The sequence below is a fragment of the Panthera tigris genome, chromosome B4 (assembly GCF_018350195.1).
Source record: "Panthera tigris isolate Pti1 chromosome B4, P.tigris_Pti1_mat1.1, whole genome shotgun sequence".
NCBI classification, from domain to species: Eukaryota; Metazoa; Chordata; class Mammalia; order Carnivora; family Felidae; genus Panthera; species Panthera tigris.
Genome location: NC_056666.1, coordinates 78,512,210 through 78,634,105, shown reverse-complemented (window position 1 = coordinate 78,634,105; position 121,896 = coordinate 78,512,210). Strand labels below are relative to the sequence as shown.

The 121,896-nt window shown below is 48.9% G+C and overlaps 4 protein-coding genes across 10 annotated transcripts; 1 reads left to right on the top strand and 3 right to left on the bottom strand.

Moving 5' to 3' along the window:
* The first annotated feature begins 555 nt into the window (after positions 1-555).
* Positions 556-14,976, top strand: SPRYD3 (SPRY domain containing 3). Its single transcript, XM_042992370.1, has 11 exons — positions 556-645; positions 2,136-2,282; positions 3,272-3,347; positions 3,865-3,989; positions 4,309-4,444; positions 5,289-5,474; positions 11,583-11,732; positions 12,177-12,234; positions 12,917-13,036; positions 13,121-13,293; positions 13,630-14,976. The coding sequence occupies exons 1-11, from the start codon at positions 623-625 to the stop codon at positions 13,762-13,764; spliced, it is 1,329 nt and encodes a 442-aa protein (XP_042848304.1). The 5' UTR covers positions 556-622; the 3' UTR covers positions 13,765-14,976.
* A 209-nt stretch (positions 14,977-15,185) lies between these two features.
* Positions 15,186-31,225, bottom strand: TNS2 (tensin 2). Of its 4 annotated transcripts, none has more exons than XM_042992366.1 (29): positions 31,206-31,225; positions 26,720-26,828; positions 26,186-26,223; positions 25,263-25,301; positions 24,909-24,947; positions 24,711-24,760; positions 24,332-24,503; positions 23,998-24,048; positions 23,568-23,690; positions 23,416-23,480; positions 22,476-22,559; positions 21,893-22,005; positions 21,739-21,799; positions 21,395-21,470; positions 21,012-21,141; positions 20,866-20,931; positions 20,677-20,790; positions 19,279-20,490; positions 18,984-19,134; positions 18,278-18,867; positions 18,074-18,163; positions 17,604-17,729; positions 17,289-17,381; positions 17,108-17,185; positions 16,862-16,939; positions 16,291-16,459; positions 16,140-16,208; positions 15,963-15,992; positions 15,186-15,831 (listed from the first exon to the last, which is right to left on the bottom strand). In XM_042992366.1, exons 7-29 carry the CDS (start codon positions 24,479-24,481, stop codon positions 15,693-15,695), a joined length of 3,858 nt encoding a protein of 1,285 aa, XP_042848300.1. In that variant the 5' UTR covers positions 24,482-24,503; positions 24,711-24,760; positions 24,909-24,947; positions 25,263-25,301; positions 26,186-26,223; positions 26,720-26,828; positions 31,206-31,225; the 3' UTR covers positions 15,186-15,692. The 4 variants fall into 4 exon arrangements, with proteins under 4 accessions (XP_042848300.1, XP_042848301.1, XP_042848299.1 ...); XM_042992367.1 differs by lacking the exon at positions 31,206-31,225 and adding an exon at positions 29,466-29,497; XM_042992365.1 differs by lacking the exon at positions 31,206-31,225 and adding an exon at positions 28,432-28,653.
* A 6,249-nt stretch (positions 31,226-37,474) lies between these two features.
* On the bottom strand, positions 37,475-65,540 carry EIF4B (eukaryotic translation initiation factor 4B). 4 transcript variants are annotated; one of them, XM_007081362.3, is made up of 15 exons: positions 65,431-65,540; positions 56,823-56,960; positions 55,564-55,772; positions 52,441-52,557; positions 50,257-50,311; positions 49,446-49,580; positions 46,121-46,258; positions 45,846-46,019; positions 42,612-42,840; positions 41,185-41,297; positions 39,757-39,970; positions 39,076-39,131; positions 38,405-38,510; positions 38,048-38,120; positions 37,475-37,653 (listed from the first exon to the last, which is right to left on the bottom strand). In XM_007081362.3, the coding sequence occupies exons 1-15, from the start codon at positions 65,441-65,443 to the stop codon at positions 37,573-37,575; spliced, it is 1,851 nt and encodes a 616-aa protein (XP_007081424.1). In that variant the 5' UTR covers positions 65,444-65,540; the 3' UTR covers positions 37,475-37,572. The 4 variants fall into 4 exon arrangements, with proteins under 4 accessions (XP_007081424.1, XP_007081425.1, XP_042848297.1 ...); XM_007081363.3 differs by having other exon boundaries at positions 41,200-41,297; positions 65,431-65,536; XM_042992363.1 differs by lacking the exon at positions 65,431-65,540 and adding an exon at positions 64,768-64,855.
* Positions 65,541-107,083: 41,543 nt separating this feature from the next.
* Positions 107,084-111,012, bottom strand: KRT18 (keratin 18). The gene is made up of 7 exons (XM_007081546.3): positions 110,526-111,012; positions 109,666-109,748; positions 109,153-109,309; positions 108,435-108,599; positions 108,203-108,328; positions 107,658-107,881; positions 107,084-107,264 (listed from the first exon to the last, which is right to left on the bottom strand). The coding sequence occupies exons 1-7, from the start codon at positions 110,940-110,942 to the stop codon at positions 107,144-107,146; spliced, it is 1,293 nt and encodes a 430-aa protein (XP_007081608.2). The 5' UTR covers positions 110,943-111,012; the 3' UTR covers positions 107,084-107,143.
* Positions 111,013-121,896: the final 10,884 nt, after the last annotated feature.

Genomic DNA, 121,896 nt, shown 5'->3' with positions numbered 1-121,896 from the left:
GGGGGGGAATAAAGAGCACATGGTAATAGCATAGCTCTGGAGAATAAATATAAAGCACATGGTAACAGGCGCACGAGCTATGGAGGCCAGCCTCAAGATCTGCATCTGCAAAAAGGAGATAATGATAAGATTCATTTCATAAGGTCATTTCATAAGGCTGCTGGGTGGCTTAAGAGGACATTCCTATGAAGCTTGCTTTCAGCGTCGTCTGTGCCACAGAACGAGCGCGCAGGCAAGACTGGCAGCAGCTGTAGGTGCGCAGGGACCCTCCCCGCTCGCCCCGCCCGGCGCGGGAGCCGCCCCTTGACCGCCCAGTCCGCGCCCACGGCGGCCGGCACGGCGCCCGGCGCGGCGTCCGCGCCGCCACGTCGCTGCCTCCACCCTCCCACCCTCGGGTTTACCAGCCCCTACCCTGCGCTAGGTAGCCAGTTCACCGGGCCGCGCCCGAGCCTGCCTGAGTCCTCCCATTGGTTCTTGCAGATGCCTGTCGTCCTGGGCCGCTGCAGATTGGCCGGGGAGGGTGGGGATGGGCGGGCCTCGGAGAGCGTAGGAAGGGCGGGGACCCGGATGTGTGTGGTGGCGGCGGCCGAAGAGCTAGTGTGAGGAGCTGAGAGGCCTATGGATGAGGAGAACGCGGCGGCCCCGGTAGGCGGGGATCGGGGGGGGCGGGGTCCCGGAGGCTTCGGGTCCCCCCCCCCCCTCGGAGCCTGAGGCGGGAGGCGGGGGTCCTGGGCGGAGGCTTCGGGGTCAGAGGCGGGGCCTGCGCCCCGGTGCCTGGGCTTCCTGCCTCGGGACCCTCCTCGGCCCCGTGCCGGGCCTGGGGAGACTGGGTGTAGTCGCGCTGACGAGCCCGGCCCTCCTGCCCCAGGGTCTCGTCTGAGGGCCAGGCGGTGTCCGGGCTGGAGGCGGGACCCGGTGCGGCCACCGCTCGCGGGTGCCAAGGCTGTGCTGTTCTGGGCGAGCGGACGTCCTTAGGTCTGGGGGCCACTATCTATCTGGGGTGGAGCCCAGGCGGCGAGTGAGGAGAGCAGCCCCGCCGGTGCCAACCCTTCTGGGCCACGTGGTGCCTGTGGCTACCGCAGAAGGGTGTAACAAGCGCATTGGGGTCGAATTCAGCCCAGCTAAGGCTCATTTAAGCACCTACTGTATGCAGGGTACTGTCAGGCCTTGATGGAACCTCTGTCCCAATGTTTGGGCGATGGGAAGAGAAAAGTACCTCCCATTTTCGTCACTTTTGGCTTCCAGGAAAAATTCATTCGTTCATTCATTCATTCATTCATTCATATATTAGCACCGTTGGTGATTTAAATATCCAGGTCATCCTAGTCCTCTCCATCTTCACTGCTACCCTCCTAGTGGATGCCATCTCTCATTGGAGCTGCTCCAACAGCCTCTTACTTGTTCGCCCCTTCTGCTCTCACATATCTGTGATCAGTTCTCCAGCCAACAGCCTGAATGATCTTTAACATCTGATAAACCTTAAAAATCCCGTCATTTCCTTGCTTAAAACCCTCCAGAGGTTTCCTGTCCCGCTTGGGATAAAATCCAGACTCCTTAACCTGTGGTCTGCTCTGGCTCCTGGCTTCTTCCCATCTTCTTCTTGAACACTCTCCCACAAACATTCCCTACGCACCAGCCACCCTGGCCTTTGTATCCCTCTACCGTGCCTGCCTTCCACCCCACGACCTGTGTCCTGGCTGGCCCCTCTGCCTGAAATACTCTTTCTTGAGCTTGTCCCACGCCTGGCTTCTTCTTAACTCAAGTGTCACCTTAGAGAGACTTCCTCTGTCCGCTGTATCCAAAGTAGTCTTTAGACTTTACGCCTTTATTCTGCGTCACCCCATTCTACTTTTTTCCTCTACTGTCCGACGTCGTCAGGTCCGTGTCTTCCCTGTCACGCCTCCCGCACTGGAACGGAAGTGCTGTGAGAACAGGAATCCCACCCATCTTGTTCACAGCTGTACTCCTAACACCAAGAACAGTGCACATAGTAGGAGCTCAGGAAATGCTGGATGTAGGGACGAGGTTGGGGATTGTTGACTGACTTTGAGTCCAGTGCCCTCTCCACGTTCTGGTGTGCTCTGGGCCCTGCCTCCTTCTCAGTCTCCTTCTCAGTCTCCTTCTCCCCATGGCAGGTTTGTTCTCATGAACAAGATGGATGACCTCAACCTGCACTACCGGTTTCTGAATTGGCGCCGGAGGATCCGGGAAATTCGGGAGGTCCGGGCTTTCCGATACCAGGAGAGGTTCAAGCACATTCTTGTAGACGGAGACACTTTGAGGTGAGTTTAGGGGGAGTGCTTCCACATTTTCCTTCCTCTGCCAGGTCTTAGAGATGAAAAGGGGTCTTTTCAGAGGCAGACGACTGTTGGCACCTGCCCTGCTAGGGCCTTTGACCCTGGAGGCCTTTCTGAGTGGAGCGGTGTGGAGCTGTGTCTCTGGGTCACTCTGTCCTGGTCCACATTAGAAGCAGTCATGTAAGAGAGAGGAAGCTGCTGGTGTGTCGAGTCGCCCAAGTGCCTCGTTGAGGGGACTCCAGTGGGTGTGTGGCTTGTCTGGGTCTCCTTCTGCCTGCATCTCAGGGGGTGGGGTTTGGTGGAGAGTAGCCGTTTCAGAGGCAGTGGATTTCCTGTTTTGGGAGGACAGTCCCACAGTGCGTCCTGCCCACCAGTTTCCAGCCCTTTGGCTTGTGTGTTTGTGTTTGTTTTCTCTCTCTTCTGGCTTGAACCCCTTCCCTGACTCCTTCTGAGCCTAATTCTGTCACAAAGTTGTCCCTGAAGTGGGGGGGGAAGGAAGTAGTGCTGTTTAGCCTGAAGGCAAAAAAGTTGAGGAGTGGGGACTGAATAACCGTCTTCCAGTCTACGAAGGGCTTTGGTGCAGAGGATAGAGACCAGCTGTGCTTCAGCTCCACTGAAGACAGAGCCAGAGAAAAAGGCCAAAGCTGCAGCATGAGGGATTGAGGTTAGACAGGGTTGTGAGACCCCGGCTAGGCAATTAAGGGAGGTTCCGCATTCTTTTCCTCCTAGAAATGAAGGAGCCACACTCATGTTGGTCTGATGTGGGTTGGACCCTGGCTGGAGGCAGCAGGAGGGGTGGGTGACCTCAAGTATCTTGTTACGGTGTCTGTGCAGATGTCCCGAAGTGTGGCCTGATAGATTCTCCTCTGTGTTGGCCCTTACCGGGGGATGGGGCAGCGGTGAGGATGCTGAGGCCCTACCCCCACTCCTGGGCTAGGCTGCTAATGAACTCCCCCCCCCCATTCTTCTGTTAGTTACCATGGAAACTCCGGTGAAGTTGGCTGCTACGTGGCTTCTCGACCCCTGACCAAGGACAGCAATTATTTTGAGGTGATCAAGGCAGTGGGGGGGGAGGGGGGGGAGAGCAGGGGGTGAGATTGTTAAGCTCCAAGGAGATTCTTGCTCTCTTCCTTTTAATTTGCCATCAGGGCTGTCTTCTTGGCTGAGAAAAGGGCACAGAATACCATGGTGCCTCAGCTGAGAGATAGATGCCCCAGTGCTGTCACCCTGTCTCTTCTGTTCTCCTGCCCCTCAGCTAGGGGAGGAGTTATGACCCACACCCCAGACTCGGACCCATGTCCTTTCCCACTTCCTAACCCGAGCCCAGCATCTGCTCATTTTCCTATCATTTTCCATAGCTTGCAAATGATTTTCTGAGTAATCATGACAAAGTAGGCCCCTGGTCTCCCCAGTTCTCCCCTCAGTGTCCTTTCTTTTTCTTTGATTACCATGTTTTCTGTCTCTTTGAGGCTCTTTGAGCCTTTGATGTCTGACTCCCCTTCCCCACCCTGGCAGAAATTCATCTCGATGCCTGCTAACTTCCTTCCCCCTGCGCTCTTCCTTGTAGGTGTCAATTGTGGACAGCGGGGTGCGGGGCACCATTGCTGTGGGGCTGGTCCCTCAGTACTACAGCTTGGATCACCAGCCTGGCTGGTTGCCTGACTCTGTAGCCTACCACGCTGATGATGGCAAGTGAGTTGCCTCCTGTGGAACCTTGTCCCTTTCCTGTGGATTCGGGAACCTTAGATATAAAGGACTACCTGGACGTGGTTTTTGCCATTCCTTCACCTGTCTTGGGGTATTTTCATAGACTTTTCTGATCAGGATGGGAAGGTGGCCTGATAGCTACCCTGGGAGGTTTGCAGACTTGGAGGGGAGGGTGGAGCTCATGCATGGACACAGATGCCATCGCAGGGTGACTGGGAGCAGCAAGGTAGGCCCCAGGGGTCAGTGCCGTGGAGAAGTTGGGAGGCCAGGCTCAGGTCCTGTGTCTGTGCTGCTCTGTTTGCAGGCTGTACAATGGCCGAGCCAAGGGCCGCCAGTTTGGGTCAAAGTGCAACTCCGGGGACCGGATTGGCTGCGGCATTGAGCCCGTGTCCTTTGATGTACAGACTGCCCAGATCTTCTTCACCAAAAATGGGAAGCGGGTGAGTGGGAAATCCCAGGTGGGAGGGATTTAAGCGTGTTGAAGCCATCCGAGGATCTGTGGGAGTGGAAATCATCTCCTGGCTGGGCTTGCTCAGGGACCCATAGGCTTTAGTTCCACCTCCTTTCAGGCCAGCCTCAGGTTCTCCTGAAGTCTGTGTATGGGACAAGACACTTTCCCTGCCCAGGGGAAGCCAGGACATTGGCTAGATGATATGTGCACAGGGGTGGGTTAGTGCAGTGGAGGATGGGCAGAGATTGTAGGGGACCGAATTGGGTTATTTGGGGGAAAGTTTTGAGCAGAAAAGGAGAGGAAGAGGTTATAGCCTGGCTGCATAAGCTGGAGGTCCTCTTCGGAGATTTGACTTGAATGCTTTTGAGGGATATGTCCGTTCTGTGTTTATTTTTCTTGTTTCGCTTCTCCTTTCCTTCCCTCTTTGGAGACAGGCTAGTAGCGGTGAAGAGATGGGTAAGAGCGATGGAAGAGAGACCCTCAGCTGTCTTTCGTCTCCTTTCCTGCTCCATCTCCCACCCTGGGAAGATTGCTCTCTCAGGCCTTGGTGGGGGGCGGGGGGCCCTCCTTAGCTTCTGTGCCTCTAGAACACACACGTGCCGAAAGCATTTGACAGCAAGTCAAGAGATTTATGTCTGCCCTCTAGCTTTGTGGATACCTTGCTTGGCCAGGCGTGCTTAGCAACTTTTTAAACTTTTCCGTACCTCTGTTTTGCCGTCAGCGTGTGTGGTAGTTATTTGTTGCATCATCTCAAAAGTACCCTTGTGAGAATTAGGTGAGCTGTGGAAAAGTGAGCCAGGTGGCAGCTCCCTTCCTCCCTCCCTCTGCTGCAGGTGGGCTCCACCATCATGCCCATGTCCCCAGATGGACTGTTCCCAGCAGTGGGCATGCACTCTCTGGGTGAAGAGGTGAGGCTGCACCTCAACGCTGAGCTGGGCCGCGAGGACGACAGCGTCATGATGGTGGACAGTTACGAGGACGAGTGGGGTCGGCTGCATGATGTCCGAGTGTGCGGAACTGTAAGTGGAGGAGAGGGTGGAGTGGTGGGGGTTGGACCGGGAGGCCTGGGCTGAACTCTGTGGGCCACATATGCATGTCTGAATTGCTTAGAATGGGGAGTGAGGACAGTGTCTTTTATAGGGTTTTGGGAAACGGGAACTTGGGGCCTTGACGCAACTTCTTGAATCCAGATCTGTGTTCTCCTTAGTGCTGATTGGCTGTCTTCCTTTTGTGTCACTGAGAGCTCAGGTTAGTTGCTTTACTCTGAGAACAGCAGTAGTTCTCCTTTGCCTTCTTTGGTTCTTTTTGCATCTGGTGGCTTCCGCTGCCCTGCACATCCGGGCTCATTTGGAGGCGGGATGCCTGGATCCTCCTTTCAAAAGCCCAGTCTTAGCTCAGCTGGCCCAAGCTCTCCACTCACTGTGCTGCAGGTTATGTGTGGTCACAAGCCCTGCTCCTGTGGGGGAAGGTTCTGAGATCTGTCTTGAGTAAGTATCAATGTCAATGTCTTCTGTCTTCCCCCTACATTTTGATAGAGGAATGCGAATGAAGGCAAATGAAGGTTCATTGACAATCCTTGACCCTCCAGAGTCTGCTTTTTTAATACACCGTTTCCTCATACCTGCTTTGGTCTCTCCCTGGATTTGAAACTTTCTTGGGGAGTGTATGGACCTTAGGAGAGGGAAATTCTTCACATCTACCCTCGATGCCTCATGCTGGGCTGGGAGTGAATGGATGCTGAGTCAGGGGTCTGGCCCTGGCCTCCAGTGGGCTGCTCCGGCCTCCCACTTCGAATTGTCCCTCTGCCGCCCTCTTGCTCCCGGCTCAACCTTTTTCTCCACCCTCTGGCCTTCTCACCCCAACCCAGGCTGTTTTCAGCTTAGCCTTTGATAGCAAAACAGAAGCAGTGGGGGGTGGGAGTGGGTTATGAGCAAGGCTCCCCCCATTTCTGGAGTTCAAGGTGAGTCAGACTCAAGGAAAATGGCAGAACGTGTGCCCTCCTGCTGCTCCTGACACTCTGCACCCCCTCTGGCAGTGGGGTCTGAGGACCGCAATGGCGGCAAGCCGGGAGGCTTCAGATGCCCACTCTTTGATCCTCATCTCTTTCTTTCCCCCTTCCGCCATCATTTTGACAACATCTACAGAGTTGAACTTGGGACTGAGCCAGGGCGATGTTCCAGCTCTCATCCCTGACCTCTCCTGAAGACTGTTTTCCTGGCATCTTTTCCCTGCCTGGACCTGTCCCCACTCTGGCCCCAGCTCCTCCCAGGCAATCTTTTTTAATTGATGTAGAATCCTGTAGACATTTATAAATAGCCTTCCTTCCTCTCCGCCCTCCCCCAATGCCCTCAGGTCACACATTTGAGAATTTTTTCTTTCTTAGACATAAGCTGTTTGGCTCTTCTCTCAGACCCTCACCCCAGCTGGGGACAGCTGGCAGGGTGGGCACACTGTTCCCTGAGCACCTGCTCCTCTGGGGTAGACTGGAGCATGAGCCTCTTGAGAGATACATGCCTTTCTTCTTCTCTTGCCAGCGACTCCATCTTTCAAATGAGGGTGACATACCCGGTTTCTTCCTTCCATCCCCTCGGACCCTATCCCTGCTTGTCTCTTGCCCTGCTCCTTCTTGTCCCTTCTGACCATCCATTGTGTTTGTGATCTGGGGATCGGAGTTGTATCTCCTGGAGGAGCCTGGGAGAGGTCATTTGGGCTATTGGAGGCCTGTGCCTCCCACTTCTAAAGATGTATAGCTCAGCTGTTTCTCCATTTTGCCCTTCCTGTTTTCCTGTCCCCTCTGTGGGGAGCCTTTCCCTGGAGCCTCAAGACCTCCGCTGTTGGATGGGCCCTGTTTCTCCCGCCTTGGGTGACATTCCCGGTAGAGCGCCTTTTAGAACCATAAAGGTCTGGGGGAGGCTCTGATGCCATCCAGTCCAGGGCTTCCCAGTGTGGAGCCGAAGACCATTCACCTTGACATGCAGGACGTTTAGCATCCTTGGCACCCAGACCCAGGGTGCTGGGAGCTCCCTCCCCTAGTCTTTGTGACAGCCCTCATGCTCCCAGATCTCTTGTGCGATTGATGAAAAAACAGCACCAGACAGAAGTGAAGAGACTTGTTCAAATGTCAAACAGTGAATTAGTAGTGAAACTAAGTCCAGATATTTATTCTTTGATCCCTTGCCACCACTCTGTCCACTGCCAGACACATGCTGTGCCCTTCTCCCCAACTCCTCTTCTGTAGCCCGTCATCTCTCCTCCTGGCCCTTCTTGTAAGGTGAATCGGGGTTCCTGGGCTTTAAGTCCCCAGCTCCCCTGTCAGTCTCCTGACTAGCTCTCTTAGCCCACGGCCCTTTTGGGTGAGCTTACCTTGCTGCCTGGGACCCTTTGCCTCCTGGGCCTTTCTCTCAGTTTGGAGTCTCTGTTATCTTCTCTCTTCCCTTCTCACTGGTTCTTCCTACAGAGAAGAATGAATTCCTGACCCTCTTTTTTCCCTCCAACATTAAATTATGAACAATTTCAAACATATGGAAAAGTTGAAAAAATGGTTCAGTGTGCACCCATTTACCTGCTACCTAGCTTCAACAGTTGATATTTAGTTGTGTCTGTTTGATCTGAGCACCTGTATATAGACAGACCTGGCTCTTTCTTGAGTGGAATCCTTCCCCCTGCATCCTGTGGCCTCAGTTTCCCCTCCTGAAGAGTCCCTCCTTTGCAGAGCTCTGAGGGTGTTGAGGAACCGCTGCTGTGTTTGCTCAGGGATGGGGGTGTTACCCCTCACCTCATCCCTGCCCCCAGGCTTTGCAAAGTGAGGTAATGTGTGGAGGGTGGGGGGCAGTAGGTAAAGCTGGGGGATTAGACTGATTCTGTCTTTGTTTCCTGCTCATAGCTCCTCTGACAACTCCTTAGTGATGGAGCAACGGCTTTGGTACACAGAGAGGGGTGAATAAGGCCTCACCCTCCAGGGGTCCTCCCGGACCCAACCCAACCCAGGAGGAGACCATGTTGAGGCCTGAGCTGGCCGGTGGGGAGTGTGGAGCACGTTCTTGGTGCCTGTTTCAGCTGCTTCTAGGCCCTCAGGGCACTGAGCCCTCCCTTGCTCCTGTCAAGAGGGATTAGGGTCTCTGCTGGCAAGAGGAGGAGGGCGGATACCAGCCAGAGAGAAGTGGCTGAGGAGGCGCTACTGGGAGGTGGGGGGTTGGAGTGCAGGAGGCTCTCTGCACTCTGGCCCGCAGCTTCCATTCTGTGGCTTCGAGTCCACCTGTTTGGCCTCTCAGGGCTTTGGTGCTATGGGGAGGGAGGCTCAGGAGTCGGGGGGCTTGAAAGCACTGAGGAAAGGATGCCCTTACCCCACCAAAGATGTGGGGGAATATTCCTGCTGCTTGGGCATTATTTGAGAAGTACTAAGAGGAGGGCAGCTGGTCAATGGGGACAGAGTAATCTGGGGCGTGCTCATCTGTCCTAGGGGAACGGTGACCAGTTCTGGGGCCTTTGGGGCTGCTGGAGTTGGAGGTAAGGGCTGAGATGAAGGGTCATTTCTGTCTGTGATGCGAAGTTACAGTCTGTTGTAGCTTTGGGTGACGGTTCATGTTCACGGAGCATTGATACGTGGGTATGTTCTGGTACACCCCCCGTTTCCTGATTTAGGGAAAGGCGGAACATGTGTTGATCACCTGGGGGCAGGCTCCATGCTGAGCACTTGACACACTTCATTTAGTCTTCTCTCGCCCATTTTAGGAAAATTCCTTTTACTGAGGAAGAAACTGTGGCTTAAAGGAGCAAAAGTCGCTTTCTCGAAGTTAGCTTCTAGTGACTAAGAGGAGTTAGGATTTGAACCCAGGTCTGTGTGATTCTCTTTCCAAACTGAAAGGCATTTGAGGCACAGATGAGGGACCAGCATTGAGATTCTAGCAACTCAGACCCTAGGGGCTAAACCTCCCATCTCCACTAGGTTGCTAAAGCCCTAGTCTCAGGAGGGGAGGAGTGAACTCAAGCTAGGATCTGTCAGGGAGGCCACACTCCCCACCTGCCCCTGTAAATGCTGAGAGAGGATCAGATGAATTGGGGCAGTTTACACCGTAAGGGGAGGGTGGTTCTTCTCTTGCAGAGGGCGGCATTTGCTGGGACCTAGTCTTCCAGCTGTCGGCAGTCTGTCTGAAATGCTGTGCCAGGTGGGGAGTGGGTTTCAGAGTCCCACATTAGTGGGTTTCGTCCTCCTGACCTTTTAGCTGGAGGAAGCGTCCCCACCCTGTCCACAGACAAGACTGCAGTGGCCACAGTCCTCAGGGCTGAGGCAGAGGGAATGGTTGGGCGGGTTTTTCCCAAGGATCAGGATCTGGAGCCGCTGCCTCTTGGCTCTGGAAGTGGAGAACACTGTGTTTCCTACGCCGAGGCCAGTTGGATGGAGTGGGTCGAGGGCAGCTGTGGGATCCCCCACCCAGTTCTGCAATGCTGGCCGGAGAGGGTGGGCTGGGGGGCTCCTCGCACTGGGTGGAGCGTTAAGCCAGTTAATGCACACCAGGCTCTACCCCTCCCGGCTTGTGGGGAGATGCCGAGGAGGAACCCAGGCCCAGCAGAGGATACAGGACCTTGAGGGGAAGTCCAGCAGTGTGGGCCTTTAATTAGTACCCGGTAAATCAGAACATGGCCTGTGGGGGAACCCCCTTGTGGTGAAAGAAAGCAGTGTGAGCTAACCGAGAAGACCTGGGCTAGGGGTGTAAATAAAATAGGGTCAGCATAACCTGAAACACAGAAGGTCATGGCTGGAGAAATTTGAAAAAAAGCCTGGGTGTGGATGTAGGAGGCTTCCCATGCAGTTCTGGCTTTTCCTCTGGTTGCCTCTCCCCACCTCAGTTCTCTTTTGGAGAGGAGGGGAGGACGGACTTGAGGTGGCAGGGCTTTGGGGATCGAGGGCTGAGAAGGGGACCCCGTCCCTCAAGTGTTCTGTCTGAAGGGGTGGTGAGGGTGCAGGCCCTGCCTCTGCCACAGACACCTAGGCTTTTGCACTGGTGCAGGCCAGCATAATTCCTTTCCTGTTCAGGCAGGAGTTCTTTGGGGGTGAGAGGCCAGCATCCCAAGGCTTGCCAGGGATGAGTGGAGGAGGTCCCCAGGCAGTGTTTTCTTCTGGGCTGGAGGGGTGGGAGGGTAGACTAAAGTCTTGAGGGGCAGTTTGGCTAATTAAAAAGGGATTAAGGACTCCCAGGTGATGCTGACGGTGAGGAAAGAGGGGATGGGGTTGAGTCATAACCCCACCATTACCATGACAACTGATAAATAAATCCTCCCAGCTTGGGGGTGGCCGCCCCATCATGCCCAGGCAGGACCATTGTGGAATTGAAGAGCCCCAAGAGTCCCGTCAGTCGCCTCCCCTCTCCCTCCACCTCCACACCCCTGCTCTGAAAGGGCCGAGAGGGGCTGTGAACAGGAAAGCCTGCCTTTATGTCTCCGGCCTGCCTGCTCCCCTCCTTCACATTAAGTAAAGAGTGGAGCTGGTCATTCTGGGTTCCCTGATTCCCTGCGGCCTCCCTGACCCAGCTCTGTCCACAGCCAAGTCAAACAGCCCTTGAGAAATCACGTCCGTCCCATCCTAGGCAGAAGTGGTTTCTGAGCTGTCTCCCCTCCCTCAGACATCTGGAGTTGGCACCTAACCTCTGCATCCTCCCTGTCCCCATTAGGCCCCCTCATGTCTCCTCTCAGCGCAGGCTTCACGTCCTCACATCTCTTTTTCTCCTGTCCAGGGCCCCTGGGTAGACCTCTTCTAGCAGGGTCGTTCAGGGCAGGGAGGTGACAGCCTGGAGACCCCTAGTGTGGTCCTGGGTGCTCAGCCAGCTGGGGTGCTGTGCTGCTGCCCGCCTCTCCCCCAAAGCAAGGAGAGGGGCTTTGGCTCAGTAGGTAGATGGGTGCGGGGCTCAGCCCTCGTGCCTGTGCTGCCTCCTTTGCTTCCCCCCCTCCGCCCCATTCTCCCATGCCTGCCCAGAACGCTGGGGCCCAGTTTCTTCTAGGATCTTTTCCCTTCCAGCCAAGGGTTTGTCACGCTCAGGAAACTGGTCCTGAGTGCCTCTGGACCAGGTTTCTAAGGGCAGGTGTCAGTCTACCCTCTGCACCACCTGCTGCCCCTGGCTCTTCCCCCACAGCTGCTGGAGTACTTGGGCAAGGGCAAGAGTATCGTTGACGTGGGGCTGGCCCAGGCCCGGCACCCGCTGAGCACCCGGAGCCACTACTTTGAGGTGGAGATCGTGGACCCTGGAGAGAAATGCTACATCGCCTTGGGGCTGGCCCGGAAGGTGGGGACTCGTGCCCTGGAGAGCTGCTCAGCTCTGGGGCTGTTGGAATGGGGCCCAGAAGCTCTTGGGGAAATCGGGGAGCAGGGGGGCAGGCTGTGGAGGGAGAAGGGTCTTTACCCGAGCATGGTTGTGTGTGTTCGCTGTGGGAGGGTACGCACCCCCCATGACCCACAACCAGATAGAGGGTCCTGACTGCAGCACTCAAATGGGCCTGCAGGTGGGGTGGGGGCAGCCTGCAGCCCTGGCTGCGAAAGCCAAACACCTTTGTCACCTTCCCTGCGTCCCCTGCAACCTCAAGTGCCTGAAGGAGGTGGGAGGCTGCAGGGGAGTGAGCAGCCCTCTGGGGTTGTAGCCTGTTTCAGAAGGTTGAACGTGCAGATGCCCTCTCTCCTGTTCTCTTTCTGTGCATGGGACCATAGGTTTTCTCTTTCCTTCTTGGTGCAGGATTATCCCAAGAACAGGCACCCTGGCTGGAGCAGAGGCTCTGTGGCTTACCATGCAGGTGGGTAGGGGCTGCCCCGGGGCAGCTCAGGCCGTGGGGGCTGTAGAGGCACAGGGACATCCATTTTCCTGACCCCCAGCGAAAGGCCTCCCCTCCAGCGTCTGGCTGGTGAGACTTTCCCCTGCTGCTGTCTCATCTCCCCTTCCCAAGCTGCTAGTGCTTTCTCTTCGTCTGTGTTTTTCCTCCCGGCCTGAAAAGCGAGGGGAGCCGAAACAGGGGCGGGAGATCTGGGCCCAAACTGGACATTCCAGGCCTCTGAGTTGGCTCCCTCTGCGCCCTTCTTGCAGATTCTGCAGTTTCTTTTTTTGGTCTGCTTCATTTCCTTTAAGGCTTTCTTTAGAAAGGAGTTGCCATGAGCTCCCAGTGCCATCCCCATCCCCTCCTCAGCCCCTGTCCCCTCTCCCTTCTCCTGCCAGCATCTGAGGGAGTCTGCTGCCCCTTAGCATCTTGAGCGAATATTGTGTCTCTCTTTTTTAATATGGTGCCCTCTTTCTACTCCTGTCTTTCCATCTTTGTTTCACCTTGACCCCTTCCCTTCCTCAGTGCCAGAGAGGGAGAGGAGCAAGCATTCAACTTCAAGCAGGGACCTTTCTCTCGCCCGGTGGAGGGTAGAGGATCAGCCCTTCCTTCAAGTGTGTGTCTTCTCCCTCCCCTCCTCCCCCTCTCCCCCCCCCCCCCATAGATGATGGGAAGATCTTCCACGGCAGTGGTGTGGGGGACCCCTTCGGGCCACGCTGTTACAAAGGGGACATTATGGGCTGTGGAATCATGTTCCCCCGGGACTACATTCTGGACAGTGAGGGTGAGTAGGTGGGGGTGGCTGACCAGGCTGGTCAGGCAGATGGTGGGGGCAGTACCACGGGAGCTCAGTTTCCTGGCCTTCTAGGTGACAGTGATGACAGTTGTGACACAGTGATCCTGTCCCCAACTGCCCGAGGCGTCCGGAATGTCCGGAATGTCATGTACCTGCACCAGGAGGGAGAAGAGGAAGAAGAGGAAGAGGAAGAAGAAGAAGATGGGGAAGAGATTGAGCAGGAGCATGAGGGCAAGAAGGTGGTGGTGAGTGGGGACAGGGTGGCGTTGGACTAGGGTTCTTGGGCCTGGGCAGGGGCTGGCATCATTGGGGAATAGGACCCCCAGCCAACGCAGGGAAGAGGGGAAGGCCTGGCCCTGGGCGTGTTCTGTTCTGAGGTGCTGGACGTTGCCCAGACTCTGGTGGGGAGCTGGTTTCCAGACGCCCCCTTGTGGTCACTTCCCACATCACCCTAAGTCTCTCCCCGCGAGGGCTTCTGAGAGTTGGCAGTGCTTGGGGTTCAGGCCTGTGTGGCTCTAGTAGCATCATCAGAAGAGGCTAGAGCCCACCTGCTCCACTCCTCTACATGCCTCCACCCCCAGGTTTTCTTCACTCGGAACGGCAAGATCATCGGGAAGAAGGATGCTGTTGTACCTTCTGGTGGCTTCTTCCCCACCATTGGAATGCTGAGCTGTGGGGAGAAAGTCAAAGTGGATCTGCATCCCTTGAGTGGCTAGGGGCTTCTTCCCTAGACCTGCCCCATCTCCTTTTCCTCGCCCTTTGCAGAACCGGGTGCCCAGTTCCTGCCTTCCCCAAGAATTTGCTTACCCAGCAGGCCCCCAGGGAGTTCATAGTCCCTCCGGTTCCCCCCAGATCAGGCCCCTGCCGAGCTCCTGTGTGCCCATGTTTCTGACCTGGTGCTACCTCGATCATCAGTCAGTCCTGGGCCCGAGTCCCTGGTTGGACAGAAACAGGCCCTAAGAATGGAATTGGTATATTGGTGGGTCCCGCTTGCTTTGGCTGGTGGACTCCCGCACCTTTTCTTTCCCCACCGGCCATAGGAGTGGAGAGGAGTGAGCACCCTGTCTCAGCTGCTATTTGGGCATGAGGCTTTGCAGGGGGTGGAGTAGAGACATCCCCCTCCTCTATTTATCACAGTATTTCCCGTTGCATCTCCCTTTTTTGCTCCCTGTCCTCATTGTGAACCAGTTGCTGCTGTTATCCCCCTGGCTGGGCTCAGGGGGCTCTGTTGGGCCTCTCTCTCCTTCCACTGACTGCTGTCCCAGGAAGACTACTCTAGGGTCTCTGTTCTTTCCCTTGAGAGCCCGCTTTCTCCTTCATTGCCTGCTTAGGCACCGTAGTCCCGCAGAGAATCTGAGTCTCTGGCTCCCCGCAACTGTACACACAGTCGGGTGCCTGTTAACGTGTTGAATGGAGTGAGAGAGGGGCTGCCAAGTGAGGGGGCCTGGGGCCTCTGCTCCCATCCCCTCCTTGCCATCCTTGGGACACCTGTGGTACCCTTGTCCCTAGTTCCCTGGGATGCACGGTGAAGGCAAGACCCGGAGCCGTGGTCGCAGGCGCAGAAGGCGGCTCGGCCCCTCACTCCCCTTCCCTGCTGCACCCGTGTCCCAGCTTGCTGCCCGTGCCAGTTGCCTGTTTTGCTTCAGTGTTTGATTCTAGCACTTACATACGTCCTCCCCTACCAAGCCCTCCTGTCTCCTGCCGCCACGACCCCTGACCCCCTTCCCATACAGTGACTTCTCCTGGGAGGAAGAGGGAGCGGGAGCTGTTAGCCTTGGTTTGCACAGAGTGGGTGGGCCTTGGGGAAAGGGGGTGAGCTGCTGTGTTGCTGGTGTCCCCCCTTTGGCCCTCCACTACGATGTATGAAATGTATGTACAGCCCAGAGATGTTTATACGGCCAATAAAGATGGAGTTTCTGTATTTATCAGGATGGCCTGGACAAGGGAATCCTTTCCAGTCCGTAGGGCCGGGGCCAGGGCTAGAGTTGGGGACTGCTGAGGGGGACTTGGACCCATGTGAGGCCAAGGGTGGGGATTGTGTACATTTCGTGGACCTGGGATGCCCCCAAGAAGCCCCCAAGTGCCCCGAGGAGATGCTTTGACCTTCCCATGAACAAGGTACAACTCCAATTCTGAGTAAATGTTATAGAATTTCTTTATTAGACAAAAATAGACTCTTTCCCCCCCCCTTTTCATGTGATCCCACTCTGATCTCTCTGCTCAGAGGGGGAGGCGGAGGAGGGCGTGCCTTGCTCCCCACACCTCTTCCCCCTCTCCCTGCCAGGCTGGGACCTGCAGCTGGGTGGAGCTGGCAGGCCCGCTTTCCCCTCTGGGCTGATGTTCTCTTCTCGTGCAGGTGGGGCTGTCCAGATCCCCTCCAGGGCTCAACCGCTCATGCCTCCTCACCCTTCACACACCCATCTCTGCCATCTGCTCACGTGCAAGGTCATCTCACAGGCCCATCCACTTGGCTTAGCAGGCTGGGGGCAGGGAAGGAGAGCAGTGTCCCAGGCTGATGCCCACTCCCCATTCCTAAGGGAGGGGCTGGCTCCTGGGTCTCCCCGGCCCAGGCCAGGGGAAGTGAGGACTGTGGGGTGCTGAGAGGTGCGCGTGTTGAAGTGGGCTCTGAGCTTGTGGCCTTCCTTCACTTTCTCTGACCCAGTAGGACTTTGGTGATGAAGGTGACAATGGCGCCAGCAGGCTGATCTGGGTCAAGCTCTGCAAAGAGGTGACACACGTTCTCCCAGGGACTTCCCGGCTTCTTGGCCACGAAACCAAAGATCCTAGGGGCACAGAGGCAGTGTGGGGAGGGGGCTCAGCATGCCTTCCACAAAGGACTGCAAAGCCAGGGGTGGGGAGGAAGGCAGCGCCTCTGTCCCAGGGAGGGAAGAGATGCACCCGTGGGGAGGCTTACTTGGAGGTGGTCCCGTCGGGGTTGGTCCATCTGCAGAAAAAGAAGAACCGTGACGGAATGCACCCAGGGTCTGGCTACCGGAGGAGGAGGGCTGGGGCAGGGGACTTTCTGGTCTGGGGGAACCTGACGGGAGCATGGAGTTATGGGAGCAAAGAAAGGGTCGAGAGGGAGGCTCACCTCCGGTCCTGAGGATCAGTGCTGCAGAAGGTGATGCTGTTCACTGGATAATGGCGGCGAAAGAAGAGCCTGCAAGGAGGATCGTGGGGAAAGTCACAACCGGAACCGGGGGTCCCTAGGGGTCCCCCAGGGGCTGGGCGCACACACTCACTTCCTTTGGTTGTCCGTCAGCGTAATGCCCTGGGCTGAGACCTTGAAGTGCACGATGGCTGGGGTTGGCCGGGGGCTGCAGCTCAGAGCTGCAGAGCTGGCCCGGGCCACCGCTTGGGGGCCCGTCAGTGACTCTGTCTCCACTGAGGTCAGGTAGAGCACGCTGCAGGCTATGAGGGCAAGAGAGGGCTGGAGGGGAGCGCCGGCTCTGCCAGCACCCAGGTCTGTCTTCCCCTATCGCCCCACACCGCCAGCTCTTTCTTGCGCCTTCCCCAGCTAGTGCTGCTCAAAATTCGTTAGAATCCAGGTCACTTGTTAAAAAGGCAGATTCTGCGACTCTGCCAGATCTACAGTCGGAAATGCTCGAAAGAGGCCTGACAATCTGCATTCTAACAAGCCTCCCTCCAAAGATTTTCATGTTCATGAATTTGAGGTCCTAGACTGAGGCCCCCCTTTCCCACCCCCACTGCAAATATAGGGGCCCACCCACCTCAGGGCCTTTCAGTGCCCCGTGCCTGCACACGTAGGACCCCACTTTGCACCCAGGGAGAGAAGGGAGGGAGAGGTCCTACCGGCACCCTGACGTAGGAGGTCGGCTGCCGTGCTCATGTTGGCCGGCACTGGGGTCTCTGGAGTCTCCTCTAGAGGATCTGGGGGCAATGAGGGCCAACAGGGAAGGTCAGCAGGGAGTCACGTTCCCTAGGAGCTGGAGAACTCTGTTGTCCCAAGGGAAGGCAGGCTGGGAGCCAGGACCTGGGGACGCTGCCTTGGGCTGCAGCGGGTGAGGAGAGGCGGGAGGGCAGATCACAAGCACCCACCTTTGCTGGGGATGCGCAGGCAGCAGGGCAGGGACAGCGGGGAGATGGAGTGCTGGGACACCAGGGCCGACAGGCTGCCTGCAGGGGGAGGTGACAGAAGCCCTGAGGTGCCCACAGGTATCCCCCCCCTCCCCAGCTCTCCCTCCACCCTCCTGAGACCCCCTTGGCCCCTGTGCCTCACCAAAGTAGGGCTCACTGGGACAGCCTTTGATCTTCACCCCTTTGGGCCCAGTCTCAATGAGAAAATGACGGACCAGCTGTTCCAAGGGGTCCCCTGAGGGGAGGGGAGGAGGCCGGGTGGAGAGGAGAGAAGAAATAGACTTTATCAGATTCCAGATTCCGGTTTTCTCCTGTGCTGGGATTCTTTCCAGCGCCGGAGAGGTCACTTCCTGCCTCTCCCCACCAAGAAGTGGCATGGCCTACCCTGCCTTGTCTTGTCTCTGGTGCCTCCCCCCCACTCCACTCCCCTTCTCCCCCAGGTGTGGGCATTCTTTACCTTTCCAGGGTTGGGCGCTGGGTGGAGGTGTGGCCACTTTGAGGGCCAGCCCGTAGGCTCCTTGGAATGAATGACTGTCCCTGATCAGGAAGGCCCCAGGGTCCTTGTCCTTCAGCAGAGCAATGGCTGGGGGGAGGTGGGAGAAGTTTTCACAGTGGTGGATTGAGCCCCAAGTAGCCCCTCTCTACCTCTGCTACCCAAGCTCCCTAGGCCTTTCAACCTAACAGCCGTGGTGTTTTGGGGCACCTGGGGATGGAACTTCAGAGTTAAAAGGGTATTGACAGTGTTGAGTTGAAACCTCCGTGGGCCCAGAGCCCAGAACCACCTGCTAGTGAGAGACTGCCTGGGGTAAACCTGCTGAGACAGGGAGGAGGCACCAAGGGTGTTAACTGGAAGGATGGGTTCTTAAGCCAAGACAGAGCCCCAGAGGGGCTATAAAACGGGAGGGGTGGGGCAGGCTGCCTTCTCACCTTGGTCACGGGACAGGTGTGGTTTGTACCAGAACTTGGATGTATCCTGGACGAACTTGACATTGCTCTGGCTCTCTTGCATAGGGGGCTCTAGGACAGGGAGGGACCGAGCTTGGCCCAGTGCTTCCCAGTGCCCGTGCCATGCCCCTCCTTGGCAGACAGGGTTCTCCCAAGGGGGCCCCACCCTCCCCAAGGCCTTTATACCTGGGGGTTGGGGGACATTATCCGGGAGCAGAGGTGCAAAGGTGACATGGTGACTGGTGCCTCTGGCTGGTGGTGATGCCTGCTCTGGGCCCCAGGGTCCTGGCTGTTGCCCAGGTCCCAGCAAATGGCGTTTCTCGGGAAGTGGGGGCTGGGTGGGGCCGTTGACGTCATAGGATGCAGCCAGGGGGAAGGCAGGCGTGGGTGAGCTCTGAGGCGGCTCTGGGCTGGCCACAAGCCAGGGCATCTGGGTAGGCACAGGGGTGAGGGGGGACCCATCCGGGCTATCTGGAGGGTCTCGAAGTCCCTGCCAGGGGGCATGGCGGAGGCCAGGCAGTGTGGTGGGCACAGGGCCCCTCGGACTGGCGCTGTCTGAGCGGCTCCCCGGGCTCTTCTCCTGAGGCCAGTCCTTGGGTGAGCTGGGCGGGGAGGTGGGGGAGAAGGGGCCAGGGGCTGGAAGCTCAAGCCCGCTTCTCGCTGGCAGCTCGGGAGCCTTTTCAGCGCTTCCCTGGGGAACGGACGGCAAAGCCTCGCCAGGACTTAGTCTCTGAGTGGGCACCAAGGTGGGGGACGTGGTGTCCTGCCGTCGGGTGCTGCAGTTTGGGAGGGCGGGCAGGTGGTCAGTACATTGGTAGGGCTGCGGAGCCCCCGTGTGAGCTGCCCCCACCCCCAGCTTCAGTGCCTGAACAGCCCCGGCCCCTCTGTATACCTTTCCTTGCCCTGGACTGGGCTGCTGGTGTGCAGGGGCGTGGAGGGACCAGACAGCTCAGAAGAGGGACTGCACTGAGCATCACAGGGAGACCGAGGCAGGGTGCTGTGCCCGCTGGGGCCCTCCCTCCAGGATGCTGGCTCAGGTGATTCTGTAGGGAAGGTGGGAGAAGGGGCCGTGAGCTGGCAAAGTCCCTTTTGTCTGGCTTAGCTCTTTCTCATTCTGCACCTTCCCCCACCTTCCATCTTCCAGAACCCTCCTCTTCCCCGGGCACTCCCCACCCCAATGCCCTCACCTGCAGATGCCAAGGCTCCTGCGGGGGCCAGGTGCCCAGGCATGGGGTACCTGTCCCCTCCCTCCTCTGCAGGGATCTCGTAGCTCAGCTTCCTGGATTGTGGGTAGGGCGGGCTGCCCGGGGAAATGGAGCCAGCCCGTGGGGAGTGGGCACCGGAACTGGAATACCCTCTGCCCTCACCTGAAGAGCCACAGCTATGAGGCACCCGGCCATATGCTGGGCAGTAACTGGGAACGGCTCCTCCATAGCCATATGTCACCAGGGCAGGATACCCTGGATGCCCATACCTGCCTTCAGGGCACAGGGCGTAGGAGCAGCCCTCATGCCCTTCCTCGCCTGCCTTGGGTGGCTTCAGGCAGCTGTAGTCGGGCATCGGGGTGTGGTGATGCCCGCAGGCAGGCACCAGCAGGGGCAGTGGGTGCCCGGACCGCACCGGGTGCAGGAGAGCCTTGCCAGCCTCGCCCGCCCACCCCTCTCCAGCCTCCCTCTCCAGCCTCAGCCCATATAGGGCTGCAGTGGGCAGCGCCAGCTTCTCCTCACAGGCGGGGCAGGAGCACAGGGCAGGCATCCCAGGGTCCTCCACGATCACCACCTCCCGGTAGCCTGGGGAACGGTAGCCGAAGTCCCCGTTGGCTGGTTTCCCCAGCTCAGGGGGGTAGGGATACGGCCCCTCAGACAGGGATCGGCAGAGGCGCCTCTTCTCCACAGAGGCCTCGGCGTAGCCCTGGGGGTGCCCCTCGTAGCCCCCATAGGCCAGCCGCCGCCTGTCCAGGGTTCCCTCTGGCCGGTAGTAGCCCCCATTGGGGACCCCGCAGGGCTCCCGGTAGCCCTGGCGGCAGGAGCAGTGGCGGCTGAGGCTGGGTCTGTGGCCTGAATACACTCCGAGGTGGGGGCCTCCGCCCACGGGCGGCTGCTCTTCGTCATCCAGGATGGCCGTCTCGCGCCCGGCTCCCCGGCCCCCACCGGCCACTCCACAGCCTCCCAGGAGGCGGTCTAGCTCCTGTCGTTCCGCAGCCGTTGGGGGTGGCCGGCCAGGGGACTCGGCAGCCGGCTCCGTGGTCAGTGTGGACGAATGGCCGGAGTCGCTGCTGACAGAGAGCATGGGGGGTGGAGGTGGCTCTGGAGAGGGCGCCGGTGGGCTCTGGCGGGGGGCCCGCTGCACCTGGGCGTAAGGACTGCCATCCAGGGGTCCCCGGGTGTGTGTCGGGGAGCCTGAGTGGGGACAGGACCAGGGAGGGAGGGCAAGCAGGAAGAAAGGAGAGAGAGGGAGTCAAAGAGAGGGAACAGTGCAGGGGACTCCACTTCAGGGGTGTCCCTCGGGAGGGGGATCTGCCTGGGAGGAAGGAGTGTGCCCCTCAAACCTCCACCTCCCACCGCCCCTGGGCCTGCCCCACACACCGTCCACGCTGTCCTCGTGGTGCTGATTGAAGTTCTCGTAGGAGTCCCAGCGCACGGCAGGCTCTGCCGTGTTGTAGTCAACAGAGACCGAGGGGTCGTTCCGTGGGGTGTTGCCTGTGGAACGGGCCGCCCAGGTGTTGAGAAAACGGACAGACAGCCTTTAGCCCTGACCCAAGGCTTGGCTCTTACCTTTGATCTTTTCAGGGCTGGAGGAGAAGACGAACTCCACCGAGGCTTGGAAGGGGAACCTCTCATCTGCGGGGAGTGGCCGTGAGGAGCCGGGCCCCTGCCCACCCTCACCTGGGCTCCAGCCCCCACATCCGTCTCCAACTCACCAGCCCAGGCCTCGTCCAGCTGGTCCTTGGGGAAGGTGAGCCGTGGTCCGTGGATGGTGCATGTGTGGAACTGGACTCGGAACACGAGGGTCCGGTCTGTCCCCCGGCCACCCTTGTGATAGCAGGTCACCTGGATGAGGGAAGGGAGACTAGGGGTCAGGCCCTCCTGTCCACTTGCGTCTCCTCTGTGCTTCCACCCTGGGGACTGTCTGGCCGCAGCTCTGCCTGGGGCCTCAACCTCAAGGTGGCCCCTCCCCCATCTAGGGGACTAGCTTTCCACCCTCCAATCTGCCTTGAATTGATGAGTCCCCAGAGACTGTGCAGCAGGCAGGATACACCACCACCCCTTGCACCCCTGCCCCTTCCCAGGATGGTCCCCTCACCATGACATCGCCTTTGAGAAGGAGGGCTGGCTCCAGGCTGATGCAGAGCTGTTGCGGCCCAGGGCCTGCAATGTGACTGAGGAAGGAAGGAAGAGGCACAGGCTGAGTCAGAGGCACTCGGGCTGGGGTGGGGAGCTATGAAGAGTCAGGAGGGACTTGGGAGATTGGAGTCCGAGCCCTGAGCCAGAGACCTTTAGCCTGAACATCAGCCTCTCCATCTGTAAAATGGATTCCATGATGGCCAACGTTTTTAGGTGCAGTGGCAGGAACCGGAGGACCCTGTGTCTGGGGAGGCTGGAGGAACAGGAATGCGGGGAGCAGGGGCCTGGGAAGAGAGCACTCACTAGATTCCAGATGTGTAGACAAGCTGCATGGACTGGTAGATCTTGAGGAAGGGCTGGAAGCCTGGAGGGACAGGAAGGAGAAGGCATGTGGGGCTTGCTGAATGGAGGGGGTGGGGACGGCCCTCCTTGTGGAGCACACCCCAGGCAGACTCACCTGTGCCAGGTTCAAAGGCTGGCAGCACGGGCACAAGCACATAGTGCAGGAAGAGAGGGCTGCTGTTCATTCTGATGGAGCCGGACAGGAGGCCGCTGAAGTAGCTGATATATCTGGCAGGGGGTGTGTCAGAACATAAGCCCCTTCCTCTGGAGGCCCCTTTGTATCATTTCAGCTATGCTCACCACCACCCGCCTCCCCCCCCACCACCACTTGGAAAGCCTGCCCTTCTTAGCACTTCCCTCACATCTTCCAGCTCACGAGAAAGTTCTTCCTTGCATCTAACCTCAATCCTTCTTGCTGTCCCAAAGGTTTGTACTTGCTGGCCCCTCTGGCTAGAATGCTCTTCCCCCAGATCTCTGCTTCCCGTCACAGAGATGGGTTCTGACTGTCCCGCAAGTCTCTCTTTACCACAAGCTCCATGAGAGCAAGGACCGTGTTTGTTCTGAATTCTCAGCACCTGACAGTGCCTGGTACACAGAAGGCGCTCCATTAAGGTATGCTGTATGAGCGAGAGAATCTCGGCCTTGGCAGCCATGGAGGGAGCCTGCTCCTCCAACCCATCCCTACCCAGGCTGCTCACCGGCGCTGGGAGGGCTGCAGCTCCGCGGCCACCTTGTCCTCACAGAACTTCCTCATGGTAAGCGTAGCCAATGCCTGGTCCGCCCTGGGGACAGCAGGACCAGCGTGGGGGATTAGGGGCTGGTATCCAAGCTGGCCTCTCAACCCTAAGCCCCAGGATAGGGAGGAGACGTGTGATCCCCCCCAAGGCTAGAGGAAGCCCAGAGTGGTGGTGAAGAGGACTAGAAACCCCACAGACAGTCACTTTACTAGTTGTTGGGCCTCAGGCAAGTGCTCCCTGAGTTTTAGTTTCCTCCTCTGTAAAATGGGGAAATAAGACCATGCTATAGGTTGGGTTTTTGGCTCCCCAAAAGATATGTACCTCTGAATGTGATCTTATTTGGAAATAGGGTCGCTGCAGATGGAATTAGTTAAGATGTTATACTGGAGGAGGAATGAGCCCTTAATCCAATATGATTGGTGTCCTTAGAAGGAGAGAAGAGACAGACAGACAGACACACACACAGGAAGAAAGCCATGTGACGACCAAGGCAGAGAGTGGAGTGACGCAGCTGCAGGCTAAGGAACACCAGGGACTGCTGGTCACCACCAGAAGCTAGAAAGAGGCAAGGCAGGGCTCTACCCAGAGTCTCCAGGGGAGTGCAGAGCTGCTGACACTTCGATTTTAGACTCCCAGCCTCCAGAGGGGAGACAACACATTTATGTTGTCTCTAGCCACTTAGTTTGTGATACTTTGTTACAGCAGCCCTAGGAAACTGACAAAAATCCTCTGCTGGGAATGGTGGAGGAGGTACAAGCCAGAAAAAGGAGGTGGAAAGGCCAAGTTTATGGTAAATGGCTCTCCCAACACAGAGGCGGGCTCCAGGGAGAAGGGATCATCTCGGCCAACTGGGGGAGGCAGGTCACTGGGGAGGGGCCAGTCAGGGGTCAGGGAGTCTCACCCTGCAGAGATCTTGCTGTAGTGCATGTAGGCAGAGACGATGACCCCGAGCTTGCCCTTGCTCCCCTGAGGGTAGAAAGATAGGGATGCAGGGCCTGCTGAGGCCTCAAGCTGAGGTCACCCCGGCCCTGTGAACCCCAGGTCCCAGCTCACCTTGCAGTACAGTACAACCACGTGCTGTGGGTCAGCACTGAGCCACGTCTCCATGGCTTTGCAGATGGAACACAGCTTGTCCAGGGGGGGCGCATGCAGCTCAGGCCAACCGAAGTCCTGGACCTGGGGGGGGGGCGCAGGGGTACAACTGAGGGTGGGGGCCACAAGCAAAGAGACATGGGTGGGGATGGAAAAGGGACCAGGTGTAGGGGTTGGTGGGGGCCAACCAAAGTCAAGAGACTGTTGGTTGTCCACGACAGGCTCAACACTTTCCTCATGGGTACAATGGGGTTGATACCCGCTGCACCATGCTTTGGAGTGTCTCAAGTAAGAAGTCACCTGGGAAGGTGCCAACTGCTACTATTAATAAGGAGGAGCTGGGGGCTTGTTGGGGTGGGAGTTGAGTTTAATGGCTTTAATCCCCTCCTACCTTAGGGTTTAGGCGGGTCAGGTCATGTCTTTTCTCTGAAAGGTTGAAGAGCTGCAAGTAAAGAGGGCACTTTTGACGGAAGTGACCTTGGGCAGCGGGTGGCGAGGCGCAGTCCCCTGCTGCGACCCTAAGCAGTCTTTCTCCCAAACGAGGACGGCGCTAAGGCCCGGCCTAGCTACGACCGCCCAGCGGGGGCGTTCCCTATCGGCTCCGGCGGCCCCGAGGCCCCGCCCCCTAGGCCCGCGCCTCCGTGAGTTTGCCGTCAGGCAGCAGCTCCGCCCATCTGGGCCTCCCAGTCCTCTCATTGGCTGACTGCGGAAGGCCCCGCCCTCACCAGGTACTTGTCGCGGTGCTTGGATTGCAGCACGTGAGCCAGCTCGCGCAGGTGTCCCCGGTGTCGCTGCTCGTCGGGCCGCGCGGGGAAGGCGGCAGCCAGGATCCGCTCCGTCACGTAAGTGAGGTCCAAGTCCCAGCGGCGCTCCATAAGCGGGTCCAGGCTGAAGCTCCTGGGGAGGGGGCAAAGCCTGCGTCAGGCACGAGGGCGAGGCTCCGGGGGCAGATGGGAGGGGAGGGCGAGGCCTCGGGGTCCCGAGGGTAGGTGGGGCCGCTCGGGGGCGGGGTGGGGGGTGCTGCCTAGGAGAGCTTTGCCGGGGGGAGGGGGTGCGGCGCTGCGCCGGGCTGAGGTATGGGACCACCCCGGCGCCCTCACTTACCTGGGCAGAGTGTTGCGCTGCTTTGAGTGGTTTAGAGACTTGGTGGATCCCTGGTGGATGAGATGAGACGGTGCACATCTCTTTGGGTGCCCCCCCACTCTAGGCTCCCCGCTCCAGAGTCCCGTGAACTTTCGTAAGATACCTGGGTCCGTACTCCCAGAGCTGCCTGCTTCCGCCCCCTCCGCCAGCATCACTTACCAGGTGCTCTATGCGCCTCACGGGGGCCGTGTTTCTCCGCTAGAGGGAGACGGAGGAGGAAAAGGGGGCGGTTAGGGCGGGGGTAGGGACCAGTCTGCGCCTGGGGATGGTGGAGAGGGCACGCCGGGCTTCCTGTGGGGGCTGCACCGGGCCAAGGGAGAGGAGTCCTAACCCCCAGCAGGCCCAAGGGCAAGAAGATCAGAGGGCTCATTTTTTTCCTGTCCCTCAGGATGACCGGCACCCACAGCAGTCCATTCAAGCTAACCTCCTGGGGGCCCTCTCTGTGGCCACCAGACCTTTGGACACCTCAGCCAGGTTCCTTGCCACTCCCACCCCATCTCAGAGCACACTCACCAGCTCCGCCGGAGGCAAAGCCTGACAGGACGAAGTCACCTGGAAGGAGACCCGAGTGAGGGGCTGAGCTCCTGCTGAAGTGGGGTCTCCTGGGCTTGACGATGGGGCTACCCCTCAGCTTCAGCAAGAAGGTGGAGGGGCTGTCAGCAGATGGGCACACACTCCAGCTGAGGTTCCTCTATTTAAGGGAGCCTCCCCTCTGGCCTCTCTGGTCCCCCACCCCTAGGCCCCCCACTTGTTGCTCTTGGCTCCCAGCCCCCTGCCCACACAGACCCCCATTCATCCAGCTGCGGGGCAGGAGTTATATATAGAGCCATGTAGGCAGGCCATGGCCAGGGACGGACACTGGCCTCTTTCACCGGGAGACCCCGCCCCTGGGCACACAGCTCCCCCAGGCCAACTCCAAGGCCCTGGGACCCCCCGCACTGCAGGAGGAGGACGAGGGAACCTCCTCAGAGATGGGGCTGCCTCAGGTCCCCAGTGGACAGTGGTGCTATCTACAGCTTGTACCTTCCGCCCGGCCTTTCCAGGGCCCAGGACGAGACCCACCCAGGCATCCTGAGGACCCTTCCCCAGAGGGAAGGCACAGCCCATCCGGCTACCCAGTCTTTGAAATCCTGCTCCCCCACCCACCCACCCCACCCTTCCTCGTCCTCATTCTCCTCCTCTTCCCCACCCCCATCCTCTCGCCAGCTGCAGCCTGGGCACAGCACCAAGACAAACCCTGTCTCCTGTCCACCCGCCTGGGCCAGCCCTCCAGGGGGTGGAGTAGGGTGGTTCTTAAAGGGCCCAGTACAGCACCCTCTCCCACTCCGGCAGGGGTTCCCCCATGATGAGAGGGGCTGCGGTTGATGCCGATGTGGCTGGAGAAGCCTGTTTCAGAGGAAGAGACTCTAGTCCTCCTCCCCCAGTCAAGTACCCACCTTTGCTTCACATTTTCTGTGTGTTGCCACCTTGCAAACTAGAGAGGGATGGTGGGGAGAAGAGAGGGGTTAGCAGGCACATACTGGGGTAGCCCTCCCCCATCTCCCCAGGCCCTGGAACCAGATCCTGGGATTTCCAAGACTGTTGAGATGGAATGGGGGAGCAGGGCAGAGTTCAAGGGAAGTGTCAGGCAGCGGGGTAGTACGCTCAGGCCAGGGAGGGAGGGGGCAAGGGCTAATGTTCCAGGGTGACTGGGGGTGAGGGGGGAGGGAGGGAAGTCCCCATCACAGGTCCACTGGGGAGGCAATGGAGAGGACTGGGTCTCCTGGGTTGGGGCGGGAGTGTCCGTCATGGGGACAAGGGCTGTTTGGAGGGGAGGCAGCTCCCCGTGACGGACACCCTCTTGGTTCCCATGCTGTCCAGGGGGCAGCATGCACATTACGGTTTGAACTCTTTGTGAGTCTACCCGCTGGAGTTGTGCACACAATGGTGCTGGGTTAGAGGCTCTCAGGGTCACAGGACAGGCACCTCACCTCTGCATGAGACGCCAGTTCCATCGATGGTCACCTTACACACTGCACAGACTGGTGGTTTCTTCCGGAAGACCTTCTCCCGGAAGCTGTGTGGCTCGGCTTTCCTAGGCTAGGGACGGAAGGACACACAGGCAGAGGTGTCAGTTCTCAGTGGACCCATCTCTAGCTGGGACTAGCTGGGGTCTTAGCACTACCCTGGTTTCTTTCTCCTCCATCCTGATAAAGCCCCTAAACTCCTAAGACACACTTGGTCACAGCTGTTTCTTGGCTTTTATGGGGCCTGTCCTTGATGGCGTGTGGAATCTGCCCCCTTGCATCACCCCAGACGGGTCACCTCCTCTCTGCGGGTCACTCGGGACCCTCGTATGGTGTGTGAAACCCTCGCGGTCACTGCCACACCAGGTGCTAGAGCTTTCCTCCTGATCTGGGAGGTGGGGGGGTGCTCTCTGACTTTCTTCTATGAGGGTTCTCCATTTCTCCTCCCATTTTGCCTTCCCCAGATGGAGGTCCCTGTGGAGAGTGAGCAGGAGGGGGTCCAGAAATGAACGTAGAATGTCAGTCACGCAGCACCCAGACTGACCTGGCGGGGAGTGGCCTGAGCCAGTCCTACTCCCCTGGCTCCTGCTGTCCCCGTGCTCCAGACAGCTGACATGCCCTCCTCCCCCTACTGTCAGAACAACATGTTTACTCATTGTGCATTGAGGCGGCAGGCAGCAATTGTGTAAGGAGGGGGTGGTAATGCTGGAGAGACTGGCAGACAGAGGCACGACATTGGGGGAAATGTTCAGCTGCCTTGCTACTTCTGGATGTAGTGAGCACCCTGTCACTTGAGGTTCAAGTGGGATTCCAGCATGGAATGGGGGAAGGGGTGGGCTAGATGCCCTCTTGGGCCTCTCCCCACCCAGAGTGGGATGCCCCGTTATGGCCCTCATCCCCCTCCCTCCACTGTGGGTTCACTCCACTCATCTTCTGTCCATATGCCTCCTCTCCCTTCTACCCATTTTTCTCTTCCCTCAAGTGTTCAAGCTCCCCCCCCCCCCATAATATTATCTCATGTTGCCCTGAGCTGCTTCTTTTGGGGTATGGCTGATAAAATATGGGGAAATGGAGTCATAGGCATCCAGGGCCCCCATCCTGGGGACCCAGGCAGCACTTTTGGTCTCTTGGCTGTCCCCCAAGAACCTGGATTAAACCCAACCTGAACTCTTATAGGCCAGCCTTGCTGGACCCGTTAGGAAACTCGGGTGCATTCTGACATTAATGGCATGCACTGATGATGTCAGGGGAAAGTCCCAGTGTCTAAAGCACTTCTGAGACCTGGCCACCCCTCTCCCTTCGCCACCTCCACCCCATTTCTCCCAAACTTCTGAGCTCAGGGAAGGGGCCTGATCTCGGCCCTGCCCCGGGGCTCCCCGGTAGTACCTGGAAAAGTCCTACAATGAAGTATACCTGAATGCAGGTTTAGGGGGCCAGGATCCCCAGGGTTGGCCTGAATTAGAGCAGGGAAGTTGGAGGAGGGAAAGTGAACACCAGGTTCTGCTTTAATCCAAACTTCTGCTGCTCACACCACAGCTCTGGCTATTCCAAAGGGGCATAGTAGTGAGGGGATTCGGGGCAAGGGGAAAAGGTTCTGGCCTGAGTCCTGGTCCCCTCCCCCACTGCCCACCCCTCCACCCCTGCCCCTCCTCTGCCCAGCCAGCGGGCACTCCTACCCTGCTGGTGGCCCGGCTGCTGTCCCTCCTCCCCAGGGCTCTGAGCAGCCTCTCCACGGGGCCGCTGGACTTCATGATGTCCGGGCGGCTGGCTGGGGTGCCGACTGCGGGCCTGAACAATGCTGGGGCCCGGCCCGGGGCTTCCTGGAAGCGGCCTGGCGGAGGCAGCCGCTTCCCCTGGGTGGAGGGTAGGCTGTCTGGCTGGTGTGAGGAGAAGCCCGGCCCTGGAAGTGGAGGGGAGTGCAGGCGGGAAAGGGGCAGGTCGCTGCTCCAGGAAGTGGGGGGGGGGGGGAGGGAGGATGTGGGGGAGGCCAGGAGATCAGATTCCCAGGATCTACCCTGCTGGGAGTGTCAGCCCAGGATCTTTTGCCCCCCAGCCCCTTGCTGTGGAGCTGCCCCTTGCCCAGGGGATCCACCCTATCCAGGGATGAGCAAGGATCCTGAGATCCAGCCCCCAGTGGAGTAGGGTGGGGGCAGGGTGGGAATTTAGGTCTCCTGCAGGGCTCAAGGGCTAGTGGGGAACACTGTGTCCCAGGCCTGGCCAGGCCAGTCTCCCAGCCTGAACTCTCAGGTTCTCAGGGGACTTCTGGTGGGGAGGAAGGGGGAGCTGGGAATCACTACCTCAGCCAGCTCAGAATCGGGGTGCATCCTGAGGGGCCGGGGAAAGTAGGACTGAGAGCCAGCTTCCTGCCTCAGTTTCACTGGTTGTGAAGTATAGGAAAAGGAAAGCATTCACTGCTTCTCTCCTGCCGCCCCCATACGCACTGGAAGGCCTGCTTCCAGCCACAAGATTGTTCTGCCCACAGGAGTGAGCCATTCTCCTGCTCCAGCCCAAGGCATTTGAGGCTCTTCTCCTGAGAGCACCCCACCCGCTCTGCTCCTGACAGTCATCCCCTCTGTTCCCCCATTCCATGGCTTGTTCGTGCTAGATCTCCCAGTCCCTAGCCCCTCTTTCCAGCCCTGCTGTGTAGGCCCTTCACCCAGACCCTAGGGCTGGGCCCTATGCCCCCTGCCCCCCAAAGCCCGAGTACTACCTTCATGGCTCTCCTAGCTCTGCTCTCCTTCCTCAGCAGCTGTCCCAGGTCCTAAGGACTGGACAGGGCCCCCCCCCCCCCCACCTCCCAACACATACTCCACCCCCCTCTGTGGGCCTCCTACCTCCCTCCTGGGAACATGGCCAACTTCCTGTCCCAAGAGTCAAGGGAAGGAGGTGGACTGGAGCCTTGGAAGTGGGGGGTGTGGGGGGGCAGTAATCTTCCAAAAATAAATGGGGTTAAGGGCCAGGGGTCCTCAGCCCCAAGCCTTGGACAGCAGCCCTTTGACCGGCTGGAGCTGTCACTTGAAAGAACGCGCAAATATGCCTCCCCTCATTTGCATGGTATTTACTGAATGTACCGGTGCTCAGCCTTCTCCCACTTGGTCCTTAGACCTCCCTCTCCCTCCTTCAGGCCCAAGGGACTGGTCTAATCCTGCCTTCTCTGGGATGAGCCCCCTTAGGAGAGCCCACTCAGGACACTTCTTTGGACTTGCCTGGCATGGGCCTGGCCTGAGGCTTTGCCCTTGAAGATTTAATTCTCCTTCCAAGTCAGGAAGTCTGTCCCCGGGGTACCTTGGCCAGAGGGAGGTATCTCCGTGGCCAGGCTTGGGCCCCTAGCGTGTAACTGGAGAGGGGGCACTGGCTCTGCAACCCACTCCTATCCCACCAACCCTGGCTGGGTCCCAGGACATTCCAGGCCCCTGGCCAGTGTGGGCAACTGGGCCTGGCCTGGTCCAGTTCAGAGCCTTGCTGTAGGAGAAGCACTATGGTGGGTGTGTGGGTTGGGGTGCCTTTTCTCTGCCTCTTCATGCCCCTTCAGCATGCTTCTTTCTACACCTGCTGCCTCCACAGGGGCTGAAAAGTCCCCTCACCTGGTAGTTCCTTCGTGGGGGACTCATTAACCCGTGTTGGGTGGCCAGGGAAGAATGCCTTTGAGTCTCTCCCCACTCTGTGGGGGGCACCTCTGTAGTGAGATGGAGAGGGGGGAAACAGGGTTGAGAGGAAGAGGCACTCACCAGGGCAGGGCTGGGAAGGCATGGCCAGACCCCGGTAGGACCCTCACCCTACTCCTGCCTGGAACATTCCAGAGCCTGTCAGTCTCTCCCCCAGCCTGGCCCCCTCTCACTCCGAAGCCTTGGGTTTGTTTGGAGAAACCCCTCCACCCACACTCCCCCTTCCTGGAAAATAGCTGTGGTTGGATGAGAGGCTGGGAGCCCAGCCGCGGAGGAGGGGTGAGGCCCGGAGAAGGAGAGAGGGAGAGGCGGGATATATGAGTGTGCCCTGAGGGATCTAGAGAATTGAGGGGAGAAGCAGAAGGGGGGCGGACGAGTGGGGCTGGAAAATTGAAATGGGCCTCAGTGTCCCAGAAGTGAAGTAGAAAAAGAAAACCCTCGCGACGCACGCTCCCGGGGCCGGGCCGGCAGTTCCCACCCGGGTCCGGGGCCCCGCGTGTGGGGGCAACGTGCGCCCCGTGGCGGCGAGTGCGCCGGAGACGCGCGAGGGCGGGACGGCCGTGTGACCGCGGGCCCCGCCCCGCCCCCTGCTCCCTTTCCCGGCTTCCCGCGGCCCCCGGCCCCGGCCCCAGCCCCAGTCCCCCACCGCCCCCCACCCCGGCGGCCGCCCCGCGCCCCAGAGCCTCTGGGCGGCCCCGCGCCCCCTGGCGACCGGCCCCGGCCCCGCCCGGCCGCCGTGACGCACAGGCCGCCGCCCTCCCGCCCCGCGCCGCGCGGCCACTCACCTGCGGGGGGCGCCCGGCGGGGCGGGGGCGCGCCGGGGCGGGGCAGCAGCAGGGGGAGCCCCCGGACCGGCCCATCCTGCCGGGCCCGCGCCGAGCGGCCGCGGAGGAGGCGGAGGAGGCGGGAGCGGGCGCCGCGCTCGCCCGGGCTCCCTCCTGCGCCCGCCGCGCCCCGCGCCCGCCCTCGCTCCCTCCCGCGCTGCTCTCCTCCCTCCTTCCCGGCTCCAATCCCCACGTTCCCCCGCTCCCCGCCCCTCGGCCTCCTCCTTCTCCCTCTCGTCGTCCCCACCTTCTCCTGCGGGCCCACGCTCCCCGGGGCGAGGAGGGACGCGGAGACTGGCGGAGGGGCGCTCGGGGACAGGAAGAGACCGGGATGGGGAGAGTGTGAGGAGGCGGACGCGCAGGACGCAGAGCCGAGAAACTCTCCGAGCCCCGGGGAGACTAGCCGGCAGGACACAGCAAGAAGCAAAACAAAACACAGGAACCAGACAGACGTAGAAGAAAAGCGGCCGTGGGTCCAGAAGGCGTTAGAAACAGCCTCTCATCCGCCCCCTCCGCGGGGAGTATTTGGGATTGAGCCTGACCCCAAAGTCAGGACCCACCTACTCAAGGGGCGCCAGATTCAGACAAAGATACCTGCTGCCCCCTGTCCCCAGTCGCTGGACACCCTTCCCTAGTCCTCTGCCACAGGGGAGACGTCTAGGCCACCTATTGTCTCCAAAGGACTCGAAGCTGAGGACCTCCACATCAAGTGCAAGCTCCCACCCCCTAAGCAGCTCCAGTCAGCCCATCATCCATCGCTCTGCTTTGGAACTGGACCTGGACGGTCATTCCCACTCCCTGACTCTGCTTATAAAGAAAGTCCTCCCTCCTCCTATATAACTCAAGTCACAGGTTTCCCAGTGGAGATGGAAGTTCATTCAGTCTGTGGTCTAATCTCATTCCCTTCTTTTCCAGGGTCAGGATCTGATACTGGTTAAAAACTAATGGGCCCTGGGGGTGATTTGAGTTGGGTCACCCTGGAGGGGAAGATAGAGGGAAGGGATGTCTTTTCAGAAACTGAATCTACTCCCATTCTCAGATTCACCAGTGTTCTCTAGTATTGAGTACTTCCTGGAACTCCCTCCTGCCCTCCCTCACCCTCCCCACTGAATTTTCCATGATGAAAACTGGTGTGTGTTGGGGGTGTGGATTCTGAGAAGCCAGTGCCCAGGGCTCAATGTCCAGTGCCTGCTCAAGGCAGCCAGTACCACCAGCTGCAAAGCCCTCTGTCCCTCCCTGTCTCAGCTCCCAACTGGGTCGTCTCTGCTCATCTTGCCTTTGGCAAAGGCTGGGAAGTCTGGTTCTGATTCCAATCTGGCAGCTGGGGGGAGAGGCACGGTGACAATGCGATCCCTCAGAGACTGGCATTTGGAAGGGGTGGGTGTGGCTGGGACTGGGGAGCCTAGAGCTTACTGCTCTTGGCTGAGTTGGTGTCCAGTAGGTCGTCTCAATCTCAGAGGTTAGAGCAGTGGGAACTGCTGGGAGCTGGAGGGAGGGCTGGGGGGTTGGAATGGGGTGCAGGAGGGAAGAGGTGGGGAGGCACTGGGAGGAGGGGAGAGGCAGGAGTTTTGGGTAAGCCCCAAGGAGAGTGACCGGGATCAGAGGCTAGCGGGAAGGGGGCAGGGTTGAAGGTCATTGTGTGTATTTTGGTAAGATTTGATTATGTAACCGAGACACATGAGGCATGAAAATTTGCTCGTTTCTTCGGAGTCTTAGCTAGTTTTTTAAAAATCGTGTCCTTTCCAGAGTTCATTAGGGTCTTTGGCTGGGTGCCTGGGATGCCTGCCGAAGGGGGTTAGTAGGTTCTATTTTTTTTTTTTTTTAAGTAATCTCTACACCCCGTGTAGGGCTCGAACTCACTACCTTGAGATCAAGAGTTGCATGCTGTTCCTACTGAGCTAGCCAGATACCCCAAGTTCTAATGTTTAAAGGTACCAAGGAGAGACTGGTGCTCAGAGAAGAGGCACCTGATTGGATCCCAGAGAGGTAGGCAGGGCTTCAGCCTCACACTCATGCTGGTGTGGTTGTCCCTACGGAACTTTTGAGGTTTCAAGGAATTGGGAGAGTCATAAGATGGGCAGCTGAACTTTCAGCTCAGACTTGATTCCTGCTGTCAACCTGGGGACCAGGGGGCTGAGGGGGCTGGAGGAGGGAAGCTGATGAGGAAGGTTGAGAGTGAAAAATTATCCACAGGAGGTGGCTTGCTGGGAGTGCTGTGAACACGGGTGGCATATGGAGCCAGCCAGACATCCTGACTACCAGTTCAGAGCAACAGAAGCTTCAGAAGGGAGGGGAAAGGGAGAAGGAAGACAGGATGATGTTAGCAAAGGTGAAACAGCATTTCAGGAACAGTATCATGACCCCTTCTGACCCCTCCCTCCATGCAGGTTTTCTTACCTTGACTATGCAGAGGGCAGCCCATCTTGGGACCGAAGGCTGGACCCCCTCTTCCAAGGTCTGGGGCGATCCCATGCCTGCGACTGAGTGTGCTCAGATCCTTGGGGTGGGAGGGCTTTGAGGGGCATGGGCTATCCTGGCGGGGAGAGCACTGGGTCAGGAGGATTTGAGTGGAGGGTTTGGGCCCTGGGAACCAGGAAGAGCGGGGGAAGGGGCAGAGCTCACTCCAGAGGCGGATCTGTTGGCCAGGACAGAGGACAGAGGGTGTATTGTCCAACCGGGAGGTTGCTGCAGCTGGGTGTGGAGCAGCACAGCTCGCCTCTTCCAAACTCCTTTCTGGGGAGGCGGGAGGGTGAGGGAAGTCGAGTCCCCCCTTCACTTGTGGCCCTGGGGGCTATGACGGTTGCCAGGAGACAAGGTTTTATTTGAGAAATAATGCTTCCCAGGAGCAGATGTGTAGCTCTCCCACTTCCTGAGAAACCAGATGCTGTGAGCTTGCTTAGCACTTTAGGGGACGCCTTTGGCACTAACTGGGACCCTCATTGCCTTGGGATCCAGAGCCTGGTGCTTGATTCTGTTTAGGAGAAGCTAAGCTACGTGGACTTAACTCAGGATCCGAGCAGCCTAGAAGTGACCCTTGTAAAGTCGGATGCTATACCTGTACCCTTCTGATTTACGGCAGGTTGACAGGGCGCACCGGTCCTGGGATCTACTTCTGAAGATGGGGGTTGTACCAGCGCCTACCTTTCCCTTGGATTTCGTGTACCCTCTTGGGACACAGTACAGGGAGCTCCTTCTTTACCCTTCCTGTGCCCAACCAACATGAATCTCTCTGAAGTTAGCCTTTCCCACTCGTATTCTTTTATTTTTTGAGGTGGGGAGAGGAGGGAGAGAGCGTGCCAGCTGGGGAGGGGCAGAGAGAGGAGAGAATCCCAAGCAGGCTCTGTGCTCCACCCCACAAACCATGAGATCATGACCTGAGCCGAAAGCCGGACTGGGCCACCCAGGCGCCCCTAGTCTCCTTTCCATCGTCATTTACCCAGCCTCTGGCGAGTGGCTGGAAATGAGGGCTTGGAGAAAGTGGCAGACCGATGCGGGCAGTGGAGGTGGGTTCCACAGGCAGCCTGGGCAGCGGCCTGTTTCCTTCCCACCTAAAAGCTTCCTTTCCCACACGGAAAGCTGAGTCAGCACAGCATGCTGAGCCTCTTACCCCTCCACATCTGAAGAGATCAGTGCACCGGCAAGAACCACAACTGCAGTTGCTGCGATGGGCCTAGGAAAGCCACTTGTGTAGCTGGACTCCCGTGCCGGCAACCCCCCCCCCCCCGCCCAATCTTCCCCCAAATTGTTGACTGAGCTTTCCTGGGCTTTCTCTGCTTCACCCCATCGTGACCTTAAGGATTCTCTGCCACGGTCCTAACCTCTTTCCTGCCTTGCAACACGGAACAGCCCATCTCTAGCCATTTGGAAATTTCCCACTGCATCTGGGGCCTCCGTTGTAACCCAGACCAGCTCATCAAGAACCCAGCCTGCCTGTGCCATGTAGCACGGAATGTGGAGGCAGTGCCTCTGCAGACTGCTGAGTGGAGGGTGGAGGCACGGCCTCCAGGCCATGAAGTAGGAAATGGACTGCAGGTACTTTCAAATATTAGTTACCACCAGGCAAAAATGCTGGAGGGGAGTGGATGCTAATTCCCAGTTCTTGGGCCTCAGTAAAGATTCCCCTGGTAACCCCACCCCTAGCCCAGGACAGTATCTAATGCCCAGAGGACTTCGGAGACAGGGGTGGGGAGCCTGTAAAGGCACAGGAGTGGAGTATATGGTCAAGAGAATTTCAGCATTGAAGTGAACTTTAAAGATCAGATTTATTTGGAGAAAACCAACAACAACAACAAAAAAAAACCCCACAACCCAAAGGATGGGATTTTACATCTCAAGACATCTTCCAGGTATTAAGTCTACAGATTACAAATCATTTTCATAGAAGATATTTTGTACAAATTTTACACGTATTAAGGAGCGGGACATAACCCGTTTCTGTTATAACGGGGGCAGGAGAGGGGAATGGGGGGAAAAAAAAAAAAAACAAAAACAGCTTTTTTGGAGACAACTATTTGGAAGTAGACCTGTAGAGGGCAAACCCTACCTTTTCATCTACAGCAAACGGTTTGTTTTTTTCAACCAAAAAAACCCCAACCAAACAAACCCCAAAAACAAACCCCTTTCAGCCTTGGGTATCTCTAAAAGCCACTTCCTGGCTACTGGCCAATCCAAGCCAATTATTTAGTTACTTCACTAGGTAAGCCTCTTTATGTCCACTGGCTAAACGATTCATTCGTTATGCCCACTGCTGCAGCACTCCTAAACCAACAGGTCTGCGTGGCCAGACAGGGTCTAATCTAGGACCGATGGGTGAAGGGCTTGTGAACGAGAGACTGAGATCACCCTGAAGGATGCCGTCTACCGGGCTGACGGTACAAAGGTGCACATAAAAGCAGGCAAGGTAAGCTATTGTGTTGCAAGAGAAACCAGGACCTTGTCACACAGTTCTCTCCATTATCATTTATTCTCTCAAGGGAAGCTAAAAAAAAACAAAACAACAAAGAAACACAAACCCACCAAAAAACCACACATTGGTTGAGGCCACATCATCAATCCAAACATTGGTGTGGGATTTCAATGGAGAGAAGGAAACTTGTAAAAACAAAAAAAAAGCCCCAATCAAGGTCATAAGAACGGCTCACAATTTGACCCTACTTATCCACCCTCACTCACCACCTAAGACCATTAAATCTATAATCTTCTGAGGTGTAAAAGGAGTCAAAAGAAGTAGGAGCAGGAATGGAGGGAAGGAGTGAGAGTCAAAAGACATGAAGGAGCCAAGATTTGCTTGAGAAAAGCAGTGATTCCTCATTAGCTTCTGCTCCCTGGGGCAGGTCTAGAATGCCTAGATCAGGTATGTGATTTAAATAGAAGTTGCTTTCTGGGAGGTGACAGCAAAAAGTAGCATTAAGATCAGAAGCCCAGGACAAGAGTCTACATTTTTAAAGCTTCAAGATTTCAGCAGAATGTAGATGGATGTGAACTTTCAGGAAGGATGGCGTTTAAGGAAGGGCAAAACCAGGACATACAAGACTTGGGAATTCCCATGACCCGTAAGTGCTTCCTGCTCCAGGAAGTAACCACTTGGTGTTTACTGGAGGTCATACCATTTCCCCTTATTACTGGTGCAAAATAATCCATCACCTCCCCACAGCTTCTTTTCAAACCACAACTTTTCCCACTTATTTTGGTCACCGAGCAGTCCCTACTCTTTTGTGGCCTATAGACTCACTCTCCACTACCCCCCTGGGGGGTAAAAATGAAGGAATTCCCCTAGGCTGGCCCCAGTAACTCAGAATTAAGAGGGGCTGGCAGCCTCCTGGAGACTAAAAAACAACTTGAGAGACTAAGCCTACCTTTCCGAGGATGGAAAATTTATTCAGGTAATGTTTGAGAATTCATATGTGCCACAATAGGATATTAAGAATGAAAAGGTAGAACTCTCACTCTTCCTTAAACCTGTCCTACTGCCCAACCAGATCCAGACACTGCATCACTGTCACTGCCGTTTTGCTAAATGGAGGCCCCCAGGCACTAATCACGCAGGCAACTGCATGTGTCGTAAAAATGCACAACTTTTCCATTAAAAGCTGTACGTCTCTTTCTCTCTGGCTACATTGGCGATTCTCCAGTTAGTTCAATACTTTAAAGGCTGCAGCAGCATGCAAAAGGATTTCATTTCATTTTGTTTTTTTGTTTTTTGTTTTTTTAAAAAAAAGTTAAGAAAGGTCTCCAGGAGATGGTGAGTTTTATTGTCTGGATAGAGGTTTGATTTGCTCTCGAATGTTCCAGGGTGGAGAGACTAGGAGAAAGCACAGGATGCAGAGGTCTATTCGGTGTAATCTTCTCCCTCGTTCTCATCTTCGCCATCAACGGAGAGAGCAGCATACTTGCTTGCAGAACTGAACTTCTGGAATAGACGAGTGAGAAAATCACCAAAGCCTTGAACTCGCACAACAAAACCCAAGAAACAGGACAATGATACTTGGGCAAAAGGGAGGGGCCAGGTCAGGCCCACCTCCTTGTTCATTAGCATTTTACGCTGGCCAGGAGTAGCTAGGGAGGCTAGGCCAGAGGCCCAGGTGTTCTTACAGGAGACCTCCACCTCCTTTTATCTTGGAGAGGGAGTAAGAGTAGTGACACTGCAAGGCAGAAAACTGGAAAAAACTAAGTTTCTTTTACAATTTCAAACAAGCAACGATGCCTGATTGACAATTTCCAACCACTCGGATTCCAGCCCCAAGCATAAAGGAGTTCAATGGCAAACGTGAGCTGAGGGAAATCTATTAGCATCTAACACTTACAGAAGCTGGATTTTCTTCAGGTTTCTTTGGCTCAGGTGCAGATCGGGAGTCTTGATCCTTTTTGCCATCTTTCCTGCAGAGATGTAAGTGTAAAACCATGTCTTTAGGAGAGGACTCTCACAACACCCACAAGCAGGTGGGAGGCACTGAACAGGCCCCTCCAGCCAACAGTGCTTGCTATCTGGACATTTTGCTTCCAGATTCTTGGAACTGTTAACTGTCCACACTGGTTGACTTTCCTTTGTTTACCATAGGAGATATGGCAACACTTGGAGAACCAAGAACTTCTTAACTACAGGGACACATGTATCCAGCATCAGATGAAAGATTACAAATGACAAGAGAGAACACCCATACCTATCTGACTCCTTCCAGTGGTCTTTGTTCCCTCCGTCTCCTGGACCACGGCTGGAGTTCCCACTTTGGCCTTTTGGGACACTCACCCCATCTACTTTGCTTTCATCTGTTTGTGTGAAGATGCAAAAATAAATTGAAGGCAAGTAAAATATTAAGTACTGTCCCTCTCCTAAGTATCCCTTCAGCTGCAGAAAAGTGTGCCCATGTGCACTGAGGGAAACTCAACCTCACCCCAACCCAGATTTCTCTCCTAAACCCTTCTTTCCACATTCCTTTCGCCCCCAAATAAGACCCACTAAAAAATTCCACTTCAGGGTTATGCCATCACGAAGAGCAAACTGGAAATAAGGACTATGACGCTGTTGTAGTGACCTTGGCCTTGCAGATGGTGACATTTCTAATCTGGACTGAGCATGTTAATTTCCTTCCGATTCTTTTTTTCCCCTTTCAAAGAAATGTTCTACCAGGAAAGGGCAGGACTCCATGCTTTTTCCAAAGAGACCACTTTTGCCCTCTACTGGCAAGAAAAGGCAGATAATCTAAGAACCTTTAATACAAAAACAGGTGCAAAATTACACTTAAGTTCAATTATTTAGGGACTCCTTTATCTTTATAGGCTTTTTATTTAGGCCTCTTATCTATGTGAAAAACCAACTTCCTTTTGGTCTTACCTTTCCTTGCTGGTCCTTCCTCAGATGGTTGAGCCGGAACTACTTTCCCCCCACCACTAGAAGGAAAACATGTAATCAAGTTTATCAGTCTTAGGGAAAGAACCGGTAAGAAACTTATAAAGTAGTAAGCTTTACAGAGAACCAAAAATACAGACTTAACATTGTGGAACATTAAAGTATAGAAAAGACAACAATGAAAGCAATTATATGAACCCTCACTAAGTACCATGTCCTGTAGAATCATCACGATCACACAAGGTGAATACAATTCTCTATTTTACACATGAGGATCCTAAGACTTAGGGAAGTGAATCGACCCCCCAAAGTCACGCTGCCAAATGTGGTTGCAGCAGGTTCTGATGACCAGGTTGCAGGTTTCAAGCAGCCAAAGTGATGCCAACCAGTTATCAAAACTCTAGAAAGCTGAACAATTAGCTTTAATGAGCCAGCTCCAGCACACCACTGAATTTGAATTGAGAGCAAAGAGCGTAACTTAAAAGCTGCTATGTAAGGCACTTTCTTTTTCTTTATAATTTTTTAGAATCCCTGAAATGAATCCAAATGTCAGTGGCTCAACTGACTGGGCTGCCCAGATACCCCATCCAGGGCACTTTCTACCATGGTATCACAATGTTTAAGATTCTACAGCTAAGCAGCTGCTATGCTTCTAAGCGGACTCACCTTGTAGGGGACTGCTGCTCTGTGTCTGAGCTCTGAGATCGAGCAGGAGGGTTAGAACTTCGCTTCACCCAAGCATTCTCCTTTGGTGGAGGGGCTGGCATTACCTTTAGAGGTTGTTCAGGTTTGGGAGGCTTAGAAGTTGGAGAGTGACAGTCTTCCTCCTTATTGAGTGTTTCATTTTCTAGAGACTTCTCACTCTCTCTCCTTCGTGCATCTGTTAAGTCAGAGTAGGAAGGTTAAATTATCGAGAGAAATTATTATACAACCATCTATTACAATCAGACAGAATAGAAAATGGTCCACACCCAAGTTTACCGCTTTTCATCATTATTCTTAAATATAGACCCCATCTGACTCCCAACAGATAAGTTATCCCCAAACTAGTGGTTACCACATGTTACTCTGAGAAAATGTTTTAAGGATGCAAGAAAAATAGGAAATACAAGAGCTTTCCAAGGACAGCCACCTCCTTTCCTAGGAACTAGTACTCTTTACTTCGGGATTATAGCCTTGCTACATTTTGTGTTAAAATGTTTGTACTTGGAGAAGGATACACATACATGTGTGAAGAGGACCCTGATGCAGCCTCAAATCCACATACATAGAACAAAATGGGATATACATTTATGAAAAACAAAACCTACATTATGTTTTTTTTTTCTTAAAGGCACTAAATATCTCCTCAAAACTGAAAGTTTATTTTGTTAGATTCTTCCTACATTAAGTGCAATCTCCTCAGGAGGTATATAATCAACCCAACCATCATACTCCCACCTCGCTACAAAGAGAGGCATTATTGTCCTGTCACTAAAAGGCTACTCCAGTATGAATGTTTGACAGAAAACTTCTGCAACACTTGGCTGAGGTGATTTGGAAATTCATCCTTGAGCCATACTTTGAAGTGCTCAAGCACAAATCAGTTTGGAGGCGAGAAGAGAAAACAAAAAAACACTGGCTCACAATAATAAGGTAAGGGAGGTGTTATAATTGAACTGCTGTTTCCAAAACACTAAACATATGTGTGACGAATCAATGAATTCAAGGCAGGAAGGAAGGATGGATGAAGAGCAGAAGATCATTGCTTGAGACACTGCTCCGGTCGCACAGGACATCCAAAAAGGCTGGCCCTGGGAGCAGCTCAGAGAGAGCTGTAGGACTGTGACTGCTCTATGTAAAGGAAAACTCTGGAATGTCCGTAAAAGGAAGAGAAAATCCAGCAGTCAAGTATACTCTTTAGTGGAAGCTTATTAAACAGGTCACCTACATCACTTCTGGTACCTATTTCTCAGATTTTTCAAACCATGAGATGTGACACTCCAATCTATGCTAACCCAAATAAAATGTCCATGACTGAATTTAACACCCCAAAGGCTCTGCATAGTTTGGTTATGGCTACTTTATGGAAAAGGGCGATAACATGATACCCACCCTGGTCTGACTTACTTCTGCCAGATGTGGCTGAGGTCCCAGTCTGTGATGACTCACTTCCTGTCCTGGACCGTTCCCGTTCCTGAGTTTCTTCACTTCGCCAGCTTGGGTGTCTGTATAAAGAGATTAAAAAAACAAAACAAAACATATGTCCAGCTAAATGAAGGCCACTATGGACCCATGCTGCCCCTTCAAGAACCATCACTTATTGATATTTTATCATGCTTGCTTTACTTGTGGGTGTGTGTGTGCATCTTGTCTCTCAAACCATCTGAAAGCTGCAGACATGAAGATACTCTGGCTCTAAATACTTCAGCAAGCACCAACTAGGGTTAAGAACATTCTCCTACATAATCTCCAGCCCTCCTCCCTTACTGGTAACACAATTCAACAAGTCATTCAAAACTAGGCCATTTTTCAGAACGTTTCTACCCTATTAGATCCAGTGCCACCTTTCAATAATAAACATTTTAAGCAACGACTCCTTTATGATCCTGAAATACCCTTGGATAAAGTAAGTAACACACACACAAGTAAAAATAAATGGAAAATAACTTACAACTTACATCTAATATAGGCAAAAACATTTTCTCTCTACTTTATCCCCAGTAACTTGGAAAGAGGTTCAATCACTTGCCTCACCAAGGTGGGGCTTTACTTCATATACTAAAGCAAGGTTTGGCAATTTTCTTTACTGGGTCAAATAAACTTTATTTTTATTTATTTATTTTTAAATGTTTATTTTGGGGGAGGGAGGGGGAGGGAGGGAAGGAGGGAGAGGGAGAGGGGGAGGGGGAGGGGGGAGAGGGGGAGGGGGAGGGAGAGGGGGAGGGGGAGGGGGAGGGGGAGGGGGAGGGGGAGGGGGAGGGGGAGGGGGAGGGGGAGGGGGAGAGGGAGAGGGAGAGGGAGAGGGAGGGAGAGGGAGAGGGAGAGGGAGAGGGAGAGGGAGAGGGAGAGGGAGAGAATCCCAAGCAGGTTCTGGGCTGTCAGCACAGAGGCCCGACATGGGGGCCCAAACTCATGAACTGTGAGATCATGACCTGATCTGAAACAGAGAGTCAGATGCTTAACCGACTGAGCCACCAGGGCGCCCCTGATCAATTTTATTTATAAAAAAAGGAACAGGCCATAATTTGACAATTCCTATATTAAATTAGCACCAATTACCACCAATTTATATTTGTTACAGTTTAAGCCCGGTTAAGCCCTTTTACAAATTGTGAGCAACAGGCAACTCTTCACTGGATGAAAAGTGTCCCATACGCTCCAGCATGCCTAGCGGTCCCAGCCCACGTCCACTAAATGCCAGTGACAACCAACAAGGTCTCCATGAATTTCCCAAGTGTGCCCTAGGGATGCACGCCCCCCCCCCCCCCAGGAGCCACTAGACTTGTGGACAGGAAGCCCACAGTCGAGGGGAAGCTCACCGCTCCCGAGGCCGTCGCTCTAGCTTGGGCTCATCCAGCTGGCGCTGCAGTTTCTCCTGCTCCTTCTGTAGCCGCTCCTCTACTTCTCGCTCTCTAGCAGCTGTGTCAACGGGCTTCGCCCCTCCAAAGATAGAGGCTGCTCGACTGGACTGGGAGGTGCTAGCAGAGGAATCATCTTCCTTAGGAGTACTCCGAGGCTTTAGATTCAGTTTGGGTCTTTGGGGGGGACCTAAGTTAAATAAAACTCTAAGTAATAGTTCTTCAAAATCACCAGAAGCTGATGGCTGAAAGCCAGATTCCCAGATGCAGCTCTTCTAAAACCCTCTATGGGATTCAGAGTAGTGGCCTAACCAATCCAGCAGGGAAGGGAGATCATTAGAAAATGTGTGGCTTAAATAACCAAGTCCAATCAATCTTTCCACTACCATGCCGATGATGCAGTGCCAGACTGAGGGAAAGACTAAAAAAGGGTAAAAATTTAAATGGTAAGTCATCACGATTACTGATTACCTGGGAAGAACGGTCTATGATAAACTATTGGATGGAAGAGTATCTTGGTCAAAAATGTGGTCTGGACGATAGATTACTTCATTAAGTAAGAGCTTGTAACAGTAAGACTCTACTGCCTATACTCTTGTCTCTCTGTGTAGTATAAACTTAGAGCGATTCACAGAGTACAGTATAGAACACTGAATAGCTGATTACAAAGTCTAAAGGAATTTGATTTCGTTTTGGATCCAAGTTGTCAGAAAGTTTCAAGGAAATCCTATTTCTCAAAATTAGTATTTATCTTAAGTATTTCCGACATACCAAAGATAAAGAAAGTATAAGGCCTATGTGTCAGCCACCTGGCTTCAGTAATAAAACACTATAATACCCACTGAAGGTTCCTGAGTAGCATTCCTCTGATGACACGCCTAACTGTGTTTGGTCTTCTCACAACCATTACACTGAATTCGGGTTTTATCATCCCCATGCAGGTCTTTATACTCTCACTACAGAACATATGTATGTATCTACAAAAAAAGGGTATCATTTGGCAATGTTATTTTTTTTTTTCCTTTTAAGCAGGCTTCATGCTCAGAGCAGAGCCCAATGTAGGGCTTGAACTCATGGCCCTGAGACCAAGAGTCAGAGGCTTACCTGAGTCACCCACGCACCCCGAGATTTAAATTTTCTAGACGGGTTTTTAACTGCCAATTTATATAAACTTCCAAGATACGGTTTTTCAAAAAGATCTGATCTTTAAGTAATCTCTGTACCCAACATGGGGCCTGAACTCATGACCCCAAGGTCCAGTCATACCCTCTGACTAAGCCAGCCAGGTACCTCTAACTGATACAGTTTTAATACGTATAACTTTGTGAAGGGCTCATTAACTTCCCTTTTATAGGGTAATACTGGGGGTCAGAAACAGTTAACTCATTTAAGCCCTACAGTTAGTACTTTGTGGATCAAAGGATGAAATCAAAGCAACTTTATGCTCCTTTCACTATAGTACACAATAACATCCTTTTCTTCTCCGTCTGCTAATTTCCATTTATTTTACCAACTCAACATATAATCTGAGCACCTATATTTTAGATATCATTCTAAGGCCACGAATATGACAGTTGGGGGTAGTATTTAGTTCCTGCCTGCAAGGGGCGCAATTCAGCAGAGAATCATAATAAAGAAGAATACAGTATGCTAAACTGGACAAAACAGATTTATCCATATGGAAGTTCTTAGACTGGGGCTATGTTTGGGGAAACCTGTGAAGGCTTCCAAGTGGTGACTCCTGAAAGTCTAGAAAACTGAGCGAGCAGCTTAATGGTAGATGTCCAAGGGATGGGAGACAGCACTAAAAATGAAGATCCTTGTGTCAGAGGAACAGAAGAAAGGCTATCTTTCAGGCCATGGAGAGACTAGGAAGGCTTTTAAAAGAATCTAATGGGGGGGCCTGAGTGGCTCAGTTAGTTAAGCATCTGATTTTGGCTCAGGTCATGAGCTCGCAGTTTCTGAGTTCGAGCCCCGCATTGGGCTCCCTGCCATTGCTGCAGAGCCCACCTCAGATCCTCTGTCCCAGTCACTCTTCTGCCCCTCCCCAACTTGTGCTATAAAAATTAAAAAAAAAAAAAAAAAAAAAGCCATGAAAGAATAATCTAATTAGCTCTTGTTCCAGAAAGACAATTTGGGCCAGTGTAAAGAATGGAACGAGGCAGGGAAATTTGTTAGTAATGTGAGCACAGCAATGAAGTATGAACAAAGCCAGTGGCAGCTACTCTGGAGATAAGGGGGCAGATCTTAGAGGGAGCTGTAGACAAGATCACCAGAAAAAAAGATCAGGTGTGCAGTTACTGAGGGAGGCAACAATGGCATGAGAGGAAAAAGGTCAGGAGTTGAGATTCAAAGCGCATATCAAGCCTCCACTTTTCTCACTAGTGAAGTGGAGATGATAATTGTACCTATACTAGATAGAATCCTTAAGATCATATACTACCTGTAAGTGTACTCCACTCACCGTTGGTGCAGAGTAAATGCTCAATAAATGTTAGTTGTTATTTCTAGGTTTCATGCATGGAAATAGAGGAAATGGTTAATAGCAATGTTTTTAAAAACGCACAATGTTTTAAAAAAAGCACTTGGCACAAAGTCAGGGCTAACACGGGGATGTTAAAAAGAGTAGTAGACAAGCTGTCTAAAAATAATTGGAGAGAAATTCTAGACCAGTTTTTTTTTTTTGATATCAATGAAGTCAGAACACAGATGCTGGCCATTTATTAATACATTGTGAGAGGTCAGATTTGTAACACAGTATGTTTTTACTTAAGTGTTATTAACATTAGGGGCATAATTTTAGAATAGGTGCACTTACATCTTACCATTAATTGAGTGTCAATTACTGTGGCACAATGGCACTGAAATCACCAACACTTGGTTTTTAACCCACAGTGCCAATCACTGGCTAGGAGACTGCGTGGCAAATGTTTCCCTTTTCTCCTTTGTATATTCAGTAAGTTTTAACTGAAAAATCTATATGCTAAGGCAACTAAAAAGAATTAGCCTTTGCTTTATCTCCATTCTGTCATCCTCGTCCAATGCTCTTTCTACTAGGCTCTGCTTTATCTCTTACAATGTGTAAGTTCTATCCTGTTTCAAAACCCACTTCAGGGGTCTGAGACATAACTGATAATTTTTCAATCAGTTTCTCCAGTGGTCTGCCCTATTAAGTAAATAAAAGAAAACGATTACCTCTATCATCACGCCTATAATCATCCCGAGAGTAATCATCTCTGGAACTCCATGACCGATCATCTCGTCTGTCGTATCTGTCTTCATAGCGGTCCCCGCCTCCTCTGTAGTCATCATCCCTACGGTACCCGCTACCAAATGCTCTTCTGCCACTGCCTATCCTGGAATCGTAACCTGTAAATATATCCCAAATTATGATCATCACACCAGAGGAAATAAAGGCAAGCAAGACGTTCTTGAAAGAAAGAAATTTAACGCAGCTGTTTTTTAATGACCTCTATCATAGTCTCTGCTGCCTCGGTCATCATAGCGATCCCGGCCCCCGTATCGATCCATATCTCGGCGTGGGCCATCCCGATATCCATCCCGATACCCATCACGGTATCGGTCTGAATCATAACGATCTCGATACTCTAGAAAGAAAACAGACAAAGCAATGTCATTCCCTTTTCTTTGACACCATTAATAGGAAGAAGCATGAAAGACCACGAGGTCAACTTGGTTTCATGAGTTCACAGTCACTGCTAGGTCTGTTTTTATAAAAACAAATCACTTTAAATGCAAAGTGGAAACGTGTACTGAAATAACTTTTATTGGTTATTTGATTTAAACATTTTTGATTCAATAAATGCTAAGTCAACAATTTATGAGGGAGTTAAGGAAGAGTAAAATCTCTATACAGCCCATAATGAATTTTCAGCATTAAAGACAAATATAGTAGGAAATATAATTGAAATCTATAGTTTTGATTGGTTCCAAAGAACCAATCAAAGACCACTTAAAAACTTTCGCATGGGAAAATACACAAGCCCTAAGTCTGGGAAGGCAAACAAAAAGAGAAAAATATATGTGACATAGGACAGTGATTGGCTATTAAATAACAGAAACTAAAATTAACAGAACATTTTCTACCACCAAAATGGTGAAGATGTAAGTAAGAGCTACCTCTGGTGTTGGCCAAGTTTGGGGGAGTAAGTGAATTCCCACACTGCTGAGGAGTCTAAAACAGCACAACCACTCTGAAACTGGATTCAGAACTATGCATTAAAAACTTTAAAATCACTTGCACCCTCTGGGGCAACAGTTCAACTTCTAGGAATTTATCCTGAGAAAATAACAGGACATTTAATAAAGACATGTACAAGGAGATTCACAGGAATGTTGTGTATAATATTAAAAAATTGTCGAGTGCACAAGCTATGGGTTAAGTCAGGGGGCATCTATAAAAAGCAACCACTAAAAACGGAGTTAAGAGATGTATTTACTATGACACTTGAAAACTGTATTTTACACACATGCATGAATATCAGTATCAGAGGTGCCTAAATTCCAGAAATTTGTATCTAAGAATGTTGCAGAGCTCAGGCGGCAAGCTACAATGGTGTGAGGCATTTATAAAAGGAGGTAGCAGCTATTTAGCTTTGGCTAACTTGCTAGATCTTCCAATTTTCTAAGAAACCCGGGAGCCCCAACGTTTATATGAAAACTTCATTTTCCAGAGATGAACGCAACAATTACAACAAACAAACTTAAAAACATTTTGAATTTAATAATTCATGCACACAGGTCAAACAAGGATTTTATTTTTATGACTTCTTCCTTTTAAACCATGATTTAATTTTGGAAACAACATCATTTTGTCCACATTCCCTGGTAGTTTAAATTGGTAAGTTAAAGGACATGCTAATGTTGGTAAAACAATTACACACGGGAGAGAATCTGAAAAATTCAAAACACAAAAAATCAGCCACGTGTTTATTCTGAAATATGTATTTGATTTCTAGAGAGACATATGAACTGTATACTTAATTTTATTTAGGTAATATTAAAATGATAATAAGCTTGTACTCACTAAAACAGCTGGCCGAGAAATATACAAATGTTTGCTAAGATTTTACAATAATATTTAGTACAACTATACCTTTCCCCGTGTCTTTTATGGGCCCAAAGCTTGGAATAGGAATCTCTAACAACTTGGCAGCTTTGGATAACAACAGCACATTCATTCTTGTTATCCATCCTGCTTGTTCCAAACTCAAGGTTTCAAGGGAGGAAATAGTCATGTCCCTGGATTCAAAACAGGACCCTTGGTCTGACTGCTTTTTCTTTCAAGAGCCATTTCTTTCTGTTAACAACAGAACCTCTTGCATAAATGTTGACGTGCAATACCTCAGGTAGTTCTCCCCAAGGCTTTGTCTGGTCACAAAGACTTGATAGAAAAGTCAGATATAAACTAGATTCAAAGTAGTATGTCACAAATATAGCTGAAGGATTCCTTCTACCTTCACCCAGTCACGAAGGTAGTTATGTTACCCTGCACACATTTTTATGATTTATGCATGAACACTACTATATGATAGTGTTGTTCAAATGTTTATACCCCCCACTCAACATTATAGGTTTTAAACTTCATCTCTATCATTACACATATATTTTATTATATGGACAAACCGCTATCTCGTCATTTCTTCATTGACTTAGTATTATTTCCTCACATATTTCAATAAAGTTGCCTCACTTTCTCCATAAAGGTTTGCATATTTTTTGTTAGATTTAGGTACTTTGTGTAAACGTTGTAATTCACCCCAACTCTTACCCCATGACATTCTCTATTTCCTTTCTTTGAATTATTTGCACACAGTTTCTCTCCCCTAGTATAAGCAATGTCCAATGAGGATAGAATTTTAAGTCTATGTATTTATTTTGAAAAAGAGAGCACAAACAGGTGAGGGGCAGAGAGAAGGAGAGACAGAATCCAAAGCAGTCTCTTTGCCATCTGTGCAGAGCCTGATGTGGGGCTCAAACTCATGAACCGTGAGATCATGACTATAGCTAAGATTAAGAGCTGGATGCTTAACAGACTGAGCCACCCACAGGCACCCCTCGTCTGTTTTGTTCACTGCTATATCCTGAGCTTTGAACACTATCAGGTACAGGGTAAACATTTAGTATCTTTGAAGAGAACGAATTTTCTGTTATTTTGAAAGGTGTCTTAAAAAACACCATTTTGACTGCTGGCTGCTAGTAATGCAGCCAATTTTTGTGTAATGTTCTTACCCCAGCAATCTTGCCGAACTTTTTTATAGTTCCTTACTTTGTAAGATCTGTTGGGTTTCTTTATAAACAACTATTTCCTAAAGAGAGCGAAATCTCCCGCCTAATCTTTGGCAAGGTTTAAAAAAAATTTTTTTTAATGTTAGTATATTTTTGAGGGAGACGGAGTGTGAGTGGGGGAAGGTCAGTGTGTGTGTGTGTGTCTCACACACACAGGGAATCTGAAGCAGGCTCCAGGCTCCAAGCTGTCAGCACAGAGCCTGACATGGGGCTCAAACTCATGAACTGTGAGATCATGAGCTGAGCCGAAGTCAGACGCTCAACCCACTGAGTCACCCAGGCACCCCAAAATTTTGTGTTTTTTCTTAATTATAAATTTATCAAATTCTTTTTCTGCATCTATCAATTCTTTTGAAGATCATAAAAATTTTTTCTGTATCTCCTACTCCCTTTCTGCTAATGTGATCATTTACATTGACATATCTGTCCTATTACAAAACAGTTCTCAGAACACAGAAGAAACTCACTCGATAAAAATGAACTTACTGTCTCCAAAGCTATCATCGCCTCTCCTAGGCGGGTAGTCATCGAAGCTGTCTGTGGCAGGACGTGCCCTCCAGTCTGTATCTGTTTTGTCAGAATCCCGATTTCTATCTCGGCCAAAAGAACGATCATCCCGGTCTATAGAGATAAAATAAAAACAAGTTAGCCCACAAAAACTTTTGCCTGATTATTTGTCACATGCACAGAGCCTTCCCCCAACATACTGTATTTCTTCCTCATATCATCACAAAGTTGTCCCAACTTTGATGCCCCATTATCGTAAAGCGCACTCTTCAACTTAACTGAGTGATTCACTTCCTCATGGTAAGTATTAAACCTCATGGTTTATTTAATTAACCATGAAGTTTAATGCCTATAGGTCTCATTCTGTGTACAGGCCAGGAACCTCTGAAATACATATGAATGAGGCCCCTCTTGTGCTGCTAGGTACACCTAATCTATTTATTACATATTTAATGTTCCTCTAGATCAATCAGGGTCTTTCCATCATTTTGGGGTGGGTAATTCTTTGCTGTGTCTTATGCGGCAATCCCTGGATTCTACCCGTTAGGATCAATCCCTGGATTCTACCCGTTAGGAGTCAGTAGCACTTCCCAGTTCTGACAACTCTAGAGGTCTTCACACATTGACAAATGTCCCCTTGAGCAAAATCATCCTTAACTGGCAACTAGTGCTCCAGATTCAGGCAGGCCTACTGCTCTGCATCTCTATTAAAATTTTCTGGGAACAGGCACCTCTGCTTTGTCATCCTAGGACCAAAACAAAACAGGAAGATTTCTATCAGATTTCTTACCTTTATCTTGTGCTTGATCAGCAACGTCCACTCGAATTCTCCTGTTACCTAGAGACTGAGAGGATAGGACCACATTAACCAACCTTTTGCCCCATTATGCACAAATCCCATGAGTGACCTTGAACGTCTGGGCATAGCAGAAGCACTGGGGGAAGGAAGATAAAGGAAAAACACTGTAATCTAGCCAACATTCCAATTTGTTGGCTAAAGAATCCTTTACAAAGACTTGAAAACTGAAATAATCCCTTAGAATTAATAGATTTAAGTTGGGCTTGTATCAATGCCACATCAATTAGCCATTTTTATAAAGATATATATACTTTATAAAATGAGCCTTTTAACTATCAAAGGTAATTTATCAAGAAATAATTCCCAGGCAACTAGCTAAATAAAAGGCATATTTGGGTCCAGAGCAATTATTCACTCAGACATTTATAGAGCCCCTAATATGCACCAGCAACAGTACATAAAGCATTGTCTCTATTATCTCAAGTTCTTTCACTCAATATTACCTTTGGATAAATCAGTTCCTCCAGGATACCCTCTGACTTCCCTTTCCCACATCATTATTTATTTATACACTTTGAACCCAATAAATTCTACTGCTGATTTTTCCTCATTTCCCAGTAGAATCTACAGTTGAAGAAGGATAACAGTGAATTTTAGTTACAAACACCCAGAATTATATTAAACACTACTATGACGAAATCTCTAGAAACAAAGAAACCCCTAAGTCTGGACCATGACAGCATTTTACATAATAGATAATTCAACAAACTTCAGATAACTGTATGGTATTCTTTCCCTTATCCAGATAGAACAGTTAAAAAGGAGTAATGTTAATAAAACCTAAAAATGATCTGAAAAGAAAAACTTTGGAACTAAGCTTTATATATATTTAACTTATATACCTAGATTATTATTCCTATTTGACATTTACTTCAGATTTTCATGGCTGTAACTCAATTATGACACAGGTAAAATATTTTGAGAGGTGTTGATTTCAACTGTGTCAAGTGGCAGGTTTGGACCATAGAATTATGGCACAAATGGCCCAAATCTGCACTTTGACAAACTACCTTCTCAAGAAGTGAGGGGTTTCTGGCATTAAAATGGAAAAAAGAGCCCCTTTCCTTCCCAGATATAATTTGATTTCTAGTCACTAGAAGTAAAAAAGAGGAGGAAAAAAAAAAAAAAAAAAGCAGGTCCTAGACTAGAAACTTCTGTTACTAACAGGTAACCGAATGCTTTAATATCCTGCTTGTGCTAGCTTAAGAATCACTACATGGCACCAATCACTCAAATGACTGTAATTATAATTAGATTTAATCCCCATACCCCCCTCATGTATTAACAGCTAAATCTCCTCTACTACACTGCTGGCATATCTGGATAGAAAAACATCTAAGGGCAATGTTAAAAAGCAGAACTGAGTGTTCACTGTCATTTTCCTTTAAGAGACTCCTAGGAACATGTATTACAAACGACATTCCACTGAGAAATGTTTCCAAACTCTTTACAACCATAAAAAAAACATTAACTTCCCTGAAAACCAGATAATGCCTTTTAACACTAAACTTATATACATGATTTTTTTCTATCTGCCTTGATCTGGTCAGATTATATTGAAAAAGCAAAGCCATGAGAGCGGAGACAAAGCTCTGAATCAACAAATGAGAGCTTCTATTAGACCTGGTGTGGTGGAGATGCCTGGGTGGCTCAGCTGGTTGAGTGTCTGACTTTCCCTCAGGTCATGCATGATCTCACTGCTCTTTAGTTCCACCCCTGCATGGAGTCCGGCTCTGTGCTGACAGCTCGGAGCCTGGAGCCTGCTTTGGATTCTGTGTCTCCCTCTCTCTCTGCCCCTCCCCTGCTGGTGCTTTGTCTCTCTCTCAAAAAATAAACAAACATTAAAACAACAATAACAACAACAACAAAAGAGTTGGTGTGGTGGGTTTCTTCTGTAATTTTCCACCTAAGTACCTCCCTGAATGATTGGGGCCTACGGAGTTTGCTCAAGTGAAGTACGACTTGCTAGATGTTGAATGTTAAGTGTCACACGGTGCTTTTCTTTGTAGATACTATGACAATCTTTGAAACAGCCAGTGACCCGACCAAAAATATATTGATAAGTGTAAGACTGGTTAGCTCCCACCCTCAAACTCCCCACCTTATTTATTTTACCTCTTCGTTGAGGCTCAGGGCACTGAGCAAAGAATCCAGGTCCTCAAACTCAGCGTAACCAAAACCTTTCAACCTCTCTGGATTGCTGGGTTCACGTGGTAAACGCACTGCACTGATCTGAAGGAGTAAAGAAACAGATTTCCCAATTAAGTGTTCTCGTTCATTTGTTCCCCCCACCCTCCCAATCACTGCATATGCAATGAATTTCTCTGAAGAATTCACAAAGAAGAACCTGGTGGTTTCCAGGAGGAAAACTGGTGCAAAGGGATAGGAGAGAGACTTCACTATATGCCATCAGACCTTTTCAATTAGAACAGTACTAAATTAACCCTTAAAAAAAAAAAAAAAATTAACACGAATTCAGAGTAGTCCCTGTATCCCTGACTTCTGTCTCATTCTACAGGTCTAATTTTTAGTTGTTTTCTAGGTGGTCTATTTTTTAAAGACTTAATTATCTGAGAAATGTTACTGTCTTCGTATACTAACCATCCTTGGCTGAATCAAACATTGGATTATAAACTCCCACCAGCCTTACTCCCTCTATTGAATTCTGAGATGGCAAACTACTGAATTTTTACTCTTGAAATACAAGAAGAATTTACAGTGACCTGGTTTTATTTTGAGGTTACCTTGTGTTTTCTAATTGTAGGTTTGCAGAATTCCTCGTTTTAAAGTTTCATAAAACTTTACCTGGCACAAAATTTTTTATTATTTACAACAGGGTACGTACTCTTCATTTCCAATTTTAGAACCATTTTGAAACACCTCTATCTTCTGACCATCTTTTTGATGGCTTCCACATATTTTCTCACCCTTTAACTTTTTTCTTTAGTATTTTGCATGTATTCAAGTTATTCTTCTGCATCACTGATCTGATACTTTACTCTGGCTCCTGAGATACACATTTTGTTATAGTCTCTTTAAATTCTAGTTTAACTCAACTCCTGAATACAGCAGAACAAAATATGAAAGGGAGAAGTAACTCCAGGCCAGTTCTAAAGCATTCAGTGAAAAGCTTGAATGGGTCAGAGGTTATTATTCAGCATTCTACAGAAGAGGCCAAGAAAGTAAAATCAAAAACAGGTCAGCCTTCTAGCTGTACTACGTATTTGTACAGAGAAGATGATCTGTAGGTGGCAATAAAAAAATAATCACATTGTGGGGTGCCTGGATGGTTCAATTCGTAGAGTGTACAACTCTTGATCTCAGGGTTGTGAGTTCAAGCCCCACACTGGATGTAGAGATTACTTAAAAATAAACTCTTAAAAAAAAAAAAAAAATCACATCAGAAAAAGTACCCATTGAAGTTGGTGGCCCACTGCAGAGAAGAGGATCTAGGAAGGGAGTCAAAAAACAAAGTAAGAAGAGAATAGATCTTTTTTTTTTTTTTAAAGTTTATTTATTTTGAGAGAAAGAGCAAGCAAGTGAGCTTGTACAAGCAGGGGAGGGGCAGAGAGAGAGAGGCAGAGACAGAATCCCAAGCAGGCTTCACGCTCCCAGCACAGAGCCCAATGTGGGGCCTGAACCCACAAACTATGAGATCATGACCTGAGCCAAAATCAAGAATTGGATGCTTAACAGACTGAGCCACACAGATGCCCCATGCAGAGAGTAGATCTTTAAAGGAAATGCACCTTAAAACAAACAAACAAACAAACAAACAAACAAACAAACAAACAAAGGTAAAACCTACCCTCCACGTGGGGTGTCAAACTCACAATCCTGAGATCAAGAGTCGCATGCTCTGACTGAGCCAGCTAAGTACCCCAAGTCCTAAGTATTTTATTTTTTTAAAGTTTACTTTGAGAGCGAGCGAGTGGGGGAGGTGCAGAGAGAGACAGAGGGAGAGAATCACAAGCAGGCTGTGCACTGTTAGCATGGAGCCTGATGTGGGGCTGGAACTCATGAACTGCGAGACCATGACCTGAGCCAAAATCCAAGTTGGACACTTAACTGACTAAGCCATCCAGATGCCCCAGTCTTAAGTATTTTTAAATCCAAGTTTGGAAAAAGGACTTCTCCTGAGCACCTCTATACTCACTTTTCCATCTTTTTGAAATCTAGATCAGCATTCCAAACATCCTCTCTTAAGCTTTTTAAGATGGCCTATAATCACCGTGAATTCCACTATATGTGTCACCAAGCTCACAGAACCCTTAATAATTTTAGCACACTATCATTAATATAAATTACACATCTCCAACTTCGGCTCAGGTCATGATCTCGTGGTTTGTGGGTTCGAGCCCCACATCAGGCTCTGTGCTGACAGCACAGAGTCTGGAGCCTGCTTAGGACTGGGTCTTCCTCTCTCTCTGCCCCTTCCCCGCTCATGCTGTCTCTGTCTCTCTCAAAAATAGTTAAAAAAAACGTTAAAAAACACTAAAAATTAAAAAAATAAAAATTACACACCTTCTCAGCTGCAAGTATTCATATCAAACATTGAAAAGTGATTTTGAGGGGTACCTGGCTAGCTCAGTCAGTAAAGCATGTGACTCTTGATCCTGGGGTTGTGAGTTTGAACCCCATGTTGGGTGGAAAAATTACTTAAAAATAAAATCTTAAAAAAAGGATTTTGATAGAAGCCTGAAGAATGACTGAGTTCAGAGGAGCTTTCCACCTTTCAAAACAACTGAGTATATCATTTTTTAAAAAAGTAATGTATGTGCCCAATGTGGAGCTTGAACTCACGACCTGAAGATGAAGAGTCCCATGCTCCTAAGCCAGCCAGGTGCCTCTGGGTATATCACTTTTAAGATTTTTTTCCCCCCCAATATATGAAGTTTATTGCCAAATTGGTTTCCATACAACACCCAGTGCTCATCCCAAAAGGTGCCCTCCTCAATACCCACCCCCCCATCACTTTTAAGATTCTTAATGAGAAGAGGTATAGGTTCCTGAGAGATTCTTTCTGTATCAATAAGGTATAAGACTGAGATTATGATTGGTGTGGGATGAGAATATTTTCAGCCAAAGGGTCTAAACACCACTTAGTCAATTATATACCTATTTCTTCCAAGTCTAGACACAACCTCAGAATCTTTCTCAGCTTAGAAATTCAGACTTGGTCACTGCCAATTTGCTACTCTCCATATTGAGTTAATTGCTGTAAACCTTTACACTTACATTTAATCCTCTAAAGAATTCCTTAATGGAATCTTCTGTCACATCATAGGGCAGGTTCCCTAGAAAAGCAGTATAGGGTGGCGATTTTGGAAGACGGCTCCGGTCGATATTGGGTTCCCGAGCAGCCCGTGGAGCAGTGGGCAGGATGGAACGGTCAATTGGAGGTGCCCTATACACGTCATCATCATTACTGTGCCAAGTGGTTGAAACTAGGATAGAAAAGTGGATGTTTAAGAAATCAGAGCAAACTCCCCTCACTGTTGCTGGAGAATAAAAAGATCCATGCTAAGTACCCAGTATTAAATAAGCCACACCAGGAAAAAAACAGATAAAAAGGCACTTAAATAAATGCATTTTACACAGAGAAAATGCTTCTGAAATGTCAGTATCAGATTAGCAATGCAAAAAACTCAGTATTCACGGTCTCTTGGTTTCTAGAGACCTTTAAAGACCCAGGCTTTTTATGAACAGAATCATAGTAACTCTTATTCCTTATACAGCAAAGAAAAGTATCAACTATTTATGGAATGTTACTGTGTGCAGGTATTTTATATTCATTATATCCCATCTTATCTTTATAACAACCCTGTGAGGTTGTTCCCATTCTACAGAAAAGGAAACTCAGATTTCAGATTTAGTAACGTGCCCAAGATTACAAAAATGGCATAGTAGATGGTAATCCTAGTATAGGCAGGACTCAAACCAAGGTCCCTCTCATTCCAAATGTATTTAAACATTATTGACAACTCTCATATTCCTAACTTTTTGGGTGGACAAAGTGTTTTCCTTATGGTTGATCCCCCTCTTTACAAAAAACAACTCAATTCCATCCTATTCCTCAGACCATTTTTGTTTACCCATGCCTTCATAAAAATAGTTCCTAGAGCAAATTATTCCTTAACTCTGGGTATAAACAGCTTATAGATTATGCTGTAATAACAGGATATCATAGAATTTTAGTAATCTAGTCCTTAACTTTTCCAATGAAAATGAGGATTAAAAGCCTTGAGAAAAGTATGTTAACAAGAGGGAGAACTAGTACTAAGTTCTCCTGAATCACAATTTCAGTCCCTCATCATGAACTCTTATCGCCTAAACCTAAAATTCTATGAAATACACAAACTTAGACCTAAGGTTTTACAAAACGATTAAATTCCTTTCAGATTACATGTGTGAACCATTATTATGGAATGAGTTTTGTCTCAGAAGAGAATGAAGAGAATGCAAATTTCAAGCATGATGGAAACTAAAAAAATTACCATCTCCTTCCAGGTCGTCTGTTTCATCAGCCCAGCTGACTGGTTTGGGGACATAAGTACTTCCTCCCCCAGTCCCTCCATCCTCAGCCAGAAAGTCTGTTAGGGAGATAGTTTTCCCCTTCTTATTCTTCTTTTTTGCTGTTTTAAAAAAGCAAAAGATTATTTACCATTACTTGGGTATTTAAAAGAGTTGTACAATGCGCTGTGAAAAGAAAGCAACATAGGGGCGCCTTGGGTGGCTCAGTCGGTTAGACATCGTACTTTGGTTCAGGTCATGATCTTGCAGTTCGTGAGTTCGAGCCCTACATAGAGCTCTGTGTTGACAGCTCAGAGCCTGGAGCCTGCTTTGGGTTCTGGGTCTTCCTCTCTCTCTCTGCCCCTCCCCTGCTTGCACTGTCTCTCTCAAAAATAAAACAACAACAACAAAAGATTTTCAACATTAAGACTGGGATGGGGGCAACCTTTTATTTTCTACTATATTCACTCGTGTATCATTTGAAAATTTTAGTTTAGTAACTACTTGGGTTTAAGACAGGTGAATACATTTGTAGCTTCTGGTATACAAAGAACTAAAACAAAACTCCTACCCCTAATAACATATTCTGAATGGTATTTATGAGGATTGTTTGATACTTGTAAAATAACCACACAAAGTAGGAATCATTGCTATCAATTTACAAAAAAGAAAACTAAGTCTCAGAGAGGTTACATGACTATCCTACAGTTACAGAGATATTAGATAGCAGAGCTAGAATTAAACCCAGGGTTTTGGATACCAAATCTAGGGCTCTTCCCACAGGAGCCCCAGCCTCTAAGAAGCCTGTTAGTAGTTCTATTGTGTGTGCGTGTGTGTAATGGGGGGGGGGGTATGATTAAGACTATACAAAACTGGATCTCCCTGCCCTCTAGGAAAAAAAATTCTCTCCTTCTTTACCCTAACACCACATATGAAGATGAGATAGGGCACTAAAGGTAAAAAATAAGAAGCCCCTAAGACCCAACACATTTGAATGTTCTGTGTTTATGAAATCTTTAGGAATTTCCAAATGGTTCTATTTAGTGGACTAACCTTGGCTCTCTATCTAGTTCTCAAAACCTCTTCTGAGATGGCATCTATCAACAGCTAATGCAGAAGAGCCAAAAGGACTAAATAAAGTTCTAAGACTGGCTCCTGAGAGTAGCCCCTACATACGAAAAAAGCACGCAGCTTTTGTTGTAACAAAGATCAGTTTCATGGTTTTTATAATCATGAGCTCCTCCTCCATGTTGCAATTCTCATCTAATTTTCAGTCCAAGAAGACTAAAAATTTGTAACATGATGCAACCATTTGTTTAACTGAAGGTTGCTCTCACCCAGCACCTTTCTTTAAAATCCAGCTTTAAGGAAATAAAGATGACCTGTTTGCTATGTTACGAACAGCCTCTGGACGCACTAAGAAGGGTCCTATAGCATTGATATTGCCCCTAGCTTTATGCAAAAGGCCTAGGAAAAATTTTAACAAGCAAATTTGGACAAGACATAAAGCATACCTCTGAGGTGGAATGCTTATTTTTGTCTTTTCCATACCCTGTAATTCAAAACAGTGTTGGGGACTAATATAATGCTAGCTAGAGATCCTTGTTACCCTCATGGGGTTTAACCTAGTATCATCAGCTAGTACCAAATTATTAATCTGACTGGTCACTGGGGAAATAAAAATAGAACTGATGGTCATCAGTCCATACAATGAAGTAAAGTTCAACATAAAGATAATTTGGTTAAAGCATCTCTGTCCCCTTTGTTCTGTATGTATATCTAATACCAAAAACAGCAGAAATCTGGAATTAGCCTGTTCTTTGGTCTGATTTTGGCTTATACCAACTTTCTAGATCGTAGTTTCTCAACTTTACCCCTTGACTTTTTTTTTTTTTTTTTTTAAACCCGTGACTCTTGACCAACACATCTCATACTCTGCTTTAATGTTACTGGAAATTTCAAAATAAACATCACAACTAAAAATAATTAAAACACTGTTTATTTCAGAATGTCTTTTTTATCGCTTCTCGGCCTTTTGGCTAAGATCAAGTGCAGAATGTCTTTTTAAATCACATATCTCTCTTTCCCTTGGGTTCTTTTGCTGTCCCCTCCAAAAAATTCCGGTTGAGAAATCACCAGATTATGGATGGTCTTCATTTAAAGACAGGCTGAAATTCTTTCACAAGATCTGTAACTCATCTTTCTTTAAATCTAGTAGCAGCACTGACTTAGTCAAAATATAAACAGATTTAAAGGAATTAACTGGCCCTTAAGAAGTAAAATCAGTCAACTAAAGTGGGTGCCAATGTTTGTTCCACTATTTTACTCCAATAACTGAGAAACGAGGTTATCTAAATCCTCCATGCCCTTTGCTCATCCAATACCTGGGCCCATGACATGTTTAGGATTTCAACAGCATTCTCTGTGTAAGTAAAGCATTGTTTAATGTTCCAGGTTTATCAATCCCTTGCCACATGATTGAAGTGGTCCAACTCTTAATTTCCTTTAAATCTGATGTGAATTGGGTTAAAAAGTTAAACCAACCACCTCAAGTAATAGACAATTAAGTGTCCCAATTATTTAAGGCCAAACTACATGGATTAAGGGAGAAAAACACACATCTCAAAAATGTTATTAAATCCTCTGCCTGCTGACTTAATTACTACTACAATTTACCGAACAAGCACTAGGTACTTTATATACTCATATAGATTAAATAAAAGAGCTTAGAAGAAAGCATTTTCAAAAACATTTAAGTCTACAAGTCCTTAAACAAGAAATCAAACATTTGTTTCCTTGATAAACAGGGTTTCTTATAATAAATGAATACAACTAGGGATGCCTGGGTGCCTTAGTCGGTCAAGCATCCAACTTCTGATTTTGGATCAGGTCTTGATCTCAGTCAGGGTTGTGAGTTCAAGCACCGCACTAGATGGGGAGCCTGCTTAATAAAAAAAGTAATACAACTGATCAACTTAACTCTTAGAGTTTCTCAAGTTCTACACCATTGACATTCTAGGCTAGGTGATTCTTTGGGGTGGGGCTGTTCTGTGTACTATAGGATGTTTAACAGCATCTCCAGCCTCTACTCATCAGATGCCAGCACCAAAACCCCCACCCTGCTGTGACAACCAAAAACGCCTACAGACACTATCAAATTACCCCTGCGTGGGTGAGACAAAATTATCTCCTGATTGAGAACCACTGGTTTAAGTGGGTTGTACATCAATAAATAAAAGGACAAACAAAAGGGAATGTTAGCCCCATATAAAAAACAGGATCCCTTGGGGCGCCTGGGTGGCTCAGTCAGTTGGGCGTCTGACTTCGGCTCAGGTCATGATCTCATGATCCTTGAGTTCGAGTCCTGCGTCACGCTCTGTACTGACAGCTCAGAGCCTGGAGTCTGCTTCGGATTCTGTGTCTCCCTCTCTCTCTGCTCCTCCCCTGCTCATGCTGTCTCTGTCTCAAAAATAAATAAAAACATTAAAAAAACCCCAAACAAACAGGATTCCTTTAGTTTTCTCAGAATGTCTTCCTGCTATCACTCCATTCTTTTACTAAAAATACCAACTCACAGATACTGAAGTGACAAAATTACTAACTAGCTGCTACATCTTTATTTCAAAAGAGGACACCTTAAAGCACTATAAGCAATAAAGCTTATTTGTTACACAATGCAGTCCTACTTCTGCATCTTTAACTCTTATTTCTTATTTAGGAAGGAGAATTCAGAAAGCTCTTAATGTTCAGATAAGGCTCTGTCAAACCTTAAGTTTCTTAATTTTAGATCTTGCCAGACTAAGTCCCACTTATTTTATAGGGTTATCAATTCTGAATGTTAGTAGCTACAGACTAAGAAATCAGAAAGTGTCATAAAAACCTGTACAAGATCACAGCAGCATTATTCATAATAGGCAAAACCTGTAAATAACCCAAACTCGTATCAAACAATGAATGCATAAATAAAATGTAGATGTCCATACAATAGATTTTGCAATAGAAAGGAATGAGTACCCATACATCCACCAATATGGATGGATGCTGGAAATATGCTAAATGAAAGAAGTTAGTAACAAAAGTCCCTGTATTATATGACTTAATTTATATGAAATGTTCAGAATAGTTGTAAATACCAAGAAACAGATGGTGGGAGAAATGACTTCTAATAGGCAAGGCATTTCTTTCTGGGTAGTGAGTCTTGCCAAACCCACCAAAATTAAAAATGAATTGGTGACTAACAAATGTTTCCTTAAAGAAACAATACTGTACAAATGCAATCAGAACACCTATACCAGAGTGCCTAGAACTAGACTAATTCCACTGCTGTTTAGAGCCCACCCATGACAAGAGGTTTCATACAATGCAATATCATGATGTTAAGCAGCCTCACCTTTACTGCACTATAGCTGAGCATAGTAGAGAATAAAAACCAAGTCAGAACTCATAAGCTTCACCACCTCAACCACCAGTTGTTACATGACTCAACTTGCTTCACACGGACACAATCTTAGCAAAATGCCCTATCATCTTCCCCTTACTTTTCCACACTCAATTTGGTCATTTACATAAAATAAAGCAAGCACCCAATACGCATCATGCTAACCACTACACAAAGAACTTAGAACCTTTCTGTAAGTGAAGAGCTATAAAAATTCAAATTGACTTTGGTGTGTGCACTTTTAAGTGTACTTACACATAATTAGAAATATGCACTTGTTTTTTAAAAATAATACTCATCAATTCTTTCTCCATCATGAAAAGTGAATGCATTCTAGGATGTTCTGAGACTAATACAAAGTGGCAGAATATTCTATCAAGCCACACATATGGTATGTGAATTATACCTTAAAGCTGTTTCAAGCTTTATATATGTATATATATGTATACATATATATACATGTATTTATATGTATATATATATTTTTTAAAAATGACATTAGTTAGAAAGAAACACTATGTATTACTTTGACACTACTTCCTGTTTTTGTCCTTGAATTTTTATGAGTTTTAATCTTGGCCTTCTGAATCTGGGTATCCTACTCCCAGAATAACAAATATATGGTAGAGGATGGGATCTGAAGATAGGTAATACAGGTAGCCCTCACTTTTCAAAAGTTTGCATTATGTCACTTTGCCTTTATGATTTAGACTGTTACCTGTTTTCCCTAACCAAAAGAAATCCAAAAAGGGTTTTTGCTCTTACAAAAACAAAACAAACAAACCCAAAAAGCAAAGGGGCACCTGGGTGGCTCAGTTGGTTGAGTGCTCGGGATATGATCTCACGTTTTGTGAGTTTGAGCCAAACGTGCATTGGGCTTGCATTGGGCTCTGTGCTGACAACTCAGAGCCTGGAACCTGCTTTAGATTCTGTGGCCCCGCCCTCTCTGCCCCTCCCCCTCTTGTGCATGCACACTCTCTCAACATTAAAAAAAAACAAACAAAAAAAAAACCTTAAAAAACAAAAACCTAAACCTGTTTACAAAAAAAAAAAAAAAAAAAAAAAGCGAAAATAGCTTTCAGGATTTGTTTTCCAGTGAGCCATTACAGAGGCAGAGCACACTTCCAACTGAGAGTGGCACATCCAAGCTTTTTCCCTCAGAACTATACTCAGCATCAAGCCACCATAGCTTTGAACTGTGTCTGTGATCATCTGTGCTTTATTTTGTTAGCAAGACATGTCCTAAGGTATCAGTAAACCTTGAGATTATTTTTTGGGTTCGGGAATGCTAAAAAAAAAAAAAAAAAAAAATCATTAAAAACTAATGGTAATTGCTTCTTTGCTTTATTTTACTTCAGCTTACAAAATTCTCTACTTTTGGGGTATCTGGCTCTTGATTTCAGCTCAGGTCAAGATCCCAGAGTCATAGGATCGAGCCCCGTGTTGGGCTCTGCACTGAGCATAGAGTCTCCTTGGGATTCTCTTCCCTCTGCCCCTTTCCCTCCCAACCCTCTCTCAAATAAAACTAAAACTAAAACAAAACACAAAATGCTCTACTTTACTTTTGGGTAGCAAGGGAAACCTGTATGTGAACAGCATATAATGAAACTATTTTGAACTATAAGGACCAGCACTGTATGAAAAAAACTATTGGGACACCATCCTCTCCCCGTGAAAATAAACAAGATGACACACATGGAATTTTTAAGTTAGGTAAATTAAAGGTGTTCTGTGCATACAAGCACAATTTCCAATTTGAAAGCATTTGTCTCAAAAAATGTTAACCTATATCAAACACATTTGATTCCCTGTCAGTAAAGACAGCATTTCAGTAACCTGCTCCTGGGCACTTTCAGTTCTTGAAAATCAATAATGGTTCAAGTGGACACTGGTATTGCTGTGAAGAATTTTTCCGTCTCATTTACAAAAGGACTGTGAACTTTTATTTACTTTTGAGAGAGAGACAAAGCGTGAGCTGGGGAAGGGCAGAAAGAGAGGGAGACACAGAACCTAAAGCAGGCTCTAGGCTCTGAGCTGTCGGCAGAGCCCGATGTGGGGCTGGAACCCAGGAGCTGTGAGATCATGACCTAAAGCGAAGTTGGATGCTTCAACCAAATGAGACACCCAGGTGCCCCAAGAATAGTCTCATTAACACGGCCATATCTGGGAACATTGGCCACTCAACAAAATCAATGACAGGGAAAGTTTCAAAGTTGGAAAAGAAATTTGACAAATCCCAAATTCCTCAAGGGCAGACTGTCAGATGTAACCTTGTTCTCTCAGATACTAGTATAGTGTCCCTTTACGCATACTACAAAGCTAAAAAGATTTACGGAACCAAATTAAAGACAGGAGATAAGGGCTTCAAAGGGGGTAGAGTAAATGTGGAAGAACAGGAGAAGGGGACATCACTAAGCAAATTCCTTTAACCAGTCCAGATTTCACTCAGTTCTGTAAAATGAAGGGCACAGATTGCTAATATGTCTTCCAACTCTAAAAGCGCTACAAGTTATGGTGAAAGGGAATACAAGCTTTTCACCAAATTATGACAGCTGCCAAGATGGCAAATTCAGGCCAAGTAAGTACTCTAATTTAGATGAAGTTTTTGGGTAGATCCCCAAAATGTGACGACATAGAAGCCAACCTTGTTACTTCCAAGTTGACAGCAGATAAGAGTCAGGAGCCTCAAAGATTTCAACCTTGCTCTGCTACCTGCAGCCATGTGACCTTGAACAAATAATTTCATTTTTCTCAGCTGGGAGACACCACCATCTGCCTACATTATCTCAGAGGATCAAATGAGACAACACAACACAAAAATGCCTGGCCAACTGTCAAGTGCTACATCAATAAAAGGCATTATGTTCAAATGCACTTCAATTCCCTCAACATATTCCAAAAACACACATAATTCTTAGCCTAGGTTAATAGAGAAGAAATTCTTGGTGAGAAAGGAGTGTCCAGAGATAGCAGGGATTCGAGCAATGTTTCATACAATATATGATCATGCGGGGGAAAGAAACCATATTATCCCCCAAACTAAAATGAATGCTGAAAATGCTCCACACCCCCCACTGCCAATGAGAAAAGCAAGCGGACTTGAAGGACACTGGTATTCCTTACTCCAAACTCGTCCAAAAAGGAAACTTACTCTATCCACTAGTTATTATTTTAAAACTACTCCCCAGGAGTTGTGCAGTTATCTTTAAAACAAATAAATAAAGCTGAACTCTACCGTCGGAGCTACCCAAATAAACCAAAATGGAAGCTGTCAAAGGATCTAACCTTGTTCACCATTTTATCCATCCCCAAGCTAGAACTATGCCTAGCTTATAGTTTGCGGTCAGTAAATACGTACTAAGAAAAAAACCCTAGAGGAAATATAGGTCTCCATCCTTGCTTTTTCTCCTCCAACACGTGGGCGCGCCACACTGGGTTCCCCACCCCCACCTAACTCCAGCGGCTTCAACCTCCAAGCCTTACAGATTTACCCTTAGAAGAATGCATAGGCCGGGCCACACTCTAAAAAGGGAACAGCAGAGAGTGGAAGGACATAAGGGAAGGCAACACATGCACGTAAAACCTTCCCATCTGGACTCTCGCGCGTGCTTTTAAGGCGCGCCGGTCGCCGCTACCCTCCTCTCTCTCTCACCGCGCACGCGCGTCGTCGCCTTCCCCCGCCCCTCCACCGACTCGCGCTCGTGTTCTAACTGCCCCCCCTCTTTATTCCCCTGCCCCCACTCCCGTCCGCAACGGCCTCGCGCCTCGGAGACGTAGTCTAGTGTGCACCCGTCCGCGCGCCAACCGCCTCCTTCCTTCCTCCACGCGGACACAGTGCTTCACGTCTATGAGAAGGCCTCACGGCTCCCACAGATCTTTCTGCGCCTCATCACTCCAACTCAAGCCATTACTCCTCGCTCCAACCTCGCGCTGACGGGGTGAAAAGAGTGTGAGGGGGGAGGGGAAGGACACGTTCCCCTCCCCCCAAACATCCCGAGGCGATAACCTAACATGGCCAAGCCGCCAGCCTGCCGCAGCCCCAGAGTCCGAAGGAAAGCGGTGCCGCCCGCTCCCCGACTCCAGGGAATCAGTGGATCAGGCTCAGAGAGTAGCTAATGAGCCTGGTCCTTGGCCGCGCTCGGCCGCTCACTCACCTGAGGCCGCCATGTTGGGAGAGGGAGAGAGAACGCAAAGGACCCGGATGAGGCAATCACGTGATTATAGCGGGAGCGTCGGGCTGGGAGACGCGAAACTGGGAGGGGGCGGGGAAGTGAGGAGGGAGACAGGAGGCGGGGCGGTGCTGCTCTAGGTTCGTAAAGCAGCGCGAGGAGGTGGTGCGACGTCCGACGGGAAGACCTTCGCGACATGTGGCCAAAGCGGGGGGGGGGGGGGGGGGGGGGGGGGGAGCCTGGGCTGTCGCGAAACCCCTCTCGCTTTACGTAGGACTGCGCGCGGACGAAGGGGCGGGTTTCCCTATCTGCCGACTTCCGGCCAGGCGGGTAAGCGGAAGGGGCGGGGCCCCCGGGCCCCAGTTGTCTGGGACCGAATGGAGGCGGGCTGGAACCTGGAATGGGAGTGCCACAATTGACTTTATGAAAGGGAAGATTCTAAGTTTGTTTTCTTTTTATTTTCCACGTGTGAAGACATATGTGGTTAATTTACTGAGCTTTAAAAAAAGTAACTTTCTGGTAAAGCAAAACAAGTCCAATATCTTGCATAAGGATGGTTTTAATTGGGCATGTTTAGAAGAAATAAGAATAACAAATATCGAACATTTAATTACCACGAACTTTTACCTCATTTAGTCTTTCATTTTATGGGCTAGGTTTAGTCAAATCCAGGCGCTATGATTTCACAGCCAAGTGCTATCCGTGCTTTCTCTAGTTAATGCTACGTTTTATTACATATTATTTATATGCTGTATTAGTATTTTATTCAACGGGAATTATCATTGAGCGACTACCTTCTGTCAGGCACTGTTTATTGGCATTTTTTGATACAACAGAAAGCACAGCTCCAAAGGATGTAATAATGAATGGTCCACTGAGGGAAAGACAGACAATAAGCAGTGAATAAATATTATAAATTATAAGCACCCTGCAGATAATTAAGGTGATTTTATTAAAAGATGATTGGGTGCAACTGAATTTTTAAAATTTTATTGTTATTTTTTAATGTTTATTTTTGATAGAGCATGAGCACGAGAGGAGCAGAGAGGCGGACAGAGGATCTGAAGCAGGCTCTGTGCCGACAGCAATGAGCCCAATGTGGGGCTTGAACTCGACCTGTGAGATCATGACCTGAGTGGGAGTCAGATGCTCAACCAACTGAGCCGTTCAGGCACTCCTGGGTACACCTTTATATTGCCTGGTCAGGAAAGGCCTCTGGGGAATTGACATTTAAACATCTGGATTACAAATAGCCAGCCCTGTGAATGTCTTTAGGAAGAGCTTTAGGAGAAGGTAGAGGATGCACAGCTAGGTCATAAGCTCCAGGGCAGGACCATCTTGGCAAGCTGAGGAATTTAAAGGCTGGGGTATGAGAGGGGCAGGAGAAGAGTGGTACAAGGTGAAGGTTGAGACAGTGTTAGGGGTTGAATCATGTGAGCCTTTGTAAACGAGGTTTAGGAGTTTGGATGTTATTCCAGGTGGGTTGGGAAAGCATGGAAAGACTGTATGCAAAGGAATGTCATGACTTGAAATTTTGAAAAGGATTACTTAGTGTCTTGCTGTAGGTGGTAGTTACATGAGTGTATATGTAAGAACTTATCAGAATTATTGATAAAATTACATTTTATGACTGTTGGGGTAATGACCAGTATACTAATATTATACGTTGAAACATTTTTTGAGCTAAACATTTATTTTTTATTATAATTTTACAATAAAATGTGTTTGAGGGCCCCTAAAAGTACAGTAGAGCCCAGGCACTGTGCTTGCTGTACCTACTGGATAAGTTGACCTGGTTGCTGTAATCCTAGTGACAGAAGTTGGTGCCTTAGATGTGAGTGTGGGGATGGAAAGAGACAGATGCAGATATATTTTGGAATTAGATTTGAGGATTGATTAGATGTGAAGAGCACAGGAGAAGGAACTATCAAATCTGACTTCATGTTTTTGGCATGAACACCCGGATGATACCATTTACTTAGGTGGCAAAGCCTGTGGTGGAGCAGGTTTGGAGAGGTGCGTGGGCTCTGTTTTGCCCATATTAAGTTTGAGATATGTACTAGTCCAGTACTTCTCATGTTTTGATGAATTTACACATATCATCTGGGGAATTTGTTAAAAGTCGGATTCCAGTTCAGTAGGACTGGGGTAAGCCTGAGATTTTGTATTTCTTCTGGTTCGGATCACTAAAAGGGAATGATATTCAGGAATCATGGAAAAATTCTTTGGCTATTGGGGATTGTAGATTTCGGAAAGTTCACAGAAAAGCTAGATGAGGTTGGGACATGGGGGGTAGGGAGAGACTTTTTGTTACCAAGCACCTAATATATCCTAGGGTTATATCAAGCACTTAACAGGCTAGCTTATTTAGTCCTCACGGTGGCCCTTTAAGGTAAATATTAACCCTGTTTTAATTTTTTTAAGTTTACTTATTTATTTTGGCTGGGGAAGGAGCAGAGAGAATCCCAAGCAGGCTCCACACCATCAGCACAGAGCCCGACATGGGGCTCGAACCCACGAACGGGAGATCATGACCTGAGCCGAAACCAAGAGTCAGATACTTAACTGATTGAGCCACCCGGGTGCCCCTTAATCCTGTTTTTAGATAATGACTCTGAAGCTCAGAAACAATGTGTACCTAACCCAAGTACACACAGCCAACAAGTGGCAGAGCTGCAAACCCAGAGCTGTCTCTCAGGTCCACGTTCTTTCCAGTTTCCCAAGGACTTCTTAAAAAATAAAACTGTTAAAAAAAATAAGTGTATGGCAACCACTTGGTATCATTTGTTCTGAAGAAATCCAGAAGGAATAAACTGTTAATTATCCATTGCTCTATAATGAATTACTCTGAAACTTACTGGCATAAAATGATAAACATTTATTGTCTCAGTTTCTGTGGGTCAGAAATTCGTTACCAAAAATCACTTTTTTTTGATATAAAAAATGCCAAGTCCTGACATTTGCAGCATCTCATGTGCATATCCTCTTTTCCACATTCCTGTTGTTTCCCTTGTCATTTCTCACCCTGACCACTACATTAGTTCTTAATGAGTCTTCTTGACTATAGACATTCCTGCCTCAGTCCATGTGATAAGTAGCTACCAGATTTATTTTCCTAAAGCATTGGTCTGAAAACATTCCCCTGCTGACTACCTTCCATGACTCTATAGCCGAGGCAGACATGCAAGGTTGTGTATACTCCAGTCACAAATTCCTGGTTCATACTTCCTATTATCCTTCTTTGTCTAAGGTCATGTTCCAGTCGTGGATACCCAGTGCTTTCCTAATGTTGAGTCTTTTTGCTCTTCTCTCTGCCTGGAATACTCTTCCCTCTTTCACTACCAAATGGGTCACCAATAAAATCTATCCTTTAAGGGCTCTTCAAATGTCACCTTTTCTAGGAAGCCTTTCCTGAGCCTTTCTCAGAACGCCACCAGGACTGTCTGCACCTTCCTTTTGACACTTGTCACCTTCCTTCTTGAACTGCCTTCTCTCCTGGTCTATCAACTCCTCCAGGTTGCATCCATTTTGATTATCTTTGTGATTTTCATGCATTAGCATCTGGAACACTTTTTTTTTTTTTAAACACACCTTAACAATTTTATTTTTTTTAATTAAAAAAAAATTTTTTTTTAACATTTATTTTTGAGACAGAGACAGAGCATGAACGGGGGAGGGTCAGAGAGAGAGGGAGACACAGAATCTGAAACAGGCTCCAGGCTCTGAGCTGTCAGCACAGAGCCTGACGCAGGGCTCGAACTCACAGACAGATCATGACCTGAGTTGAAATCAGACGCTTAACCGACTGAGCCACCCAGGCGCCCCTCTGGAACACTCTTGGTGCTCACTGTGTATTTGCTGGTGCTAAAGTCAGATTTTCAAGAAATTTACATTCATTCAGGAGATTTCAAGAAGTTCTCATAATGCATATTATGCACTTATATGCCTGGATATATTTATTGTTCATTGAACTGGAAAACCTAGCCCTTAAAAGCAGTGGCTTCTTCCACAGGAAAAAAGCAAAAAAGATTTTTCCCTTTAGACTGACTAGTCAAAACTGAAAAATGTTTGGAAACTAAGTTAAAAGTAAAACAAGCAAATGCATGTAAGTTTATATTTGTTTTCTGGAGTCTGAATTCACTAAACTAATTGGCTTAATTTAGTATTTGAGGTTCTTACGATTGTCCTTACAATTGTCATTGAAATTGTCTACATTTTTTTTTTGAAAACTACCCTTTTTCTAATATATATATTTATAAATAATTATATATAGAAGCTTGACCTTTTTAAAATCTCAATTACACTAATAAGCTTTAGTTAAAGCATTCCCTTTGTCTTCTCCAAACTTTAGTTTTTTAATCTGTAAAACAAAGGCATTAAATTAGATGGTTTCAAAGATTTCTTTTTTTAATTTTGTCATTTTATGAATCTGTGATGCTGATTGTGGATATTATGATCTTCCTCCTAGGGAAGCTGGCAAAAACATTCCTCAGATAACCAGGACTAAGCCAATCCATTAATAATGGAATATGGTTCATATACCAGTTACTTCTGTTTTGTTAAGCTTGGGTAGCTGAAATAATCAAATTATCGTTGTTTGCTGCTTTATGTCCTCACAATCTAAGCAAAATATATCAGTGCTTTAAAGATACGTATTTCTCCAAAATAAAAGTTTTTATCACTGAGTGTTGACTGTGTCAGGTTCGCTTTAAGTTATTTTTTAAGTCTTTATTTATTTTTGAGAGAGAGAGAGACAGAGTGTGAGCAGGGGAGGAACAGAGAGAGAAGGAGACACAGAATCCGAAGCAGGCTCCAGGCTGTCAGCACAGAGCCTGATGCGGGGCTCAAACCCACGAACTGCGAGATCACGACCTGAGCCGAAGTCGGATGCTTAACCGACTGAGCCACCCAGGCGCCCCAGGTTAGCTTTAAATATATATCAACGTTATACAGGGGTTCTGTTTCTGGCATGGTAAATGGCAGAGGATCAACTCTCTCATAGATAAAAGTAAATTCTGGACAAAAATTTAGAAAACCCACAACTATCTGAAAGCTGTGGAATAAAGGCAAACATTTTGGAGGAGAGCTGAAACTTGGAAAAAGGTACCAACATGGGATATTACAGCCTGGTGTGGACCAGGGTACTGAAGAAACCTGCCACATTTCTGCCATGAGGAAGGCATTGCCCAGGACAGTCTTTGCTGTCACAAAGTGAGGAGGAATCTTATAAAGAAGAGAGCAGAGTTCTGGTGTTGATTCTGTCCAAGTCTCTGGCTGGTCCTTGTACCATGAATACATAAAGCAGGCTGTAAACAGTTCAGCTGAGGAAAGGAAAAAAAAGAGAACTGAACTAAGATCTAAGCTGCTTATCTATGTCAAGTGAGAGAGAGTTTGCAGTTTGGGTCTAACCAATTTCATTGCTTGCTTAAATAAAACATTAACATCTTTGGAAGATACATCTGTTTCTTGTTCCTGCTCTAAGAAATTACCGCTAACTTAGTGGCTTCAGACAACACGGATTTATTCTGTTGTGGCTCTGGGTCAGAAGTCTGAAATGGGCTTCATTGGGCTAAAATCACACTGTTGGCAGGACTGCCTTCCTTCTGGAAGCTCTCCAGGAGAATCTGTATAATGCCTTGACTCCTGGTCCCCTTCTTCCATTTTCAAAGCCAGAAACACCAGGTTGAATCCTTCTTCTATTGATCACTCTATTATGACTTACCTTATGCCTCCCTCTTTCACTTTTTAAAAAAGAGTAATTCTCTATACCCAACGTGGAGCTTGCACTCACAACCCCAAGATCAAGAGTTGCATGCTTTACCAACTGAGCCAGCCAGGCACTGCCTCCTTCTTTCCGTTTTAAGGACCCCTGTGATACATTGGGTCCGCTTGGATAATCCACTATAATCCTCCTATTTTAAGGTCATCCAATTAGCAACCTTAATTTCATCTGCAGGTTTACTTCTCCTTTGCCACGTGACAGCACATTCACAGGTTCTGGGGTTCAGATGTGGATGTCTTTGAGGGGCCGTTATTCTGCCTACCACAGAGAGGTAAAACAGAATCTAGAGTCCTATAACATGTCATTTACAATGTACAGGATCAAAATTATTCAGCACATAAAGGACATGGAAAGTGTGACCCATTCCCAAGGGGTAAGATTACAAGGGCCAATCTGAAAATGACCCAGATGTTGAAATGATCAGAGGGGGACTTTAATGCAGCTGTTATAACCGTGCTCATTGAGATAAAATAAGATATGCTTGTAATGAATGAAAAGGTAGGAAATTTCAGCAGAGAAATATAAAATATAAAAAGAATCAAATGGAGGGGCACCTGGGTGACTCAGTTGGTTAAGCATCTGGCTCTTGATTTTGACCTCAGGTCATGATCTCACAGTTTGTGGGATCAAGCCCCGTGTTGGGCTCCGTGCTGAGGGTGCAGAGCCTGCTTGTAAATAAATAAATAAACATTTAAAAAAATAACCAAATGGAAATGTTAGAATTGAAAAATACAGTATCTGAAATAAATTTCATGAGAAGGGATTAAGAGCAGAATACAGATAATAGGAAAGAGTCTCTATACTTGAAGGTAGATCAATAGAAATGATTACATCTGTGAAGGGAAAAAAGATGGGGAAAGGGAAGGGAAGGAAAGGGAAAGGAAAAAAGATGGGGAAAAAAGTGAACGGATCCTCAGGGAACCTGCAGACAATATAAAAAGATATACTACTGAAATCTCAACAGAAGAGGAGAGAAAGATGGGGCAGAGGAATACTTGAAGAAACTTTCCACATTTCGTTAAGATTCAAGAAGCTCGGCAAACCCTGAACAGCATAAATACGAAGAAAACTGCATTGGCTTATTACATAGTTGAAATGATGAAAGCCAATGATAACAAGAAAGTCTTGAAAACATTCAGAATAAAGTAACCCATCATATACAGGGGAACAATTGAAAAAAAATTTTTTTTAATGTTTTATTTATCCTTGAGAGAGAGTGAGCGAGTGAGAGAGGGGTAGAGTGAGGGAGGGATGCAGAATCCAAAGCAGGCACCAAGCTCTGAGCTGTCAGCACAGAGACTGACGCGGGGCTCAAACTCACAAGCCATGAGATCATGACCCGAGCCGAACGCTCAACCGACTGAGCCACCCAGGCGCCCCTACAGGAGAACAATTTGAATGGGCATGGGCTCCTTATAAACGATGGAGGCCAGAAGATAAAGAAACAAGATTTTTAAAGTGCCAAATGAAGAAAATGGGTCACTCTCAAATTCTGTATCCAGAGAAAATATCATCTGACCCTAAAAAAGACTGTGCTGATACACGCTACCCAACACGGATGAAGCATTATTCTAAGTGAAAGAAGCCAGTCACAAAACACAACATATTGCGTGCTTTCCTTTCTGTGCAGCGATCAGAGTAGGTAAATCTACACGGACAGAAAGTGGTTGGTTAGTGGGGGCGGGGCAGGGTGGGGAATGAGAGGGATGGGAGGACGCCTGCTGAAAGGTATGGCGTTTCTCTGGGCGGGACAGAAATGTTCTAAAAGTGATTGTATGATGCTTGGTCCACTATGAACTTTAAACTCCACTGCGTTTCCTGAATTGAATTCTTCAAATGGGTGAATTGTTCGGTATGTAATGTCTCAAAGCTGTTTAAAAAACGAAGGCCAGAGGTGCCTGGGTGGCTTAGTGGGTTGAGCATCTGACTCATGATTCCAGGGTCATGAGATTGAGCCCCACGTTGGGCTCCATACTGAGCATGGAGCCTGCTTGGGTTTCTTTCTCTCTCTCTCTCTCTCTGCTCCTTTCACCTGCTTGTGCACTCTTTCTCTCTAAAATTAAAAAAAAAATTAAAAAATGAAGGCCAAATGCATACATTTTCAGATGTGAGAAAACTAAGAGTTCATTGTGGGTAGACCTACATTACAATGAAAGCCAAGGGAAGTTCTTCAAGCTGAGGGGAAATGATACCAGAGGGAAATTCACATCTTCAGGAAAGAATAGAGGGTATCAAAAATAGGAACTTGCTGTGTGACTGCAAAAGGCTGTTTTCCCCTCTTAATTTCTTTACAATACTTTTGACCATTGAAAGCAAATATTAGAACCTTGTGGGATTTATGTCTTTAGATGTAATGTGTGTATTACAACTATAGCATAAAAGATGATGGTTCTTCCAACTGGGGAGATAACAATATTAACTCTAAGTAGGCTATGAAAGGTTAAGGGTATATATTCTAAGCCTTAGAGCAAGAATTAAAAATAATGCGAAGAAGTATAGCTAAAAATACAATAAATGAGTCAATGTGAAATTCTAAAAAAATATTTAATCCAAAAGAAGGCAGAAAAGGAGGAACAGATGATGGTAATAATTTTGAAAACCACAGGGGAAAAATAAGATGTATAAAACAAGCACTTTCAAGGGACAACACATAAACTGAGTCTTCCTGAAAAACATTTTGCACTGGGATTGGTACTGTCCGGAGCATAGTAAGGCAGATTCTCATTGCAGCTCTGTTCCTCGTCAGCTCTGCAGAACAAGGGTAGATAGAAGAAACACAATGCGGGGAGAAGTGGACCGAATATAGAAGAGTCTTCTCCACCATGAGGAATCTGATGTCTGCAAAAGGTTGTAGCACAAGAACATTTAGAATCTTCACCTTTGGGGAAGAAGCAGGCAATCCCAGAGTGGTGTGCCCAGGAGAGTGGGGAAAATATGGCCGGGTCACTCTCCAGTTTCTGTCTATAGCAGCTACCTTGGGGAGGAGAGGAAAGGCAGGAAGACACCTGCCAATGTCAGGTTTTGTGGGAAGCTACTCCCTCATTGCATTCCACAAGGTTCTCTCCCAAGCCCTCCTCTCTTTTTTGCAGCAAAAGCTACAAATGCAAATGCCTCCAGGAATCAGGAAGATGAAGTGAATGATTTAAGGCAGCCTGCCTTAAATAATAAAGAAATAAAGAAAAAAATAAAGAAAAGGCACTACGTTTGCATGTAGGCATTACATGCAAAGCACATGATCCCTGTGGCAGAGACATTTACTGCTTACCCAATACCCGTGAGCTCCCCATTTCTCAGCCCCCTGCCGGGGTGCATGTGACTAGATCAGGCAGATGGACTGTCAGTGGAAGTAATATATGTCACATCAGGTGGGAAGCACATAAAAGCTACTGAGTAGCCTGATCTCAACAGCTCTTGTTCCCTGCTGATCGTGAAGAATGCAAGGTAAAATAGAGCCATCAGGTGTCCGCAGCCTGGACCCTGAGTCATTGCTAGGAGGAAAGCCGCCTTGGAGAGTTGCCCAATTCACCCTGGACTTTGCTTGAACAAGAAACAAATCTTCATTCTGTTGAGGCCCTTCTATTTTGGTACTGTAGCCTAGGCTACCCTACATACTGCCTTTATAGGCAGCAATCACACTTCAGCTCAGGCATCTACTAACAAGTGAAATGGGGGCCTGACGTCAGCTAGATCTTCCAGTTTTTTGTTTAAAAAAAATTTTTTTTTAACGTTTATTCATTATTGAGAGATAGAGAGAAACTGAGCATGAGCAGGGGAGGGGCAGAGAGAGGGGGAGACACAGAATCCGAAGCAGGCTCCAGGCTCTGAGTCGTCGGCACAGAGCCCGACGTGGGGCCCGAACTCACAAACCGTGAGATCCTGACCTGAGCCGAAGTCGGACGTCCAACCGACTGAGCCACCCAGGCACCCCTAGATCTTGCAGTTTTTACGAGATATACCAGAAGTAAGGATTTTTGGGTGAAAATTCCAACGTTTAAATGAGCACTGGGCGTTGTATGTAAGCCAATTTGACAATAAATTATATTAAAAAGAAATTTCAACATTTAAAAGTGGGCTTAATTTGGAAAATTAAAACCCTGTGAAGCCCACATAAAACCCATCTGGGGGCCAATGTAGTCCCCAGGGCACGTTGCAACTTGTGCTGTATGTTTTCTTTCTAGTGACTCACCAGTTCCCAAAGCTTCTGTTGTCACTCCTGTTCAGATGGGGCAAAGTCCATATCTTTGTATCACAGTTCCCAATGGGCTCAATAGATGCCTCCAATTTTGGGTTTCTCACCTTGGCCTAAATTCTGGAAGGCAGCTCCTATGTGTACTTTAAATGATCTGTCCCATCTGGCCCTCTATAGCCAGCACCCCCCAAATGCAGCCTTGTAAAAAGGCCTAATGGTTCTTTCTCGTGGTCTTGACCCCATCTCCTTTTTCTGACATATTTCATATTCGACCTAATCGTTTATTATTTCTAACCTAGTGATTTACTTTCCTATTTTGTGGCCTCACATTGTTCCCCTTGTACTGGACACTTCTTTGCCATTAAACTTTTTTTTTTCTCAGTTTTTTCTTTTCTTTTTCTTCTTCTTCTTCTTCTTCTTCTTCTTCTTCTTCTTCTTCTTCTTCTTCTTCTTCTTCTTTTTTACTCTTTGGAAATTTGGATTCTGCCTTCCTTGGCCCTGTGGGTTTGCTCTGACTAGTCCTGAGTTTTCAGTTATCTCTTAGCTTAAGTTCAAACTGTTCCAAGTTGAACATACTCATGTTTCTATCCCAGCTTCCCTATCTCTGTTAGCGGTGCTACTGTCTTCCAAGTCGCAGTCTAAACCCTTGGTATCATATTAACCTCCTCACCCAGAACCAACCCAAATATTCATTTAGTATTTACACTGTGTGCCTTGTTCTGGGCAATGGGGATACATTGGTGAACTTAAAGAAAATCTGTGCCCTCACGGAGTTTACATCCTATTGGGAATGGACGGACAGCGAATAAATATATGTTAGTTCAGGTAGTGATATGTACCATGGAGGAAAACAAAGCCAGGTAAAAGAGCTAGGGGGCTCCATGGAGGGGAAGGGTGTTATTTTGTGTTTGGCAGTGGTGGGGACTGGAATAGAGATGAAGGAAACGAGGAACTGAGATGACAGATATCCAGGAAGAGCACTGCAAAGCCCAAGACCCTCAGGTGAAGGCATGCATGGCAATGTTTGGGGTCCAAAAAGGAAACCACTGTGGCTGGAACTGGGTGAGCAAGGGAGAGGGTGGTAGGGGTTGTTGCCCACCTAGCTCATCCTTCCTTTCCAATCTATTCTCACTACCTCTGCTCTAGTTATGATTCTCCTTTCCATTCTGGACTATCTCCACTTCATCTCCGCCCAGTTTACCCCTGTCCACCCAGCACATGGTGTCTGAAGCAGTCTTCCTACACGCCTACACCTTCCTGGGCTCTGTGGTGGTTAATTCTGTCCACTTGGCTGGGATAAGGGATGCCCAGAGAGCTGATAAAGTACTACTTCTGGGTGCTTGTGTGAGGGTATCTCTGGAAGAGATTAGCATTTAGATTGATTGGGTGAATAGAGATCACCTTCACTGATGCTGGTGGGCATCCTTCAATCCACTGAGGGCTTGGATAGACCACAAATGCAGCTGGAAGGACAGATTTGCTCTCTCTGCTTATACTAAGTTATCCATCTACTCCTGAATTCAGACATCTGTGCTTCTCAGCCTTTGGGCTCAACTGAATTATACCACTAGCTTTCCTGGTTCTCTAGCATGCACATGGCAAATCATGGGACTTCTCAGTGTCCGTCATCATGGGAGCCAATTTCTGAAAGAATCTCTCTCTCTCTCTCTTCTGTTGGTTCTGTTTTCTCTGGAGAACTCTAACACACATCCCATCTCTTTCCAAGGCACTGCTCCCTAGCATTGAAAGCACTTAGTAATCTGCCTTCATCTTGCTTCTCTAACCTTATCTGTCACTCCCAACTTCTGTCTTGCCCTGAGTTTTCCCCGTATTACTATTCTCTTCACCTTGAATAGCCTGTACCTTCTCAGTCTTGCCAGCTCCTTTGCAGGAGAAGCCTACCTATTCCAATCAGTGTCCTAAGACATCCTCTTGGCTTGGTCTCCTATTTAGTTTTGTAATTGGTTTATTTTATACTCCTAATTAGATTATAAACTCCAGGAGGTATTTTATACATGTTTGTTTTTCCTCTCTTCCAAGGCCATGTATCCTGTAACATTCTTTTTGATGAGAATTTCTGCTTGAGGAGTATAGGTGGTCTTTTTTTAAAAAAAAATTATTTTATTTATTTATTTTTATTCCCCAAATCCAACCTGCGCTATGAAAGATGCCATAGTTACCACTTCCTGGGCTGGTGATTATTAGTCAGAAGAGGGACGGGTGAAGACTTTGGCTAAAAATTTGCCATGTACTCTTTCAAACCTGAACCCAACTGTGGAGCTGGGCAGGAGGGCAGTCTGGGGTTGTTTGCTAGGACAGCCTGGCTTGACATTGGCAGGCTCAGGTTCTCCCTCTTTCCTTCTCACTTAGCAGGTCAAACTTTTTAATGCTGAGGTGTGTTTAAGAAACAACTAAAAGCCAGGACCCTGCCTCTCAGCAGTTTACAAATCTATGGTTAATTGTGTGCTCTTGGCAAGTATTGGCGAAGAAATAATTCACCTGTTTAATGTTTTTTTTTTATTTTTTTCCAGCGTTTATTTATTTTTGAGAAGAGAGAGACAGAGCACAAGTGGGGGAGGGGCAGAGAGGGAGGGAGACACAGAATCCGAAGCAGGCTCCAGGCTCTGAGCTGTCAGCACAGAGCCCCACACGGGGCTCGAGCTCACAGACCGTGAGATCATGACCTGAGCTGAAGTTGGACGCTTAACTGACTGAGCCACCCAGGCGCCCCGTTTAATGTTTTTATTGTATGTCGGTGGATAAATGAGAAATGAATAGTGAAGTACTCTCTAATAGACAAATCAAAGGTAAAGCTAAATGCAATAAGGAAGGGAAGGAGCTAGGGATTACCTCACCACAGAGCCTGGCTAAGTTATCTTCTTCCCACCATGACCTTGCCTTGCCTGGGTTGGTCTCTTCCCCCTTCTTTTTCCTTCTGCAAATCCTGGCCTTCAAGGGCCAGCTAAACCACTCTTCCTCTGGGAAGCCTTCCTGGATTTTCCAGACTCCAATAACCTGTTTTAGGGGAGTCTAGGTGGCTCAGTCAGTTGAGTGTCCAACTCTTGATTTTGGCTCAGGTCATGATCCCAGGGTCATGGGATTAAGCCCTGCATGGGGCTCCACGCTGAGTGTGGAGCCTGCTTAAGATTCTCTCTCCCTCTCTCTCTGCCCCTCTCCCCCACTCACATGCTCTCTCTCTCTCTCTCTCTAAAATATAAAAATCAAAAAAAGAAGTGGAAGTTCTAAAAATCTTGAAAATAAACTATTCTATAATTAAAAATAAACAAAGGCGCAGACCCCTACAGAATCAAACAACACCGAAGGATTCCTAGACAAAGCCCAGGATTCCACTGAAAGGCACCCAGTAAACTTTTGCTCATTTCAAATTCTTTCACGACTTTTCCTGCGTAGCCTGCTCTTAGAGTTCTTTTATACCTCAGCATCTAGCTGCATATCTAGTGCATATCAGGTGTTCGATCAGTGCAGGCTGGTTGAACTGATGAGAATTATTGAATGATGAAATATAAAGCTTGTGGTAGATGGGAAAGCATGACCAAAATATTAGCTCTTTCATCAAAGGTGGAGTCTACTTTCCTACTCCTCGAATCTGGAACTGCCTAGTGACTTGCCTTGGCTGATAAGTATGTCAGAAATGACAACGTATGACTTCTGGAGCCCAGACTTCCAGAGACCTCCATAAACTTCCACTTTCACCCTTTTGGGACTTGCTGTTACCATGTAAGAAACCCAGGTTATCTTGACTGGAGAACCACATGGAGGAAAACCAAGGCACCTGGCTGACCGCCCCGGCTAACCACCTCATTTGTGAATGAGGCCAACTTGGACTATCCTGGTCCCAGTGACTGCAGACAAACGAGCAACTCCGGGTGAGACCAGCTGAAGGACTGTCCGGCTGAGCCCAGCTAAAATTGCAAAGTTGTGAGCTAATAAATGGTTACCGTGTGTGTGTGTGTGTGTGTGCATGTGTTTTAATGTTTATTTTTGAGAGACACAGAGAGAGAGAGGGCGCACATCCGGGGGCGGGGCAGAGAGAGACACACACACAGAATCCAAAGCAGGCTCCAGGCTCTGAGCTGTCAGCACAGAGCCCGATGCAGGGCTCAAACTCACAAACCATGAGATCATGACCTGAGCCGAAGCCGGATGCTTAACCGACTGAGCCACCCAGACACCCGTATAAATGGTTACTGTCTTAAGCCTCTAAGTCTTGGTGTGTTTTGTTATGCAGCAATGGCTCAACTAGCAGAGTCCTGTCTGTGTGCTCATAGAATGTCAGCCAGGGGCAGAGAACAAATGATTCTTCTTTGGGGATATGGGTTGCTCACCATGGTTGAATCTCCTGGCTCAGCTGTCCTGCACCCCAGCTGGTTGGGACGCTTGTGCTGCTCCTTGAAGGAAGGGTCACTACCTGGGTATGTGGTGTGGCCCCAAACCTTCTAGGTGCCCATGCAGGGCCCTTGACTGGCTCATTATCTGCACTGGGCTGGGGACTCAAAGAAGAGAGGCAGCAAAGAACACTCTTCAAAAGAAGAGAGGCAGCAAAGAACACTCTTCTACAGACTTGACATCTGAACAAGGACAGGTACGTCCAAATTAAAGTACAAAGTTAACCCTATCATCAATATCCGCCCCTCCTTTCCTTGAATCTCTATGACGCTTTTACTTCCCAAACCTCTTTCCACCTAGCTTGTTTCAGTCCCAACATAGCGCAGTGAGTAAGGAGGCCAGGTGAGGAAATCAAGAGATTTGCCCGGCACCACACAGCCGTCTAATTGTGGGCCAAATCCAGGCCTCCTGCTGCAGTGCCCACTGGTCCAGGGCTGGGTACTTCCCTGAGCAGTGTCTGTGTGCAGCCCTTTCTCTTCAAGGGTCCTCAATCCAGGATACACACTAAGGACATATCTACGAGCACAGGATGATGCCTGGGTAGCAGCGTGGCATCAGGGAAAAGATCTAGTAACAGTTATCTCCATGAACTGTGTGATCTCAGGCAGTCATGCAACCTCACCGAGTCTCAGTTTCCTCATTTGTAAAATGGGATTAAAACTATATATATCTCACAAACCGTGAGATCATGCCCTGAGCCGAAGTCAGATGCTTACCCGACTGAGCCACCCAGGCGTCCCTCACAAGGTCCTTGTTAAAGATCACCTGGGATGATATGTTCAGGGGTCTCAAATTCAAAAGCCGTCAGGGTTCCGAGAGGAACCCTGCGAAGTGGTGTAAGTTACAGAGTGCATGTCCTGCCTAGAGGTGTTCACAGGCAATTTTCCTGACAGCCTGTGACACTCACAGCTAACAAACAATCCAAACGACCCAAACGTAGGTCAGGGCTGACTTCAAACCCCTTTCCACCATGTCATTTGGCTTTGCCCTAAGCCCGTCTCCTCTCCGATTACAAAGGGCCACTCATACTTGCCTATCATGAGAAGCTCGGGGAGCGTTTAGGTCAAATTCCACGCCCAGAACCTGGCACACAGTGAGCACTCAAGGAGTGGTAGCTCTGAATAAAATAGTTGATAAGCTTCAAAACATTATACAAATAGTAGGTATTATTATAAGGGACATAAACAGCAGGGTGAAAATACCACCTTTTAGACGCATTCATAGATGGGTACAGATTTATGTCCGAGGTAAGAAGAGAATAAGGTAACTGGGCGCCGTGGAGAAGTTGAGAGCTGAGGCGGGTGGGTTCAGATGAGAAATGAGTCTGGTAGTCCTGTGTGCAGGGGGAGAGAAGGGGACGGAAAGTCTGTGGAGTTGGCAATGTGGCTCTGCTTGAGGGAAAGAGGTGGGCAGGGTCCTCACATTTTAACAGGGTAAGTGTGCTGCCTGCGGGAGCACTTGCAATGCAAGATTACTTTAAAAATAGGGGCGCCTAGGTGGTTCAGTGTGTTGGGCATCCGACTTTTGATTTTGGCTCTGGTCATGATCCCAGTGTCTGGGGACTGAGTCCGTGTTGGGCTCTGAGCTGAGTGTAGAGCCTGCTTGGGATTCTCTGTCTCTCCCTCTGCCCCTCTCCCCTGCTCATGCTCTCTCTCTCTAAAAAAAAATCAAAAATTAAAAAAATAATTTAGGGGCGCCTGGGTGGCTGAGTCAGTTAAGCATCTGACTTCGGCTCAGGTCACAGTCTTGTGGTTTGAGGGTTCGAGCCCCGCGTCGGGCTCTGTGCTGACAGCTCATATCCTGGAGCCTGCTTCAGATTCTGTCTCCCTCTCTCTCTGACCCTCCCCCGTTCATGCTCTGTCTCTCTCTGTCTCAAAAAATAAATAAACATTAAGAAATAATAATAATTGGGGCTCCTGGGGGACTCGGTTGAGTGACCAACTTCGGCTCAGGTCATGATCTCACGGTTTGTGGGTTCGAGCCCCACGTCGGGCTCTCTGCTGACGGCTCAAAGACTAGAGCTTCCTTCGGTTTCTGTGTCTCCCTCTCTCTCTGTCCCTCCCCCACTCACGCTCTGTCTCTGTCTCAAAAATAAATAAACATTAAAAAAATAATAATAATTTAAAAATAGCCAGAGGGGGGCACCTGGGTGGCTCATTTCTTTCAGTATCCAACTTTTGATTTCGGTTCAGGTCATGATCCCAGGGCTGTGGGACCAAGCCCTGCGTCAGGCTCCGTGCTGAGGATGGAGACTGCTTGAGATTCTCCCTCTCTCCCTCTCTCTCTCTGCCCGTCTCCTGCTCTCTCTCTCTCTCTCTCTCAAAATAAATAAATAAACAAAAAAGAAGTAAAAAAAATGTCTTAAAAAAAAAACTAGAAGGGGACTGGTTAAACAAATCATGCTATATCCATTCCTTGAAAGAATACAATTCACTCCTGAAAACTAATATTATGAGAATCTATGTAGATGGATATTAATTGTCAAGGACAGAAATGCCCGTTATGTGTTAAGAGGAGACTGCAAAACAGTGGGTACAATGCAATCTCACTTTTGTGAAATGAAAACAAGTACATGTTGAAAGATCCCGAAGGGGCGCCTGGGTGGCTCAGTCGGTTGAGTGTCCAACTTCGGCTCAGGTCAAGATCTCACAGTTTGTGGTTTCAAGCCCCGCATCAGGCTCTGTGCTGACTGCTTGCTCAGAACCTGGAGCCTACTTCGGATTCTGTGTCTCCCTCTCTCTCTGCCCCTCCCCCACCCACGCTTTGTCTCACTCTGTTTCTCAAAAATAAGTAAATGTAAAAGAAAAAAAATCCTGAAGGGTACACCTCAAGGTATTGGGAATGGTTATCTCTAGGTGGTGGTGTTTGGGAGGCTTTAAAATTTTCTTTTTTGCTCATCTGTGTTTTCTGATTGTCCACAGTGAACATGTTCCACTTTTGTAATGAGGAAAAATGGCATTTATTTTTTTAATTAAACAAATTTTTTTAATGTTTATTTCCAAGAGAGTGACAGAGCCGAGCGGGGAAGGAGCAGAGAGAGAGGGAGACACAGAATCCGAAGCAGGCTCCAGGCTCTGAGCTGTTAGCACCGAGCCCAACGCGGGGCTCAAACCCATGAACCCGGAGATCATGACCTGAGACATAGTCAGACGCCTAACTGACTGAGCAACCCAGGTACCCCGAAAACTGGCATTTAGTTTTAAAGCATGGTGACAGTTAGATGGGCAGAGATCAAAGACTGTGTAAATAGGACTTAGCTAATCTGGAAAAGCATCTGGTAGGAGGTCGGAGACTTTCCTGGCAAGGGGAAGGAGAAAGAGAGGTAAGTCGGGGGACGATGGGCAGGTGGGGGCAGGGCAGGAAACCTGGGATAGCTTGGGCACAGGGGAGATGGCAGGGGTCGGGGCCCCACACCTGACATTCATCTTGCTGGCTCCTTGACTGCTGGTCATTTGCCACTCTACCCTCACCTCTAGATGGCCCTCCAGAATAAATGGCAAGCCGGGATGAACTTCTGGATGGACTTTGTCCATATGAACTCTGAACTAACTGCAGGAAGTTTGATAAGAAACTAGGGAGTGCCAGTGGAGAAGCTATTAGCAGTTTTGGCCAAATGGTGGTGCTAAAAGGCAGGAGATTAGAGCACAGCTTGGCCGTCCTGGGTTAGGCTGGAACAGTCAGTCGTCTGCTTGTATGAGGCCACCAGGGGGCAGAGGAAGGTTAGGGCGGCTTCTGCAGGGCCAGCTGGAGTCACCAGTCTACAATGCCCTCAGCTGCCATTCAGTAAAATGGATCATTATAACAATGAAGTGCCAGGAACAAAACAGAATCACTCAAACAGGCACGGACCTTGGAACCAAACGCTCCAAGGATCAGCTCAGGGCGCCTCTGCAAGTTCCTCCCTTAGCCCTCCCCGGCTCGCATCCAACACCTCCTTGCTCTGAGACTCACCCTCCTACCAGGCTTTTTTCCTTCCCTCCCTGTGTCCTCCCTTCCTTTCCCATATTCACTGAGCACCTTCTGGACATCAGAGCAGTTAACCAGATCCTGGGAAGGTAAGGGAAAGACCCGTGAGAATGAGGTGGGAGGGAGCTACATAAAGGGCCATGTATGTGGATGGAGTAGACACGTCATGTGTGACTGGCAGAGAGGACCATGCTTCCACGTCCTTGCGCTGGAGAGATGGGACTGGTTAGAAGAACCAAGTGAAGCCTAGTGTGGCCGAAGGCTGGTCAACAAGGAGAAGACTGACAAAGATAGGGCTGGAGAGAGTCAGGGGACTGACTGTGCAGTTTGGACATTTTGCGAGACCACGGAAGGATTCTAAGTAGGTGACAGACTGATGAGATTGATTTTTAAAGAAGCCCTCACTGGATGGTGTGTGGAGAAAGGCTAAGGTGGCCAAGAGAAGGACTTTCTGCTGGGGAGGGGTTAAGAGTACAGAGGAGGGATGACCACAGCCTGTGCACGGCATGTAGACGAGGGGAGGAGGATAGGTTTGGCTATATTTTGGAAGTAGACCTAGTAATTCCTTAGATGCAGAAGGGGTGGGGTAAGAGAGAACAAGGGGTCAAATATGAGTCCCTGGTTTCTGACATGAGCAAGCAGATAGATGGTGTGTCATTTACTAAGATGAGCAATGATTAAGGAGTTGGTGGGGGGCTAAGGTCAAAAGTTTGTTTTCTGTTTTGAACAGTTTAATCTTTTTAAAAAATGTTTATTTGTCTTTTTTTTTAACTATTTATTTATTTATTTATTTATTTATTTATTTTTTTGAGACAGAGAGAGACAGAGTATGAACGGGGGAGGGTCAGAGAGAGGGAGACACAGAATCTGAAACAGGCTCCAGGCTCTGAGCGGTCAGCACAGAGCCTGACGTGGGGCTCGAATTCACTGACCGTAAGATCATGACCTGAGCCGAAGTCGGCCGCTTAACCGACTGAGCCACCCAGGCGCCCAAAAATGTTTATGTATCTTTGAGAAAGAGAGAGAGAGAGAGAGAGCAAGAGAGCCCGAGTGGGGGAGGGGCAGAAAGAGAGGGACAGGGAATCCCAAGCAGGCTTCGCGCTGTCAGCACAGAGCCGGATGCGGGGCTCGAACTCATGAACCATGAGATCATGACCTGAGCCAAAGTGGAACGCTTGAACTGATTGAGCCACCCAGGTACCCCTATTTTGAACAGGTTTAAATCCGAGATGCCAAAAAAGATACATCCCAAAGCGGGCAGCAGGTAAAAAGCTCCGTAGGCTGTTTAGGAGCTGAGAAGAAAGATCTGGGTTGGACACCTAAATGTGGAAGCCTTTGCCATACAGAAGGTGCCATTGAAGCCCTGGGAATGGATGGGATTACTCAAAGAGACAGTGCATGGTAGTAGTCGAAGAGCGTTCAGGGCCCAGCCCTGGGGAATGTTAATATTGATGGATCAGATAAAGGAGGGTGCACTGGAGACAGCGACTGAGGAGCTACACCCGGAGGAAAGCCTGAAGTGAGGTGTCAAGGAGAGGAGGGAAGGAGAGTGTTTCAAGAAGGAGGTAGGGGCGCCTAGGGGGCTCAGTCATTTAAGCGTCCGACTTCGGTTCAGGTTATGACCTTATGGTTTGTGAGTTCCAGCCCTGCTTCGGGTTCTGCGCCGACAGTGCAGGGCCTGCTTGGGATTCTCTCTCCTCTCTCTGCCCCTCCCCAGCTCTCTCTCTCTCTCTCTCTCTCTCTCTCTCTCTCAAAATAAAGAAACTTAAAAAAAAAAAAAAGAGTAAGGAGCATTCAGCTGCTGAGAGCTCAGTGGTCAAGGAACATAGGGAATGTCAAATGTCTACTGATTTTAACAATGTGGAGTCTCTGGGAACCTTGCCTAGTGCTTCCGTGGGGCAGTGGAGCCCAGGCCAGCCTGGTGTGGCCTGAGGAGAGAAGGAGGGGGAGGAGGAGGAGAGCCTATAGAGAGGAACAGAGAGCCAGGGGAGGAGCTGCAGGGGAAGGCGATCTGGGGAGCCTGTTTTAAAGTGGGCAACACTAGAACATGTTCGAATGTTAACGGGAAGGATCTAGCAGAGTGAGAGAGAAAGCTGATGTAGCAGAGAGAAGGTCAGCCGAGGTGTGCGAGTCAGGGAGAGGGAGGGAGGATGGGATCCAGACTTTGCTCATGCTGTTCCCTCTGCCTGTGATGCCTTCCCTGCCTTACCACAGGCTCACCTTGTATGTTCCTTCAAGAACCAGCTTAGATGTCACTGCTTCTGGGACCTTTCTCTAGTCCTACCAGACAACTTTGTCTCCAACCCTGCACAGCATGTTTATAGCTGGAGTATAGCTTTTTTTCTTTTTTTCTTTTTTTTTTAAATTTTTTTAAAGCATGAATGGGGGAGGGGCAGAGAGAGAGGGAGACACAGAATCAGAAGCAGGCTCCAGGCTCCGAGCCATCAGCCCAGAGCCCGACGCGGGGCTCGAACTCACAGACCGCGAGATCGTGACCTGAGCCGAAGTCGGACGCTTAACCGACTGAGCCACCCAGGCGCCCCTAGCTTTTTTTCTTTAAGAGAGAGAGAGAGACAGAGAGCAGGAGCAGGGGAGAGGGACAGAGAGAGAGAGAGAGAGAGAGAGAGAGAGAATATTAAGCTCTGTGCAGAGCTGGATGTGGGGGCTTGATCTCACAACCCTGGGGTCATGACCTGAACCGAAATCAAGATTTGGGTGCTTAACCCACTAAGCCACCCAGACGCCCCTGGATTATAGCTTTTATCATATATTATTGAGCACAGAGATTCCCACAGAAGTGTCTGTACCCAAGCACAGCATCTGACACATATATAGCAGGCCCTTATATGTGATCTTGAATGAACAGTTGGATGGATGAATGGATGAAGTGTCAGCCCCCCGGGCCATCCTGATGGTGGGTAAGGGTGCTGGGGGTCACGGTAGGCTGACTGAGAGAACTGGCTATTTCAGCAGCTATTTCTAATTTTTTTCCCCTGCAGGAGCGGAGCCCTGATGGTTCCCAGACTCTCTCACATTAATTGACCCAAGGAATCTAGCTTAGAGGATCTGCCCAATGTAGAAGAAGAAACAGAAGTGGAGAAGGCCCCCCCCCCCCATCAGTCCATCCACACAGCAAGCTGGGAGGTCAGAGGTGAGGGGAGCAGGATGGGGTGGGGGCCAGGGGAGGGGCCTGAATTCCTGTCTCCCAGCACACATGGATCCTCAGGTATTTTCTAATTAACATGAGGAAAAGCAACAGGGGCCCTCTGGAATGTAAACATCAGATAAGACCAGGCCCCCCTCTTCTCTGGAAAGCTTCCATTTTCTTTCTTTTAGCTTCTTTCCCAAGAGCTAGTTCTTTCCCAAGAACATTCTTTCCCAAGAGCTAGTTTCTGCCCCCTCTAGTTCCTGCTGTTCATTTTCTTCCTTGGGGGTAAGGAGTCTACCTCCCAAGTGCTTTCCATGCCCCCTACCTTAGGCTTGGTCTCCATATTTGGGTCTTTTTGTAACCCCAATGGCTTAGCAGTCTCAGGCCGGGTTCTGCCTTCTGAAACTGGAGGGAGACCTCTGATTTTTTTTTTAATGTTTATTTATTTTTGAGAGAGAGAGGGGATGGGAGGGGCAGAGAGAGGGGGACAGAGGATCCGAAGCAGGCTCCGTGCTGGCAGCAGCGAGCCCCGTGTGGGGCTCGACCTCATGAACGGCGAGATCATGACCTGAGCCGAAGTCAGATGCTCAATCAGCTGAGCCACCCAGATCCCCTGGGAGCCCTCTGATTTTAATCAGTATGTGGATATCTCTTGGGTTCGTGCTGTGGGGTTTTGACCCCTGCTGTGGGCTTCTCTGCCCTGTCTCTTCTGGGATGGTGGAGCAGGTGCTGTCACTGGACCGATACAAATGTCCATGCAAATAACCAATGCCAGCCCACGTATGGGGCCAGGCACCCCAAGTACCGGAAGAATGATCTCGGCAGGTGGTGCTAAGGAGGAGGAGAGCCTCAGCAGCCAGTCGGTGCCATAGTTACAAGGAAGGCCTCAGGGACGAGGTGTGGTTTGCCTCCTGGAGGGAAGCTTGGGATGTAGGAGACAAGGCTTGGGCTGGAGGCAGCAGGCAGCGTAGGAGACATTGTTTGGGATCAGCTCAGGTGGAGGGGATGGTTTAGAGAAGGAGGAGCTTGGAGAAAGAGTTAAGGAGTGAGGGGGTGGTGGGAGAGAGGGAATGCAGGCTTAAGGAGACTGGATTTTAGACCTTCAACAATGGGAGGCCATTAAAGGTGTTTACTATTGGGGGAGGGATTGGTGATAGGGGGACAGATGCAGATTTAAAGATAATTCTGGAAACAAAGTTCAAACTGTTGTTCAGGGAAGAGAGGCAAGGGCCCCATGCTTTCTTATCTCCCCCACTTCTTCCCCTCAGCTGGGACCCTTGTCTCAGCCAGCCCAGAAGTCCCTGGAGCGAAGATCTAGAATCAGTGGAACTGAAGAAGCCTCAGTCTGGGGACTCTCGGACACGGGGTCCACACTTGGCCAGGGGTTCTGTCCACAATAAAGCCGGGGCCTCAAAGCCTTCCCTGCGTCTCAGGTAGCATGGGACAGGATGAACTGTTCTGGGCCTGAGGGCGTGGCATTGTCCAGGGAAGGGTTCAGTTGACCGTGTGCCACTGGGCTCTCTCACCGAGGCCTCAAGAGCAAAGGGGGATGGTTTGGAACAAACTTGCTGGGTCTCTGGGGACCCCTACAGAGGTGTGCCAGAGTGTCCCCTCTCTCTCCTTGTGATCCCCAGACCCAAGTTTTGCTGCCCCCCACTGCTTTCCCTCCTCTCTCAGGGGTCAGGTCTAGGGAAGAATCCACTGGAATGGAGAGCCACGCTGAGCCTTGGGTCTGGGAGAATGTCCCAGAGACAGGGGGAGGGGTGCAGTGACCTCCCTAGGATTGTTCTTGTAGGGGCATTGGCTGGGCTAATAGCCTGGGAAGCCTGGGCTTCCCTGTCTGGGAATCTGGGACCGTGCTGTTTGGGGCTGCTTTCACAGGAAGGGCTCTCTTTGTCCCAACGTAGGCCACTTGCCTTTCTTCATGTCCTGGTTCCCCCACCCATCTGTTTCTCCTTCAGGTCAGGGCTGGAAAGGTGGGGGATGCCAGCTCAGCTCTGAGCTCGGTGCCGGGGTGTTGTCTGCAGGTGCTTCAGTCTTGGGGTGGGGGTGTAATTTGGCCCTGGGATGGCTCTGGAACCAGAGATGCCTCCAGCTCTCTCTCTCTCTCTCTCTCTCGCATGCTTCCTAATGTCAAGGAGGAAGAGGTATTTTCATATTATTAGGTCAATGTCCCCCCTTCCACAATCCCTAGGTCCTCTCCAAAAATGGCCCCTTTACTTCCGGAAGGGGAGTTTTCCATGGATCAAGGCAAATGACTCTCCAAGCCCTGACTTATGGTGTTCCCATCACCACTCCCTGCCCCCCTTCCTCTTTCCACCTACATCGCACTCATCCTTAGCTATCAGCAAGACGCCCACCACCTCCAGGAAACCCCTCTCCCCCAGTTCCTCCCCCTGGCTGCCTCCTTTTCTGTAGTCCTGGGTATGCCTCTACTCTCCAGTAACGAAGCAGGGCAGACTCTGCTGGACCTTGGTCCCCTGTGGTTTCCTGAGGATGGCTTTGTCTGCTTTGTCTGGCCACACTTTACATTCATCAAGAGCAATGGCTGCATCCCCTCCTGGGTGGGTGGGTGGGGATGGGGTAGGAGAGAGGATGGGGTGAGGGGTCAGAGGGAGGAAAGAAGTATGGTGTGTGTGTGTGTGTGTGTGTGTGTGTGTGACAGAGAGAGAGAGAGACAGAGACAGAGACAGAGAGGCAGAGAAAGACAAAGAGAGCAGGGGCAGGAATGCCCAAATGGAGAGGCTGTGAGGACACAGACTGTCCCTGAACCCTTGCCAGCCCTTGCCACAGCTAAGCCCCTACCAGTTATATTCTGCTCTTTGATGTATAATTTACATTTTGTATATTATGTGCATAGATAGATTCCCCTCCCTTAAAGTGAAATGTGAATCATATCCGGGCACCCCAGGGGATGTTGCTTCTCTCCACCCAGGGTCCTAGACCCCCAGTCCCAAGGACTGGAACTTGAGTTCCTCCCCCACTATCTTCAGACCTGCCGCAGGCATGGAATTAGATGGACCTGTTTGGTAAGCTGGCTAAGGCTCTGCCAACATGGGGCCTCTTTAAAAAAAAAAAATTTTTTTTAACATTTATTATTATTTTTTTTTGAGAGACAGAGCAGGAGCAGAAGAGGGGCAGAGAGAGAGAGAGGGAGACACAGAATCCAAAGAAGGCTCCGGGCTCTGAGCTGTCAGCACAGAGCCTGACTCAGAGCTTGAACTCACGAACTATGAGCTGATGACCTGAGCTGAAGTCGGACGTTTAACCGACTGAGCCACCCAGGGGCCCCAACATGGGGCCTCTTTTGAGGTTCAGCTTACAGCACCCCAGCCCCTCTGGGTGGACGTGGCCATCTGCTCTGACTCTGCCCAAGGCCCAAACCCAGGCCCTCTGGCTGGGATGAGGATGAGGTGACCAGCCTTCCAGACCTCTTTTCTGCAGGAGACCGCCTGGGGAAAGTACCTCATTTGAGTGGAAATCGGCCTCCTGTGGCTTCCACATTTGGGTCTGGTTGTACCCCTGGGGGTCGTAAAGACTTGGTCCAATTTTACTTCAGGTATTTGGCATCACAGAAAGTGGAAAGGAACTCAGAGGAGATAGAAGGCTAAATGTAGGGGGAAACTGGGCCCAGGGAGGAAAGAACTATGGGAAAGTTGTCCAGTGTATCAGCCTGACCTGATCGGGTCTCCTGCCACTGCCCAGGACATGTTTCTTACCTTTCCCACTTCCTTTTCAGACTCTACTCTCGTCCGAAATCCGATTTTAATCTGCTCAGTCCAATCTTGCTTTTACTTGTACGTGCACATTCTTTCTCTCCTTGAGTTCACCCTGTAAATTACACATTGTCTTGCCCAGAGGGGCCTAGCAGGTCAAGAAATACTGGATGAAAGAACAATCAAAGTAGCTGATACCCACTGAGTTCCTTAAGTGTGCTGCATGCTTCTGTTCCTTTCACCCCCACCCAGGGCGCCGAGGTGGGTTCATTCAAATGAGGAAGAAACCCAGGTGAGGATAGGAGTTTGTCTCAAACTCTGGTGGCCGGAAGGGGGAAGCCATGGCTCCGGGTCTCATGGCTCCCAGTACGCCTCTGGGCTGCTGCGTGTTGTTAAAGCATCAAAACACTGCACTGGTGTCCCTGTTGGTAAATTGTCACTGCCTGAGCTGTTGAAGTGCCCCCTGCCCTGGCTTGTCTTCCTGGGATTCCTCCCCACCATCAGCTCTAAGGAGCAGGCACCCAGGCTCAAAATCGTTTCAGTAGGAGCTTAAGCCTGGGCTTAGGCTGCAAGTACACGATCCCTTAACCTAAGCCCTGGGTCCAGATGACTCTTTTTCTGAGTTTCATAGTTTAGAAAGGAAATGTAGTGCGTATAATGTATAATGAAACGTATAATGTATAACGAAAACCACAGTGGGCTTTGAGGTGGCCCCTGGAATTATGGAATCAGACACTGAACATTTATTTCTGCAGTGAAATCCAGGAATAGTCACACTAAATTGGATATATAAAAACTCGGGGTGCCTGGGTGGCTCAGACGGTTAAGTATCCAGCTTTGGCTCAGGTCATGATGTATGGTTTGTGGGTTTGAGCCCCACATCGGGCTCTGTGCTGATGGCTCTGAGCCTGGAGCCTGTGTCGGATTCTGTGTTTCCCTCTCTTTCTGCCCCTCCCCTGCTCATGCTCTGTCTCTCTCTTTCTCAAAAAATAAATAAGCATTAAAAAAAAAAAAAAAAAACTCAACTAAACTAAATAGCTCCATGTCAGGTTTAACATGTAAGTGAATTACAGAGAACTTTTGGTCTTCAGATCTTCTAGAATTTGGAATTGTTGGGATAGGAGTTGAATAGCCAGATTCTGTCTTTTAAGGATGATTGTGTTATATGGTGGGAGCTTGGATAAGCCAGAGACCTTGCTGAGAAGGGCTGGGTGGGGTGACCGAGGCCTGGAAGTGGTGGCACATGAGAGAGCTCCAGGGAACCCTGGGAAGGCTCTGATTAGACCGGGGCTGCGACCGTCCAGCCCGCCTCAGCCCTGCCAACAGAGGAATCTGATAGCTTTGAGGAGCGAAGTGTGGCTGGGCCTGGTGCCAGTCAGGGCTCAAGGCAGTGCCAAGATGGGCAGCAGGCCTTTGAGACCCCAGCTGGGCAGAGCAACGTTCTGCAGGCAGGGTGTTACTTCCTTATTCAGGCCTGGAGCCTTGGGGCAGCCGGAGGGTTGCAATCCTGGAGAGTGGCTGCAGGGACAAGATCCTTTTGTTCCGAGCTTTTGGCTCAGCTCCGTTCCCTGTGTGCCTCTGCTGCTCCTGCCATCTCAAGGTTATCTCCCTGGTAATGTAGTGCCTGAGGCCTGGCACTTGCCCACCTGTGCTCCCTTGCCATGGCTACGGCCAAGAGCAGACTCAGATTTTCTGGGACCCTATGAACACGTGTTTATGGAGTCGCTATTATGTGCGTGGCTGATAGTTGGGCCTCGGGGGCTATGTTCTCATTCTCTCATCTGGAATGCACACCTCTCCCACTGCACAAACCCTAGCCTCCCTCGAATTCCGCCTCCGCCGTGACTCATGATCACCATCCTTCCTCTGAACGCCTGTAGCGTTTACTGCCCCACCGTTCCTTTGCTCTGAATTCATCTCCCGAGCTTTCCTGCATCCTCGTCTTTGGTTTGGTTACTTGAATTTTTATTTGAACGCTCTGTGTTCTGAATCATTTAGCGCTAAGACCAAGGGTCACCACCTGGGTCCTGGCTATCCCCAAAGTAGGCAACCTGCCCCTCCTTCCTTGAACATGTGTGGAATGCAGGCGTGACCCCAGGGGGGGACTGTAACGCCCTTCAAAAGAGAGGTGGAAAAAGGTGACTTGGGCCCATAAACATTTGCACTAAGCATTCCTAAATGACAGCAAGATTTATAGTTTTAGCACCCCCCCCCCCCCATTACAGAGGCTGTCCAAGTGACCAAGGGAGACTGTGTAACTTCTGGACCTGGGGCATGTTTAAAAAAATGGTAGCGACTACCTCACACTAAGCGTAGGGTTCATTCCACGTGCTTTGATATTCATTCAATAGCTTTTGTGGCATATAGGATTTTCCTCTGGTGACAATGACTTAGGCCTGCTGGAGAGTCCTTGGGGTTTCTTAAAGTTGTGGGGTTTGTGGAGTGGGGCCACAGAATGAGGAAGGTCAGCCATCCCCCCACCACGTTCTATCTCTTGGTACAGAGAGGAACCACAAAGGGAGAAAGATGATTATTGACCACTTAAAATATCCCTTCCATCCACTCTCCTGATGTCTCCTTCCCTGGGGTGTCCTGCTTGCAGAGTTCCATCCTGGTAGCTTGTTTGTTCATTTTTGTTGTTGTTGTTGTTGTTGCTGTTGTTCATTCATTCCAAGGCTAACGAGAGCTGATCACTAAGTTCAGAAATTTTGCTTGCCAGAATGAATCCCCTAGTAGCATGAAATTGACCACCACGGGAGTATTTACACTATAGAGATTGGAAAATTCTATAGGTCTGGGCTGGGCTACATTTTTCTTTGGTGTCTCCTCTTCTTCCCCCCCCCCCCCCCCCCCCATTTATTGGTGACTTAGCCTGTGTTAGAACCATGCTAAGTCCTAGGAGTATAACAGTGAACAAAACAGCCTTGTCTTTGCCCATGGGGAGCTTACAGTCTAGAATGGCACTGGTGCAATATGGCAGCCATTAGCCACTAGACTCTACTGTGGTGAGTTAAATTGAAATTAATTGAAATTGAATATAATAAAAAAATCATTTCTTCGGTCACACTGGCCATATTTCAGGGGCTCAATAGCCAAATGTACTTAGTGGCTACCATGTTAGACAACACAGATATTTCCATTACTGCAGAAAGTTCTATTGGATGTTGTCTAGAAGCAGAAGGAGGAAGAGGAATGGGTGAGGTCAATGGGTCATATACCCAGACCCAGGCTAGACCTTCAAAATGACAGAACTAAGTCCTCTAGATGGAGTGTGTGTGTGTGTGTGTGTGTGTGTGTGTGTGTGTGTTTGTGTGTGTGTGTGACATGTTTCAAGAAACAGTATAACAGTATTCATTCTTACCTTACCACACAGTATGCTCTGATCTAGTTTATTCTGTTCATTTTATTAAAACTACATTTATGCGGGGTACCTGGGTGGCTCAGTCAGTTAAGTGTCCAACTTTGGCTCAGGTCGTGATCTCACTGTCCGTAAGTTCGAGCCCCACGTCCGGCTCTGTGCTGACAGCTCAGACCCCGGAGCCTGCTTCAGATTCTGTGTCTCCCTCTCTCTCTCTGCCCCTCCCCTGGTCGTGCTCTGCCTCTCTCTCTCAAAAATAAACAAACATTAAAAAATTAAAAAAAAATTTGTGCTGCTTAGTCAACTCTTGTGCTCAGACCCTGCAGTTTGAAAAACACTGCTTTGATGTCAGTGGGGGTGGGGCAGGGTGATGGGGGCAGAGCAATGCAGAGTTGATGCAGGTGGAGAAGGCATCCTGGAAGAGGCCCCTGCGGTGTAGGGAAGAAGAAGAGGGAAAGGGACAGCGTATGTCTGGCAAAGGTGACTACCTTGGGTGGGGGGCCATGAGCCCCAAGGGGCTGGAATGCACTCCTCAAACTTGGGTGGCTTCAAAGCTTCTGCCTTCCTGTCCCCTTTTGGCCTTGGCTCCCCAGCCTTTTCCCCGGGCCTTGAGTGTAAATCATCAGCTCTAGCAGTGGACACAAAGCAGGACTCAAACACAGGCGTGTGTGGGAAGGGCCTGGGGGGAAGCTCAGTAGCGTAAATGCATGGCTTCAGATCTCCTGAGTGGGTGCGTGATGGAGAAAGTTCAGCCAATGTGGCAGAGGCCCGCTCAACCCTGCTGCCTGAGGAAGGGGTGGGGGAGAACTCTGTGGGCTTTGGGCCCAGGGCAGGATAATGCCTTCGAATCCCCAGTTTACCCTAAATCCCTCTTGCTGCAGCACCAGACACTTCATCGTGTTCTGATCAGGGCCTTTGGTAGCGACAGACTCCCAAGACCCAAGGATCGCTGAAAAACCTCCTGGAGATGTTCCTAAGCCGAGGATTGCTTCCTCAGCTCATGCCTGGGGCAGGTGGGGCCGAGGCCAGCAGCGGGGCTCATCCTTACACAGTGCTCTGGACTCCCCCTACCCAGGTTAGGATAATAGTAATCACTCACACATGAACCCTTATGGAAGAGGGAGCTCTGGGTAGCTCTAGCCGGCAAGGCTGAGTCTGGAAGGTTAGGGGGCAGATTTCAGCCTAGTAGAAGCAGTGATAATGTTCTAATAACTAGAGTACCCAAGGGGGCTGTGCTGGTTTAAAATCTTTGTACAGAAAAAGTTGGGAAGGCCAGAAAGAGGATTTCTACTTGGAGAGGCCAAATTTGAACCATTCATTGATTTATTCAGCACATATTTATTGACCACCTATTATGTGCATGGTGCTAGGTGCTGGGGTTACAACTGAAGATGAAGCAGACAGAAATCCCTAATCTCCTGGAGGGAATTATGGGTGGAAGGTGGGGGGAGTGGGAAGACAAGCAGAGGGTGACCTGGAAGGCCTATTATAATGTGAGGATTGTAGTATGTATGGAACTGTATAGAACTTTATGACTCACCTCTACCTGCATTATTCCGGGTGATCTTCATAGCCATTCTTCAGATAGGGCAGGCCAGGCCAGTGTCTCACATCTAATAAATGTGGGCTCGAGAAAGGCATGTCTTGGGGTGCCTGGCTGCCTCAGTCGGTAGAGCATACGACTCTTGATCTCAGGGTGGAGAGTTCAAGCCCCACATTGGGCAGAGAACTCACTCACACACACACACACACACACACACACACACACACACACGAATGTCTTTATTTCACTCGTGAAGAAACTGAGGCCCAGAGAGTGGCTGACTTGAGGTCACAGAAGTAGTGACAGGTCTGGGACTGGATTCAGATTTTAGACCTTCCCAGCTTTCCTCACTCAGATGGGTGATCCAGACCAGGTGAGGCCAGAACATCCCTCTCCCTACTTCCCTTCATCAAGGAGAGCTGAGGCTTTCCCCAGGGTTGGGAGAGGGGAAAGGCACCTGGGCCAGGGTGAGGGGACTGGCTGGGTGGGTGGGTGGGGCTGCCCAGCACCCTTACCATTCTTGGTGACCAATGCATAGTACCTTCCAGAGGTTATGTGGCAGGCCTTCCAGAGAGGAAAGGGGCAGCGGCAGTTATGGAACCTGGGAAGAGGACCCCTGAATTCTGGTGCTCAACTACTTATAATAACATCAAGCCTCATATAGCACTTGTTGTGGGTTTGACAGGGCCCTAAAACCTTGTATATCTTCATTCATTTAATCCTCTCAGCAACTCCAAGGAGCATTGCACTATTTTAGCCTTATTTTAGGACAAAGGAAACTAAGCCTGGACAGGTAAGGAACCTGCCCACAGTCACTCGGCTAGTGAGTGGTTCACCAGAGATTTGAACCCAGGCAGTCTAGCCCAAGGTCTGCCTCTCACGAGCTCAGGCCTCGGCCACTCCCAGATCGGGAGCCTATTTTCCTTCCCATTCCCACAGCGGGCTTCTGGTCACCCCCTCGCTCTTGGCACCTGCCGCGCCCTTCTCCTCTGGCCATTTCCGAGGCGTCCTCCACGGCCGCATTCCTCGGTGGGCAGGTCCGAGGGGCGGAAACGAACTGGAAGAACACGAAGAGGCTTTGTGTTGGGGTGGGATTCCCCTTAAAGCCACAGCCAAGGTTGGAAGGGTGGGGTGCGGAGAGGAACCGAGGGAAGGCGCCAGAGCACGGGACAGCGGGGAGCGCGCGGCGAGGTGGGCTCCGCTAGAGCCGGGACAGGCGGAAAGCAGAACCCTGGATCTCAAAAATTCTGCTTTAGAACTGGCTCTGGAGCTGGGGGGTGTTGTCCCGGGCTCTGAGCCGCCAGCCGTCTCGCCTCATTTCCCAGCAAGCGGCGTGGGGAAGCCGCGATCCTGCCCGCGCTGTTTTTGCTTTCCGCTGCGTCCCCACACCCTCGGGAAGCGGCCGACGGTGGACCCAGGAGGGCGCTGCGGACCCCGTCCCCTGTCCCCCGCCCTCCGCGCGCCCCCAGGGTGCCGGCGGGTGGCACCTGGGTGTCCCCAGCTGCGAGGGCGCAGCTCTGGCCGCGCTTCGCGTGGCCCCCGCTCGGGCTGGGTCTGGTACCTAGGGCAGGGCTGCCGTGCCTCCCACCGCCTCTAGCTGGAGGGGTCTCCTGGTTTCCGTTTGTCCTGAGACTCCTGGTAAAACCCCGGGCGAGTCCCGGGGCACCTGCGACCTCTCTCCATTCTCCTAAAATAAGAGGGAGCTCTTTCCTATCATAACCTTCAGAAGGAAAAATCTCGGTGTGGGTGTGCACACGCGCGCACATGTTTAGGGTTAAGAATTGCACATTAACTTTTTTTATTTTTTGAGAAAATAAATGCGTAACATTTTATGTGCCAGGTTTTAAAAAATTAAGACTTTTGAGATAATTGTAGATGCACATGGAGTTGTAAGAAATACTCCAGAGAGATCCCATGTACCCTTTGCCCAGTTTTCCCCATTTATATAATCTTGCAAAACTACAGTATTACATCACAGACAAGATAATGACATTGATAAGAAGAAAGATACAAAACAGGTCCATCACCACAGGATCCCTGGTGTTTTCCTTGTATGGCCACACTCACTTCCCTATGGTCCCATCTCCTCCTTAATCAGCACCCCCCACCCCAACCACTAAGCTGTTCTCCATTTCTAGAATATTGTCATTCCAAGAATGTTCTATACATGGAATCACACAGTATGCAATCTTTTGGGACTGGCTTTTCTCAATTAGCATAATTCCCTGGAGAGTCATCCTGGCTATGGCCTGTATCAAGAGTTCATTCCTTTTTATTGTTGAGAAGTATTCTACCGCATGGATGTGCCCCCTGTTTAACCATTCATTTGCTTGTTGAAGGACATCTGATTGTTTCTAGTTTTTAGCTATTAAGAATAGAGTTGCTTTTCCTGCACAGGTTCTTGTGTGAGCATCAGTTTTTATTTCTCTAGGACAAATGCCCCAGAGTGCAATTGCTGGGTTATATGTTTCAATTTTTAAGAAACAGCTAAACTGTTTTCAGAGTGACTGGGCCATTTTGCATTCCCATCAGCGATGTATGAGTGATCCAGTTTTTCCAGGTCCACTCCAACATTTGGTGTTGTCTATTGTTTACTTTGGTCATTTTGATAGGTGTATAGTGATATCTGACTGTGATTCCAATTTGCATTTCCCTCACAGCTAATGATGTGGAGCATCTTTTCATGAGCTTATTTTCCACCTATGTATCCTCTTCAGGAAAAGTCTTCTCATATCTTTTGCCCATTTTCTTTCTTTCTTTTTTTTTTTACCATTGAGCTTTGAGAATCCTTTATATGTTCTAGATATTAGTCATCATAGATGTGTGGTATTCAAATATTTTCTCCTAGTCTGTTGCTTATCTTTTCATCCTATGAACACCTTCTTTCACAGAACAAATATTTTTAATTTTGATTAAGTACAGCTTTTCCGTCTTTATGGATTTGTGGTTGATGTCCCCAAGTCTAAGAACTCTGCCTAGCCCTAGATCCCAGATTTCTCTGTTTTTATTCTTTGTTTTTTCTTAAGTGTTTTCTCTTAAAGTTTTAGAGTCTTATGGTTTACTCTTAAGTTTGTCATCAGCATTGAGTTAATTTTTATATAAGGTGTGAGACTTGGGTCAAGATCGTTGCTGTGGTATTTGTTTGTTTGTTTGTTTATTTATTTTTGTCTCGGGATGTCCAGTTGTTCTGACACCACTCTTGTGTCAGAAAAGGCTGTTTTCTCCATTGAATTGCTTTTGTGGTTCAGGATATGGTCGATCTTGGTGTAAGCTCAGTGGGCGCTTGAAAACAAATGTGTATTCTGCTCTGCTGGTGGAATGTTTTATAAATGTCAATCAGATCCTACTGATTGATTGTGTTTTTGACTTCCTCTATATCTTTGCTGATTTGCTTTTTTCCTATTTATTTATTTACTTATTTATTTAAATTTGCATCCAAGTTAGCATACAGAACAACAATGAATTCAGGAGTAGATTCCTTAATGCCCCTTGCCCATTTAGCCCATCCCCCCACCCACAAACCCCTCCAGAACCCTCAGTTTGTTCTCTGTCCCCCTCCTTGTTTTTATATTATTTTTGCTTCCCTTCCCTTATGTTAATCTGTTTTGTATCTTAAATTCCTTATATGAGTGAAGGAATATAAATTCCTTATATTTGTCTTTCTCTGACTAATATTGCTTAGCATAATACCCTCTAGTTCTATGCACGTTGTTGCAAATGGCAAGATTTCATTCTTTTTGATTGCCGAGTAATACTCCATTGTGTGTGGTATTTATACCAGTTCATCTAATTATTGTTATATTAGGACTGAGGTCTACTGTTTTATTTTTTTTCTCTATTTGCTCTCTTTTTCATTTTTTTCCTGCTTTCCTGTGGATTGCTCAAACCGTTTTCGAATTCCATTTTGATTAGTTGATGGTGTTTTTTGAGTGTATCTTTTTGTATAGATTTGTAAATGGTTAAAAGTTTTTCTGGTAGTCACATTTATTTATTTAGTAAGCTGTACTCTCCATGTGGGTCTGGAACTTATGACCCTGACATCAAGAGTTGCATGCTCTACCGACTAAGCCAGCCACCAGTAGTCCCGTGTATAACAAAACAATAAGAGATGACTTTACCAGACTGCCCACTCAATTTAAAACTAGAACCCCATGATCAGGTAATTACTGCCAAACAATCCTGTGCGTCAGACCATTCTGATTATTGCTTTGACCCTGTGGCATTTTAAGGTAACCAAACCCACTTTGCTTCCCTTCTGGTGGTCAGCTGTTGAGTGTGTAGATTGTCCACGATAAATCATTCCGACATTCCTTTCGCAGTAAATCTTTAGATTCCTTCCTCTGAATTATGCAATAGGATTTCTTATAGCTCAGCTTCACTTATTGTATGCTACTTCTGAGATAGGTTTTAGCCAAACAACTAAGGAAAGCAATAAAATCATTCCTGGGTGCTGGAGCCAGCACACTGAGTTTGGATTCCCTGAGTCCATATAAATAAACCCACATAAATAAATTCAGCCCAGTCTAAAATTGTGTCTTCCTTTCTGGTTAAGCATCCTTAGAATCCAACTACATACAAATGCCCCCAGTTTGTGTCTATATAAACTGGCAAAATCGTTGCAATTCTTTTGTCTTGTGAGTCTTCCCTAGGGTCAGATTTTGTACTCTTTCCCCCTGGTTTTGTGTCTGAGTCATTTCTTATACGTTAACTATCTCAGGTGAAGCCCTTACAGAATGTCCAAGCAAGACAGGGCCAGCCTCATTAGACAAAGAAGGAGGGGCTATCTCTGCCAGTCAGGGAGATTTAGCATGGTCTGGGCATGCAGCATCTTCAAATATGTCCCAAAGCTCCTTTTCCCATTCTTAGGATTCCTCCTCAATGTCTTGGCTTTCATAGAACACCTGGCTGTGATTTCAACTTCTTTTTTTAAAAATTATTCTTATTTTTGTTTTATTTTAGTAAAAGAGAGAGCCCAAGCAGGGGCGAGAGACAGAGGGAGAGAAAGAATCTTAAGCAGGCTCCACACTCAGTGCACGGCTCTACCCCCACGACCCTGGGATCATGACCTGAGCTGAAGTCAAGAGTTGGACGCTCAACTGACTGAGCCATCCAGGCATCCTATGATTTCAACCGCTGATGCAGTGTCAGGCTTCAGCCGCATCAGGCCTGTGGCTGCAGGAGTTGAAAGATTCGTGTAGGAAGTCTTAGAAACAGCCTGGTCCTCTTGAGCCAAGAATGTAAAACTTGGCGCTTCCAATTTCCATTCTCTGACCCCAGCAGTGTGGCCAAAGCAGCCAGACCACCCCAGAGAGCCCTTGATTTCTCTTTTCCCACCATCCTCGTCTATCTTAACAGCTGTGTAGTCTGCCAAAGACTCACTACCTCCAAAAGGCCAAGGCATTCCAGGTAGCCCCAAGTGGTAAGGGACGGTTTTTCCATGACGTGCGGTTACTGAGACCTCACTGCCTTCAAACCCAGTCAAATACAGCCACTATGGAAAACGGTATGGAGGAGCCTCAAGAAATTAAAAATAAAACCACCGTATGACCTGGCAATTCTGCTTTTGGGAATACAGCCAAAGGAAATGAAAACACTAACTCAAAGACCTACCTGCAACCCCACGTTCATAGCAGCATTCTTTCCAATAGCCAAGATGTGGAAATAACCTGTGTCCATCGGTGGATGGAGAGTTAAAGAAGTTGTGGCACACGTATGCGGTGGAATATAACCCAGCCATAAAAATCGAGGAAATCCTACCATGTGCGACCACGTGGGGGGAACTTGAAGGCATTGTGCTAATTGAAATAAGTCAGATGGAGAGAGACAAATACTTTGTGATCCATTTATAAACTGAAAACCAAAGCCACGCTCATTGAAAAAGAGATCGGGCTTGTGGTTGAAGTCAGAGAAAGAAAGAGAAGAAGATACACAGCTGACTTTGAAGATAGCAGAAGGGGCTACAAGCCAAGGAGTGCAGGTGGCCTCTAGAAGGTGGAAAAGACAAGGAAATCAATTTCCCCTAGAGCTTCTGGAAGGCACACAGCCCTGCTGACACCTTGGTTTTAGGACTCGGGGCTCAAACTCACAAACTGCGAGATCATGACCTGAGCTGAAGTCAGACGCTCAACCAACTGAGCCACCCGGGTGCCCCCTGGAGCTTACATTTTAGCAAATGGAGACAGGCAACGAAGGATAAATGTAATAAGTAAATTATATTGTATATTAGAAGAGGTAAATATTCTGACCTCGCAAACTGTCATTCTTGGTGACAAACTGCAAGATAACAAATGTGTGTTAAGCCACTAAGTTTATGATTATTTGTTACAGCAATAACAGGAAACAAATACACCTTCTAACTCCTGATTCCCTGATGCTCTACTTTTTTCCCATAATGTTTACCTCTTCTAATATGCAATATAATTTACTCATTACATTTATCTTTTGTTGTCTGTCTCCATTTGCTAAAATATAAGCTCCAGGGGCGCCTGGGTGGCTCAGTTGGTTGAGTGTCTGACGTCAGCTCAGGTCATGATCTCACGGTTTGTGGGTTTGGGCCCCCGAGTTGGGCTGACAGTGCAGAGCCTGCTTGGGATTCTCTCTCTCTCTCTCTCTCTCTCTCTCTCTCTCTGCTCCCCTCCCCCACTGGTACTCTTCCTCTCTCAAAGTAAATAAATAAACTATAAAAATGTAATGAAATAAAATGTAAGCTCCGCAAGAATAAGGATTATTAGTCTGTATCTTCACACTCAACCCTCAGCTCCTAGAATAGTTCTTGGCACACCCCAGGGGCTCAGTCAATGTTTGTGGAATGACTGATTGAATTGATGGGGTGGGTCAGAAACAACAAAAATGGGCGTACAGTTTTCTTCCCCGGAAAGCTGTGGGTTCCTGTATCATTATAAAAGATCACAAAGAAAAGTTTTTTGGTGTGTGTATTAGTAATATACGATTCAAAAGGTACAAAGGTACACGATGGAAAGTAAACCTCCCTCCCACCTTTGTTTCTTCCTATTTCTTAAAAAAAAATTTTTTTTTAATGTTTTCATTTATTTCTGGAGGAGAGAGAGAGAGAGACAGAGCATGAGCGGGGGAAGAGCAGAGAGAGAGGGAGACACAGAATCCGAAGCCGGCTCCAGGCTCCGACCGACAGCACAGAGTCTGAGGTGGGCTTGAACCCACAAACTGTGAGATCATGACCTGAGCTGAAGTCGGACGCTCAACCTGAGCCACCCAGGCACCCTTGTTTCCTCCTATTTCAATTTCTCTCCTCAGAGGCAATCATTAATTTAAGTTTCTTGTGTATCCTTCCAGAGATCTTTGCATATACAAGGATAGACACCGATGAGTACATATGTACATATACATTTTATCTATCTATAGTTGTTTTTGTCTTTGAAAAACCCCACAAAGTGGATATGTGATCCACGTAGTTCTTCACCTTCCAGTACCATTTATTAATTTAGTATCCAGGCTGGATTATGCATAGACAGAGGAAGGATGAAATGAAAACAGACGGCTGCATAATATAACCTTGGAATTGCTAATATTCCCCTTTTGGCCACAAAGTGGGCTGCCCCTCAAGAGGTCATCTTCCCTAGTGGGAGATGAGGAGGATTGCCCCAGGGGCCTTGGGCTTTTCCAGGAGTGTGCAGTGTAAAACACACACATCCGTGACCTGCGTCAGGAGGGAAGGCCATGGTGTTGACCCTAGGCACAGCTTGAATGGGAGTCTCCACTTTGCCTGCCTCTTGGAATCACCAAATTCATATTTTAACACTTGCCGGGAGGCCTGGGTCCTCACCCCAGGGCAACCAAATCACAATCTTTGCAGATGGGACCTGGGCGTTGGTATTGTTCGTAAAATGCCTCTGGTGACTGGAATTGCAGCCAGGGCTGGAGAAACCCTGGGCTAAGTTAGAATACACGGAAGAGAGAGCGTGGGACTGGGGATCTGGATAGGTGGTTTCCTGCCTTAAGCCTCCAGCTCTGTGGCCTCGGACAAGTCACATGATCTCTGGGAACCTCAGTGCCTACTTTTCTGAGCTAAAGCCAGTAATACCCTCTGCCTCGCATAGCTCACAGGATTGTAATAGGGATCAAATGCATTAGCGCCCTGGGAACTGGGAGACATTGTCTGATGGGGAGGGATAGTCATATCAGGTGCATCGTCTTGGGTTACCCGGGTCAGCTTGACTCCGCCGCAAGCACTGCTCAGACTCTGCCAGGGGCTTTCTGCTTCCCCTTCAGGCACGTCCGCATCCCACGTTTGCTTGCAGTCCCACATCTGGTGGCCGGGGCCATCAGTCTCTCCTTTTTAGGGGCCCAAGGAAGGCCGGATTCCTCGTGTCTAAATTACACTGAGGGCCAGCCAGGGCTGTGCAGCCCTTTGCAGGGGTTTGTGTGGGGAGGTGGGGGCTCATCATCAGATCTGGGGCTTCCGTGTGGCCTGAGAGAGCACGTTCAGTATTACACTTACATATCTAGAAAATAGTAGGGCAGATGGGGCAAGAAAACCACTCTGATTGCTTTCCTAAAACAGATCTCAGAAAGTAAAACTCCCTGCCCCAGGGCTTTGTCTCTTGTAGACTCCTGTAAATGCTGGGGAGGAGGATATAGACAAAGCAGGGCTTGGAGAGAGGATGGGGAGAGGAGAGGTGGGACGGGATTTTTAGGGTTATTCTGGGGAGGTAGGCTTAGGAAGGGTGAGAAACCCCTCAGCGGGGTGACTTGGTTTCAGCTAGGATGTTTTCCTCCAGGTAGCAGCACCAAGGAACCCAGAGAAAGCAAGTGTCCCAGCTCACAGAAGCTCCAGGTAACGTCTTGTGTAACTCAGGAAGCTGGCCCTTGCTCTGTTCACTTTGCAGCTTCTCAGGGCGCTGCAGTGATAAAGACTTCCACCCTGTCCCTCTGGGGAGCTCCCCCCCCACCCCGACACACCTCACCCCCCCACACCCATGCCAGCTAGCCTGGAGGGCTGCCTGTCCTGGCTTTTGTCTCCCTGAGCCTCCCGCAGACAAAGGGTCTCAAACAGTGCTGTCTTTAGCTTTTTTCCACCAAGGACCCCATAGTTTTAGAGGTTGCAGAGTAAACATGCTGTATTTTAGGTAAAGTACATGCTGTATTTTAAGTTTATTTCTTTATTTTGAGAGGAGAGAGTGGGGGGTGGAGGGCAGAGGGAGAGAGAAAATCCCAAGCAGGCTCATTACTTTCATCAGAGCCCCCATGCAGGCCTTGAACCCAGAGCCTAGTGCGGAGCGTGAACCCAGGAGGCGTGAGTTCATGACCTGAGCTGAAGCCAGATGCTTAACCAACTGAGCCACCCTGGTGCCCCCTCGGCCTTTCTTTTTTTTTTTTTTTCTTAATGTTTATTTCGAGAGAGACAGAGACAGCTTGAGCAGGGGAAGGATAGAGAGAGAGAAGGATAGAGAGAAAGAGAATCCCAAGCAGGCTCCACGCTGCCAGCTGCAGAGCTCGATGTTTGAACCCACAAACTGTGAGATCATGACCTGAGCCAAAACCAAGAGTCAGACGCTCACCCGACTGAGCCACCCAGGCACCCCATTCGTTTTTCATTTTGATTGAAGATCTTCAGGCATACCCCTTTCACTTTCCTGACTCTCCCCACTGTGATCTTCCTTGCCTGCTCAACCCAGGCCCAGGTCACTTATTACCTTCTATATGTTCATGCTATGTTATGTTTCTGGTTTATTATTGGTCTTTTGTCTCTAGGATATAGAGTTTCATGAGGATAGTAATTTTGTCTTTTTCACTCATTGATGTATCTCTAGTACCTGGAGGAGTAGCTGGTATATAGTAGATATTCAGCAAGTATATCTTGAAAGAATGGATAAAAACGCACGTTTTTTTCCTTAGATTTTATTTTTTAAAGTAATCCCTACACCCAACACGGGGCTTGAACTCACAACCCCTAGATCAAGAGTTACATACTCTACAGACTGAGCCAGCCAGGCCCTCCAAAACTGCACATAACTTTTGACCATTAGGCTGTTAGCGCTCTAGCATGGGGCCTGGCATAAAGTAGGCACTTCCTAAATATTCGTTAATGTATACCATTTCGAGCCCAGCATACCATTTCGAGAAATTTGTCCTATAGATCTGCTCACACATTAGTACATATTAGTTACAGATGTTAATAGCATATTAGCTAACATTAATTGCAACCTTTTTTTTTAACGTTTATTTTTGGGAGAGAGAGAGAGAGAGAGAGACAGACAGAGACAGAGTGTGGGCGGGGGAAGGGCAGAGAGGGAGGGAGACACAGAACCGGAATCAGGCTCCAGGCTCTGAGTTGTCAGCACAGAGCCCAATGCGGGGCTCAAACTCACAAGCTGTGAGATCATGACCTCAGCCAAAGTCAGGTGCTTAAGAGACTGAGCCACCCAGGTGCCCCTAATCGCAACTTTTTGTAAAAACCGAACTACTGGCAATCAAGATGTCCATCATGAAAAGACCTGGGTTAGGTACATTTGTACTCTACACACCATAGTACCAGGCAGCTCTTAAGAATAGGGTGTACAATGTACAGATTAAATAGAATAGTCCTTTGCTACCAAATCTAAGTTTTTTTGTTGCTGAGACCTGAAAGAAAATAATTCTGGGGATCCTTCTAAAAAAAATGATCCCAATGGCATTCCTATACAGATACAATAAGTTTTATGTAACATGATGTCATATTTTGTATGACGTCGCTCAAAGTAGACGGAGGACTAATTACTAAGCAACAGGTCAAGAAAGACCTAGATATCGTCTATCAAATTGGTTCCTTGACCATGACTGGACATTATACAGATCATGCTTCTGATTCTTGGAAGCATTTGGAGCATGGTAATTACTCTTTGTTGCAGATTAAGAGAAGATTTATGTGATATAGACATTCAGATGCATGATGGGGAGGAAAAAAATCATCAAAATGGTTATCAAAACAGGAGAGGTGATAGAGTGCAAAGTTACTGCAATTCCATGCTTTTTCCCTCAATAGCGGATCATCAATTTCCTTTCGGAGAATGGAATATGCATGTGGATTCCATATGAAGGTAGAAGAGATTCCAAATTCCCTCAACCGGGCATAAAAAGCAAGGTAGGTCTACACATACTGCTTTAGAAAGGTGTCTAAGACACACTGAGATGAAGAAGGCAGAGTTTGGGAGTCCAGGCTGCAGAATAGTACAGTCCCACATACATAAAATAAAAGGAAACACATTCGTATATGTCCAGTTTAAGGGACTATTTTACAAGTGGTTGCTTCTGGAGTGGGGTAGGAAGTATTTCATTTGATTTCCTTCTTTCCTTTTGGATTCTGCACAGGTTGCTTGTATACCTTTTTCAGTTTGAAAAGACAAATTCTCATCGACCATTCCCTCCTCATTTGGAGAAGGTGCGTCCTCAGAAGAGCCCCCCCCCCCATATGAACCCCCTGCGGTCAGCAGTGACTTCTGCCTGGTCAGAGATAGGACTACTGGGTCAGGGTGTTGGCACGTGTCCTGAAGACAAGCAAGGAAGACACAAAAGTGACCTCTGAATTTTTTTATTGGCCTCCCGTTCCCCAAAGGGTAGCCTGCTTCTGCTGCTTCAACGCCTCAGAACTTTGGTGTCGTTGGTCTCAGACACCACTTTGCCGTCCACGATCCTGCGGGTGGTGGTCTTCTGGATGGTTTGAAAGGAGTTGCTGGTATCCAGGGCGTCACTAAGACTGTCACAGAAAACCAAGCCCCAGTTACAAACAGCTCGCAGAGTAGAAGGGAGTCAAGGAAGAGGAGGAAAAATGCCTCCTGATCCCTGCCTCTATCTCCACACTCCGTTTGGTCGCTTCCTCCAGAAAAGGGAAACCCAAAGCCAAACTCCACGTGTGCTCTAAGTACGGCTGGGGCAATACTCAGTCTGTTCTCTTCTCCAGGGAGGGAGGCTCTGAAGCTCTTACTTACTCCCTTGGAGATGCAGGAGCCCGCACAGAGCACCGGCCCAGCGCTCAGTGGACACCGATGCGCAGGGATGAGGGGGGCGGGGTGGGTTACAAAAGCTCAGGCTTTGGGGAGAAGTGTATCCTGACCCCAGCTTGTGAGGGTGGGAGGAGAGCCCCATTTACCTGAAGTCCTCCCCGTCTTCCAGCAGGCGACGGTAGGTGGCGATCTCAGCCTCCAGCTTGACCTTGACATTGAGCAAGGCCTCGTACTCCTGGGCCTGCCGCTGCCCCTCTGTCCGGGTCTGGGACAGCTCTGACTCCAGGTGCAGCAGGACCCCGTTGAGCTGCTCCATCTGCAAGGTGTAGCGGGCCTCCACCTCCCTCAAGCTGTTCTCGAAGCTGGCCTTCTGCAGGGGCGCAGAGAGGAGGGGCGGGTGAGCCCCGAGATGGGGTGGAGGGAGTGTCTCCGCAAATTTTTCAGGAGAACAGTCCAAATCCCATGACCGTTCATCCCTTCACTCTCGGAAACGTCTTCGAGAACTTAGGGTGTGCCAGATACTAGGGTCGTGGGTAGGAGCAGTGGGAAAATGCAAAGAGAAACCACCCTTTCTGAGCATAAGGGACTTAAAATGGAAGGGGGTAGGATTTGGGCTGAGATAGGACTGGGTCTGAGGCTGACAGAGGGCAGGACCAAGAGTAGTTGGGGCAGGTGATGTGAGGACTCTCACCAGGTTTCTCATCGAGTCCAGGTTGATCTCCAAGGACTGGACCGTGCGTCTCAGCTCCTTGAGGGTCTTCTCAGCTTCTGCTATCTCAGCAGTCTGGGAGGTGATCACTGTGGTGCTCTCCTCAATCTGCAGGGACAGGATAGTCCTCAGGTCCCTCCTTCTCCGTCTGCTTCCCTTCCACACCCTCAGGCCTCTGCTCCTAGCCTGGCACCCATCCCTTCCCTTCATGCACCTGCTGGGACCAGTACTTGTCCAGCTCCTCTCGGTTCTTCTTAGCCAGCTCTTCATACTGGGCCCGGATGTCCGCCATGATCTTGCTGAGGTCCTGAGATTTGGGGGCATCCAACTCCACGGTCAACCCCGAGTTGGCAATTTGGTTTTGTAGACCCTTTACTTCCTGAAGGAGAGAGGACCAGAGTGAGGAAAGAGGGGACTCGGGTCCAGAACTCCAGGAAGGCTCCACCTCTGCAACTGTCTCTTGCAGGAGGCCTGCGGGGTCAGTTGGAGACAGGAACAGAGAAGACTCTCGGTGTTGTGCTCTGCCCGATGCCAGGTCTGGGCTTTCTACTCCAGATGGAAAAACCGGCACCACTCACTATCACCCACAGGTGGTTTCTCTCTTCTCACTTTGCTCTGTCCCTGCATCCACCCTCCTTCCACAAACCTGCTCCTCGAATGTTCTTCCAGGAAGCCCTGCCGGCTCCACCTGCTCTCACTCCCCCCTCAGCCCTCACCCTTAGTGCTAGCTGCTTCTACCTTTTGTCCTCACCTCGCTCTCTCACCCGTGTCCTCTTGACCCCCTCACGCTGTCATTCAGGTGACCCACTGAGTATGGCAGCCGTGTGATTCAGGAGAGCCCAGGCTGGGAGTTCTAGGCTTCCCTGTAAGCTACTTACAGGTGACCCGGCCCATCTATTCCCCCACCCAGACTTGTTTGGCCCCCTGCTTGCCTCCTCATGGTTCTTCTTCATGAAGAGCAACTCTTCCTTGAGAGCCTCGATCTCTGTCTCCAGCTGCAGCCGAGTGACATTGGTGTCATCAATGACCTTGCGGAGCCCATGGATGTCACTCTCCACAGACTGGCGCATGGCCAGCTCCGTCTCATACCTGTGGGAGTGGAGGCGATCAGAGGGGCCTCTTTTCTGTTCCAGAACCTTCTCGGGCCATGCCACCTAATAGCGCCCCTATGGCCATTGCAAACTATGGAGTTTGCAGTGACCTGATTTTGACTCAGCAACCTGAGTCAAGATCAGGTGCTAATCCTCTGGGCAGTGTTCTTGGCACCTGGGGGACAGTATTCTTTAACTGCGTTACATGAACGAATAAACTGATGGAGCTTAACTCTCTCTTATCCACCCAGCTCCGACCACAGCTGAAGATCCCACTGTGAGCCCCTACCTGACCCAGCCTGTAACAGACCGTTCTTGGCCCCACCCTCAGCTCCCTAGCACCCTGAGGCTTACTTGACCCTGAAGTCATCAGCAGCAAGACGGGCATTGTCAATCTGCAGAACGATGCGGGCATTGTCCACAGAATTTGCAAAGATCTGGGGGATTGTAGAGAGGTTGCTCCATAAATGGGAAATCAATGATGGGCTGAGTATGGGAAGGTGTTATGTGTCTGAGTGACACTTCCTGGTCCCAAGGAATAGCCAGAGGCTCTCCTTGAACACCTATCCCCTTCCACCTGTGTCCCTCACACTGTTCCCTCCTTTCATGGAGTCCCAAATCCCAGAGCTCCCACGGGTCTCCCACTGCCCCGTTTTTGGGGCCTCTGCTGGCCTTCCCGCCCTAAAGTAACAAGTCCTCTCTCTGGCCCTCTCCTGGCATTTTTTCCCAGGTGCACCTGCTCACCTCTCCCCGGCTCCCCCCATTGGCCCCTCCCACAGGTAGGCCTCCTGTTTACTCCTAGATGACTCAGCCTTAGCCACATCCGCTTAACCCTCCAACTGTCTCCATTTGGCCAGAAGCCAGAGGGTCCTTTTTATGGGGCCTTGCCTCACCTCCTTCCATGTGTCTACTTCCTCTGCAAGGCTTCCCCCCTCTCCCCTTCCCACCACCTCCTGGGAAAGGGCCTAACCATGCCCAGTCGCCACCCTTGGGGTCCCAGGGGACAGGGGGATGTATGGAAATGCAAGGCTTGCCGACACCCTACCTGGGGAGCAGGGGGCGGAGTAGTGGGCGGGGTGGCGAGGGGAAGCGGGAAGGAGTCAAGGCACCCCCACCCCTATTAAAATTCCTATCCTTGGGGGAGGCGGGGGAGAAGCAGGGAGTGGATAACTGGAGGGTCAAACATGGCTGGGGGTCGGGGGAGGCCCCCTTACCTGAGCCCTCAGCTCCTCGATGGTCTTGAAGTAGTGCCCCCAGTCTCTGACCTGAGGTCCCTTCTTCTCCAGGTGTTCCCGGATTTTGATCTCCAATCTCTGATTATCAGCCTCCAGGCTCCTCACCCTCTCCAGGTAGGAGGCCAGGCGGTCATTCAGGTCCTGCATGGTCTCCTTCTCGCCCTGGATGCCCCCGATGCCCGCCAGAGCCCCGGTCATCACGGCGGCCATGCCCCCGGACCCCCAGCCGCTCCGGAAGCTAGAGGAGCGGGATATGGAGATCCGGGAGCCTGAGCCCCCGGCGCCTGCATAGACGCTGGCTGCACTGCTGACCGGCCGGACCCGGTGGTTGGACCCCTGCACCGAGCCCACGGACCGGTAGTTGGAGGAGAAGATGGAGTGGGTGGTGAAGCTCATGCTGTTCTAGGAGTAAGAGGAGAGGCCAGGACTCAGGCTCGGGCCACGAGGGGGGTCAAGTCCGCGACTCAAGTTATATCGCCGAGGGAGGGGGTGGGGACCGGCCCGGGCAGGCCCCGCCCCCGCCACCAAGTCGCCTGGAAGCTTGGGCCACAGGTGGATCGCGGCGGGACTCCACGCCCTCCGTTCCCGCCCCCCACCCCAGCCTCCCTTCCCCCAGCCTCCTCAGCACCTTCCCGCCAACGCCATCCTCAACCCCCCCCCCCCCCCCGCCCCAGAACGGGGGAGGGGGCCGGGGGGAGGGGAATAACCTGGACCGACCAGGGCCGCAGGTGGAGTCGGCTTTGGCGGTGTAATTTCGGGGCAGGAAATGACGTTATTACACGCCCCCCCCCCCCCCCCCCGCCTTTCCCAGGTAGAGGAGGTCCCCGCCGGTTGCAAATTTGGGGGTTTTTAGGGGACGAGTGAGTGAAGTCGGGTGTGAATCTCTGTAACTACCTTCAGCCTGCAGCCCAAGGTCCCACCTGCAGAGGGGATCTAGGGGGGATCCCTGAGCCTCAGGAATGCTGGGGAAGAAAAGTTTGGGGCTGGAGAAGAGGAGGAGAAGCTCAATCCTGAGCCCCAGATCTGCTGTTGTACACACTCGACCCCCACCTCACTTGGTTCCCAAACACGCCCACTTGCCCGTGTTCACTAGCACACCCTCACACTCACATCACATAGACGTGTCTCGTCAAACACCCGCAAACACATTCACTCACTGCGTGGATTCAGACCCCTGGAAACAAACTGATTCTCTGAATCCCCTCCCTCTTGCACCTCTCCCCTCCACTCACTGCCTTGGAAGCCTGCCCTCAGTGGGACACGTTGTGATTTAAACAAGGGACACTCTTCCCTTCTAAACATCTGTATATCAGCCTTCCCCACACCCTTGGGTAAACAAATACTTCCTGAGCGCTTTACAGTTCAATAAATATTTGTTGGGCCCCTATTGTGTGTCTGAGCCTGCTCTAGTCGCTGCCGAGAGGACCGCAGTGTAACAGACACTTGAAATCCCTCCTGAAGATTGTAATGTGTCCACATGGTGCAGAGTCTAAGAGGACGGATGTGCACGCCTAGAAATATTCCAGCTGAGTGAGACTCGGTCATTCTGGCCAGCCCCCTCCCCGTCCTTACTGGGATTTTTCTGCAGGTACCCTCCTTCCCACCCTCCTCCCTTCAAAAGGCTCTCTGGATCCCAAGCTGGTCCCCTGGGGGCTGCCTCCTCCAGGAAGCTCTCCTCAAGACCTGGGTCAAAAGGATGGATGTTTGCTCCGTCCGCACTGCTCCCTGCACCAGGGGGATGGGGCAGATGGCCACTCCCCTGCTGAACGAACTGGGGGAATCCTGAGGTACAGGGCCTTCGAGTCTGTCACCATCAGCAGCTTGTTTGTCCGGCAGGGCCTGGCATTATACACTTGTCTGTGCTCTTTGGTCTGGAGTGGACCTATTGATTTTAATCAAGCTGCCAGCTGAACTGAGATGGGGGCAGACCGGAGAGTAGGCCTGGGAGAGAAAGAGGTATAGCTGGCCCAGTGGACCTGCCAGAGGGGAGACACGGCTTACATGGGGGACTTGGCCCTGGATTCTCCCAGGCCTGCCGCCTTCTGGTGGGGAAAGCCTCACAGAGCTCGGTGGGAGCCGGCCAGGGGCAGATAAGGGCCTGCCGAAGGCCAAAAGGCGAATGGATGCAAAAAGCAGACAAAGGAGTGCCTCCTCGTTTTTTTGCATGGCAGGTTTCTGGGAGATGAGAGGCGCCAGCCAGACAAAGGGGTTTCTCCTGTTTTCACCTTTGTGTTCCCCGCTAGGTTCCAGAATTGTCATGTGGCACAGGATTGCACAATAAGATACATAGGTTATACATGCGATGTATTGCCTTTGCTGTTTTTGCAAAGCTTTAAGTCAGCCGATTTGGGCTCCTGGCTAGCTGTGTGACCTTGGGGAAGTCAGTTAACTCTGAACTTCAGTTTCTTCACCTGTAAATGGAGAATAATAAAGTCTGTCCAGTCTATCCCCTTGGGTGGCAGTGGATGTGAATGTTAATTATCACTCATTCATTGAACAAATACTAGTTACCGCAGAGTAAGTCTTTAACACATCCAGGAAGGCAGAGGTGGAGGGAGGGGGGGGTCAATTTAAATGTAAAGATGGTTCAGTGCTATGAGGTCTAAGTCACTTAAGACCCCTGGGGGACTTTGAATTCCATCGGGGATCAAGCCCAGATCCCCAGATTCTTATCCAAACTCCTTCCCAGGTGCTTCTCTGATCCCTGACCCATTCCAACTGCTCAGGACCCTTTGGGGCCTGGGGAGGCTCAGTCTAGTGCAGGAGGGGAGAGCTGCCAGCTGGGTCTTATCTCCCATAGCTGATGTCAGTGGCCACATTCCTGACCTCTTGCAGCATCGGGCAAATACCAAACTCAGCCTTCTAGCACCGGCCTGCCCTTTTCCACCACTTCCAGTTTGCTCTGTGATTCAGGGCCTTTTCACTCAGTTAGAGAGCTTGGGGGGAGGGCTGGGGGAAAGGGGCAGGAGGGAAGAGTTTCAGTCTCCAGATTCCCAGCACTGCGGGTCTGGGGTAGCATGAGCGGCAAGATGGAAAGGGGAGTAGGTGTCTCTGAGGCCAGTCCTGGGAGATGCAGGAGAAGGAGATGCCCCGGTGAGAGGTTTCTGGAACAAAGACAGAGGGCTTGCAGAGTGCAGAGACCCAGCAGAGGGGGCTCCTGGGGGGAGGAGAAAGGGTTTCCTGCCCCTCCATTGGGCCCCACATTCTGGTGTCCTGCTGAGGAGGAGTGGGGAACCTAAGAAGCAGGTGTTTTTTTTTTTTCTTTTCCTGAGAAGCAGTTTTTTTTTTTTTTCTTTTCCCGAGAAGCAGGTTTAACTCCTGAGTAAACTCAGCGATGACCTTCGATAAGGAGGTCAGCCCTTTCCTCCCCATTCCCACATTCTCTGTCCGAGGGAGGGTGGAGCCGGCAGCCCCAGGGTGGGGGGAGGGGGGACGACTAGATGGTGGGGGGTAGGGGGCAGGGAGGGTCATGGGGGCCTGCAGTCCTTCAGGCTTGGCTTCATCATTTAGGTTGGAAATTTCCTACTTGGGGCCCCAAGGAGGGAGATGTTTAGGAGACCGACTGAGGTATAAGGGTGGGGGTCTGTAGCCCAGACAGGGAGGGAATGGTGCCCATCATCTTCTGGAAGGATTGAGGAGGACCTCAGAAAGGACTTCCCGTAGGTGTTAAGTGCATGTTGGAGGAAAGGAGAGGCCTCTGTGGTGGGGGAGGTTGGAGGCAGTAAGGTGGGTGACAGCCTGACCTGGGAGGCTCCCCTCAGCTCTCCTCACTGCCTCGAGGGCCCAGGGCTGCTGAGCTCAGGGCAGAGCCTCAGGGAAAGAAGTGTGGGGGTAGAGTGGGACTCCCTCACCCCTCGCCCTGCATCTGGCATGTAAGGGGGGCTCTGTAGAAGATTTTTATATAAACAATTAATGAAAGGGCAGGGGTGGGGCTGGGAGAGTCTGGGTAGGCTGCGGAAGCAGGGAGGAGGATGGGGGGTTGCAGCCGGGGTGGATGCAGGACTGGATCTGACTCTCTCGAGACTTTGAGACTTTTCTGGAGGTGTCCCTAGTCCCATTTGGCGGCCCTGGCGCTGCCTGTCTGGTGTGGAGTCAGGGATGGTTTCTGAAGGCTCAGGCCAGGCCCGTTTTCCCAAGGCTGGGAGGGTCAAAGGATGCCCTGGCACTTTCAGATCATTGCTTTGGCTGGGTTTGTACCCGAGGGGTTATTCCCCATGGAAAAGGAAGGAAAGAGCAGCACGGAGGGGCATGTGGGCCCAGGAACCTCCAGTGCGGAAGCTCAGGAAAGAGTCCCGGCAAGCTGGCTCTTCTCTGAGTCCCCTTAGACCCTGGGCCCTCCTGCGGCCTTTTCTGGCAGAGTCAGTGACCTTATGACCTGTTTCTCTTCTGACCCTGCTGCTCCTGGTCTCTCTTCAGGTACAACCCCACTGCACAAACTGCAAAAAGGCAGCCTCGTCCTTGCCTCCTTGACCTGTGCACTGACCGACCTGCACCACAGATGTGGTGGCTCTGTCTGGAGCCACCCGCCTGGGAGGATTTGGGGAAAACTCTGGCACAGATGAGATGGCCTATGGAAAAAGATCGGACCAAAGTGGACAGAGGCCTAAGGCAAGAAGATGGGGAAGAGACAGAGGGAAGGAGAAGAGAGAGGGGAGGGGGCCCAGGCTCCTGCCAGTTCCCAAGAAAAGACCATGAGAGAGGGGTCAGGAAAGCCAAGGAGGAGGAGTTTCAGGGAGAAGCGGTCCACGCGGCAGATACAAAAAGTGATCACAGAGGCTGAGGACAAGAAGGGCACGCCCAGAAAGTGGTGGAGACCGAAGGCAGGTGGCGAAAGGCTGAGGAGTGAGTGGTTAGTGACACGGTGGAGGCGGAGCGTTAGACTTCTCTCTCAAGGACTTTGTTGCGGAGGGAAAGGAGAAAATGGGGGGACACGCTATGGTAGGTAGTGAGGTTGCTGGAAGCCTTCCCTGGGATGGTGCAGTTCAGCAAGGCTGGTCAACGGTTACACAAGCAGTAACAATAAAGTGTGGCTGGTGCCGTGCGAGGGCAAGGCCAGGAACGATGGAAGCACGGAGGAGCAGCTGCTAACCTAGCCTGAGATCCTGTGGGAAGTGACATTTAGGCTGGAAGCTGAAAGGGAATAGTGCTTGTGGGTGGCAGAGCTGGGACTTGCCATGCGTCGCCTCTACATACTCTTGCCTCTCTACCAGTGGGTAGTGGGGACACAGGGAGAGGAGACCGCACCCTATGCAGTGGGATTCAAGGCCTCCCCACCAGGTGTGAATAGTTGGGGGTCCCAGCGGAAGTGACACAGCATAGCTCTGTGATGATCTCTCTCCTGGGGGATCGCTCACTGAGAGATGAGAGGGAAAGAAGGGTGGGTACTCAGGGGCAGAGGGTCTAGGCAGACTTTGGGCTGGATTGAGTGGGGAAGCAAAGGCATCCAGGAGACCTCCATGGAGGAGGAGGAGTCCAGGGACTGGGAGTTGACAAGACCGATGGCAGCAGTTATGTAGGAACAAGAGAGCGTGAGACATGGAATGTCAGAGAGGTGTTCTCAGAGTTTGGGTCAGAGCAGATGATGGCATTGGAGGGTGGCTGAAAATCAAGAATCTCAAGGAAGAGAGAGGATGGAGAGAGAGCATAGGTTTTGGAATCAGACAGATCTGAGTTTGTGCCCTAGCTTTGCTGTTTGCCTCTGAGTGACCTTGATCACCCCATGGGATCACGGGATCACGATCTTGGGATAACGTGGGGTTAGTAAGCTTCTCTGAGCTTCAGTTTCCTCATCTGTTGCTGCAGGAATCAAATGTGCCTGGTAGGGTCTGGAGCACAGCCGGTGTTTTTCAAGAGTGCTCCCGTGGGGGCACCAGGGGGACTCAGTCGGTTAAGCCTCTGACTCTTGATTTTATCTCAGGTCACAATCTCGAAGGTCGTGAGTTTGAGCTCCACGTCAGGCTCTGTGCTTACAGTGCAGAACTTGCTTGGGATTCTCTTTCTCCCTTCTCTCTCTGTCCCTACCGCACACTCTCTCTCTCTCTCTCTCTCTCTCTCTCTCTCTCAAAATAAATACATAAACTTAAAAAAATTAAGAAAAGAAAAAAGAGTGCTCCCTTGCCTCCTTCTCCTGGAAGAACCATCACCATGGACCTTCAAGCCTCCAGTTTGGTTCACTTCCACAGTGAGCTGATTATTATTCAGTTCCTCTAATAATAATCAGGGAGATCATTATTAGAGGGGAGAGACCATTATTAGAGGGAGCAGATCATTGAAGAAACAAAATACAGTGTGATGGGTGCTATGAAAAGTTCCAAAGTACTATCAGAGGAGAGAGTACCTCATGCATCAACTCTATTTTTTTTTAAGAGAGAGAGAGAGAGAGAGAGAGAGAGAGAGAATGAGTGGGAGAAAGGCAGAGGGAGAGGGAGAGAATCTTAAACAGGCTCCAGGCTCATCACAGAGCCCAACGCAGGGCTCGATCCCATGACCCTGGGATCATGACCTGAGCTAAAATCAAGAGCCAGACACACAACCGACTGAACCACCCAGGTACCCCAATACATCAACTATTTGTAAGGCACCTACTATCTGCCAGACATGTTCTAGGCTTTGAGGACACAGTAAAGAAAAGATAGATAAGCTTTCTGCTCTCATGAGTGTATATTCTTTGTGTTGAAGGATTGGGGTCATGGAGAACCTCATGGAGAAGGGAATGCTTGGACAGGCTTCAGAAAATGAATAAAAACTTGCTAGGAAGAAGCTCCTGGGTGGCTCAGTCGGTTAAGCGTCCAACTCTTGACTGCAGCTCAGGTCATGATCATACAGTCATGGGAGTGAGCCCCCATTGGGCTCAGCGCAGAGCCTGATTGGGATTCTCTCTCTGCCCACCCCCCCCACTTGTTCTCTCTCTCTCAAAAAAAAAAGCTTTCTCTCTCTCTCTCTCTCAAAAAAAAAAAAAAAAAGCTTTCTAGAGAGACCAGGGGATCAAGAAGAAGGCTTTCCAGATTGAATGGGCACTGTGACCTGTTACGGCATCTAACACAGTACCCTCTTTTGAGTTCCAAGTCTGTGTCTCCTGCTGGTCAGTGGATATTACTCCCTTTTGGAGCTTTCAAAGTAATCTTAAATATATCAGATCTGGGGTGCCTGGCTGGCTCAGTCCGTGGAGCATATGACTCTTGATCTTGGGGTTGCGAGTTCAAGCCCCATGGTGGGCATGGAGATTGCTTAAAAACAAAACAAAACAAAAAAACACCACAAACTTATCAGATCTAAGACTGAACCTATAATCTTTCTGCGTCTGTTTTTTTTTTCCTGATTTTTAACAATTCAGATTTTTTTAAGGTATAATTTGCATAGGGTAACCTTCACTTTTTTTAGGTATAGAATTCCTCAGTTTCTTTTTTTAATGTTTTATTTATTTTTGAGAGAGAGACAGAGTACAAGTGGGGGAGGAGCAGAGAGAGAGAGGGAGACACAGAATCTGAAGGAGGCTCCAGGTTCTGAGCTGTCAGCACAGAGCCCAATGCGGGGCTTGAACCCACAAACTGTGAGATCATGACCTGAGCTGAAGTCAGACGTTCAACAAGTGAACCACCCAGGCGCCCCTTAGAATTCCTTAGGTTTTGACAAGTGGATACAGTGGTAAAACTGCCACCACAAATCAAGGCATAAAACATTTTAATCACTTCAAAATGTCCCACTGTGTTCATTTATAGTTTATGTCCCTGACCCAACCCGCAGCTCTGGCAACCACTGATCTGTTCTCTGTCCCTATAATTTTTCCTTTCTCAGAATGCCCTATAAATTGAATCATACAGCATGTAGCCTTTTGTCTCTGGCTTCCTTCACTTGAAACAATGCTTTTGTGACTCATCCATGTTATTGCACCTATCACTGGTTTGCTCCTTTTTACTGCTGTATAGTATTCCACCACATGGAGATCTTATCTTATCATTTGGTTATCCATTCACCACTCACTTGGATATTTAACCTGTTTCCAGTTTTTAAAGTGAATTATGAATAAAGCTGTTATAAACATTGATGTAGAGGTCTTTGTGTGGATATGTTTTCATTTCTCTTGGGTAAAATACCCAGGAATGGAATGGTAGGTGTATGATAAGTGTGTGTTTAACTTTGTAAGGAAATGCCAAATTGTTTTCTAAAATAGCTCTATCATTTTGCATTCCTTCCAGTAATGCATGAGAGTTTCAGTTGCTTTGGATCCTTTATACATTTCGTATCTTCTGTCCTTTTTTTTTTTTTTTTTTAATAATGATAGCTTTTCTCCTAGGTGCATAGTGGTATTTCGTTGTGGTTTTAATTTATATTTCCTAATGACCAATGATGTTGAGCATTTTTGTGGGTTTCTGTTGCTATCTGTATTTCTTCTTTGATTAAGTGTCTATTCAAGTCTTTCCCCATTAAAATTTTGGGTTGTCTGGGGTTTTTTTATTTTTAAAATGTGAGACTTTTTTTTTATAGATCTGGATTTACGACCTTCATCATCTATGTGATTTACAGTGATTTTCTCTCAATCTACAGTTGCCGTTCCATTCTCTTGGCCATGTCTTTTGAAAAGAAATTGTTAACTTTGAAAAAGTCCAATTTGGGGCGCCTGGGTGGCGCAGTCGGTTAAGCGTCCGACTTCAGCCAGGTCACGATCTCGCAGTCCGTGAGTTCGAGCCCCGCGTCAGGCTCTGGGCTGATGGCTCGGAGCCTGGAGCCTGTTTCCGATTCTGTGTCTCCCTCTCTCTCTGACCCTCCCCCGTTCACGCTCTGTCTCTCTCTGTCCCAAAAATAAAATAAAAAACGTTGAAAAAAAAATTAAAAAAAAAAAAAGAAAAAGTCCAATTTATCAGGTTTTTATTTTATGAATCATGGTTTGGTGCTGTATTTGAGAAGTATTTGCCTATGTGAAAGTCACAAAGATCTTTCTTATCTTTTTTTTCCAAGAGTTCTATGGTTTTAGGTTTCACATATTGGCCTGTGATTCATTTGAGTTAATGTGTTTGGCAAAATATTTTCTCCTAATCTGTGGCTTATCTTTGTATTTTCTTAACAATGTTATTAGAACAGTTGAAGTTTTAACTTTGCTAAAATTTCATTATCAAGTTTTTCTTGTAAGGTATGTGCCTTCTGTGTTCAATCTAAGAAATCTTTACCTAACCCAGGATCTCTAAGATTTTTTTTCTTATTTTTTCTTCTAGAAGTTGTATAGTTTTATGTTTTCTTTTTTAAAAAAAAAATGTTTATTTTTGAGACAGAGAGAGAGACAAAGCGTGAGCAGGGGAGGGGCAGAGAGAGAAGAAGACACAGAATCTGAAGCAGGCTCCAGGCTCTGAGTTGTCAGCACAGAGCCTGACACTGGGCTCAAACTCACGAACTGCAAGATCAAGACCTTAGCCAAAGTCAGACGCTTAACTGACTGGGCCACCGAGGCGCCCTTGGGTTTTATGTTTTGTGTTGATTCTTGTCTATGGTGTGAAGTATGGGTTGAAGTTAATTTTTTTCTTTGCACAAGGATGTCCAATTGTCCTAGCACTATTTGTTGAAAAGACGATCCTTTCTCCAATAACTTACCTTGGCACCATTATGTGAGTCTCTTTCTGGACTGTCTTATGTTCTGTTAATGTATACATCTATACCTATGCTGATATGTCACTGCTGTAACTTTATGGCAAATCTTGAGACTGGGAAGTGTGAGTCCAATTTTCTTTTTCTTTTTCAAAATTGTTTTAGCTATTCTAGGCCCTGTGCCTTTTTGTATACATTTTTAGAATAGTTTTGTCACTTTTTAACTGAAGGTTTACTGATATTGTGATTGGGACTGCATTAAACTTATAGATCAATTCAGAGAGAGAATTAGCATCGTAACAATATTGAGTCTTTCAGTCCATGAACTTGGTATATCTCTCCATTCATATAGGTCTTCTTTAATTTCTCTCATTAATGTTTTGTGGCTTTCAGCACAAAAATCTTGTACATTTTTTTTGATTGAAAGGCATTGTATGTTTTAAATCTAATTATAAATGACATTGTGCTTTCAATTTCAATTTCCGATTGATGATTGCTAGTATATAAAAATATAACTGATTTTAAACTTTTGGTCATTTATCCTGCAAACTTGCTAAGTTCTTTTATTAGTTCTGGTGGCCTTTTGTATATTCTTTGGGATTTACTACGTAGAATATGATTTCATTTGTAGATGAAGAAACCTTCATTTCTTCTTTTCTGATCTGTATGCCTTTTATTTATTTTTCTTGACTCATTGCACTTGTTACCATCTCCAGTACAATGTTGAATAAAAGTGGTGAGAGATAATATCTGGAACATGTTGTACTCCTGCGTACCCAGAGCCTTTGCACACGCAATGCCCTATATCTAGATCATTCTCTTCCCTTACTGCAGCCTTTTCTATTAACTTATCCTTCATATTTCAGGTCAAGTATTACTTCTTCAAGGAAGTTTCCTTAACTTCTTCAAATTTAGGCCATGTTCTTTTGTAATATACTCTTATAGGATCATGTTTCTTTCATTAAAATAATTTATAGCAGTTTATTTTATATCCTCATTAATGTGATTACTCGGTTATTATCTTTCTCTCTAACTAGATAGTAAGCTCCAAGGGACATGTCTGTTTTGCTCATCATTGTGTTTTTAGTCCCTGCACTTATTAGGTGAGCAATAGATATGTGTTAACTATATGGGGAGCCAATAGGTAGCAGAGAAAAGTAAGAGGCAGAAGATGAAGTGGGAATGGTTGGTGAGTGCCAGGTCAAAGAGGGCCTCCATGTCCCTGGGGAACATGTTATGAATGCAGGTGTCCAAGTTGCACCCCCCCCACACACACCTGCAGAATAATACCCTTTGGTATTGGGGTCTGGGCCTCCATTTATAACAAGTTCCCCAGGGATGCACCAAAGGCTGTGGGCTACTGTTTCAGGATCTGGAAAGACATTGAAGCTTGAGGCAGGTAAGTGTTGTGGTCATTTTGCATTTTGGCAAGACTATTCCAGCTGGATGTCTTAGAAACGTATGAAGGGTCAAGATTGGGGATTATGACAGTCATCTGGGCAAGTGATAATGAATGCCTGAACTACGGGAAAATGAGTGGAAACACAAGGAAGAAAATAGATTCAAGGAAAATTTAGAAGTTAGAGTTGGCAGGCCTTGGTGTCTATTGGATGTATGGGGAAGGAAGAAGTACGAATACCAACAATAATAACTAACAATTATTGAGAACCTATGATGTGCCAGGTGCAATTCTACGTGCTTTACACATATCGCATTAGTTAGCTTTATAAGAACCATATGAGGCAGATGATAGTATCATCGCCGGGACTTCAGG

Bases quoted from the DNA above. Each gene is read 5' to 3' on its own strand.
- EIF4B (XM_042992363.1), bottom strand. The intron at 39,132-39,756 runs GTGAGTCCGCTT...TTTTCCTTCTAG, and splicing joins GAGCAGCAGTCCCCTACAAG to TGGTGGGGGGAAAGTAGTTC. The intron at 38,511-39,075 runs GTAAGACCAAAA...TCACACAAACAG, and splicing joins GGAAGGACCAGCAAGGAAAG to ATGAAAGCAAAGTAGATGGG.
- TNS2 (XM_042992365.1), bottom strand. From the start codon at position 28,506: ATGAAGTCCAGCGGCCCCGTGGAGAGGCTGCTCAGAGCCCTGGGGAGG. The intron at 26,829-28,431 runs GTAGGAGTGCCC...TTCCGTCCCTAG, and splicing joins GCAGCCGGGCCACCAGCAGG to CCTAGGAAAGCCGAGCCACA. The intron at 20,791-20,865 runs GTAAGAGCCAAG...CCCGTTCCACAG, and splicing joins CAGCCCTGAAAAGATCAAAG to GCAACACCCCACGGAACGAC.
- SPRYD3 (XM_042992370.1), top strand. From the start codon at position 623: ATGAGGAGAACGCGGCGGCCCCG. The intron at 3,990-4,308 runs GTGAGTTGCCTC...CTCTGTTTGCAG, and splicing joins TACCACGCTGATGATGGCAA to GCTGTACAATGGCCGAGCCA. The intron at 5,475-11,582 runs GTAAGTGGAGGA...CTTCCCCCACAG, and splicing joins ATGTCCGAGTGTGCGGAACT to CTGCTGGAGTACTTGGGCAA.
- KRT18 (XM_007081546.3), bottom strand. From the start codon at position 110,942: ATGAGCTTCACCACCCACTCCATCTTCTCCTCCAACTACCGGTCCGTG. The intron at 109,749-110,525 runs GTAAGGGGGCCT...ACAATCCCCCAG, and splicing joins TCGAGGAGCTGAGGGCTCAG to ATCTTTGCAAATTCTGTGGA. The intron at 109,310-109,665 runs GTAAGCCTCAGG...CCACTCCCACAG, and splicing joins GCTGATGACTTCAGGGTCAA to GTATGAGACGGAGCTGGCCA.